At 40.3% G+C, this 121,896-nt stretch overlaps 3 protein-coding genes and 1 long non-coding RNA gene across 6 annotated transcripts; 2 read left to right on the top strand and 2 right to left on the bottom strand.

Annotated features, from left to right (window-relative positions):
• The first annotated feature begins 3,093 nt into the window (after nt 1–3,093).
• On the top strand, nt 3,094–7,243 carry LOC105829069 (alkaline phosphatase). The gene is made up of 8 exons (XM_012667719.3): nt 3,094–3,375; nt 4,089–4,291; nt 4,389–4,581; nt 4,909–5,072; nt 5,142–5,489; nt 5,551–5,749; nt 5,812–6,030; nt 6,178–7,243. The coding sequence occupies exons 1-8, from the start codon at nt 3,309–3,311 to the stop codon at nt 6,366–6,368; spliced, it is 1,584 nt and encodes a 527-aa protein (XP_012523173.1). The 5' UTR covers nt 3,094–3,308; the 3' UTR covers nt 6,369–7,243.
• On the bottom strand, nt 7,238–12,787 carry LOC105829071. The gene is made up of 3 exons (XM_012667720.3): nt 12,524–12,787; nt 9,098–9,290; nt 7,238–8,615 (listed from the first exon to the last, which is right to left on the bottom strand). Exons 2-3 carry the CDS (start codon nt 9,183–9,185, stop codon nt 8,059–8,061), a joined length of 645 nt encoding a protein of 214 aa, XP_012523174.1. The 5' UTR covers nt 9,186–9,290; nt 12,524–12,787; the 3' UTR covers nt 7,238–8,058.
• Nucleotides 12,788–13,821: 1,034 nt separating this feature from the next.
• On the top strand, nt 13,822–14,523 carry LOC114254951. The gene is made up of 2 exons (XR_003626242.2): nt 13,822–13,912; nt 14,000–14,523. It is a non-coding gene; the product is annotated as an uncharacterized LOC114254951 (long non-coding RNA).
• Nucleotides 14,524–19,415: 4,892 nt separating this feature from the next.
• Nucleotides 19,416–119,975, bottom strand: LOC105829072. 3 transcript variants are annotated; one of them, XM_036292467.1, is made up of 11 exons: nt 118,675–119,973; nt 80,774–80,841; nt 79,019–79,467; nt 78,646–78,940; nt 60,810–61,258; nt 57,180–57,243; nt 28,980–29,558; nt 27,072–28,727; nt 26,629–26,727; nt 25,592–26,507; nt 19,416–25,526 (listed from the first exon to the last, which is right to left on the bottom strand). In XM_036292467.1, the coding sequence occupies exons 2-11, from the start codon at nt 80,802–80,804 to the stop codon at nt 25,022–25,024; spliced, it is 5,043 nt and encodes a 1,680-aa protein (XP_036148360.1). In that variant the 5' UTR covers nt 80,805–80,841; nt 118,675–119,973; the 3' UTR covers nt 19,416–25,021. The 3 variants fall into 3 exon arrangements, with proteins under 3 accessions (XP_036148360.1, XP_036148359.1, XP_036148361.1); XM_036292466.1 differs by having other exon boundaries at nt 60,810–61,261; XM_036292468.1 differs by lacking the exon at nt 26,629–26,727 and having other exon boundaries at nt 60,810–61,261; nt 118,675–119,975.
• Nucleotides 119,976–121,896: the final 1,921 nt, after the last annotated feature.

A 121,896-nucleotide genomic window follows, 5' to 3' on the forward strand; every position in this document is an offset into this window, starting at 1 on the left:
CTTATTTTGAATTTTATAACTCCGTTACCTCATTCAATTTTGATAGCAAATAGTTTTGCAGGTGTGATCGCTATCAAATCTAATGTATGATTAGGATGTTGTAAAAAAACCAGATTACTGTCTAATATAATACTGAAACTATTTGTATTCCTTGAGATATTTGAATTGTCTAAAGAAATTTACTGCACATTCTAGCAGTTGAAAATGCTCAGCTTCTTCGAAGGATAAATCCGTATAAATAAAAAAAAGAGACTTATTATTTTAAGGTTTATATTACAAGAGAATAAACTATCAAGAAGTAGATATCTCAATTATTAAATAAAAACTTAAAAACAGGAAGACTTGATCAAATAATTTTCTGTCACTTTTCAACTAATTTGAAAAAAGTAATTTTAAGAAAATCGCATTTAAAATTTAAAGTAAAAAAAGTAATTGGTAACTTACAGTACTCTAAAACCAATTTGTTATAATCGGTTTACATAGCGAGTTTTCTGCTTTCTCATAAAACTCGTTTTCTAAATTTATTCAATTTTACGAACTGTACGAGTCTTTTTCGCGCTATTTTACAAGTGTCGCTTCTGCTTTGTTACGCATATGCCGCTATTTATAATTAAATCTTATATTTAAGACCGTTTCAAGTATTAAGATGCTAATATGATTCCGTAATTAGTTGATAATATCTCGTTGATAAATCATAAATATATTACTCGACTATGCATGAATACCATAAGTGAATATTTTGTATTGTGAGCCAATATTTATTTGTAATTGTATTATTTTTAAAATAGTAAAACGTCTTTCATTGAAGACATATGCACCAATAAAGGCGCCACAATTCTCAGGTCGAAATTCAAGCGTTTTTAAACGAAATATCAGCTAATCGAATTTGTGGAACAGCTATTAACTGTTTTAATTAAACTTACACATACAAATACATGTACGGTTATCTGTACATAAACATTGACTCATACATGCTCCGAAAAACATTTGCTGAACACGATAATGCAAGTTTAAAATTGAAAGACGGATTACAACATGCTCTCCCGTCACTCATATACTGTTCCTATGACGCATTGTAGAAATATTTGGAATTTCACTCTATATTCTATAACATTACCATTACATTTCCTTCAGGCTTTCAAGCTCAGCTAACAAGCACGTTATTTTGTAGTTGAAAACTAATTAAGTCAGATCAAAAGTGACGTTATGTAATGACGTGAAAATTAAAAAAAAAATTATTGACTAATGTTACAACGACGACATTTCAAATTGTTAAAAAAAATGTGACTTTTGATAATTTTAGTGCAACGTCCCAACTAATAAGGTGATGTGAAAAAACGTTTTAATGATGCCTCTGACGTCAATATTATTAACATGTCCAGATAGTAAAATAATATTAGAATAATGGTAAATTTTGATTACAAAGTGACTAATTAATGTCGACATCCTAATTAAGTCTCATAAGACCCGAAAATGACATTGATATGTCGCATCCACGAGGTGTCATTTTCTGACATCTTATTGACAACAAAAATAGAACCATAGAACATTATCCTGTAACTTAATTTTGACGTTTTAATAGTCAAGATACGACACAACTTTATACATCTTTTTGACAGTTATAGGCACCTCTCACAGCACAGCAATATTTTAGTAAAGTTGCAACTGTCAATAGTATTACATTTCTTTTTAGTAATTTTTATTTTGTAATGAACTGTTATTTCGTACAGGTATTATCACAAGTATTATTATTTTGATAGTAATATTATAATTTATATTTAATACCCATATATATATAATATTTCTGCACTTATTGTTTATTATAAAGCAGAACATTACTTTTTAAAATTATTTTCCTAAATTCATGCAATTAATTTTTTTGTATATTAATAAAAGTTATAAAAAATTATTATGTAATGTTAAATAAAAATTGCAAATTTGATTCAACTTAAATTCTTAAGATTTGATCCAATTTAACTTTACTGATGCTTGATTTGCACTTTTATCAAATATTTAACAATTTTAATTTTATAACAAAGTAGTACAATATAATTGCAATTAATCTTTTTAGCATATTTCTTATTTCTTTAATTTATACTATACATAAATATAGCAAATCCGATTCCAATTCAAATAGTAATGCAGATAATACAAGCAATACAAATGATACAGATGACACGAACAGTTATAATCTATATTTGTGAGAAAAATTGAATTAAATATAAGTTGTTGAACATTGACGTATATGAGATGCAATTCTTGTAAATCTTTAAATTCGTATTACTATGATTTAGAGATGTATCTAAAATTTCTCACAAAAACTTTTTAATATGATTATTATAAAATTTGTTTAAAATGACACTAAAAAAATAAAAATTGATGACTACTTTGACAAAAACATGTAATTATTAGATCTGGAAATTTTTCCTCGTACGAGCATAATTTATACTTTGAGCGGCAAGCATTTGTAGAGCAATAATTTAAATAAATTCTAAAATAAAAGCTATTAGATTTGAATTTTGAATATAATAATTTAATTGTTATAATAATGCAAATTCTCAATTTTGATTAACGCTTATCAGTTTATATTACAATATTTTACAAGCTCGTATTATGTAAAAAAAAAGTAAAAGAAATATATTTAAATGGACCTTTCTTAGGCATCCGCAGAATTCTACGTGACACACGCAGAGAGAGAGAGAGAGAGAGAGAGAGAGAGAGAGAGAGAGAGAGAGAGAGAGAGAGAGAGAGAGAGAGAGAGAGAGAGACAGAGAGAGAGAGAGAGAGAGAGAGAGAGAGATCTTAAAATAATTAATTGAAATTAACTTATTTCAGAATAATTACGTTAAATTATATATACAAATTATTAGTTTTTTAATTTCATTAACTTTTAAGAGAGAAAACAATTTTATATATTACAATTCTTACATTTTTCTCTCATACTGCCGGTTACCATACTTTGTCAATTCATTGTTGTATGAATCTGTGCGGAAAATTTGCTGTTACCGTTTGTTGTTAATTTTGGTTTTCATGATTTCTATCATATTTCAGTAGAGGACGTCTTCATGGATCTTTCAGAGTAGTGAAGAAAGAATGAGACATCAATTCAGTCTGAATTTATCTATTATTCATAACGCATTGCGGAACAGTGTGGATGATCGCATCCACATGATTATGCGTGATAATGGAGCAATATCTTGATTTATTTGTGATGTTTTTATTTTAGTTCAAAGTGCATAGTGCCTCCATTAGAACAACACATTTTTAGATATTTTGGCAAGTGAATAAAAGTCTGCTAATAGTGAAAAATGAAATATTGCGCCATCTATTTTATTTTATACTTTGCCAAGATTCTAAATGTGGCTACAATCGAAGGTATTTAAATATATTTAAATATCAATTATATTATATATAAATTATAATGCTTCGCTATCAAGTGTCATCATGGTCATAAACTCCCGAGCTTGTAAGATCTATGTAGTTTCATTATGCAATTTCGCGATATGCAATCTCGTATCATATGCGTTCAAGGACACAAGATTAGTGGTAACCGGATAATATACGCAAAGTTTTAAGTTTAACACCAATGAAACACATATATTGTTATTGAAAACAAAATTTTGAACGAGTCATGTTTTTCTCCATTTGTAAAAAAGTATGATATTTCCTCTTTCTGATAGATTTATATTTATTTTTAACTCATTATTACAGCTATATGGACAAATGTAAACAGCACACAATATTCATAAAGATTTTTACAAGATATTTATAATAATTAACAATTTAAATATTATATTTGTATATAAATATTTATTAAACATTATATAAAGATTTATCATAAATATCACAACAATCTATATAAAAATCCAATTTATTTTCAGTTTATATTTTAATAACATATTTTAAAAAAATATATATAATTACTTTCTTTATAAATAAAAAATATCTATAAAATAATTTATATAAAAAAATAATTTATATTAAAAAAATTAAATGTCAACAAATATTTATTAATATTTATCATAAACATTGTGTCTAAGAATAATATATCCATCAAATAAGAAAAGCTGTCAACGTTTTTGACGTAGATAGCCGACACTGGCATTGGTTAGCGAATAAAGAACTGGAAGAATCTCTTTCGTACCATTGGAACGTAAAAAAGGCGAAAAATGTAATTCTCTTTGTGGGAGATGGGATGAGCCCGGATACCATAACGGCTAGCAGAATTTATCGTGGTGGTGAGACCAGTCGACTTGCCTGGGAACGTTTTCCCCATATCGGGATATTGAAGGTCTCAATAAGGTTTTTATTTAGACGTGACTTGTATTTTAATATATGTTTTACACAAAAATTGTCGTGCTCGAATGTATCTTTTGCTGATATTGCAGACTTATAGCACGAATGAACTGATCCCTGACTCGGCTTCCACCGCCACCGCTCTCTTCGGGGGAGTCAAGACGAACTACGAAGTCGTAGGCATGGACGCAAACGTACAATTAGGAGATTGTACAGCAAGCTTAAATGCCGATTATCATGTAGATTCGTTTTTAGCATGGGCTCAAGCAGCTGGTAAAGCTACAGGTCGATACCAATAACATTTTTAGAAAACCTAAGTGATTTCTCTCCTGCACTATAAATATTTTTAAAATAATTATTTAGAATATTTTTTTATCAATTTCTTATTTTTTAAATAAATAGAAAAACAGAAGCTATTTTTGTTTTATTAATTTTATTCTAATTAATCATTTGTATAAAAAAAATATATATATTAAAATTTCTTGAGAAAGTTATCTATGTCAATAGATAACTTTCTCAAGAAATTTATGACAAAAAAAAACAAATATATCTGTTTTAACTATAAATATATAAGTCTATATTTTTGTGAAGCATAATATAATTAATGTACAGGCTTCGTGACGACTACCAGAGTTACTCATGCGACTCCGGCGCCCCTTTATGCGCACTGCGCAAATCGCAGATGGGAATGCGAGTCGAAAATGCCTAAAAATGCTACTGCCTGCAAAGATATCGCCAGGCAATTAGTGGAGAATGAGCCAGGGAAAAACATTCGAGTAAATAGAAAATGATTCACGTACTTTCTTTAATTACAAGATCAGTATGAAGCGTTTATTTTTTTACAGGTGATTATGGGTGGTGGCAGACAGGTGATGAAATCAAACGTGAGCGCGGGTGAATTCGACCCGATAGATACGTGGGCGTGCTACAGACAGGACGGTCGTGATCTCATTGATGAGTGGATGAGAGATAAGTCCGACAGAAATTTAGCTTATGAAGTTGTGCAAAACAATGAAGAACTGTCCCGGGTCAATATTGAAAACGTAGATTATCTGCTCGGTATTTTCGCCAACAGTCACATCGAGATGGACTGGAAACGAGAGCGTGGCCCGAAGGGCCAGCCGAGCCTGGAAGAAATGACCGTGACGGCTTTACAAATTTTGCAAAAATCCAAAGAGGGATATTTTTTAATGGTACGATTACACGATCACGACTAACGCGGCGAGAAAGATCAATGTAATCTGCTTCTTCCAGGTCGAAGGAGGTCTGATCGACTTCGGTCATCATCGCGGCCATGCCGCTCAAGCGCTGCTGGAAACTGTCCGACTTTCGGACGCTGTTAATGCAACCCTTAGAATGATCAATTCCGACGACACCCTCGTGATAGTCACGAGCGATCACACGCATTCGATGAACATCAACGGGTACAGTCCTCGAGGTTCGTCCATTCTAGGTAAGATCGATGTGCGACGGAATTGTCTCGGGTCATTCGTTCTTAGAGCGAGAATATTTCAGGAATCGGTAAGAAATCTAAGTACGACGGGATAGCCTACACGACGTTATCCTATACCACGGGTGGACCAAACAATGTCGCTTACACCGTGGACGACGGTCAGGCCAAGAGAATTGATCCTTCCAAATCGAATACCAGTGATTTTACTTATAGCCAACAAGCCACTATCATATCAGATGAAGCTCACCACGGTGGTGGAGACGTGACTGTGTATGCTATAGGTAATGTCAATGAAATATTTGTCTAATAAAATATAATGAAATTGAAAGTTAAAAAACTTTCAGAAATTGTTATTTTCTTTGATCGAATTTGAAAATTTTGGAAAAAATTGCCGGTAAAAATTCACTTGAAAATCTAATTCTTTGCAGGACCATATGCGCATCTCTTCCACAGCGTACACGAACAGAACTACGTAGCACACGTCATCGCATATGCCGCGGGTGTCGGCAAGTATTCCAACAGCGCGGGAACGTTGCACAACTTTATGAACGTATCTTTTTTATACGCTAGTCTAATCTCTGTTAGCCTATTAACCCTTAATTGCTGGCGTGTTTTTTAATAGCATAAACGCTGGCGTAGGTTTTGGAGACGTAAAGTTGTGTAAGCAGATATTGCGCATGATGAGTATATAAAAAAAATTTTACTTATGCAATCATTATTTAGACTATTGATATTATATTAAGGGTATAAAAAACATGTTTGAATAAATGTGATTTATTTTTTTGTTTAATAAAATTGTTATGACAAAGCAAACACGTATCAGTATGACTTCTTTGGCATAGGCTATTTATATGAAGAATCACAAAATGTTTGAATGAAATATTGACTGAGATAATAACAAAAACACTTTTTCTAAAATATTATTTGGAATTGTCAACAATGGTAAAGTTTTTCATCACTTTTAAGTAATAATTATTGCACGTAGGTTTGGAGCACTGTGAGCACACAGGTTTCTGACAGGTACAACGTAGATAAACCGTTTTTTCTTAAAACAAATGTGACAATTTTTTTTGTGTTTCCAGTTTTTCATTCGCAGATTGCGATAGTTCGGGAAGTGGTGTTGTTACTCGAAGAACGCGCTTGATCCCACGATAAGATCCCTAACCCCTATTCAAAGCTGTGGCACAATTATTTCTCGCTCGAATTTTTAGCCACTAAAATGGACAACTCGGTTCTTTGTCGCTTACAAAATTTTTACGATGTCGGAAAAGAATTATTGTTATTTTGAGTTAAAATCTGAAATCAAAAAATAAGTTATACAAAAAAAAACTTACGCTACATTGGAGATACGTCTCACGGACGTAAGGCGTTAAATATAATCTATTTTGTACTGTACGCCGCACGTCCGCTCTCCATCGCAACTCACGCATGACCGAATCCTACGCCAGTAGTTAAGGGTTAATCTTATAAATAAATCAGCCAATATTAATGAAAGTATCATCAGTTTCTTTATTTTCCGTAGAAAACAATATCGATAGGTACGATTGCTGTGGTCGTATTTTTAGATTTCGACTCTACGCATAAAGTAAACTCTTATCGTGTGTAATTAAGTGGTATTGCAAGTGCCCGCGAGATATCACTTGTACCCACACCATCACAGATCGGACTAACTTTCAATGGACACGTCAAGGTCCTGCATTTTCTATCGTTTCTTCGTGTCGCAACAGGACAATTTTATACAAATCCACCTTCTGTTACATATATATACATAATATATATCATTCACACGTTTATTTACAAACATGTACGTTAAAAATAAATTCTCAGTCTTATGCTACAGAGAACAAAGATACTCGCAATAACTGCTCCATAAAGAAGAGTGCCATCACGGTCCTCTCAGAGTAACGCTTGAGAACAATCAAGATTATGCTTAAAATATGTTATTGCATTTTTATGCTTTATAACTTATAACAAGATATCTTCTCATCGCAATGTATTCTTATCCTACGCATCTACGCGATCTTTGCTTAACGGTTTTAACAACGTATAAAAAAAGGAAGAATAATATAGATGATCGTGGAAACATTTAAAAAAAAAAAAAAAACGTTATATTAAGACAAATGGAAGAGGGGATGTCGGGGTTTTATGCGAACATGTTAACATATGTTTTAATATCGTGTCGATTATGCACAGAAAGTAATATTTGATATCACGTAACGTACGACGAACACTTCGTGTGAGCGGAGTCTTCTCCACTTTGTTGTCCTTAAAACTTAAACGATAAAGTGACAGTGAAAAACGGCGGAAGATCACTGCATCTTTTTCCTCGCGCATCTCTTGACGTCGTACAGCACGGTCTGGTGTAATAGTATTTTAAATGCAATGCCGCCGAGGAAGAGCAGCGAGGCAATCAGGAAGATGAAACCGGGAGTGTACTTGCCAAAAATCGTCAGGCTGCATAAGGCCGTCATCTGGAGGAGGAGCAGCAACGGCACGAGATACACAGCCGCGGCCAGATAACACGAGTGCTTGCGTTTTGGCTTCTTGAACCTGTTGAACCTCGCGGTAGGTTTAGCAAGATCGCCATTCGTTTCTGCGGTCACTTTTTGTGCGTTGGTCGGCTTCTCGGCGCGAATTCCGTGCAAGACAGAGCGACGTAAGCTCTCATACGTGACCAGGAGGCTGATCGTGATCTCCTGGAAGAAATAGCTGAGATAGATGTGCATCTTGCGCGCTATCGGATGCGACTTGGAATTGTCGAAGGAGTAAAGGAGATACGGCAGTAGATTCAGATTCTGGCAACAATGGCGAATCTTCTGCATCGACGCGTGTCGGAAGAGCATCGGAGGCCCGCTGTAGTTTCCATCTGTTGTTGGAAGAGAGAAAAACGTGTAATCAGCACAAGGGGCATTACGCAGTTTACTATCATTCACCAGCCAAAAACATCTTTATTATACATGATATTTCATACATACTACGTATGTAATTTTTGCGATAAGAGAGAGAAAGAAGATGAGATATTATATGGTTAAATATATCTTCCGTTTAAAAACATTTTTATAATTATTTGATTCGCAAATATTTCAACATATACGAAAAAAGGGCCTGTACTGAGAAAACAGATAATGAACGCAAACATTTTGTTTTATTTGCCTTTAAACATACTACGTATGTAATTTTTGCGATAAGAGAGAGAGAGAAAGAAGATGAGATATTATATGGCTAAATATATCTTACGTTTAAAAAACATCTTTATAATTATTTGATTCACAAATATCTCAACATATACGAAAAAAGGGCCTGTACTGAGAAAACAGATAATAAACGCGAACATTTCGTTTTATTTACCTTTAAACATATCGGACACTCGTCTAACAAGAGTTGGTTTCCTCTTTAGGCCATCATTCTGCTCCATGATCTCCGACATCTGCGACATCTTAGCAACGTTCGAATATGTGTTTGCCGTATAAAAGATCGATGTCTTTTCTTTTTATCTTCACGTGAAGTTCGCTTCCCTCAGGGAATACACTCGAAAATTATCCTGAAAAGCATAAGCGTATTAGTGATAATTATATAAGCAAAATGATAATTATATACGTAAAAAGTAATATCAAAATAGGAAATATCGATTTTTTAAAGGAAAGATTAAATCAAATAAAAAAGATTGATAGAAAAACCTAATCGATAACCGATCGTCTTCGGTGTCGACAACGAAAACTTTTAATGGAGATCACTAATGAACGTTTCGAACAGTACTGAGGAAATTTTTGTTATTTGCGGTGTCGCAGTTATGCAGTTAAAAAAAGCGTCATGATTCGATAACCTGTTGACTCGAGATTAATTCTTCAATCACAAAAAATTCGCGTGGCTTAGCAGTCATAAAAAATGTGCATGTACAGTTTGCTTGATTACAATCTTTTTTTTAATTTTTTTTCTTGAAACTGTTCGATGAACTGTTTTTAAAGCCTTTAACCCTGCACTCTCATTGGACTATATCTTACTAAAAATTTGTAATTATATAAGCTAGCTATTAAATTTAATAGCTTTCAACTTGCACAAGAAGTAAGTACGGTGTCATAGTATTTAAAAATTTAGTTAGATACCGATCTAAAAATAATTTTATTATACTATCAAAAATAGTCATTAAGAACATTCAAGCATAATGCTGCAAAAAATTTTAGATAAATTAAGAAATTTTAGTTAATTCAGAAAATTTTTAGATATTTCAGTAAAATTTCATTTCTATTTTTTTTCCATGTAGTTAATTAAAATTTAAATTCACAAAATGTTTATTACATTAAAATGTAAACTTACACGACAGATTTTAATAATAAGTATTAAAATTAAATTTATTAAATTTTACAAATATTAGTTTTTAATTTTTTACTACTGATCGCGTATTAAACATTTAGAAATACTTTTTTACGAGATTGTCCTCGGCGAACGAGTTCTGTTGCAACTGCATGTATTTGCACTTTTACGGGGCAAGTTAAGAATGCGTTAATACGCGCACAGATACCTTCTCGTTGCTTGCTAGCAAAGTGTTGGATTAAAAGCACCGTAAGATTGGATAATTTAGTCGGATAAACTATCGGGATTCATCATGTCTCAACTTTTTGGCGTAAATAAGAACGTTTTGCAAAGCTAAAAATCCGCGGGAGGAAGAAGAGGGAGACACAAGTCTATATCAAATTAATTTTAAAAAATTAAATATTGTACTAAACGGTAAGCAAAAGTTGTTTATTAAAAAGCAAATAAGGTACAACTTAATAAGCAGTAATATAAAATATATAAAATATAAAATATCACGTAATGTGTACATATATATAAAAGAACAATTTTGCTAAAGTTTAAAAATTTATCCATAAATACAGATCTAAAAATAATTTTGTTAAATGGTAGACTATTAAAATAAGGATTTAAATTTGGCTCATATTGATAATAATAACATAATGCAAAAGATAATAACCAAATAAACGAACAACTATAATTTTTTTTTAACTATATAGTCTCAGTAACAGAAAGTTATAATTTAGTTAAATTTTTTTCAGTTGTTACGTATTTTATCTTTGTTGTTTTATTTATATTTATTAATTAATTAATATAGAAATGCTAACATTTTATATTTACATCCATTAATGTCGATAATGTTACAATAATAATATAAACTTTAAATTTAGCGTACAATATAAAAAAATTAGATATTAAAAAAAGAATAAATTTAAATACTTTATTGCTTGTGTGCGTGTGCGTGCGTGTCTCGTGTGTGCGTGTGCGCGCGCATAGATCTAAAAATAACTTTGTTAGATTATTAAAGATAATTTTGTAGAACGCTTAAATACTGATTGAATGTTCAAAATTTTTGCACCATTGATTATTAACATTTTTTATAAATATGTACAAAAATAATAGGTCAATAAACGAGCAAGTTGGATACAATTCCTTTAATTAATTTCTACTATTCTAATATTTTGTGTTATTAATCTAATATTATTAATAATTATAAAAAGTTTTTACTTAGCTATATCCTCTTTAACAGTTCATATAATAATTTAAATTCGAGTTTTTTAAATATTTACATTAACAAAAATTTAACATTAATAAATAGATGTTAAAATTTGTTTCTGTATTCATCAAGATCGATAATATTATTTATTATTTTATACGGCTTTCCGCACACAATGAAAGAATATTAGATATTAAAAAAAGAAATTAAAATTTTAGAGAATTAGTTTTTTTCATTGATACTCGAATAAATAATAAGTTATATTGTACGATACAATCATAGTACATTTTTTTCGTATTGAAGGTACATTTTTTAAATAAACATTATGTTTAATGTTCACTAAAAAAATGATTAATTCTAAATTTTATTCCTAATATTTAATATTCTTCTATTATGCGCAGAATCTTCTTAATTTTTATTCTGTAATAATATTACCAATGGATTTAAATGCAAAGCTTTAATATCTATTTATTAATTTTTGTTAATATAACTATTAAGACATCTTTAAAGTTAATCTCTAAAATTAAAATTATTATGTAGTGACTAAAGAGAGCATAATACCTAAGTGAAAATTTTCAGTAATCATTGACATTATATATAATTACAAATTAATTAAACAAAATAATATCGAATTTTTGCTAACTTATTACTATTACTTTTGTACATAATTATAACGTTCAAATATAATAATCAATGTTGCAAGAAATGTTAATACTCAATTGTACGTCCTATTATTACAATGTATAATTATTTTAACGGTCTAACAAAATTATTTTCTGCATCATACATATACACTCACATACACACACAGCTAAATTTTTAGATACTTTAACAAAAGCATTTTCTCATGTATAAATCGTAAAATCTAAACTTAAACGCGAAATTAATTAATCACACAAATCCTTTTTTCTCAAGCTAATAATTTGAGTAGTAATCACGATAAGTGTTTAAGTATATGTGCTTTTTATATTATATTACAAAGTTAATTATCTGTTATTAATTAATAAATAATTGATTCATTTCATAAAGTGCAAGTTTTTATATTATATTATTAATTTAAAAATATGGAATTAAAATATTCTATAAACAAACGTCTATTTGCGTATTCTTGGCGTGAACACGATTTCGATTTTCCTTGTTCGAATTAGCGTTGAGTGAACGTTTTTAAATCGAACTAAATAAAATGAAATTTCTAATATCAAACCCAAGGCCTTTATAATTCCGTGAATATTTTTATAAGTGTATGTGTAAGTTCGCATGCTGCTTACCTTAGTGTCAGTGTAATTGAAGGTTTAGTGTCTCTTTCCCAGTCACTTGGAAGCTCCCACCTGCCTCGTATAAACGCGATTTCGCAAATAGCCGCGAGCTAACTGTACTTCTTGTAAAGATTGAAAACTATTGGAAATCTCCGAAATATTCCCATCCTTCGCGTCGTAGCCTCGACAAACGCTCCCGATCAATAGTACAACACGCGAGTGGAAGAGCTGCTGGTACTAAGTGGATTGTTGCGTCTCGATGTTCGCTCGGTTACTAAACCGGCTTCGGTTGTGCCAGTTAACAACTACCAGCTCGTTTATCCACCTCCATCCGACTCCACTACGTGGATCCCCACTACGTGACCCACTACGGCATGCTCCGAGCCAGTCCAAATGGCATCTTCCATCGGAGCTGAAGTGCGATTGGCCAATCGGCGCTGACCTGAAGGGTCGAGATATATTTCTCGCCGTGAATACCGAGAATGAGGAAAAAGGTCATCGACGCGAGGAAATGCGTGCATGGCTGCGGAGACGAGACTTTAGACACGCACGCATTCGCACCACCACGTGCGTTAGCGACTCCTAGAAGCTTGATTGATACCCTCATATAGTGTCATTGACAAAATTATACTTTCACGCAACGGAAGTGGAGTTTGCGTCATTGACAGCTTCGTCGATTTTATCTGCAATTGGAAGAAATTGACAATGCGTAACTCTTCTATCGGAAAATTTGTCATTTCATTTCGAAGTAAAACAAAATTAAAATTTCGATACTCCGTTCCAAGAGATATTAATTTTGGAAATATGCCTATATTTATTTCATAAAAATATATACGCAATGTACATGTTTGTATAAATATTCTATATTTAATGAAAGTGAAGAGGCATTTTCTCCGTAAGAGAAAGAGAAAATGTATTCAAACAGAACAGCCGGTCAGATTGAATCCTATGCAACACTGTATCATAATCAGCTGAATATTGCATCATAATTAACTGAAACCGGTTTCGAGACATATTAAGTACTAAATACTTGTCATTAAACTATTTTTTGTAAATAATAAAGTTTTATTTTTATTCTTTTTCTTTAACGCAACGTCTTACTTCTTACTGCGTTTTTTTTTTTAATATCATTTTGTATATTTTTATGCAATGCGAATACCTGAATCGAAGAGGGCAAGCAAAACCTGTCCTGACACGAAAAGGCGTGACCACAAAGATCGATGGACGCGAAGATCCAGGAAGATTCTTCCGTAGGACCGACGTATTGACTTCGTGCTCGGTGAAGCACGTGAAGGATGCGTGATCACGAAGAGAAGCTGTAATGGGGAAAGACAATTCCACTCTCAATTTAATAACTGAATACGCCATAATAATGATGCCATTATAAGTAGAATTTTGTCGGTAAATAAATACTAATTTTGTAACGTATATTAATTTTACAGAAGAATAGAAAACGTGTCAATTTCATTGACCTCGCTTTTTTTCAAGGCCGCTTGGCACGCATCGAGCGTGACGTACTGCGTGCTCTCCAATGACTGTTCGGCGGAGGGATCCCCAGACTGCCTTTCAATGTAGACAAAACAGTGTCGCATTAAACGATATCGCATAAATACGGATATTTTTTTTCTCACAATGATTTAATCTCAGACATTCGGAGAGTCGCATAAGCAATGGCGGAAAGTTCCTGCAAATTTAATTTTGATAAAAACAATTTTTTAAATATACTTTATAATATCGCATTTGCCTATAAATATAATACAAGAGAAAACCATAAAAATAATTTAGGGGAAAAGTGTTGAAAGACAGAGAGAGATTTTCCGCTTGGGAAGAGGGATTTTCCAAAATGAACCAAGGAGAAAAGAGAAAAGAAAAATGTTAAAAGAGTATTATATGACTTGACTATGTGTAAAACTGCGAAAAAATTTTTATTTGTACACTAAAAATGACTGAAAACAATGTACTGAAATGTTTGTGCATTTATTTAATAAATTATTGTAATAGCAAACTCTAAATAGCATCAGCTCTATAAGCGATTTTGAATTGTATTGTTATTACTTCAATATAAGAGTTCTTTCAGATATAATTTTTAATTAAAAATTAATTGTTTTTGTTATAAAGAGAAAATGGATGACTTTTAAGATAGACACGAGTTTCAATATTCCAAATTTGAATGGTAAATTTGTGAAAAAAGGGAAGCGCATTAAAATAAAGTAAAGAATAGTTTATTGAGATATCTTTCTGGAGAAAAAGTGCCGATTGTGAAGTAGAGGTATCTTTAGAAAAATATTTCTTTAAAACACAGATATATGTGCTGGAAATGTACGACGATTGTTTATTAAGTGTAGATTTTCTTAAAAAAGCGCATTTATTCAAAATGTTTTTAAGACTGTAACCGCCGAATAAGAACCGTATCGCCATGCGCTCTGCAAGCAGTATTGCACACCATATCTTTTCAATTACTTATGTAAATGTAGTCGCGCAGAGATAAGCAATGTTGAAAAGAATTTTAATATTGAAATTGATTAAAGTATTAAATTGAACGACGCAAAATGGCACGTGTTTGCAACATGTCAGTTTAGTCCAAATCGTGTACTTGTAAGCCATTAAAAACGATAATTTTTTTAAACAACTACATTAATTTGATTAAATAAAAGAACCAATTAATATTAATCTTGCAATTCTGTTTGATTTTTCTACACAAAAAAATAGTATCAAGTTAAAACTAATCTTGTGCTTTAACTATTATTTCTTATGCATAAGAAAGAATATAAAATTTTTAAGAAATTTAATAATCTTAAGTTTTAGCATAAAATATATTTATAATTATAATAATTATTTAAAAAGGACAAAGACTTTTAAAATAATAAACGCAGTGTGTCTTAAAAGAAACCAAACATTTCAAATAACTAAACAAAATTTATTTAAACTTTAAAAAATATATCTATTATTCAAAAAATAACCTACATCGATATTGCAAAAAAAATGATTAGTTAAAATAACTAAGAACTTCACTAAGATTTAGTAAATTTTTAGTTGTAATTTACGGGATAGTCAATTTTTTCTATATAAGTAGAAAAATTTTACAGCAAAAAATAATTATAACTAATAATTTTTGTAATAATAGTATAGAGCTGTGGATTTTTATGCATGTAACATATATTCTCTATAATTGGTAGTTAACTTCAGATGGCCAGGCATTTCTGTCTGCGTTGTCATAATTAAATTATATTACCGCAATAGAAAATGCATTATAGTGCAATAAGAATCAGCTTTTTGGTTGTCAATATTTAAATTCAATCTAAACAGTTCTTTCTTATAACAATTTTATCCAAACAGGATTGAATAGTGACTAGTTACAAGATTAATATTTAATTTAACATAGTTAATTTTAAATAAATTAATTTTTTTAGCTAATTATTTTTAAAACATATAAATTTCAATTTATTAACATTTTTCCAAGTTAAAAATTTATTTTAAATAATTTTATGTTTAAAATTATATATTTATATAATATTTAATTTTTAATTTTTATATAAAAAATAATAAATTATAAAAAAAAGAATACTTTCTTTTTCTCTCTACATAAAAAAATTTAATATAAAAATTTGATAAATAAATATGTTTACTTTAATATTATTTTCTATATTTAAATAATTATTAGGAAATATACTTTTTTCTATAAACTTACAAATTATTTCTTTACGAAACTTAAACAAAACGCTTAATAAATAATAATTTGTACTTTCGTACAGATTAATATTCTATATCAATTCATAGATTTGAATTATATAACTTATATTATATGCTTATATGACTGCCGTCAAATATACACGGAAAGTACATTTAAAATATTTTTCATACTGATGCTATAATTAAAATGTGGCATTTGTTAACTTTCTGACGCATCAAATATCTTGGCCTTAAAAACGCACATACCTTGCTGACAGTAACTTATCATCAGATCAAAAACACGTGTGCTACTTGTCGCAGTGAATTCAAAATAACAGTCTGCGGAAATATATCAAAGAATCTTTAAACATTAAGATTCTTTCGATAAATTTTATTTTTCTTGACAACTTGTTTTTTATTTTAAACAATAAACAACACAATAATAGAGAGTTTTGAATTCTTTAATTTTTATAATCTTTTTTACAATTTTATTATGTTTTACAACAATTTTGTTGTTATGTAAATATTTTCCCATTATATTTTGTTCTTCATCAAAGTCCAGCTGGTAAACTTTCCCCCACTTTAAGCCGCTCTATTTCTGTGTCTGTAATTTTCCTCTTTCTCTTGTTTCTATCTGCGTGAGTCTGCTCTGCAATGTCGACCATCGTACAAATACAATGCAGAAAATATCGAAACTTTTACATTGTATTCTTTATGTTTTCTTTCTACGATCGCAAACACGTGTGTATGTGTAGATGTTGAATATTGCCTTAATCGCGATTCGTTATCTGGCCGTGCTCAGCACGTGAGAGCAAATACAGCTAATATTTTCATTGGCGCTGAGAAAATCAGGAATGATGTAATCCTAAGTAAAACCGATCATACAATTTGAATAAGAAACCAATAAAACAACAGTTAGTCCAAATTTATCGTATTTTACATTTGCAATTTATTATCTCGTGTTTATTACGTGTTAGCAAAAATGCAATCTAAATTTTTATCGCAAAATTACAGATAATCTGTTGGACATTTTATTTGTTTTGTATTAGATATCATTGTAAATTTTTAATGTAATTTTCCACAATTGTGCTGATAAATCAAATAAAATCTTTGTAAACGCTTTTTGCATTTGTGATAAATATAGATAAGTTTCGAAACATTAAATTCTAGATTAAAATAATCTAATATTTACAAGCTATTCCTTTTTCTGTTCTACAATGAGAGTTGTGATACAGCCGAATTACCAAGTCACGCCTATAACACGTGCACTTGTCTAGACAACCCTATTGACCATCCATCTTCATCACGAAATAATCACGTGTCTCGGAAATTTTCTACAACGCACGCTTAGCGGAACTTTTCGTGTAATTATATCAATAACATACTCTTTATTTATTTAAAATAAATTGTTTTACGTTGCGACACTTATCGTCATTTTTTTCAAAAAATTACTTTTAAAATTTTTTAATTTTTACAATAGTACAATTTAAAATATGCTATACGAGTTTTTTTTATATATCAATGACAGATTCAACTAAATTTTGAGTTTGTTTTATTTAAAAAATCTATATTAGAGTCGCATCGGTTATTTACTCGATCAAATATCATTTAGTTTAAGATTATTACAAAAAGATAAATAGTTTAATTCTTTTTAAAATAGTCAATTAGAAAACGTTTTCTCAAGTCACAGCATATCTGAAATCGTCTTTGGTCCAAAATGTTCTGTATCAATGTAATATTTATTGATCTTTTGACTTATAACTAATAAATAACAAATTGCGATACGACTTACACATTCATCTTTTTCGAGTCGTTGCGGTCGATGTTTTGCGCAGCCAAAATCAATTATGTTGGTTTCACGAACGTGGTGTGACATTTCATTCAAAATTTCATTAGACTACATTGTTCGCTTACAATAGATTAATATTCGACTTCTTTATTATAAAATCCAAATAAATTATGATTGTCGTGATGTAAAACAAAAGTAGACGCAATGTGATGTAAAACAAAAATAGAAAATTACTGTCTTTAAAAACCGACAAATTTATAAAAAATTAATTATAACAAATGTTCATAGTATATTTATAGTATATTGTATATTTGTATAATTTTTTGTTTTCGCTTTTTTTCACTGTACTGTGCTTCTTCTCATTTTATCAGTCATTTTCCTCTATTCGCACATTTGGTTGATTCTAATAATCAGTATAAAAACATGTAGTATAGTTCAATGAAGAGAATAGATTGCCATAGATATAGAAAATTGTAAATAGTTTTGGTCAACTATATTAAAATTCAAATGGCTCTTACAAAGTTACGCAAATTATTGTTAAATTTGAATTAATTAAAATTTTTACTTAGAATTATAATATTTTCTCATTTGAAAGTGACTAGAATATTAAAAATTAAATAAACATATTAAAAATTAATTAAATTCTAATTTATTATAAATTGTTAATTATACGTTGAGAATATCAGAATAGAAGATAAAAAGAAAAAAATATATGCATAATTTTGAAATTTAATATTCTTTTCTGAACTTATTTTTCAGCTCGATCATTAGCTCGATGCTTTTCGTAGATTTGGTAGATTAAATCTGTAATATCAATACGTGCCAAATGAATCAACACTTTATTTCTTGAAATTCGTATTTCATCAGTGGTTACAATTTTTTGCCACGGCTATCTCGGATCGTGTTAATTAAATAGTTTGATTATTTCGTCTGGAAGATTAAAAAAACAGATTAAAAAGCAACTCTCTTTCAAAATTCTTTGCTTTGCACACTGACATCACTTGACTGTATACGCAATTATTTTATTGTTGTATATTTTTTTCCAAATATATATGACGTTTATATAATTATATAAATATAGTGCGTCATGTTGGCGCTTAGTATCGTGATTAACATTGAATATTCCTTGGAAGACTAGGCGATTTTTTTATGTCCAAAAGTGCAACGTTTGCGTCAAATGTGATACGACGAAATTGGATTCTTATAAAAATGCTGAATAAGAACAGTCGAATTGACAAACGGTCGACAAATTTGTGATACGAATCATCAAGCTAATTAATTAATTAATATTTCCTAGTCTATTTTACAAAAAAAAAAAAAAAACAAGAAGACAGAATGATATACGATAAAATCCTTCGATCAGAATTCACCTCTTGCAATTACAAATTGTAACAAGCGCAGATTAAAGGTAATAACTGAACGGAATATAAATGTAAACATGTCATCTCAGTTGCTATAAATATTTTTAATTTTTACTTTTTGAAAGCAAAATCACAGCTACATACGATGTGGTTCCATAATCATTAATATAATAATAATAATATTAATATTAATATTAATAATAGGGCCTACACATCCGCTTTGTAGATTCGAAGACTACAAGGTGGATCTGATAGGCACAATTCAAATAATAAAAATAATAATAATAATAATTAGAGAATAATACATAGAATAATGCCCGCATGCTCACCGTGTAGGTTTTAAGGCTACAAGGCGAGCATGACGGACAAAATTAAACAGTAATAATATTAATAATAATGTAATAATAATAGATAAAATTATATAATAGCATCTTCTCTCTTAGATCCATACAGCGGATATTTTAGCACTAACGACCATACGATAGAATCTCTCTAGCTTTTCTCGAATAATAATACGCTCTACTGGTATACTGTTTCGCTTCACTCGCGTCTTGCTTTCGTTGTCGTTTTCGGACAATGACCACGTTACTATATATGCATATCTCATATTATATAATAATATATATAATAATCTCCATAAATTATATATATTATATATATAATGAAGGTTCTCCATATTTATAAGGCAACCACCATACGCCGTTGTTAGTAATCTTCTCTCTTTCACACTGTCATTCAACATTCAGTCGGAAAATTCAATCTCTCGCAATTACATTCCAAGTATGAGAGTTGCTCACTCCTACTATTTTCTACGCTCGCTCTCTGTCCTTTTTCTCACGCATCCCTATCGACTCTAAATACTAAATAAATATTATACAGATTTGTCTATCGACCACGTGCTGAATCTTCCATAGTCCCGCGCAAGTGTCTCTCTCTCTCTCTCGACTTAATATAGTAAAACAGTACTTCGACTTTTACAGCGTGGTTTTATGGCACTTGTTTAATGGCTGGACTCTAGCCTCTCCACGTTCCCGATGCGAACGACATCGATTCTGAGAACGATACCCTTTCGTTTTTCTTCTTTTGCTTCTGGAATTGATATCCGCTTCGATATCGCGTTACATCATTGGTATGACACGCGATACTGCGAGACCGACGAACTTTCATCGCGATTTTTAAATTCTGCCGCGTAAGGACGACGCACCGTCGACGTGGACAGGATCGATGACTATCGACTTGCTATGGAATGCTACTATTGTAATAATTCACGGAAACTATTAGAACATTGAGATCCTCGGTTCACTTTCGAGGGATCAGCTCGACCGAAATGTAATCGGTCCTCCTAGAATTATCGCGATCGATCTGTCTCGCCCGTCTGTTTACGGCTTTAGTATTATGAAGTGGAAAATTGTAAAGATAATGATATAACTTTTTAAATATAAAACTTTAATTCTCCGTGAACTTTTTGTTGTTCGTATTGTCGCTTTTAAAATTTCACTAACTTTTCACAACGATAGGTTATACGGATAAGACTTCTAATTAAAATAAACAATTTTGTCATTATTTATCAAGGTGTTCATTGTGATACACAGCATTTATAATTATTTGACTCACAATTATTGCCGCTATGTAATTAATATTTCTTTACTAAAACTGAACATATTTTCGACGATAAAATACGATTTTTTGTTACAATCCTTGGATATGTGACATTTATGTGAGATATTTTGTTTTGCTTAAAAAATTATTTACGTTTTTACCGAACATGAACTTTGACAGTAACAATGTTTGTGGACGATATCTTCTTAAATTCATGGTCGACCAATATCTATGACATAAATTAGAGCATGTTGACTAATCATCAGTTAATACGATAACAAAACAGTCGTGGCGATATCTTAATTGGAACCAGACACATTCCGGTGACACAAATTGTAAATTTCTTCATAATATGTTTAAAAGATAACGTTCAAAATTTTTTTGTTGCTGATGCAACATTATAAAATTGTTATACTCTTTACCGGAAATATTAATTATAATATAGCAAGCAGATTTTACATTAATAGATTCTTGAGTAAAATGTTTAGTACAATTTTAAGATATCTTTAGCAAAATGTTCGTTTATTACTCATTAAGATCGGATTTTTCAAGTAAAAAATCATAAAAGTTCTCGGCGACGATAAATTGTAAGAATTAAGTTTTTTTCCTTTTAAATAAATTACAGATATTTCATTAAAAATGTAAAAAACCTTAGAAAATGACGATTTAAATATCGGCGACTACACTCTGCGGTGTTTTATTTAGTTGTTGTATCTTTAAGGCACTAACATCTTTTGTTTACTATTAAATCTATGATCGTTTTTCAGCCAGTTTGTTAAAATAACTCAGAGAAAAAATTCTATTTATATCAGAAACCGCACGATACAAATATTGAAATTCAGATTGTATTAGGAAATTGTTATCTTCAGAATCAACTCTGTCTTTTGAAATATGAATTCAGTCTTTGATTTATTTATTCTTTTAAAAAATTATTATTAAATGTACAAAAAGAATTATTGAAAATTATTGGAAAATTATTCGTTTTATTCATTAATAAAATTTTATTATTAAATTTTTATTTATTATTAAATTATTAGTTGTATTTATCAATTCCAATAATTCTTTCACTATTTTTCAATAATATTTTTCCATAATAATATGCAAACGCCAAATATCACATTCCGTTCCGAAATTCGATCATAGCTACAAATAAGATGTAAGTCTAATAGTGTGAGCTGATAATAAATTCGGTTCTGCTGCTATATTGAACAAATAGCTTCCTGCGTATCCGTTGTACGTTAATTGCTAAGGCACGGTCCTACAAAGGTCGGAAAAGCTCCTAAAGGCACCTCTCGCCGAGCAGTCGCATAATATTTTGCTGCGTACTACGTTTAATTATTCGCCGAGAAGATATACGTATGTCTCTTTTGGTCTTCACGCGAGAATACACACTAAAATTCTCCGGATACACTTCTTATCGTTCATCCGGTGTTATCATCGTTCTCTACGCAGACAGACCGTATCTCGTCTTGAAGATAACAAGTATATCTGATTAATGCAAAAAATTCACTTCTCACGGGCTCATCGAAAAACGAGAAAGAGCGTAGATGCTCTCGACGCGATAAAAAATTTACGCCAAAATACACGGAAAAATAAACTTACTGAATGAAAACGGAATCGTATATTATCGTTGAGCGTGCTTTAGGAATAGAAGAAGCAAGAAATTCGTTCCTTCCTGATGAAAAATTTTGTCAGACTTTTTTAGATTTTATTTTTCTATATTTCTGTATACATTTTATAACATGTTTAGAAACTATTTTCGATTTTTTGAACAAAATAACACATTAAAAAAAAATAATTTTTTAAGAACTAAATATTATATTTTATTAGAATTTTTCAAATCAATGCAATATTTAAAATATTCAAGTGAAGATATTAAAACCAATTGAAACTATTAAACACAAATATTTGTATAATAATATTTTATTTAATATACGATACTGTCAAAATATTTTATGTACTTCTATTTTAAAATTCCTTCAAAATTGCCTTTAAAGCATCATTTTGTTACACATTTTGTTAAAATATACATAGTTAAAGAATGTCATAATATACATAAGAAGTAAAAGAATGCCATGTTGTGTCTTCTATAGTTTGTGTCTTCTAATACAGATTTTTAATTAGAAGAAATATAATTTCGTTGTAGCCATTTGTAAGTGATGCCTAACTGCTTATTAGATTTCATTACAACAAGAAAGGAATTCTTTGAAAGAAATTTAAAAAAATATATAAATGTCTGCATCTTTGCTAGAAATTTTTACATATGTAAATTTTGTTATATTCCAAGATTTCTCATTTTTCAATTAATAAAAGAAAACTAAAAATTTGACACATTTTTTCATAAATTTAAAATATAAAAAATTCTGAAACAAAATTTTCCAGAGCTGCCTTAAACAATTCCAATACCAATTACAATACACTATACACACATATATTAAACAGCTTTGCATTATGTCGATCAGCGACCATTTCTTTTTAGAACATACTTTTAATATATCTCTTTTCTATTCATCCTTTTTTCCTTTTCGCACTTATATAATTTCTTTCTTTCCAAACTTTTAATTTTCAAATTCTCTAACTTGATCGTTCAACGATCATCATTCTTTTCTTTATTTTACCTTTCTTGTGTCTCAACTCGCAGTCCTTCTAATTAATTTTCAATTTATCAATACTGTTTGCAATATTTATCGCGTACCCTCCAAAACGTAATGCAATACGAAATATGCGATGTTCTTTCCTTCTTCGTCATTTCATTTATTGAACTTCTAATGAGTCATCATCATTGCACAATCAATTCTTTATTATACAAATCAATTAAATAAATAATTTGCAATTATTAACAAAAGAATCGAACATGAAACAACCGTTTCGGAAACTTTTACCGCGAATATAAAAGATGATCATACAGATAAAAAAGTATTCAATATTGTAGCTATTATTATATATTTTCGTTCTTAAAATCTTATCGATTGCGCAATAGGAACGCTAATACTGCCGACATAACGCAATAAGCATTTCTTTAATTCCGCAGTCTAGACGATAGACGATAAAATGATATCTTTCCCTCACTTCTTCGGTGCTTTCAAAGTAAAAGATATGACCGTTGAATTAATCCCTACTATCTGCCAATGCAGAAAGAATACCAATCCAATACGCTGATTTGCTACTTCGCATTAATGTTTCTCTTCATTCTTTATCGACATTATATTAAACTATTCTACGATCTAGATCATCGTAAAGATTTTACGCGGAGGGTACACAAAATGACACTAACAAAGGAAAAACTATACAAGGTCTTTCTCCTATTAAATACAGTTTGTCTTTTCTTCATACTAAAGCTATATTATAAACTTGTCTTTGTGTTATTGTCTTAGTGCTACGTCAGATTCTCTCACGTCCCTCATTCTCGTTCCCCAGGAATTTCCCAGGAGTCATAGTTCCGGAAGAATTATATTTTGAGATTCGACTATACACTAAACCTCAATGCAATTCTCGATTGCATTTATCTTGTATCAAAGTTCCGTTTTGTTCACATAGCGTTTTTTAAATTTCGCAAAGATTGCTCGACGATGCGACCGTTTCTTCGATACTTCGTCACCATTTCAATGTTTAGATTCTTATATACGAAAAGAATCGCCTCACGTTTCCTCGACGTAGCTACAGATACCGAATGTATCTTGATTCGAAGATCTCAACCTAACAGTATTCATTCTGAAGATAAACGTTATTGACTAGCCCCCTACCGGTTGCCACTAATCATCCATATTACCAGGAACGTTGCTCGATCGTGAATGATCGAGACACTCGAGTGTTCTTTCGGGGAATGTCTATAGGGACTAGGAATTTGTCTTTTAATGGGCGTCTTTCGGAATTTCGTGGACGACCGTTTAGACTTTCTTTTACGCGGGACAATTATCGACGGTGGGCATCGAGTTGCGACAAAGTCGTTGACTAGTCCCCTATTGGTTTCGCTCGATTTTCCACGTAGTCGGGACAAGATGGCAACGCCATTCTTTAGGGAATGTCTACAGGGACCAAGGTAATGCTTTATTCGGGCGTCCTGCCGCGTAGCAGGATTTCTACGGGAGATCGTTAGGAGTCCATGTGTCGGTACTTGTGCGCCGACATCTGCGCCAGACCCAACACTGCATATTGACACTGCAGACAATGATAATGCGTCTGCTTGCCAGAATGTTGACACTGCACAACTCCGCACGGTTGACTGGGCGTAAACTTCTGGAAACCCGCCGCCGCGATACTGTCCAACTTGGCGTGTTGCCGTCGATGTGCGACCACCTTGTTCGTATCCGTGCAGACGAAGTCGCATTTCAAACAGTGAAAATGCGATGCCTTGTTCTGCATTGACCCGAGGGACGATGTGTATGCGCATTGAGCCCTGCCGCACGGCACGTTGGCCCGATACTGCTGGAAATCACCTCCCATCAAGGTATCCAGCCGCTCGTGCCTCGCGGTATGCTGGACAAAACGAGTTTTATCGCAAAACGAATAACCACAGTCTTGACGCATACAGTGGAAGTGAGTCTGATGCTCTCTGTAGCCGCAATGAGGATATCTGCAGTCTTCGTTGAATCTGAATCTGTAACAACAATGTAAAATAAAGTAAAATTTTTAGTCAATCATTCAGGAAACAATCATACTAACCTGACATATCCCTCCGGTACAGGTTCGTCCTTCAGCATACGCATTGAATGATGAAGTCTTTGCTTCTTGGCGTCTATCGAATTAGCATCTGGAGGTGAGAGAGATCTTTTGGTCAGATTAAGATTAGCTGCCAGCGAGGCTAGGGGGTTCTCGTCTCTTGCGGGTGGAAGAAAATTGGTCGGTGGTAAAGCAGGCGCAAACATCAACCCAGGTCCACCGGCGTACATTGCGCTGTGCTGAAGAAATGGTGGTAGAGCCTGATTCATCAGGGCGATCTGTTGATTCATCGCGGCCATCACAGCAGGACTTGGAAAGTGGAAGCCATGGCTGAGATCGAGCTCAAAGCTTGTTGGTATCGAAGGCTGTTGCACATTGCTAGGTTGAATTGGCGGTTGCGCCAATTGACCATTTTCGTGACTATCTATTGCGGTATTGTTGCCTTCGTCCCTACATGCAATTTCAGGTGGTTCCCGTTTAACGTTCGGGACATTTTGCACACCGATATCGATGCTGCATCTCGGTTTCTCCAACTTGATGTCTTTCGATTGAGACTGTTGATTGAGAGTTTGCTGCATCTGTCGCTGCATTTGATTCTGAAAGTTTTGAATGTTCTGAGCTATCTGAGCGTTCGGCGACATGAAGTCGTGCTTCTGCGATAGCTGCGTGATGTAATCGTGCTGAAGCTGATTAGGCGACGGGCTGACCATGTCGTGTTGCTGCTGGCTGAGAATGGCACCAGTCGAATGCTTTGCTATATGCGCAACCAAGCGATCTAACTCAGAGAAAGCCTGATTACACGCGTTGCAATGGTAATGATTTTTGCGTTTCAGCTTGCAGAAAGGCCTGCTGCAACTTTGCTCCGGTCCGTACACAGTATGCGGTGAAGTGGAGCTTATAGACGGCATGACCGGCGATTCTGAAACGTCAAAGACTTTTTGAGTTCGAATTCGCGAGCGCTGAAAATGTTGAAAAACTAATTTACTAATACAAGAACACTCTCGAAAGCACAAAACTTGATCGAAAAGAGACAGACGAACCTTGGTGCACGGAAGTTCGCATGGATAGCACGACGCCCGGAAGTGCGGGTTCGCTCGGCGGTCCGCTGACCGGATAATAGGTGCCAGCCGCCCTCACCACTAGCAACAATCAACCAAACAACCAACACTTCAAATATACCGCCCATTATAAATACAGCCACCGTGTGTGTAATAGTATATACATCAAAATAAAACAATAAAACAAACAATCTCATGATACAAAACAAACAACGGAAGAATAGTGAAAAGTGTTCTACTTCGACGGCCAACGCAAAGTGTGAACGGTAAACGGTGTGCGACTACGTGCAAGAAACGAACATGCATACTTGAGTGAAAGAAAGTATTTGATGTGTTCTTTGAAATAAAAATCATTACCAAACGAAATTTGTTCAAGTATTGAGATTTTAGAGTGTACTCATTTGCGCACTCTTTTCTCTACTTACCGGTGGTCTTGCCGCTGTCGGGACTCGCAAGCTCGGATTCCTTGTCCTCGATAATCGATCTGCTCTCTTGATCAGCTACCGTCAGACTTTCGTCGTGCTTCTCGATCAATTCGGCGGGATTTTTCACTTGGATTCTAGGTTTTGCCTCCTGGACCAACGGCTGAACTTGCGTTTGATATTCCTGATTGTTCGATTCTTGAATGCAGGACTCAGCGTGACTGGAGGAGTGTTGCTTCTCGTGCAGTGCCATTGTAGAGTATCTAACGAACGAGTATCCGCAATTCGGTCTGGTACAATGGAAATGCCGATTAACGCGATTGCTGTGACAGCCAGCCAGTCGGCAGTCGACCATCTTGTCGTAGAAGGCGAAGCCCGGCGGTATGTCGACGTTGTCGTGAAAATCTTTACTATGCATAAGCAGTTGGTCCGGCCGATCCGTGGAGAAGTGGCACCGCAGCTGCGAACAATGATGGTGCTTGGTTGATCTAAGCACGCAGGCCGTGTCGGGACAACCTTCCGCGTTATACGTAGCAAATCCTTCCGGTTCGCCCAGACTGTTCGAAGGCGATATGCTACCCTCTCGATCATCCATTAGCATATTAGACGTTAAGTTAGGAGTTTGCGGTTTGGGAAGCTTAAAACTCGTGAAGATCGCCTGCGGCGAATCGTGAGTGTGTGTTGCGGGGTCGCCGCCCGACCAGATTTCTATTACGCGATTTTTAGGCGGCCTACCGCGCTTCCGCCTGAACATCGCGTCGATATTTGTCAGGTGGGTCAACGTGACATCGGAGGACAGGGCGTGCGAAGGACACGAGAGATTCAATTGCCGGCTGTATTCGTGAATCTTATAATGCTGCAATCTGCGAAACGGCTTGTCAGTGGAAAGTATCACTTCTCGGCAGTTCTCCCAATTGCAATGATAATGCTTCTCTTTGTCCGCGTACGGACAACTATCGTCGCAGCCGCCTTCCTCGAAGAAAGCGTCCGTTATGCGTTCCTGCGTCTCATGCTCCTTCAGATGTTCCCTGACTTCCCGGGGATCTTTCAAGGTCGCTCCGCAGCGGTCCAATCCGCAATGATGGTGCTCTCTGCCCGCGTTGCAAGCGCAATCCGAAGTAGCCGGCACTAGATAGGCCAATTCGGCGGCGGTAAGTTGTTGAGATTGTTGATGCTGCTGCTGCTGCTGCTGCTGCTGATCGAGATTAACGGAACTTCCGCTAGCCGCAATGGCCGTGGTCGGGGCGGTGAGATCCATAGCGAGGTCGCTCGCGCTTTGAAAAGAATCTTCCAAGGAATAATATGACGGAGAACCCCTATCTTCGTTCGAGCTCTCGCCGTTCAGACTTAGAGATAAACTCTGAGCGCTCAATTCATCCGGCGCCCATGAACCAGGTGGACGAGCACCACCCACGGCGGTGATCTGCTTGTACTTCCGATAAGCTATTTCTGATTCGTGACGCTCGTGTTTCCGCTTGTGCGAAAAGAGCTGGCCGGAAGAGTGTAAGACGTAGCTGCAATGCGGTCGTATACAATGAATGTGATTGCAAACTCGGGAGAATCGACACTGCTCGAAGGGGCATGCTTCCGATTTCATGAACTTCTTGAAACCGTCGCGCGACAATTGCTCGTCCTTGATGTGATAAGACTTGTGCTTGTCTGAAAGAGGAAAATAAAAAAAGGCTTGTCTAAAAGAAGAAAAATACTTGTTTCAAAATCATGGAGATTTAAAACACACAACAGCGATATATAATAATACGTTAAATAAAAAAAGTTATCAAAGTATTTATTTCTCAACGTGAAAATTACATCTATAAACGTTTGGCACGTTAAGTTTCCAGTGAAAAGTTTCGATTAACGATAGTCTCGATGTGGAGCGCGGGCGAGGATTAATTACGTGAGCATTCTTACCCATATCAGCCTTATTTTTGAACGTGAACCGACATCCCGGTCGACGACAGTGAAAGTGCGTGGTCCGTTGTCCGGCAAACGGACAATGGTCAGTCGCGCAACTCTCGGTGGCCCGAAATCGCTGGAAGCCTTCTTGTATGATTGCCGAGTCCTTGCGATGGTAATTCGCGTGCATCTGCACGTCCGATGTCGATATGTACACCTTGTCGCAATTCTCGTGAATGCAATGATAGTGGGTCTGCTTTCTATTGTGTGGGCAGGCACGGCCAGGGTGCTTTTCCGAACAATCGTCTGTCGGCGAGTACCTCATGAAACCGTGCTGCAAGGACTCGTCCCTCTTCTTATGCCACTTGAAGTGCCTGATCATTTCCTCCTTCTTCACGAACACCCTCCCGCTACAGTCTAGACAATGAAAGTGCTCCCTGCACCCTAGTTCCTTGCAGTACGTATTGCCGCATTCTTGACTGGACGCATATCTCCTCACGTATCGGGAATAATCGATGATCGGCTGAGACACCGACGTCTTGGAACCACTCATCAGAGAATCCGCTACCGGAGACATACTCTGCCTAAGTAAGGCTGCAACAAAAAGGAAGGAATTTATTAAATTAAATTGATTATTATATCGACGCATAAAAAAAATCAAATCAAATGAAGAAGTCTATCTTTTACTGTGATTCTCCGTTTCTACTTGATTTAACTCTAGAGCGCTACTATATAAGCGAATTTTCGCCAAAGTGCCAATTCAAATTCAGCGCAATCTTTATTATTGAAATTTTGATAACTTAAAATAACATTTAACCCAAGAATACTAAGACTATTGAATCATATACAGTATTAGTATTGACATATAAATTTACATCCGAGAAAATAAATTACTCTTAAAGTGTAACGTAAAATTTTCATACATTTCATACTTTTATTGACAAATATTTATAATTTAAACTTTATAAGCACAAATAATCTAATTATTAACTTTAACAGAATTATTTTCTGCTAAAATTTATCTATGAATATGAATAACACAGCTGGGTATAGCTTAGCGTTCGGAAACGACGTTAAAAGGTGAATTAGGGTGAATAAGAGTTATAGAATACATGGAGATTGTTCATAAAATTTACATTATCATTCTAGGATTAATAAGATTTAATTACATTAAAATATTAGTTTAGATATTCCATTATAACATGTTGTGACGTATAAAAAAAAAGATTCTTAAAAGTTTAAAAAATCTCAAATTTGTAAATAAATTTTCATTTAAAGCAGTAATAATGTGAGAAAAATATGAATATTCCAGAAATATTACATCAATACAATGTCAATTTAGCGCCTAATATACAATATTACATTCAAGATATTCATAAAATGTTATAAATCTAACATAATAATAAGAAAATTTACTAATAACGAGTAAGTGTTTATTAACACTATTTCCTCGGTTGTAAAATTTACATGTTAACATTGACACTGCATATAAATCAATAACCTTAGTATTCTAGGATTAAATGTTATTTATTAAGTGTTTATCTCTATAATATATTTGTCTAATAATTTATGTGTGTATAAATCTGCAGATTTGAAAATGTGAACATTATGACATTTACACTGAAAATGACTCAAAAATATTGAAAAATTTTTTTTTTTAATATATCAGAAACTACGTATGATATTCTAATTTATCTATCTATTACTTAAAATTGAAAATTAATTGTTTTACATTTCATATTTCAATAATTAAATAATTAAACCATTTTATACCGTTAAATTTCTAAAAAAAAATTTCTTTGTTCTGTATTGTTACATATCCAGTTACTGTGACGTTAATGTGAGGTTTATAAATGAGTATAATATATATAATACTAAATTAATCGAAATTAGCATGATGAAATATAATAAATATGAGTAATAAATAAGAAACCATCGAAATAAAAAATTAGAAATTAACAAGATAAAGAAAGTAATTGTTCAAACCTGCCTGTTCATTGACCGATTATCTTATTATATTACTGTGTTATTATATAATACGAGCCAAAAAAATCTAACTTTATAAATTTAACCATTTACATTAGTTTCATCAATTTTCACATTCAAAGCTCGACGGATCTCAGTAGATCACAAACTGCCGTAGAAATCTGCGCGAGGTTCTCGTCCATACGGAGCTAACCTGATGAGAATATTCGGTCGATACCATGTTGCCTCGCTGGTACACACGTGTCCCTCCACAGGCAACCATCTCGTTTTACCGACCGCGTGTTCACGGGCGATACTTATCATTCTGGATAATACGGTTCGCGTTCGCCACGCCAGAGGAGACACGCATACCGGAATGACTTTTCTGATACACATACCGCGAGTTATGAGCGCACGCACCGTTCGTCGACCTATGGCACTCTCCCGCGCGACCGAAAACTGGTTGTCCGATGATGGGCGCGCACGGGCATTCGCCGCGAAAAGAAAAAAAGGGGAGGGGGGGGAGGGCGCGGGAGAGGAAAGAATGGTCGGTGTAAAAAAAAAAACTATCGGACCGATCGGAATACGCGCATATGCAAAAAGCGCGGCGTGGCCGCGGGCGAGGCGGCGCGTGAGCATTTACTTCAGCGTGCGCCCGTTCATAGCTCTCCTAAAGGACTCGAAACGGCCGCGGCACGCAAGAAAATATTGAGCGCGAGACGCAATTCGGTTGACCAATCCTCGCTCGCGATAATTATCTCCCGGAGGTAATGCGCACACGTGAGATGGAAATAAACTGTGCGCGCACACCACGCTCTGCAGTAGAATTCTCTCCCTCTTCCTCCCCCCTTCCCCCTTCTCTTCTTTTTTTTTTTACCTAAACGAATAATTCTACAGTTAAAGTACTCTCGAGAGCGGTCGCATTTGCATTTCTTGCCAGAATGTATTTAAATTTTATTATTCGGGCACATGTGTGTCGAATACCGTAGGCAGCAAATCTCTTCCATAAGAATGTACTCATATTTTTCCATCGGATTAATGCAGTAGATTATTAATACATTGATTAATGTATTATACTTAATGTTCTTAGCTAAAAACACGGTTTTTAAAGATTTTGGAGAATTTTTTTTTCTTTCTGTGTTTTTTCCTTCCGTTTTTAAGATAGTATCACCTTTATTGCTCTTTACCTCATTGTCAATAGATTTACAAGATTTCTTTCACATTTGAGAGCTTTAAGAGTAATTTGTTAATAAAATTCTCTGTCATTGTGACAGTCATAAAAAAAAAAAAAAAAAAAAAAAAAAAAAAAAAAAAAAAGAGAGAGGTTAAAATTAAGATTTTTCTCCGATTTTATTCGTTTTTCTTTCTATAAAATTAAGAACACTGAAGATACTGAAACCTACAAAATTAGACAGTTGAGATGTGACACACAAAAGGATAATTGCATACAACGGTTAGACCGTACCAGCAAATTAACAAAACAAAAGCGACTGCTTTTAGTTGATTTATCTGCAAAGCCGATCAGAGAACGATCTACAAATCATCGCAATGCCCGAAACCGAGTGTCCTCCGGCAGTGTCCTCGAGTGTTCTAATCCCACAACATCTATCACGCGCGTCACCCAGCATTCGGTGCACCCTACCAGGACGAGGTCGATTCTCAGAAACTTCTACTTGCTGACTGCAAGGCTGCGCGCGCGTTTGAACGCTCGCGCGTTCAGGAACGAGTTAAAAAATTGTCGAATATTTCTCGTGGCTCGCGGAGACTTCCCCGTTCTCTCCGCGCGATATATGATGCCACCAGAAACGGAGGGAACGTTGGAGCCGCCCGTGCGTTTCTGCAAGAGCGTATACGCATGGATCGGTGCAAAAAGAGGAAGGGCTTTAGTTCACGGAGGGAAAGAAAGAGAGAGATGCTAAGACAAAGAAAAAAAGCGACAGAAAGCAAAGAAAGAGAGGCGAATGTTACGAGCGGGGAAGAGGGGGGGAGGATGCGGCGAGAGGGAGAATTCGGCGCACATTATTCTCCCGCATTACAACATAGATCTCTTGATAGCAGCGAGTCTTTCATCTCACATTATTTTTACCCGAAAGTTTCCATTCACGTGGACCGACTCGCCCGGTGAGCGAAGTCGAGTAATCCCGGCCGATTTAATAATAAGCGCCGGTGTCACCGGATATGCTTCCAGTTACGCGTCGTTGCGTAACATTCGGTTACGGCGATTAATTTATCCTTTGGCTGGGTAATTACGCAACGCGGCTCCGGCTCGTGTATCTCGCGATGTCGCGTATCTCGCGCGGCCCCGCTCGTTAAAGGCACCTTTGGCTTTCACGTCGCGAGAAAACTATTGTTTGCACAAATTTATAATCCGCGCCGGCTGCCGCCGCGCCGCCGCCGCCGCCGCCGCCGCCGTCGTGCCGCGCCGCGTACGTTGTTTGCCGGGTCGAAGCTTCAAGTACGCGTAATCGAGGAGGAGTGCTCCTTCTCGGGCCAAGGCCTACGTACCAGGCATTTGTATTAATCGAAGATAAATATTAAACAGCCGGGGAGTCCCGGCGTCACGGGAGAGCATGACGTGCCCGCGGCTTCGAGCACCGGCCTCTCCTCCGTATCCAAGAATGTTAAACATTTTCGACGCCTAATTATGCGAACCGGGGATACGTGCCAAAATCGGTGACGGTACCGTAAGTGAAACATGCCGTGACCTTGTAATGTCTCGAGGAGAGAAAAACTCTGATCGATTTGCAATCTCGGGACATGTGTGATGATACCAAGAATGTATCAATCGGCAATGTCCCAAATCAGGGCATAAGATATCTTAGAGACATCTTTTAGACGATTTTCATTTGGAAACAGAAATATAACTAAAAGACTTAAAGATAGAACATCCCTATATCTTATCATATAATTTAATTCGTTTACGCCTACAAATTAACTTTGCTTAATTAAACAAAATACCTTCTGTTCATATTGGTTTTAAGATTAAATTCGAATAGCGAGAAACAACAGTGCTCTGAATTACGTGATTGGAGGGGATCAGATTCTAGAAACACATTAAATTTTATGAATGTTCATTATGTCCATTGTTGCGTTGCAAAAAAAATATGCGAGGTAATCTAATGCTCCCCCCCCCCCTTCCACGCGAAGGGGGACACCACCCACGTGGAGCCACGTAGTTACTAATGGCACCAAATGGAGAACGAAATGCGCGACGTGACGGGGCTTAAAGAGCAAATCTTAAAAAATATGTGAAACCCCTAGGACGACACGTAGAGCCGGGGGCTCCCTACCTCCTCGCATCGAGCGGCTTTGAGCTCCGAACCCTTTTATATGTGGTTCTTAAAGCTGCTCAGAGAAAGAGCGAGAGAGAGAGGATTCGGGAGCACCGATCCCGAATCGCGGAGAGGTGGAAGCGGGACGGTCGTCCGAGAGGCGCGGCGAGGCGGGGAGAAAAGGAGGCAGTCTAAAATTTTCAAAAAGGCCCGAACCTGAAAAGACCCCGTATTTCAGGGTCGCTTTCCTTTTTTATCATTTTAATCCGTGGGCCGAGCGAATAACCCTTTATACGAGGTACCAACGCTACACGTGAGCGCCAACGAAAACGGTCGCTACCGCCATTGCGCGCTCACGTGTAGCGTTCCCTCTCGCTCGCTCTGCGCACTTGCACGTGCGCTCACACGCACGTCTACATACGCACGGAGGGGGTTAAACGCGACCTACGAAAGTACGCGGTGTTTGGATAATGCGTGGAGTGCCCGCTGCGCTCGGCGATTCGTCGTCTTAGCCACGGCGACCCTCATTGAACGCTTTTTCTTCTCGAGAGGTTCTAAATACCGGTGAAAAAAAAAAAAGAGAAATACGTGAGCGAGGCGCGCGCGCGCGAACGGTGCCCTTTTCCTTTTACCCCCTTAGGCCGGAAGGTCTGCGCAACCCTTCCCTCGATGGTCCTCGTAGCGACATTGTTTCCGGAAAAATGGCTTCGCGAACGAGCCAGTACCGCCGACCAGATGCGATTTAATAACCCCAGAATCAACGCCGCAGTACTTCATATCGATTCGCGGCACTTCTGCCGTATGGCGAGCGAACAAAGGCTAATTTCCTTATCTTTATTTTGTTTCCAGTAGAGCGCGATGGCTGCCACGTGAGATATCCACTCTGGGCGACACAATGAAATGTACATTTGACGAAATTACAGTCAATAGACTCCAGACATTTCGCAATGAAAATTCATAATAATACTCCGTATCTTTAATGTAATCTGAACGTATCTGGATAATAACTGTGAATCAATGATGATCGTTTGTATCAATAAAAGTCCACCGACGACTGTTGCGACTGATGGTTTCCTAGAGTTCGTTCGAGCACAAGCTCGGAGCCAATGTCGGCGCCAGCATCATTGGGGAGACTCGCGCCGAGGGAGAATGTATAGGGCAGAGAGTAGTGATGATAAAGGGGACCGAGAGGCGAAGAGAAGAATCGGAGAAAGTGAGCGCGGAAAGGGAGAGAAAGAGAGCGCGCGCGACCGACACTAAACTATTCTAAGATCCGTAAGAGTGTCGCGAACTTATTGTCTCTTTCTCTCTCTCTCTCTCTCTCTCTCTCCCTCTCTCTCTCTATCTTTCTTTCTCTCGGCAAATGCGACGACGTTATTTCTGTCAAAATTACGTTACGGTCCCTGTTCATCCGTCCCCCGCGTTTTCGCCACCGTCCGTTTAGCACTTTCCTTCTTTCTTTTCATGCCCCGCTGCTTCTTATCTCTCGCTTCCCAATCCACCCAACGCGTTCTTTTAGCCTTCGATTGTACGCTTCGTTTTTTCTCTCTCTCTCTCTCTTCTTCTGCTGCTGCGTTTCTCGGAGCAATAATCACTGAATTCCGGAATAAATGTAATTACGCGGATTGCATAATGAGGATGATAAATGCGCACTATAATTTTGTTAAATAGGAGATCTGTTTTTCTCGTACCATCCTCTTTTTGTCGAGCGAACGTCAAGCAGACGCTGCTCACCTGCAAATCTTCCAGCGATAAAACGTAACGCTTATAAAATCTCGACAATTCCGAATCCTTTGGACACGGTAATCGCTCTCAATCGAAATAAAAATCATCGTAAAGTTCTATTAGCTTCTGACGTGACAAAACTTAATTTAAAACACATTTCTGGAATAGTTGGTGCCACAAAGGGATCGTCATCCGTTTAGCACCTCTTTTGCGTGACATCGCCGCGTTTCTTCTGGAAACACATCTTCCTCTTAGTATCCGACGCGACCGTACGTCGTGGATGCCGTAGAATTATTTTCGGGACGAGAATAAACGTCGTTATAGCAGTTCTCCTATTCGTAGCAAACGGGTTCATTATAATTAGTCTGTCCTCTTTATCGGAGAGATAACGCGAGGTAAACGAGCCGACGAAGGCGGCGAAGAAAAGCTTAGACTCGTCGCCCACATCGTTCTGTTTTGACTTAGTTTATATTAGAATGATGATTTTGCTTCGAAGGTTTCAACATTCGAACTTCAAAACTTCGAAGAATTAAAATTATATACGATAATAAATTTAATATAACATTAAGTACCGCGACGGCTACACATTTATGAAATTATATGACAAAATCCTAGATAAAATTTTTAATGTTGTAATTATCCCGTCAAATTGAAAAATACGTAATTTTGATAACTTTTGTTCGTTTTATATAATTATGTCTGTGTTTTTAAGATTATTGTTTTATAAGAAAGACTTTAAGATCGAAACATTCATATTAATTTTTTATTTTTTATTAATTTTCTCATTTAAGAGAATAGAGTTTTTACTTCTTTTAATTTTTTCAATTGGACTATATCATATTATAACCGTTAATATTATCTTTCCTTATTTGCATTTACATGTATCGAGTCTGATTAACTAATTATCTAAAAGATTCATGTTTATTCAAATAGAACTGTATACGTATATTTAACTATATAAATTCTGATACATCAAAGATACATAAGAAATAAAAACATTAAAATAAAAACATTTAAAATATTGATTTCATTGTGCATTTCTACATTTGTATTTTTAAATGTTTTAAAATAATCTTGTATAAACATTTCAAAAATTTCTATTCAATGCATGAATTTTTTCGAAACATTGTTAAAATGTTTCATAAACATGTTAAAGTCAAAGTTAATATTGATGTTCTACGCAATGTTAAATATTTAAAAACATTATATATTAGAGAATATGATTGTAATCTAAACAAAGCGGTAATTATTCTGCTTATTGGAAATATCTCATATTACAGTATTTCAGAATATTTCCGTATTTTTTTTTTAAAGAAACCATATATATACATTAATTCCTTCTTTTAATTTACAATATTTTTATATAGTATTCCTTGTGTAAATTTCAATCGCATGAGTATATTTTTCGAACATTCAAAAGTACAAACATCGAAGTTAACTAAAATTTAGAATTTTCGAAGTCAAAAGTAACAGCCCTAGTCCATAATACACTCACACAAAATAATTTTTATAAATTATCAATTAATTTTAATGTTAGGTCGTTTCACACATATAAAATGTCTATAAAATCTGTCCACACAACAGTTCAAAACTGTAAAAAAATCGCGAAATATGTGTCTCGATCATTTCGAGGGTTTTTTTTTAAGTTGAGTGATAGAGTGGAGTGATAGAGCCTCTTGAAATGATTGAATACGGTTTTTTATCATTTTCAACCATTTCCAAAATATAGAGATAAATTTTATTGGATAACCATGTATAATATCACTTTCTCATTTGAAAAATTGAAAAAAAGAGAGACGTGACGTCTCTTTCTTCGTAGAGAGACATCACCTAATCTCACTGTAAATTAAATTTTACGAGCACAGAAACATAAGAAACGTCGAACATACGTTTCAAACCTCTTAATGCAGCTATGCGTGGGCTTTGAGATTTGATAACAGGTTTTTAATAATTCAGGAAGGTTCGATCTCTCATCGTACTCCTATTGTTTCCACTTCGTTGCGCACATGCTTAATGTACCTTCTTTCATCCAATCAACGTCAGCGCAGTTAGCTTATGCAACTCGACGATCTCAACGTAACGGCTTTAAGAAATGGGTACACGTGTCGTGACTTTCCTGTCGGAGAACCGAGCGTTAAACAGATGCTTGCAGATGCCAGCGTCAACGTGATGATACCGCCTTCGGATTTGCAGTATACAAGCGACAATTTTACGATTGGCGCCACGATTTTTTTTTTAGGAAATTGAGAAGACAATAAAACAGACGATCGTGGAATTTGGCTTGTTTAAACAACTTCTAACGCTAAATAATATTACATAATGTTATATTTCTCTACACGATTTTGTATCACAAAAATGATATCTCGAATTAAAAACGAATTGACATACAAGCCGCTAAGTAGTCGGTTTTTTATTTTTACTTTACGAGGGCACGTTTGTTAATATCATGGCACCGGGTATCGCTTTATCCACAGAAAATGAACGAAAGGGAGGAGAAGGAGGGGGTTCTCCAGGTCTCTTTTTCTTTAATCCGGTTCGCCCTCGTCCCGCCGGACGCTGTCGCGTATAGATTTTTTTCAGGGCAGTATTACACGCGTACTACTTAATACACCCTCTTACTCTTCTTTTCCTCTCCCCTCGACTCCCTCGTGCAACCCCTTTCTTTTTAGAACGCTGCAAACCCTCTGCACCCTTACTTATGACGGGCGTGTTAAATTTAACGAGGGGACGCGCTGCTGTACCAAATATTCGGATACAATTTTTAAACCAAACGCACAAATAATTTTTTTCACTTTTTGTTGATACAAAATAATTTCGCAAAATAATCCAAATCTGTTGTCTTGAAAGAATTTCTGCTGCATAGAGTCACTTTTTTTAATGTTCAGTTACAGAAGACAACGGCTGCATTTAGCAGAAAAAGCACCTTTAACTGTCTTTCTCTTAATTCTTATCAGGCATAAATGTATAAATCAGTCATAAACTAAAAAAGTTTGATCATAGCAATCAATCCTAGATAATTACCAAAACTTTGGTGAAATATATTTAATAAAATGTTCGGTTAATATAACCAAAATAGTGATTTTTAAATTACCAAAGTTGATTTATTATTATTTATTTATTATTATTACTATGTTAAGATTTACATATTGTACGTTAAACAAAATTTACATTTAGTAGCCATACTTTTTCTCAGTATTAAAGAATTTTATAACAATTATAAAATTGCTTTTTCTACTGAACGTAATTATTCTTTTTTTTCATTTTATACTTGTTCTTTATCATGAAATTTTGTCAATTATTTCATGATTTCCATTGTATATATAATAGAATATTTTCATACACTAAAAAAAAGCGTTTGATAATAATTACAATAAAATTTTGGTACAATAATTTCAATTAAATGTTTGATTAATGTAGCCAAATATTTAGTAATATTTAGTACACAGAAAAAAAGAATATTGTTAGTTTGACAATATCTTTAGTTTCAAAATGAAAATCTTGAAATAAGATTATATTGTGTTCATAAAAATATTTACTTGAATAAAGATTTTTTAAAGATTTTATAGATTTTATATAGTTTAATCAAGAAAATGATATTCTCGTTATTTAAAAATAATTTTCTTGAACAGAAATGAAAAAATGTTAGATACAAAATACTATATGTTTAAGTCAAAGATTATAACTTTCTTAGAATAAAATTATCAAAATAATTATATTATATTCTTGAAATAACAATTATAGTATTGAAATAAGACTACAATATTGTTGAAATTCAAGATTGTCAAATTCTTCTAAGAAGATTATATATTATTGCGTATATATGAAACAGTGAATGCGTTCATATGAATACATAAGAGTTCATTTGACACTTGCAGTTTTTCTATATAATTATATTAAGAGGGATATATAACACAGTAAACCAATCGATCACTAAATAGTATATCATATTATACATTACTAAATATTTTGTAATATTAACCGAAAATTTAATGAAAACCTTTCATCAAAGCTTAGTAACTTTCATCTAGGCTTGATTATTATTATCACAGTCTTTTTCCAGTGTACCAAGAGAGGGAGACAAGGATGCGAGTAGAATGAAATTGTTCTCGGCACTTAGTGCCCTTTCTTCAGTTTTCGACATCTAGTAGTCCCCAGTTTTACGCTAAACGCACTCCCTCGTGAGCTTACTTATACGTAGGACGGCGCGCAAAGTTTTTACGAGGGGGAAATGCCGCGTGTGTAACATTAGGCCCGCGCAATAAGCGCGCGCAATCTACCCCCTCTCGCATGCACACACGATTTCTCCCTCCATTGGCCCCCAAAAAATAAACAGAAGCGAACCCTTTCTACAAATTCAAATAGCCGGAAGGGGAAACCGCCGCCGTGCCGGCTTGTGTTCCTCGCGATCCTCTTTCTCGTCGCGCTTTGTTCGACTTTCAGAAAACTTTTCGACGTGCCCGACAAAACGCAGCTCGCCACGGATCGGCGATCCGCTGTCAAAACAAGAAATTCGATTCCCGTGATCGAGAGAGGGAGAGAGAGAGAGAGAGAGAGAAAGAAAGTCTCCCCCACTCGCGCGATAGATTCAGTAAATTTTCCGGCACGGGGGACGATGCGGGGCGACGATGAAGAAATAAAGAGAGTCGACACATCGGGGAAATCTGTCGATGATAAAAGTCGCGAATGAAACATCGGGAACCGATTGCCCCTATTGACGATAGAATCGGGTCAAAGGGAAGCGATTTGTCGCAATTATAGTAAAAACGTCAACGTCGATCGAATTATGATAGATAACGGGGATAAATTGCTCCTGAAAGTTATCGATATCAACAGAGAAAATGTTACCGGGCGCCTATCGGTCATCTCATCGTTCGCACCGTTGATATTTTATTCACCGCTGTCCGATTAACATAAAGTTCACATCGATTCTGCTAATGATCGACGTAATACTATGCTCTCCGCTTACCGGTCATGTAATCTTCTGGTACCCGCGCTACGTAAGACCAGATTAGCGTTAATCGTTTCGTGTTTAGCTTTCTAGCGAATTAAGATCCTCCTTTCACCCGTCCTGCCGGCGATCGTTTCGCCGGCCGCGTCTTCATCCGTCTTCATCTGTTTCGAATTTGAAGTAGCGACGCGCGTGCGCCGATAAAACGAGAATCGCGTTACGCGGGATGCCAACAGCGACGACGACGACGACGGCAACAGCGGTCAGGTTATCCGTTCGCGTTAATAACGTGGCACGCCAATAAACAATTCCATATCCGCGAGGAAAATTATGGGCGCGGACGCGAGCGCGCGCCAATGGCCTTCTCGGCTTCGTATTTCTCGCGGGGTGGCTTTTTGTTTCCTCCCTCCCCCGCGTTGCCCCTGAGAAAAGCGCGGCCCGGCCGATTGCACGAGCCTCGGTGCGCTCGGCCGGCTCGTTAACGGAAATTTACGGCAAACTGGCGCAACGAGTGCCTGCCTCTCTGGCGCGCGCGTGTAGAAACACGGGAGGAAGGTATCCTTGATGCTCCCGTTGCCCGCCCCGATTTTTCCCTTATCCGACGCACATTCCGAAGTTTTACTAAGTAACCGCGCGCATCATCACCGTGATTTACGAGATCGCGTATCCAATAGCTTTGAATATTCCCCGGGTGCGGTTATACGACTGTTAGCTTAACAAGGCAGCCGGACGAGCGCGCGTAACGAGCGCGCTACTATTTAAGCTTGCCACTATTTCTCATCGAAGTCGCCCGAGACGCCGGAGAATCGTGAAGTCCTTCTTCTCTCTTTCTTTCGTTTCGTCTTCTATATGTGAAAAACGCCAGGCAACGTCGAAATGTGATAGATTTGCTTGTGCAAAGAATTGTTTAAAATTTATACACTGTTAATTTCGTAATGTCGAGTTTTACGCAATTTGAATCATTTTTAATTATTCGCGTAGAGACCGCCATTGCTCCCTACTCAATATGCTTAATTAAAACACTGCCGTTAACTCAAAAACTGTAGTGAATTTGATTCAAATTTATGTTGGTTACCTTGAAACTAAAGCAATTCAATTATAAAAATTGATTAAAAATTACTTCTTAATTCTTTTTGTTATCCGACAACGATACGACATTGTTGCACAAATTTCAATATTATAATGTAAGTCGACGTAAAGAAAAGAAAATAAAAAATTATGATCAAACTGATATCACAATGTATTATTATATAATTAATATTTGACAATAAAATAAGTTAATATACAACTAATAATAACTAAATAAGTTAAAATACATATTTAAATTATACAATATATGTAAATTATGTAAAATATATAAATTAAAAATATATTATATATAAAAAAATATTACTAACAATAAAATTAAGAGAATGTCAAATACTGTCTAATCGCAAAATATCACCGATAAAATTTCAAAATTCTGTTAAAGGAAATACTACGGCATTGTATAAAAGAAACATAAAGTTGGATTTCTCACGGGTATTCTTAATTTTAAATAACTATAACCTTTTAAAGGTCTTCTTGAAGTCTTCTTAAGTATTCTGAATAATTATAATAAATTTATATATGAGCGTCACTGGCGGAGAGGGATTGAGGTTAAACCCCCCTTTCTAAATTAGAAAAATTAGTCTTATTGGATCAGTCTCAAAAATTTAAGTAAGATGCAAGCCGATTAACACGGGCGCCTGTAGGTCAAATTTTTATGGATAAGATTCACTGTGTTCAAACTGTCTGATGTCTGATACACAATGTTCAGCGAAAAATTTTACTCCCCCCCCCCCATTATCGACGCCAGAATCCGCTAGTAATAGATATTAATTATATATGTATACTTAAAACATACATATATAAAATTACATTTTTTTATTATACATATATATGGTCATGTATTTTTTAATAATTATAATTATGAAAATTAAAAATAATAGTATTTTATAATGTTAACAGAAGAGAAGATGAACTTACGACCTCCATTTACATTTTACGTAATAACATTGCGTATTGATTATTACAATTTTTAATTGCAAACGATTACATTGCATTAATGTTTACATTTGTCAATGTGTTGTTTAATCAATTCTCGATTTAAAGTTATGGAATATTTATTATTTATGTCAATTTAGGATGTCATTTATTTAAAAAATGACAACTGCATAATAGATTAAAGAAAAACAGAGGTAGCATGTGTTTTACCTTTTAAAAAGGTATAGATTTAAAAAATTAATTTTATTTTAAAAAACCACAGTTTTTTATTATAAAATTGTATATTTATTTAAAATAAAAAGAAAATATTGCAAAATATATGCAAATATATGCACATAAACAAAACACTTTTCCGCATATAGATAGATGTACTACCGCATCTATAATACATGTAATGTAAACTATGGATTAGCAGTAGAATTACAAACTTATTGAATAACTTCTTTAACATAAAAAACTTTCAGAAAGAGGATATAATAATCATGTTGAAACGTTAATCGATGGAAAAGCTATACATTGGCAAAATCCCATGTTATCGTTAATTTTTTATAACTATGTAAATACTATATATACAGGCAAGAAAATATTAAATAAGAAAAAAGTACTCAAGTGTACATATATTCACGTCCAAGTTCAAAAAGAATAAGGAAGTCTGTAATAAAGTGCTAAATTATATCTTAAAAAAGTTTTGCTTAAATGATCAAAAATGTCAAAAAAAAACTTGTAACAAATGTTGGCTTTTATGCATTGGTATATTAGTAACTGAATAATGGCCGAGCTACTAAGCAAGTAATCATTGGAATTTGTCATCTAATAACAGAGATACTACAAATGGAACTACATATTATCTACAAGGCCACAATATCACCTTTTCTCTAATAGTATACTTTTACTTTTAAATAAAAAGTAATACGCGTTAAAATTTTTCAACTTATTGTTAGATATTTAGAAACTCTTGTCCCTGAAAACAAACGTCACGCGTTACGAGAAAACAGTTGTAAAACGAGAAGTTGGAATGGCAATAAGCATAAATATACATTTCCATTTTAAGTAGCCCAAAACTACAGATTCCAGACAGTACTGGGGTAAAACATACGAGGACCGCAAAGTTAACCACATACGTTTTGTATTAAAATAATAAATTTTGACATATGCAAACACACACACACACACACACACACACACACACACACACATTCATACATATAAAAGTTTAAAATAAAATGTTATTTAATTTAAAAAATGGATTAAATTTAATTCTAAATTTAATTTTTTTTTTTGTAATATTTAATAGTGTATTGTTTAATAATGAATAAAAGTTTTAAAGATATTCTGCAGAAATCACGAAAAATATTTTTTCTTTTAAAATTCATTACCAAAATTTTAACTTTTTTTTCACATATAATTATATTATTTCAATGGTCATTTTAAACTTTTAAAAGTTCTTGCGCCAAAGTCTTCGATCACGCTTCGAGCAATGATTCATCAATTGGCTATTTTTCAACACTAGCATTGGCAGCCCGCACGATTTCGAAAGAGCGGTCGTCCACATAGCGGGTAATTAAATTTAGAATATTTTTTAAATTTCTCCGATTCCACTCGCGCGATTTGGCACGCATTGCCTATCTCCGCCTTGCGCGGACAAGCAAAGAAAGAGGCGCAAAAGCGAAAGAGAAAAACAAGCAGGAATTGGTGATCTTGTATTGGAAAATTCACAGGGCCGTATTGATAAATTATCGACACGACAGAGTCATTAGAAAAATATTCACTACGAATATATAACGCAAAAATCCTCCAAATATATTGGATTTAAAAATTATAATGCAATAATAATTTCAATATTAATGTTTTTGATAAATATATTTCTTTATATAATGTAGACCATTAAGTAATATATTATTACACAGAAAAGAAGGAAATATTCAACTTATTTTCTTTAATGAGACACATTATCTTTAACAAAGAATTTTTTTTTGACAACTATCTTAAAATATATCACAAATTTTATAAAAATTATCACAATACACTAAAAAAAAAGAATTTAACTCTTTCTAAGAATATTATAAAATTGTATTAAAGAAAAGTTTAATTTTTGTTAAATAAATAATAAGAATAAAAATCTAATCTTTATTTTATCTTAATACACTTAAAATTTATTAATTACTAACAATAAGGTTCAACAAATGTTTATAATAAATTTAATAAACTTACGAAATTTATGAAATACAAGCAATATTTATTTAACACGTATTACGTAAATATTAATTGTTCCAAACAACGAGTATATTTTAAAACCATTATCAAGATAATATTTTTTACAAAGGTAACAATCAATTATAAGAAAAAAAAGCCTAAAAATTGAATAATTGCTTTTCTTAGCACGAAAAATTATATTTTCTTGTGCGTATACAAATATTCTTTATTACATATCGAAGCGATATATTATAAATAAATTTATTCCATATCAAAGCAATATATATAACTAGGTTTAGTTGAAAAAAAAAATTTATTAATTCATGTGAGTCGCTCACTGGCGAATAATCCGTATGAAAAACTCATCATTTCTACATCCAAATCTTTTCACACACGGCCCTGACCCTCTGAGTCTCCCCGGCCGTTTTATATAGTTTGGCCTAGCGCTAAAACAATCAGCGACTTCGTGGTCTTGGTCTCGACCCTCTTCGACCCTCTTTAGCTCTCTCGCTCTCTTTCTCTCTGTCTCTCTCTCTTCCTCTTTCTTCTTTCCTCCTCTCTCTCTCTCTCTCTCTCTCTCTTTCTCTCCCGGCCGTTTCCACCGCCAGTACCCGCACGGAGGCCGCCAGTTCTCCTTTTTCTTGCTTTTCGCGTCAAGCGCGAAATAACAGACGGACGACCGATGGAGCGCCGGCGGGGCGCAGGGGGGGGAGGCGGCGAAGAAGGAAGAGAGTCGAAGAGCTAACTCGAATTACTAAAACGCCGAAGAGGCAACGAGCTCCGAGCGGGCGAGTTTACGGGCGAGGTGAAGCGCGGCGGGACACGAGGGAGGAGAAAAGGTCTATTTATTAACGACGAGCCCGCGGCGAGAGGGTCTGCGGTTTTCTTCGTTCTCGGGGAAAAGCGGGCCGTGCGGGGCTCGCAGATCACAGGGGATTCGCAGAAGAACGGAAAAGCAGCGCCGGGGCAAGTGTTAAAGGGAACTTTAAGGCGCCGCGTCGCGCCGCGCCACGCCGAGCCGCTTTTTCATCGTCATGCGCCTCTGATATCTGACAGAATCCATCTCGCGCTCGTTACCAGCTATCAATGTACCGCTGAACATATCGGCCGCGCGCCATCGTCGACGCCGCGCTCCTTACGGCAGCACGCAAAAGAAAGGGGGAAAAAAAAAGTTATTAAGAAACCCGAAGATCGACATCGTCGATGACGTACTACCGATCTCGCGAAATGCATCTCGCTGACCGTAAATCAAACCCGTTTGCTTTCCGCGATCGAAAACGGGAGGGATTCATCGCGGACACCCACCTCCGCCCTCCCGTCGTGTATAATGAACTTTGTACGGGCCATTGCGAGTCGGGACTCCGAATGGAAACAGACGCGCGGGACAGCGGCGACGAAAAGGGAATCCCGCGCGCAACACGCGACAGAAATGCAGAACTGTGGAAACGCGAAACGCGCCGAGAGAAGAAGAAGAAGAGTCGTTCCCTCCTCCTCTTCCTCTTCGTTGTCGTCGGAGATGCGCGTTCCTTTCGATCTCTTTTTCGTCCTCTCTCTTCTTTCGCGCGCGTTTCCCCTCTCGCCCGCGGCCACGGCAGGGCGCTTCGTTTCGTGATTATATTCTCGAAATAGTCAACCGGATGCCGGCCGACACGATGCGCCCGCGGATATTCCGTATATTTCGGGAGACCCTTTTTTCGAGCACCCAGCGAGATACGAGCAGAAGCGGAAGATCTAACGCGGGTATGATCTAAAAATCCCGGACGGAGCGACCCGAAGGCCCGAAGAGATCCGCGAGGAAAGCGGAGGGAAAAGCACATCGAAAGATAAAGGATTAGCAAATACGTTGAAGAAAGCGACCGCGATCGAAATTAACGTTTTGATTGACGAGGAGAGCCGCGACAATTCGCATTCGCACCGCCTGCATGCGTGCAGTTGAACCGCGCCGAATCGCGACGGTTACAATCGGGGCGATTTGCACACTCGGAAAGGCGCAAAACGCGCACCGGCGGTTGAAGAAGGTACGGGTAGAAAAAGTGTTCGGTCGCGGCGAGCGTGTGTGTCCGAGGGTGCTGACGAGCCGCCGTCGTCGTCTCGTTCCTCGGACGAGTGATTGATCAACGATCGGACCCGAGGGACACACCGTGTAATTTTCTCGGCGCGAGTCCACTTTCGAACTCGTCGGCGATGATTAAGAGTCATCCGTCGGCGATGTCTTCATTTCGCGGCGAACGCGCGCGGTGAAGGGCTTCGCAGACCTATCGACGACGTTTAACTAGGGTGAGAGAGAGAGAGACGCTACCGAGACGACGCGTTTCGCGCCTCGTCTGATTGATGGCCCGTAAACTGTTAGTCCTCGGACGTCATTGATTCGACTTGGCTTCCAGGAGTTGGGCATGTGCGTCTCTTATTAGCGCGAACGGCTGCGAGAGATATCGAGGGAGTTGACGGGAGGATGCCATTACGTTGTCGAACTGAGCTACGGAAAGCTAACGCGTTATTCTCACGACAGTTTCGTTTATTCGTACATATGAAGTAATTAAATTTTAAATATTTCACAGATTTAAACAACACTTTACAAATTTAAAATTAGATTATACGAACCACCAAAACTTTTTATTTGTAAATCCATTTCAATAAAAATGTCAAGCTCGAAAAATTATGTTAAATATTAGAAGAAAATGTAGCTGCAGTTTATCTGTATAGTAATTTCACAAAATATAATCTATACCTGCCATGAAACATGAGTAACAATAATCTGGTTTTAAAATAAGTATCGAATTGCAGCTTAACTATTACGTTGCAAAATATTATGAACAGCATACTTATTTTGTTTATGTATTCCTTATCAACAAATCTTCAAATTGCTTACAAAATCTTTGTCGAGCCTTATTAGTAGTCGGAATTCTAACGGACACTTATGCACAATTAGAATAGCTAACCTCTGATTTATGAAAGAAACTAAAGTGGCATCTCTCCCCTTACCTTATTTTTTATTGAGAAAATTGGCCCTTTGTTTAAAATTGTAATTGTGTTAAACGCGCGAGATAAAAATAAGCTGCTCACCTCGCACCTTGGAATTGAACTGCGTTGTTTCGTTTAATTCTAATTTTGTGCGGATAATTCGGTACAGCCGATATGAAAATATAGGCATGTTCTTGGCGATTGAAAAATCGCGAAACGACGGCCAAGAAAAAACGAGGACGTGAAGCGACGACAGCAGGGCGGAGGAGACCGGGGAGAACGTCGTCCGATCGAGCAACGATGGATTCCTGAGTTTCGAGGACGGCATGCGATTGCCAATAGCTGTTTCCCGATACAAATCGATCGGGGCCAATCGCGCGGCCAACATCGCGGCACTCGTTTCGCAATTCCCTTTTCGAACCGGCCATTTTTAACGCCGACCGCTTCTAACTCCTTTTGCTCGCGCAAAATTGCACGCAACAAAAATACGGTGCATAAAGTACGCTGCGGAGAATTGAATTAATTAAGCGAGACGCTATAATTAACGGTGCCAGTCAAAAAGTCGGTGGCGAGAATGGCGGGATTAAAAATTTGCATAAAATCTCTTTCGGCATATGTTCCGTAATGAGGTAAATGACACGTTGCGCAAGGTGATGAGCGAAATCTCTGGCGTGGACCGTGATTCCCCGGGATCATCCTCCGCTGCAAAAAACGAGCGTAAACGAGCGGAGATTCGAGAATCCACCCGAGGGCCACTCCACTACTCCTCCGATCCTCGCTCTATTAATTAGCTCGCGGCAACCTGCCCCCTCCCTCGGTCCCCTCCCCCCCCCTCCTCCGTTAATTTACTCCGCGCGTTTATTTTATTTTTCGCAAGGGTTCCTAAGCCCTGCGCCCCGGTCCCTTCGGGGGTCCGGTGGATCCCGCTCTATTAATTAGCCGGGGCCCTTTTTTCCCCGCGCGCTAAGTCCGCGCAAGATCCATCGAATCCCGAACGGGGAAACCGGCGGACGGAGAAAGGGGAGAAGAAGGGGACGTCTCTGGAATTCCAAGATCGGCAAAAAGGATGGCAGATATTAATACTATACTCTCGGCGGAGGTTGATTGGACCTCTGGGATATTTCGCGTGATATTGGCGTAAACCTCGTTAGCGAACATTTCGGGACGTGTTACGTTAACGTTCGCGGTTTTGCATGTAAATCGCATCTACCCAAACAACGTTTCCATTAATACTGTAACAATTATGATTATATAACACAAGTAATTAATAATTATTATTATGTAGTAATTGATAATTAACTGTTTCAATCTCTCCGTAACCTTCGACTATTTCGACTAACGGTGATTCAATATTCCGTGGCTACTGCCTTCTTTTTATGCATGCGAAGAGTACGAGGCATGTTTGCGGAAAAATGTCTTTCTTTTGAGGGCCGATAGCATCGAGGCCACGTAAACGATATGGAACGGGAGGGGAAAAAGACGAAGAAAGACGGAATCCCCGAGAGCCGTGGATCGGGAAGGGCGGTAGGGAGGGTTCGGCGACGTGGCGATGGTGGTGGTAGAGAGCGAAAAATGAGGGACGACATTCCGTCTGTATACCGATGCATTTCGGTGACCGCCGCGACGTCCTTTCAATGCGACGATCGCGATTCCGCGGGAGGTAAGAGATTAATAAAAAGTTGAAGAACGATAAATTAGACCGACGACGGGACGACGCGAGAAGACGTCGCAGAAACGCGAGCGGGAGGGGGGATGAAGAGGACGAAGGGGTCTCCGTCACCGCTGCTGGCTGCCCCCTCCCCCCTCTCGGGGGGGACGATCGCCAGTCTGGGGCGATATAATAAGTTTCATATATAAATAATAAAATTTTGTATCTCTTTCTCTCTCTCTCTCCTCCGTCTTTAAGGCGCTGCGGGTTTTTACGAGGCAGGGAGATGATGACGGGCCGTTTCGCGAGAACGCCTTGGGAACGCGAGAGTGGACGCCACGAATTACGGCGCGAGTATTGTTCGCGTCCACGTCGAAATTGGCCATTGTTTGCATGGGTCTAGGTGAACCGCGTAATCGTTACCACGAGCACGCGGGACGACGGTAGCTGCAGCCGCGTATTTTTTACCGCCTCGCCGGTATCGGAAAAAAAAAAGAAATATCGTCGCGAACATTAAACTGTCGCCGTCATTACGAACGAATGAATGAATAACGCGCGCGGTCTGTGTTTCTTAATAATTCGATAAAGCGGAGGCGTTTTTTGAAAAGAAAAGCAAAAACGAAACATAATTCATACGCAAGCTGTAATTTACCTGTCAAATATTTACTTAGCGGTTAATTCGTAAAGTTTCCAACCCCTTCGGAGCGTGGCAGACGGCGCGTGTAAATTCGTTTAAAAAGTTTCGAATGAACCGTGAAATTTGTTTTCTTCTCCGTCTCTCTCGATCTCTTTCACTGCATACATCGCTTTTTAATGGTATTTCTTCAAGGCTAACGGTTGCTCGCCCGAGAAACGGACGTGGTAACAAAACGGCGATCGTCTGTCATCACAATCGCATCGTTCAATTTCGAATAATGAAATCTGTCTCGCAACACAAATGAAAATTAGTATAAAAGTCGATAGAAAATTATATATAAATGTATAACTACTCCTTGTTTTGCAGAAACGATTGTTCGAGCAAAATTCCACGATGACAAATTACACCATGTCTGAGATTTTCTCATACATGCAAGAAAACATTCTTGCAGTGAAAAAGTTTTTATTCAATTTTCTTCTTCAAAGTAACAGTTATCTTTATAAAGAATGGTTTCTTCAAAAGTATTAAGTAACTATTATAAAATCAAATGTTATTTAGATTAATAAACGAGTAGAATTAAGTGTCAATTATAAAAATGTTTTTAATATTTTATAATATTAAATAAACAACGTATGATGTTCGATCCTGCGAAAGCTTCTTCAGCACAAATATTAACTTAAACTTAATTTACATTAATTTGCACTAATGTTGTACAAGTAATATTTGGAAAAAATGCATAACTCGTTTAATATTGTCATGAATAAATTAATATGGAATAAACCCTGCAATACATTATTATAAATAAAGTCATGAATGTAAAACACAATAAAACGAGGTATAAAATAAACCGTAATGTAAAAAAATTCGTAATTGATTCATTATTTCCTGATCGTGAATTAATCGAGTTTGATGTTATCGAACGTAATATAGTTGTGAATCTTTTCATCAATATAAAAATGTTCAAATCCGTTTAAATTGACCATGTTACGTTATTAAATATATTAAAATTAATTTAAAAATTATAGAAAATAATGAAAACTAATGGCAATTGTCATAACATGTAAAACGTGAATTTATATGTAGCAGAGGTTAATTCCAAATATGTTTTAGATATGTTAAAGACACATTAGATATAATAAATAAAATAAATTTCGGCATGCACAGAAATTAATAAATAATAAAAACATACTTTAAATAATTTAAATTAAATTAATATGGCATATTTTTTTTAAATATTTCATAAGTTTATTTTTATCCTATTAAGTTCCTATTATAAACATCAAATTTTAATATATTTTGAATCTTATACATATGTTGTTGAATCTTATTAGTAGTAATTTAATATTGCAATTAATAATATTAAGTTAAAACAAAAATTAGATAGTCTGTTATTGTGCCACTACTTTGATAAAATTTTATAATGTTCATTGAAAGAGTTTAAATTCTTTTTTTCAGTATATAATAATTTTTCTAAAATTTGTGATGAATATACTCATATAAGATAATTGTTAAAAAATATGTTTTGTTAATGATAATTGTGAGATACTAAGAAAAAATAAATTAAGTAATAAACTTTTTTTAGCAGAATTAATATTTTTCTGTGTGTATCTTTTAGATACTCAATTATTTTTCCTTTAAATATATGTATGTAAGTAACACACAACACAGACACACACACACACACACACACACACACACACACACACACGAGGAAATAATTAATACATATGAAATATTATATATGTATATATAATACTGTATAGATTTTATGCAATTTTTTAAATACAAAATCCGAGAGATTGTTTTTAACAAAAAATAATTTTACAAAATGCAAGTATATTCTCTATATGTCACTCTTCAATTGAATGATTCTTCAAACGCATTTACCCACACCAGAAATTATCTGATGATTATTACATACGCTTTTTACGATAATAGTCCAACATGGTGTCTTTCATAATCTTTCAAATTACTTATGAAAAAGTGCATCCAAAGCTAATTAAAGTTAAAAATTCTTTTCTCCTGTGTCGGTGCATTACAAGAGGAAATTAAAGGTCACCAGAACTTTAACTCTTCAGTGCACATACGTACGTAGATCCGGCAGGTAATCTAGTGGGGGCGGCGGTTCGTTCTCTCGGAAATGGAGGGAGAAAATCCAACGAGGCCCTGGAGGGCTCGTAGCCGGCACTACATGCAGAGAGCGGTGCACCAGTTATTTATCGCGGCTCCTGTTTATGCTTTATTTGTTATTTGCTTGCTCGCTCGGTCTGACAGCCTATGTAGACATGCATACGCGCATCTGCGTGGAACACCTACACTATCCGTCTTATAGAATCGTGATTTCACATTAACGAGTCTGTTTCGCGTAATTAGATGTTAAGGGAATCGTTTAAATAATAATTCCTTCCTCGATTCTATCATGGAAAAGCGTAATTCGAACAACTAACGTCTCCTAGGTGGCTGTCGTTTCGTCGCGACTTAATTACTTGACGAGATATACATTCGCTCGGTATGCGCATGAGAAGCGGATCACTAAAAAAAATGATAAAAATATGAAAATAAAAAATGATTCTTTTTCTAAGTTATTAGCGCTGTCATACATTAAACATTATGCACCTAATTAAGCGGCTCTCTTTACAAACTGACAGATGCGCTCGTTAGGAATCGACGATGTCGATATTACTCACAATCGTGAGGCGCGATAGCGAGCCTTAATTAAATTGTATTTGCACGAAATTGATGGTCATAGATATCAACGGGACCATTAAACTCGTTCGCGAACGTATGTCGAACAGGTGCAGGCTGGTGGCGCATGTACATACAACGGCGATAATTGTTGAAGTCGTAAATTGTTATAATTAGTCCACTGATAGATTTCAGTGATGCGCGAGAGATCACCGCGTTTCCTTCCTAATAAGTAGACCGGTGATCGTGTGGAGCGCGAAAACCGCTCTCTTTCTTTCTCCTTCGAAGACGCACCTTGTTCATCGAATTTACATTCGACGATAAAACGGTATAATAATCTTAGAGGTTTATGTCCAAGTTTAACGAGTACGGTCTACCGTCACTGCGGTCTAATTCGGAATACCAATATCGAAATTACACGATGTTGTACGAGCGTGTGCCACTTGATTGCGGAAAATTTATCCGCTCGGGAAGCCCCGGCTCCGGGAGAGCAGCTTTATATTGATGATCAATTTTAAAGTGAGTCAAGTGATACCAGTAGTGGAAAATTTACGCTCGCGACTGAAAAACATAGTAATCTAGCATGTTCGGGATATCAATTTTAAAAGAGAACATGAAAGCGAGGTTATTTATTCGTAGTCGTAATACCCAGGCCGCTCTATTCGAGATACCAATCTTGGCGAATGACAAGACCGGTGACGATTCCGGAAAGTTTGACGCTTGCAGCGAATCTACCGGAGCTTAACAGCCTAATGTTCAAATTACCAATCTCGCACGGGCGCGTCATAACGTTTAATACTGCACGTCGTAGACGACGGTCATCTCCTTCACGACGTAATGAAGGCACCTCGACGGAGACAAGGTGGCAGCGGCACGTCGATGTCAAACGCGGAGAATTAAAAAGACGACGACTGGCAGTATCGGGAGCGCGCAAGATAGGGGAGGGCGAGAAGGAGCAGTATCCTCAGCGAAGAAGGAGGAGAAAGAGGGGGGAAGGGGCACGCGAGAGGGGGGAAGGAGAGGGAGGGAGAGACGGGAGAGAAGAGTCGAAGACACCACGAGAAAGAGAGAATAATGCGTTAAAGCAGCAACCAGCAACTACTCTAATTGGCCACTTTGTCCATTTATTCGATTTATTTAAATTATGGGACAATTGACAGTAGGCATTCTATTTTTTAAATCTCCCCGGCCAACCGGCTGATTGGGCAAGATTGGCGTGAGACACTGGCCCCACAGATTCCCCAGTTGTGGGCTTAATCAGCTTTGATTGCTAGCGTCTCTCTCTCTCTCCCCCCTCCTCTCTCTCTCTCTCTCTCTCTCTCTCTTTCTCTCATCCGCATCTCTTTCTCTCAGTATTTTCTTTCTCTTTCCCTTTCCACGTACGCATACATTCACGTCTCTATCTTTCTCTCGCACCGAGCTCTCTCTTTCTCTCATCGATACTCTCTTGCCACCGCTTGCGTCCGCTTGCTTAGTCGCGCGCGGACAACGTATATACATTTTATTTTATTCCATTTCGCAGCAGATCCCACCACGCGTTTAATATCGTCCGGCCGACGTTGGATTGGCCGATCCGAAATTGTGGGAATATGTCACTGGACGAGAAAATCCAACGGAGGCCGCCCACTCTCTCTTTCTCTACTTGATGCTCTCTCTGCGCGTGCTCCCCTCGCCGCGAATACCGTGATTTCCGTCGCAGAAATCTTATCGTGGTTTCAGACGCGAATTGCACGACAGATCGCAAATTACGAGTTTCCAAACGTTTTCATGGAAAATAATGATTTGTGTGAAGTGTCAGAGCGAATAATTAATCTTAATAGAAACATCGGCATCTTTATATAATACGGGCCTTTATCTATTATTGCACGCAATGAGCGGTACTTCTACTTAATCAGAGATTCCTGATTTCATCATGATATTCATTGATTCAAAATCTCTGTATCACGTCTTTACAATAATTAATGAAATCAAAGTTATCAAAGACGCTTCTATTACCTCTATTTGATTAGACAAATATCGCGCGGTTTACACATGGAGGAAAATATTTTCATTGCAGCAAAACTATTTTTGTTATTGTTTATTTTTATTGACAAAATTTAGTTGAAACATATAATTTTAGATATTACTTATTACCATAGAAAATCTGTTTTATTGCTAAAATAGAAAAAATTTGTTGAATGTATTTGTCTTTAGAATTAGATTAATTTCCTGTTAAAACAAAATAATATATTTTTAGCAAATATTTTTTCTAGAACAAAACTACTGTTGCTTATACAAATATGAGCTTGTACAAGTCCGTTTGACCCTGCAATACAGTTATAATTATGAAAATTTAAAAGTTGAAAGCTTTTAGATTCCTTGATTTTTTCGATTCAACGGCAAACAATTTTGATCGCAAATATCTGAATTTTTAAAATTCAAAAAGCAGTCGCAAAGAAAAAGGACAATGGATTATTTGACTTATAATGACTTATACAGAGAAAATAATCCTATGTCACTGCAATTTTAGATAAATAATTTTTAAACAAGTAAATGGATTCAAATAAATTTTGCACAAAATTTATATCACAGTTCTATTAGTATACGTGTAAAATTAAACTTAATTGGTAAAGCTACTTTCTCATTAAATTTACAAATAGCTACTACAAAACAAAAATTTAATAATAAGAGTCAAGAGTAAACAGAAAAACTTAAACTAATAAGAAAATAATGTTCAAATTATATATACATATAGATATGCAATTAAAAATAATAATAAAACGATCCGCAAAATTTTCAAATCTTTGGTAATACTTTGGAATATAACACATACATCTTTAAGTCCGTGATTCAATCCGATTGGCTGGCCAACAATTCGCCGATTGAGTTTGTTTTTATAGCAGAACAATTTGTAGTTTTAATAAACTTACATTTAGGAAGTAGCAATTGGTACTCTTAATCCATATAACAGCCGATTTTAATCTGCTATAACAACGAATCATTTTTCTCCGTGTGCATATTTCTAAGTATTCATAGCGCACGGCTCGAGTATTAAAAGAGTATGGGAAAGAATAAAGAGACAGAGATTGATAAATCCTGAGTTTCTTTTATCATCGACGGTCGAAGCAACCCCTCCCCCCCCCTCCCCACTCCCCTGAAACCCCTCGTGGGAGCCGCGTTGGCACTCATCCCATTTCCTTGATAATTCCCATAATGCTGTGGGCGGATATTCCAATAAAGGGGGAACAGCCCCCGGGTACAAAATACTGAAAGCAACGGACGGCCGCGATTCGTCAGGTTGGCCGTCGCCACGATTCACGGGTTCGCGTGGACCGAGAGAGAGAGAGAGAGAGAGAGAGAGAGAGAGAGAGGCAAATAAAGGCCGCGGGGAGAGCCCGACGGGCACTTCAGAGCCGGGCTTACGTATAGCGTCAGATTTGTCACGTGGCATGCAGGAATGCGCGATAATTACTCAAAGATGCGGGCCCACTGTGCGCTGCTCGCACGGAGCGCACGCTGGACGCACACGCGATTTCTCCAGCGCTCGCTCTCCGCGTGAGCGCGCGCGCGCGCACGATTATTAATTCCCGCTTGGAAAATTCGCTCCGAGGGAGAAACGGAAACGCGGATTCCTCTCCGGGTGGAAGCGTTTTGCAGCGACGCGAGGAAGAGGGAACAAAATCGGCGCTGATAAAGCTTTCGCGGAACGCGTCACAATTTCTTTTTCTTTCTTTCTTTCTTTTTTTTGTGTGTGCGTGTGCAGAACGAACGCTTCCGCAGCCGGAATACGCGCGGCCAGGCCTCTGGCGAACGCGAGCGCGCATACCGATTATTTCTATCCCGACGCCGTTAAAGGTCAGGCGTCGTCGGCCGATCGTGCGCGTTCGATCGGCAACATTGTCTCCGTTCTAATCATAGATTCGCTCGTTCGATTAAAGCTGGCGATTGCAAATCACCCGGTCTAACCAGATCGCGGCGGCGACGGCGACGGCGGCGGCGATTTCGCATCCGCCTCTGTGCGTCGGTCTCTTTCCGCTTTGGTCTTTCTTTCTTTCTTTCTTTTATTTTTCACCTTCCTTTTGTTCGCGCGGTCGCAGGGTCATCGAACGCGGCAGTCCCGATTCGAATCTAATTACGATCCCGATAATTCCGTCAGCAGGAGGAAATAGTAACTCACCGGAAACCTTCGGGTCAGCTGCCTCCACCTTCATCGCCGCCAGGCTCGCTATTGTCGGCGGTACCTAAAAGAAATACATTACGATGTACAATGCACCGGCGTGCCCAGGGCCGTATACGCGGAGCGAAAGGGGACGAAGCGGCGAAAGGGAGGAGGGGGAGGGGGAAGGGGGGAATACCCGCCATGCCGCCCACGCGTGCGCGGCAGACGCGAGATGTTTCCGTAAAATCCTATCGCAACCGAAGGACCGGCTTATTCCGCGAACTAATCGCGTTATGGCCTCGGGCCGGTTCGCAATGGCCGCTTAATATCATTCGTTAACCCTAGTGCAAGTAATCAAATTACCTTCTGGGGCGTAGCCGCGGCGTTTCAATTTTGATTTGACTAACTTCCTCGTATCGGCGCGCGGTATATTGGTTCGTTTGCGAAACGATTTTTCCAGCGGATACCGAAGTTGAAGTCACGAAGAAGGAAGGACGGACGGACGGACGGATGGGGAAGCGACACTTGTCTCTCGCCCGCGCGAGGCAGAAGCCTTATCGCGATTTAAATTATTCGAATGCTGTACGATTTCCGAAGCCTTAGCTGAGAGCCGATCCAACGATGCCAACGTTGAATTTATGAACCGGTTACTCCATCGTCTCCGCGTCTCCCCTCCCCCCCCCCGCCGTCCCCTTTTCTCTCATTGACGTTGAATTCTCTCCTGCATTCGTCTCGGGGAGGAAAAAAATTATTTACTCCGTTCAACGCGTCCCCCGAATTATGCGAAACGAACGGGACGATTTTCGCTTATCTCTCGTGCGTGAATCTATCGAAAGAGCCACGAGTTACTTTTTGCATTCTATTACGCGCTTTGGCGCATCGTCGTTGCATTATCGTTCGGACCGACGACGAGATTTCTCGTTACGGATCTGTGAACTTTACTCCATCGCGAGGAGCAACCTCGCGCGCCGGAACAATCGATTAATTTCGTCGAATCTAATAGAACTCGCCGCACGTACGTGACCATTGCGTTCCATCCAATTCTGCAATCTCTAATCGAACATTTATATTCCTCGTTCATAATTATCGGCGACCTTCCGTGCCTAATATTGCGGATTGCAGCGTATCGCGCATAATAACGTCGAACGATCGACGCGGTGAGAGGACGTTTAGGGAAAAAGTCTCCCTTCGCGCTCCCTCTCACCGCTGATTCCGCAGAGGGATAAACGAAATGAGGAACGGGACATGTTTGCGTAGCGTGTGACGATATACATTCTAAATTAACGCGCTTACGTCGCGGGGACGAAAAAAGTTCGGGAGGAGAAAACGCGGACGCGAGGAAACGAATGGAAAATAATGTGCATCACGATGTACATAATGCGGACGTGTGCGCGAGAGTGGTGCGGAGGGGGGGGGAGGGAAACGCAGAGGGCGAAGAAAGAGAAAAAGATCGGAATGGGACAGGGGTGGGGGCGAGAAGAGTGGCGACGAGGAGGAAGAGAGAGATGGAGGGGAAAAGAGAATACCGGGTAACGACAAGAAGAAGAAAGACGGCGATGAAGGAGGAAGGGAGAGAAGGGGATACATAGGTGGAGGGGGAGAAGGAGGAGGAGGTGGAGGACGACGATGAGAAAGGGTAGAAGCAAGGAGAGCGGCAAAGAGGAGGGTACGCGAGGCGAGTATAGAGGTATATGAGAAAACAATAGAGCTGATTTGCAAACAATAGAATAACGTTAAGACTCGAGTATTATACGCCGTTGTTACTTCTTGTGCCATAACGCCGGAGAGCATATGCCCATTAATATTCAAAGGCGAAAATAATGTAAACGACACGACAAAAATCGGGGGAATAATTTCAATTCTCCCTGTATGGGATTCCACAGCAGCGATCCCATAGCTGGATCGTCTGCGCGGTTTCGTGTCTTCTCCTCCTTAGTAGCATATGTAGACATTTGTACCGTGAAGTCGCATCGTTGATCATAACGCAATGATAGTGCAACAATGTTGGATTTTGTATTGTCAATTTGTTTATCTCGGTGACTAATTTAAATATTTTAATTTGAGGCAGTATAAATTTTATCCATCCTTTTATCTTTCTGTACTATTATAATCTTTGTTTAAAAGATAATTGATATCATATTACTTTAGTATTTTCCAAATATTGCAGCCATTTAAATGTAAATGTTATAGAGCAAAAATAATTTAAAATTATAATTTAGAAATCATATTTTTAATAAATAGATGTACTTGTAATTATCCTTAATTTCTCTCTCTTAAGGGAGTTCCTTTGCTCAGGCCCGGCACTACAAGTGGCACAGGGGTTCAAGTAAAGAAAAATATTCAAATGACTATTTTGTTTCCTTCTTTTTTTTGCTGTATATGGTCTAAAGTTAATAATGGTAAATATAAGAAAAAAATCGGCTATAAAGTACTACCTTCATTACTAAAATAATTTTTTTAAAAATAGAAAATATACATTTTTCACTATTATACCACCCTTAGATAACTAAATACAACAATTTGAAATTCATGTCACTAGTACACATTTACCACACTTACGTGCTGTATTACTTTGATTATTGTAAACTTTTTTTATCTTATGAATTATTTCACTTAAACGAGCAATCGTTTCAAAAATTTAACAGTACTTTTCTGGACAGCTAAGATGTATCATTGTAAAGTTTGACTAACATCTGTTCATTACTTCTATGTTTAATACGACAATAAAAACTGAAAAACCCTGAAAATTCATCGATTCCCATAAGAGCCCATGTTAATAAAATATTTTAATATCTAAATAATTAGCTAGTTCAGCTTTCTGAAGTTTTGACAGTCAATTTATATCACTAATTTGAACTTTTCTACAAAGTTTCATAAAAATCTGTTCATTTTGATTTAGCTGCGGAACTCCCTTACAATTTCTTAACTAATAGTAAATTTTTTCTTGTACACTAAAATAAGACGAATTTAATAAATGCTTTCAAATTCATTAAACGTACAAAGAGAAATAGTATATTACAATTTTGTCATAAATATTTGTAAAAAAATATTTTGCAATCTTTCATCTACCGAGAACACGGAATTTTTCGAGTTAATGCGTTGTGGAAATAAATCGTCCGATGGAGGAACAAAAAACTCAAAGGTATTCAACAAGCGAATGATCACGAGGCGGCGAAGTCTCTATCGACTTTTATTACAACGTATCATAACCGATTGTTCGTCGCTTACGATTCTAGGAAGCGCTGAATTATTCTAGCACACTCAAGCTCACACAGCTCCCGGTTGGTAACTTTATGATCTGACGGCGACCCGAGTCGGATGAGTCACCGCGCATTGTTTTTGGATAGCCCGCGGTTGTCCGGCTTTTGACGAAATACCTAGCGGCGGCTCAATGCTACCTGAAATCTCTGACACACTCGATAATTGCCGACACATTCGCGCCTTTGTCGAATTCCGCGTAATAATCTTTAGAATCCGTATTGCGATTATAAGAAGAAAAAAAAGAAGTTGCTGTTTCAGATACTTGAATGACACCTTCGCCAGCAATCGAGATTCTAGCTCGTAACCTCGGTGGAAGGTTTAATGAACTCCGGAATGGAACTGGAGTAAAAAAATGATTGTTAGACTTCGAGGAAAAAGAGGACTCACCCTGGAATTCTCGGACTCTTCCCGCCTTACGTTTTGAAAGAGCACGTTGCCCATCTGAGCCTGCAGATTCTGCTGCAGCAGCTGCGCCAACTGTGGATTTTGCGACAGAATCGTTGGATTTTGTTGCAGCAGTTGCGCCAACGCCGGATTCTGCACCAGTATTTGGCTCAGTGGTAAATTCGTCATGGCATGTTGCATCGAATGTTGTTGCTGCTGCTGCTGCTGCTCCTGCGACTGATGCTGCTGCGATTGTTGCTGCTGTTGCTGGTGCTGTTGCTGGTGCTGTTGCTGCAGGTTCGGCGAGTTCGCGTTTGACGTTTGACAGGATTGCGACAGATTGCCAAGAGACGGAATCGCGCGTTGCGGACTTTGCGGGGTATGCGGAGGCGTGGGCGGACTTCCCGGCGCCATCGACGAGGCGTCCTTCTCCTCCTTCACCTTTATTTTTCCTACTTGAAAAAGAGAGGAGAAATGTTAATTGTCGTTTATCGATTGCAACTTAAACGCGACAGTACAATTTTTTTCAAATATCCAAAATAAATATACAAATTTAAAGAGCAAAACGATTTACAGAACAAAGAACCAATGCATTCAGTGATTTTCGCAATCGATGACAAAGCCGTTTTTCACTAATAACAATATGCAACTTCGTTTCTGAGAAATCCAAGGTGCGTAACATTATTATTAGAGCTAATCGAGAAGTGGGGGAAAAAAGCTATCTGAACGTTGACGTATCACTGACGTATATTTACGATACCTCGTGGAGTTTAACGAGAACCGCGGAATGTCTCGAGCGATCCATAAAATGGTTAACTTTGACTTCTTATCGGCCGAACTTTAACAGGCGCGTTTACCAAGCAAACTGATCGCAGCGCGATCGAGCAAGAATTGATTAAAACTCACGGATTCATGCCTTATTTATTGAATAACAATTCGCTACAGTGACATGTAGAATTTGTGCGTATGAGTTTGATAAAGAGAGTATATAGGATAAGCATTATAAAATTGTAAGCTATCGAGCGGAAATGATCCATTCGGATCAATTCATTCGATTACCAAATCGAATTAACATTTTTAATTATTGCCAGAGAGGTTGTTGTTCCGCATGTATTATTTCAATTAACGAAAGAAGAATAAGTTAAATAAAGTGAGAGAATGTTGCCCCGTCACTGTGCGCCGCGAATAATTTAAATCCTGTTACACACCTATTTATTAAAAACTTCCAAAAGTAGTCTAGAGTTGTAATCTTCGCCAGCATTCTGGCGGGACTGATTCCTCGCGATATACCTTCTTCCACGTTCTTACGTAATTTCAGAAACACTTCGCGGAGGGGTGATGGACCTCCGGATTGGTCCAGAAATATAACAAGTTGGAAAGAGGCGGTGAATCCACGGGGATGTGCGGTTGGGCCAAAGCGGTAAAAGGGAGAGACCGCGGGGAAAGTTTTTTTCCTTGGGTTCGAAGTCGTGAAATTGAGACGTCTCGATTCTAAAAGCCGCGTAATCGACTGCTGGCAGGTACATCTGCTCTGAACTATTCTGTATGTGGGGAAAAGCATAAAAAAAAAGTTCGTAATTCCACTCGATACTCTATCGAATAGAGTTTCCTGTTTACTAATCGAGATCTCTTCAACGGACTTCAATAAAATAAATTTTGTCACGTACATGTAAGATTTTATTTTTAATGAGATTATTAAAATTCTTTGGATTGATAATTACATTAATAAATTGTTTTATACGAATGTAAAATATCAGATTTTTTGAAAAACCTTAGTTTAAAAAAAAATATATATATATGAGTCGTTAGTAACGGAGTTCTAAGCGACTTGATGATTCGGTGAGACAGGTAAAATTTATTTTCGTTGGATTTCTACGCCGCGGATATAATCCGCGGACACCAGGTAGATAGGATGCGCATTATTCGCACAAGTAAACTCCAAGAATAGATGAGGAATAAGGAAAACGAGAGAAGAGCATGATAGGAGTAGACTTGGACTCGCGGGAAAAGGGCTTAAAGACCCCTTCATTGAAAGAGAAACTTTAGGTCCCCCCCTGCAACGCCTTTCCCTAAGGTTAGATCGATGACGTCTACTAAAATTACGAAACCCCTTGGATCTCTTTTTTTTTCCAGTTTATCCTTCCTCGTTTCATCCTTTCTCGCGGTTAGATCTTTCTTTCACTCTTTTACGCGCTTCCCACCTTTTTTTTCGTTAAACGAGTGTCCTGTATCACGATGGATGGCTCGTTCACCATCGGCAGGATTGTTGTCAGTCGATGAAAAATGACTAGCCGTCGTAATACAGACTCCCGCGAAGGAACGGTAGAACCGACTGTGTATTGTGGGAAAATATTCGTTGTGCCATAAATTGGCAACAATTTTCAGTTTTCAGTTTCGTCGAGGAGCGATTTTCGGTTACGTGCCTCTCGTGATCGAACGTGGAACTTTGTTCCTCGTACGATTAATACGAGGGATTATAATTAATAAAAACGTACAAGACGTAAAAGAGGACCGTCGAAAAAAGAGCGCAAAAGGAATCGACGCTCGTTCCAGTATTAAATGAATTCTCATCCTCGCGAGGGAGATTCCTGAAGAATCGCATGCATATACGCGTTTCTCTGTAACTCGCTCGCGGCCGAGTCCTTAAATTGACTCGATTTTTAAGGCCCAGTCCGGTGAAGGCACCGCGCCGCGGGGATCCTATGTTTCTCTTCCTCCGGAGACGTTCTCCCTTTCGTCTTTAGTCCAAATCGTCTCACATAGCGGCGAGTCATGCTCCATCGATACACAATCGCAGCAAAAAAACGTGTTGCGGCGAGTCATCTTTCCAAGATTCCTCGTTTATAAAACACCGTGCGAAACATAACGTACCGCGATGCGGGAATGAAGATAAATCTGTTGTTCGTGAGAAAATTTAAGTATTATAAGATTCATGAGAGAAATAAAAACAAAAAGAATAGAGAGAAACAGAAAAAGATAGAGAAAATTAATTTAAAAGTGACGATCCAAATCACTTGTCATAATCAAATGTTACTTCCACGAGGCAAACTTCACTGGTTTTGGAATTAAAGCTTAATTATTTTCTAAAGTCTGCATTAAGTCTGCGTAATGTAATTAATTCGCACTGATCATATTCTACGCAAAATAATTGTACACGATCAGATTATTCTACGCAAATAAGAATTAGCCTTGAATTAAAAATTGCACAGGGATATATTGTGCGTAGAAAAACTGCAATTTTTCTACGCACAATATATCCGTGTGCAATTTTTAATTCAAGGCTAATTCTTATGCACAGTTTTTCCTACGTACTTTTTTTCTGTACAATATATTTGTGTAGAATAATCTGATCATATACAATTATTTTGTGTAAAATATAATCAGTGCCAATTAATTAAATATAAACTCGTCAAAATCTTCGTCCAAAGATTGTACACTAAATTGAATGGGGTTATTCGATCATACGTATATACGGTGTTCAAATTAGAGACGGCGACTGACATTCGACCCTCTAACCTCGGAAGTCGCGCGGAAGGAAGGGAAAAAAAAAGGAAGCGGGGAGGCAAAGATCTCGCCCCGTGTCCTCGAGCCCATTTTTACGAGATACTTAAGCCTTTAAACGGGTGCACCGCTCAGGTCAGATCGGGAAACGGTAGGGAAGAAAAAACGCGCTCTCGGATTTCAAATTTCGCAGGGAAATCGGTTAACCCCCGGAATCGACTGCGACGACTCCGCCGGGCGAGGGGAAAGGGTGAGGGGGGGGGGGGGGATCGCGCGATTTTTCTCAGGGATTAAATCGAGCGTGGCCCCCGGAGAGATTTGGCGTTTTTTTTTCCCCTCTTCTTTTCTCTCGCGGCCCCCCTCTTCGAGGAGTCGCGCAGGTACCTGGCCCGCTACCTGCACGCGTCCACCTTGAAAAGCCCAGAAAAGCGGAAAGGGAAATATCCTCACGCAGGGAAGAGAGGGGGCGAAAATAGCGCGAGAAGAAAAAAAAACGGGAGATTACGCGAGGAGCATCGAGTGGGGAAAGAAATACACGCGCGAAGGGATTCCGCGTGCACCTTTCTTTTTTTTTTTTTTCAATTCCGTTTCTATCTCGTCGGCGCTTGTGCGGACCCTCCGTTCCCTTCCCTTCGGTGGAGACCGCGAGGGTAAAGAAACAGGGGTAAAGGCGAGTTAATAGTCGGTAAAACGCCGTTCTCTCCGTGACCCGCAGGGGTTATAGGCGCGCCATCAGGGGCTGCGCCGCCGGCTCTCTTCCCTTCTTCCCTCACCTCACTTCAACCCTGCGCGAGCGAACGGGTATGTTCGCTCACTTCTCGGGAGAATTAGAAGGGACACGGCGAAATAGGTGGCTGCGTCGCCGAGGAGGAAAACCGAAACGCGAGGACGCGCTCCTTCCGTCGAGAAATCTGAGTAATCGTTGTCGCCGGTTTCCCGCGAAAGCTGCTGGCTCTTCCGCCGTGGTCGTTCTCAAATTTCCGCGTGAGAACATCGGGAACTCAGAGATCAAATCGAATGATGCGACAGCATCTCGAAATGTTGCAACGAGAGCATCGATCGCAAACACGTAGAGCGGAACTCAAAAGGAATGAAAGTATTGGGCCTAGCAGAGTTTTTCGAATAATTTTTCTACGAAATTTAGAGAGCGCGAGAGATAGATGTAGTAAAATAAATAATGAAATAATAGCCGACGAAATGCCACGCAATCGGGCAAGATTTTCAACATGATCCATTTACGCGCGCCTGACGTGCCGCGTTACGTGAATTCGGTATTCCAAACACGAAAGTAAGATTACCGACAGGCCGGCGCGGCTTCGGCTTTCTTGTTTCTCGCTAGAATCGAATTTCGAGCGCTTCGTCGTCGTGTAACGGAACACGGGTGCGCTCGGAGCCTCGCGTTACGCGTGCCTAACCACATACGTGGTTTTACGGACTCGTCGCCCAGGCCGGAACCGTCACAACGGAAGTAAGCTGCCGTTCGTGAGGAACGCCTGTTAACGGAGATTCCGAACCGAGCACCCGCGATCCATCGGGCTCAATCGGGAGGCGGGGGGAGAAGGGATTCTGAGGGAAAGTCCGGGTTCGCGTGTATCTCCGTGATAAATCGCCGATTCCCTATCGTCGTAATAGCGGATAACGATATATCGACCGCGATAAACCCACGTCATTAGAGAGCTCTCGAGTAAAGCGGCCTGGTGATCTCGCGCCTTAGCGTCGAGGGAGAGAGTGAGGGAATCGAGAACGAATGCGAATATTAAAAGAGCGAAACGGGAGCCTAACAAATTCGACGAATCGACTTTCGAGGAAATAAACGTGGCGGCGATTTATCGGCGCGAAACGGGCTCGACACTTTCAGATTTACGATGAATCGCCCGGTAACACGAGCGCGGAAATTGATGCGCGCTGTTCCACTGATATTTTATCGCAACCCGGGCCTTCGACTACCGCGCGCTCGAAAGCGGGAATCTCAGGTGGGCACGCAACGGCGGGTGTAACGTTTCCAAATTTTAATATTTAACGGGTCTCGGGGCGAGCGGATAAAGGGAGGAGGGGAGGAAGGTGATCTGCGCGGCCCCCGGCCCGCGAGATAAAGAACGTAGGGCCCCGCGGGGTTCATTTTTAACACCTAACAGAAGTCGAGATGCCCAGTCGTGATTAGCCTCCTTCCCGGGGCCGATGGGTCCGGGCATTATCCGGTGAGAAATTGGCGGCCGTTCGTTTCTTTGTTCCAAGCGATTTTTTATTGACTCAAATTCCGGAAAAAAAGGAAGGGGGCCGGCGAGGGTGGTTGGACATCGGATATCGTAGACGGGGGTTACGAGATGGTTTCAGAGTCCCGCGGTGCCACGTGTGGGAGGCAATCGAGTGGATAAACGAGAGAGAAAAGACGAAAAAGAGACCAAGGAGAAAGAAAGGAGAGAAATGTTAAGATAGGAGGGAAAGAAGAATAAGCGCGGGGGCAGGAGCCCCACCGGCGCTGGGAGTGAGGGGCCTGAGGGAAGAGAGAGAGAGAGAGAGAGAGAGAGAGAGAGAGAAAGAGAGAGGGAGAGAGAGATGCCGGAGAAGGGGAGGAGGAGAAAAAAGGGCCGGGGAACAACTGGCCGCGGCCGAACGCCAGAGCTGCGCTCATTTTTTCTCGTGACCGAACCCGAAAACCCTTTTATGCCCACCCAAGATTAATTATCCTCCATACTCGAAAAATGAAACTGGCCGCGAACAAAGGAACGCCGCGCGCGCGCGCGCGCGCTACTCGGCGGTCCTCACGCGCGCGCGCGCGGTTAGTCTCCGTCGTCGTTTGATCGCTGTTCATTCGCGCCTGTCTCGACGAAGAGTCCAAGATAACGCGTAATTCTCCATATACGTGAGAAATAGATGCGTAGCATTTCAGTGGAGATTCGACCCGGGTTCAATGATTAGAGCTCGAACTGGATGCTTCGCCGTCGAATCCGCCAGACTTCTAAACTTTAGAATATCAAATGCAACCTACGTTTCGAATAAATAGGACGTCAAAAAGTGTCAACTGTACGTAATGCACATAATGTACATGAAAGGTAAACGTATATACCAATCGATACGCGCAAAGGTGTGCGCTCTGTCTCGCGCACACAATAACCGTACGGTCAACGGAGAATTATCATGACAATAAAAAGAAAATGACACTCCAGCACATTTCGCAATTTTCTATAATGGAGCGAGCTCGAAGCTCGCGCATCGACAAGGGAACGGGAGGTTGGGCTCCCGAGCGGGAAGGGGGCCGCGGGGGGAGAATGGGGCAGAATCTCGTTAGACTGAAAAAATTCCACGGCACAGATTTGAATATCGCATAATGTCGAATTAATGCCGGAAATTCGACTCGACGGGGCCCCTCCCGACGCGCGGTAATAGGGCCCTCTTCGAAATTTCGTAGCGACCCCCATAAAGCGATTTCGCGTATGGAAAACGTGTCGAGGCAATGATCCCCTTCCTCCCCACCATCGCCGCGGCCGACCGTCTGCGCTGCCAGCGGGGCCTTACGATGTAGAGACCCTAATAATTCCCTGACAGTGGCCTTTAGTCTCGCCGTTTTTGCTCGTGTACTCCGAGTTTACGATTTTCTCTCTCATTTGGACGGATGAGACGAGAAGGAAATATCTTCTCTGATTGTCCAACACATATGCAAATCAGCCGGAATTAATCGCCATAGCCTGATGGTATCGTAATGCATCGCTGCCTCGCTGCTTGATTACGTGCAGCTTTACAAAAAAGAAAAAGAAACGCATTTTATTTTCACGTTTCATATTAACTTCAATATTTCTCGACGCTAATTTCAAAAACACCGGGAATATAAATAAGTATGAAGGATAATTCCGTTTATGTTGCATAAAAATAATTTCTGATTTTTATATTCGCATTCGCAGCCCCGTGAATTTACCCCTCTCTGTCTTTTTCTGGAGCAACCGGGCGCCACAGCGGGGAGAAAGAGGTACCCCGCGCGTTTTTCTTATTTTACCCGGGATCCTATCGCGCGTCCTTTCTTTTTGTTTGACATAATTTAAAATTTATGAGTTCGGGAATCGGTTATGCGAGGCCGCGTTTTCTCTTTATTCTCTCTCTCTCTCTTTCTCTCTATCTATCTCCTGCTCGTTCTTCATGAATCTCATCGATCACAAAAATTTGCATAAATATTTTCAGAAATTTAAATAAATTAAATTTAGACTATCACCTTTTGCGAAACACTTTCTCGCATTTCAATGTACTACGTACGCTAGAAAATTCTCCGTCACAGATATTTTCATAAAGCTCGCGAGTTGGAAAGTGCTCCTGTGACGTTCTTCACTGTATTTATACGAGGAAGGCTCGTTTCAGCGGCAATAAAGACTGCAACGTTCCTCTTTGTCATCGACGTAAAGTAGGACACGTCGCACATAATTGGCGCTACGTCCGTCATATTTAACCGGTGTGTCTTTAATGGTTTCTCGCTTCCGACCTTTCGCGACTCGCGTTTTACTCCCTCTTGATGTATTTGATGAGAAAGTGTGCACAGCTCCGCGGAAAATCTGCAGTTTTCTACTAACAAAACCAAAAGCGAAAAGAAGAGAAAGAAAGAGAATAAACAAAAGTAAAAACATATTAATAATAATTAAAATATATAGAGGGCCGGCTAGGCGTAGTAATAATAGTCTAGTGCTCAGTAATAGAATTTTTACGTGATTATTATTTTCTAGTTTTCCAAGAATTAATATGATTCTTAGATGATTTTAAATTATTAAGATCTTGCTACAATCGTTCATTGACATTTTCTAGATTTTAATTATGTTACATCGTAATATTATCTCATTTATTGTATTTATAAAAAAACAATGATAAAGTGAGATAAAGAAAGAGAGAGAGAGAGAGAGAAAGAAGTAGAAGTTCATTAAGATTGCCAATGCCACGGGCATCGTATTAGGTTGGACAAACTGGTTTTCGCGGGTCTTTTCTCTCGCCTGCATCATCCAGCGTATCGGGCACGGATAAAAGGCTCCTGAGATTCGGCATGGCCCTTAACCCTTTATTTGGCAATGTCGCTCCGGAGCAACGCGATTTCTCTCTAAGCCCTTCGTAAGAATCGGCAATATTTTGTTCGCTACCTTTACTTGCTTGTCCTGATGCCCATCGTGAAAAAAATTATATTGCTCTCCGTATTACCTGTGCTTTATTATTATGTGATTACATATAGAAAATATACGTATAATTTATATCAAAAGTATACTGTCTCACATTCAAAGAGATTCAGTCGATGGAAAATAATCAAATAGAAGCACTCGACGATTCTGAAGCTATTAAAGGAATAACGCGGTGACTGCGTTGAACGAGGAGACATTGATTTAAATATAAACGATCCAACTGCTCAATCTCGTTTGCCGTAGCGATTGATTCTAAAGTCGACTTGTGGGCCGTTAATTTGGCAATTGCCTGCAATAAATACTTGGCAAAGGCACAACGAACTTTTGCACGACTGCCAAACAAGCATCGATGATGAGCGAATCGATTGTCGAAAACAAACAGAAAGAAGAAAGAAGAAAGGATTTTTTTTTTTGTAACTACCCGTCTAAATAAATCTTAAAGGGCCGATTGCGTTTCTTTCCTGGACTGTACCCGGCCATGTGTTTTCGGGTATCCGCACTCCCACGAGATAATCTGCTCTTATTTTCTCGTTTGTCCGTCACAGTCTTTTCACGAGCGGAACTACTCTTAAGACGCTCCGAAAATCAAAGCAGCATCCGACGCGAAGGGTGCGAAGGGTTATCGACGCCCTCATGCCCTCGAGTATTCTCGTCACGGTTTTCTCACAGACAAATGCACTTTACCTCCGCTTCTTATGTGTAGCATCATTCGACGATTCCGTCCAATCCGGATCGTTGCGTGGATAATTAAGATCAATTTGAACTCGCGTTTAATTGCGAATGCACTTAATATGTACGGTCAGAAATAATTAATTATCATTTTTAATTGTCGGAAATAAAACCGATTTGAGAGTTCGTGAAACCAGTTGGTGAAGTGAAGAGGCCAGCATCAGACGTTGGCCGTGAAAAGGAAGAAGACGACAGCCATGACGATGACGACGACGACGACGACGACGACGACGACGACAACGACGGAGAAGATCCTCCTCGGCTAGGAATGCCTCCTGATGGATTGGTCATCCGTGATTAATTTGACAAGCTGACTTTCTGGTTTTCGGAGACTGACGAGGGGCCCACGGGGCCTGAGCGCCCGTGAGGCCTAATGGGCCTTCTTGGCCACGATGCACCTCTCTCCTTCACTCCCTGACTTTCCCTATCTCAGTGCACGCATCGACGAAACTGGAGGTGGGAGCATTTGAAAAATTAATCAAGCCCACAGAGTCTCCGTGGAAATGCTAATGGAAGGTCGTCTTTCTCACTCGATTATTGACACCGCGAGCGAGGGGAGCGAAGGAGTTCCGCGAATCAGGGAACGAAATAGGAATCTTCCTTTTACGTCATCCACAAAATGATAATCTCGACATACAATCGATAATCTCGGAAAAGTCTAGAGAAGGATGAGTCGTTTATAACATGTGTCGTTGACATTAATAACATGTGTCATTCAAATTAATTGTGAAGAATTTATTTGTTTAAAAAAAAAAATAAAATAAATTCTTCACAATTAATTTGAAACAAATGTGTACATTTGTTAGCAATGACGATAGTAATAGAAGTAGGTGAGCGTAAATAAAATTTACTTTAAATGAAGTTAAAGTTTTCAAAGTTACCTTACAAATCTAAAAGTTTACTGAAGAAATTTTTAAGTAATTCAAGGTATCTGAAAGGTTAATCTAAAGTAATTCAAGCCTCTCTCCCAAGGGATATTTCTTTTTAATAAAGATTGAATCGAGCAGAGGATGTTTAAAATCGCGGACACACAACAGGAAAACGCGATTTTCACAAATACGGAGTTTCTCTCGAAGTTCGGATGTAGCGGAGGCTAATCTCGAGGATACACGCGCGCGCGCGAAACCGGTACTCGTAAAGATAAAATTATCGCGGATGCGGTGAGACGGCGAGGTGTCCGCGGGATCCCAATCCATTGATTCGACGAGAACTACTTGTCGCCGGCGTTGCGTCGGCGAGGATGGCACAAAGCGAGAGACGGCCGTAAAACTCGCACCTCGCCGGCACGGCGTGAGTAGATGCACAAAGAAATAAAGTAATAAAGCGATCGATGCACTTACATCGCGATATTTCTTGCACCGGGTCGTAGAGTCGAGGAAGGTAACATTTCGAGTAAGAGGTCGTGGCGGAAGGCACTTAATGCTGTCTACCGCTAAAAACCTCGCAAAAATGGTCTAACGGAATAAGCATGATAAAATCGCCTTTAAAGATAATTTAAGAAAATAAGTCATCCCAAAGTAGCTTTATTCTACATAAATATGTTATATAGTGCTTTAACTTTTTAAACCTGCCTGTTAGAGTATAACGAGAAGGAAGTTTTAAAAAACTTAAGTAGTTTGCATTTCATAATCAGTTAGATACAATAGGATGACACAAAAAGTCAATGAAAGAAAAGTTTCAAATAAATACATATAAAGAAAAGCCACGAATACTGGCATTATCACTTTGTCTTTTGAATATTTCTGAAATAAAAATTGAAAACAAAACTTTGAAAAAAAAATTAGTAAGAGACTCTTGTCAAATAATTTGTAGAACAGAGCAGTTACGTTTTTACAAAATTGTTTCCTATTTTTATAAATTAACGTTTTTGTTAACATAACTAAAAATAAACATTTAAAAAAATTGGACCATAGAATTGGCATTTTTCTTTTTTTTCGTTCAACATAAATCATTTGTATAAAATTTTACAAGTTTACATTTTATGCAAATTTTTCAAGTTATTGTATATCGGGATTCCTAGATGCCTTTCATTTCAATACAAAACTTTTTTGTCGATTATACAAATTTCGCAAAACACAACGTACGATGCGACTATATATAAAGTTTAAATTATGCTAGATTTATTTTTAATTGATTTTATATAAAAAATGTGCACAAATGTTCAAATTAGAATTTCATTGGTATTAATACAATATAATAATGTGTAGTTTTTGAAAAATAAAAAGAGTGCTACTTTCAAAGGCTCATGCCAGTATTGATAATTTTCTTTTATTTTCAGACATATACATAATTATTAATATATGAAAAAAAGATTAATTTTTAAAGTAGACTTTTTTAATGAATCGTTCGAGTGTGTTCGTCTTGACAAAATTTTAAGAATAAAGTTTATTGTTTATATGTAACGCAAAAAACACAAGTGTCAAATTAATACAACAGCAAATATCATTTGGCCTGTATTTTCTTAATTTGAGAGTTTAATAAATTATTTAATACATTATCAATCATATAAAATTTATGTTGCACATTTTTCAATTAGCTATAATAAATAATTTACTAAAAGTACAGTATCGTTAATTACAACACATTACATGTTAAACAGAACATCGTGTCATTCTATGATTAGGAAATATATCTTGTCATGTAATATGCATTATATCTTATAATTGAAAATTAAATTAAAATGTAAAATGTAAAATTTAATAATCTTACACGCGTATAATAATATTTATTTTTGATCACTTTTTTCTGCTCGTTTAAATATTTTGAAATACAATCACTTTTCTATTTATGATTAAAAAAGAATGAAACATTAGACAATTTCTTTACTAGAGACCGCTGATAAGGGAATGATAATTAAAATACCGTTGGAAAGCATAATGTCGTACGGTGTTTGTCGTCGGTTTGTTCGGAGTGCCTATAAGAAAGAAAGAGGAACGCACTCGAGATAGTTACGCGTTAAACAGCAATGGCACAAGAAGAAGAGGACGCGAGTTCCGGGTTGACAGTCGTTAGACGAGGACAAGAAACGCGGGGCCCGGGAAACGGGGCGAGAGATCGACGTAGAGCTGGAATTAAACAAATAATCTTTGGCGAGCGGGGAATCCGTTAAGGCACGAAAGTACGGCCGGTAAAAGGAACCTATTGAATTCTAAATTTAAACGAATGTCCAAGTGTCAGAGAGCTGACGGGCAAAATAAACAAGATGCCGCGAGGAGTAGAGGAAAAAGAGTAAGGAGAACGCGCGCGGAGAATGAACGAGAATGGGAAAGGATTTCACAGAAGACTTACAATATCCCAAATCGGTCTTTTATTTTCCTCGCTCGTGCTCGACGTTAGTTTCGTGGGGAAATAAAATCTACCTCGCAAATTTACCTTCTCAATTTCAAATGCACATTATAAATTAGTTTCAAGCGCTATTGCAAAAATGGCCGCGTCGATACCTTGTCGGTAACGATCTGAAATGATTTCGCAAAAACATCGAGTCTCACGGATAATAACTGCTCATAATCGGCGATTTAATACTTTGATTACCGTTCTCTATGCCTTCCTACTCGTCGATGCCTTCGTGTTAAAGTTCATCGATACGTCAATTTATAATCGAGAAGAAAAATTCTGAATCTTCACAAATAATCGACTCATGATGCAGACAAGCTCGTTAACGATTCCAATCGCGATGTGATGTCGATCGTTGTAAAAAAAAAAAGGAAAAAAAAGGAGTAGAAGTCGGAGAGATACATGGAATCGTCGTGAATACAGGCTACTGCGGAGGACTGTACCGCGTCCAACGTCAATAGAACTTCAACTGTCCCCCTCTTACAACCGCTCTCTCTCTCTCTCTTTCTCTTTCTCTGACTCAGAATTTAATTGGAGAACAAAAAAGCTGAGGAGATCCAATTGACCCGGAAGCGGACATCAACGTGGCGCGCGGGCCACAGTTGTGTGAATGATGGTAGGTAGAAAAATGCGCGAGCCTTTAAGAAAATCGACCGTGGGGAAGGCGAAAATTCAAGCGGCCGCGCCGACTCGCTCGTTTTCTTATGCAAATGACATCGGCATTCCAGTGCTCTCGCGAAACGTTAATCTAAGCCTTACCCTTCGAACGTCGTGAAAAAATCTCAGCCAAGGAAAATACCGGTCGTGAAATACATCCGAGGAGAAACAAGAAAGAAAGAGAGAGAAAGAGAGAGAGTACGAGGGAGAGGGGGGGGGAAGAAAAAACGAAAGGGAGAAAAGAGAGAATGACGCGATCGAACGAGCGAGCAGGCGAGCGACGAGGTATCGACGACGGATATGATGATGATGAAAAACGAGGCACTTTCGAGGATCGATAGAGAAAACGCGACACTCGTTGCCCGGAGCCGCGCGAAGAGGGAAAGATAAAGAGAGAGGTGGAGGACGAGAATAGGGCCCCGCGGGGTTTCGGCGAGAGAGGGAGAGGGGAGGGGGGACTCGTCGCCGTGACAGCACGTGTGTAGCAGAAGCGAACTCGGGGCCCCAGTTCGGTCCATGGCTCGTAAAGCCTTTCATAAAAGCTTTCATAAAACGTTTCACGATCTCGTCGCACCGAGGGAATTCAGCGACGATCCGCGCGTCTCGCAAGATTCGTCGGTCTTTTTCTGCACCTTCTCTTCTTCTTCTTCTTCTCCTTCGTCTTCTTCTTCTTCTTCCTTCACTCTACTCTGCAGAACGTGTTCTCTCGGCCAAGTACGAGATACGCATTTCACGTATATCGTGAATATCTGATAAAACAGAAAATTGTAAGGAACATTGCGACGCGCGGTGTAAATCATTTAGAAAGTCTAAGAACAAGAACAAGAGAAACTAAGGCAACAGCTAATGTAACCTGTTTTCCTGGTTCCAGAATTATTATCTTTTTCTACCTCCTTCTCCCGTTTTTCCGCTTGCATAAATTTTATTGGGAAACATAACAATTCTCGATTCAACGACTGGTCGACCACCTGAGATCCTTAACGCCTCTCGTCGACCGAAAAAGGGGGATTTCTTTGTCCTCTTTCAAGGAAGCTCCGATTTCGATCTCGCAACGATTCGTCCTCGGGTACCATCATACCCAACTCATACGCGCCCGGAGACATAAAAGCTCGTAACCAGGCTGATCCAGACTCCCCCTCGCCGAGCCCCTCTGTTTAATACCATCGATTCGCCGTTCCTTCCTTTCCTCGCTACCAACGTCTCGAATTAAACCCGGCCAGTAGATACGACAGATTCGTTGAATGGCAGTCGAGTTAGCCTGGCTTTTTGAATTCAGCGTCTCTCTAACGAAGGGTTCGCAGCGGCCGTTTCTATTTCTAACGTGGTCTGACAAGTAGGTCCGCTTCCCGAAACGAAAACTTTTCGTCAAAGAGGTTTTCCTTTTTTTTGCTTGGAGACGTTTGTAGCATGCAACGATAGGGATTTAGAAACAACCGAAGAGGAGTCCTGAGCTCTGGAATCCTTTCTCTTTCTTCTCGGCCGGACACGTGTGTATCCTCTCGAGTAGATAATCATCCGCTGTAACGTCGATTAAAAGCTTCGCTAAATTGGATGACGATCTGTACACGGGGAGAAAGAAGAGATAGCTCCGCCGATCGGCGGCCGGGTCCGAGCCGATTTCGAGAACCGAGCGGATTTTCTCGCCCGACGGGTGGCATTCGATGATCATTCTTCCGACTCGGCGCTGCGGACGGATATCGTTAAAAAACGTAATCGAGCCAGGGGAATCGTGTGCTATCAGTTAATGAATCTGGCCCCGTGCGACGGAACGACGCCCGAGGGCCCCGGGGGCAGGGGGAAAGGGGCCTGTCTCTCGAGAAGTCTCCGCGGGTCCTGACAATGGCGAAGCGTCCGACGAATTTCGAAAAGGACAAAAATAAAAAATGATGCAGCGTGCTCGCGCTCACGCTCGCGCGAGAGGAAGTGGACGGAGAAAGAGGAAAGATTTCTTCTCTCTCTCTCTCTCTCTCTCTTCTATCCGCTCCTTCCAGCGTCTGCTGCGTGCCTGTCCGTTGTCCGACTGTCCGTCTTCTCTTTTCATCCTTGCTGCCTTTTATCTGGGTGGAATGATTAATGGGTTCACGGAGGCACCGCGGTATCTCCCTCCTCCAACCTTCATCGGACCCCACCCTTCGATCCTCTCTCTCTCTCTCTCTCTCTCTCTCTCTCTCTCTCTCTCTCTCTCTCTCTCTCTCTCTCTCTCTCTCTCTCTCTCTCTCCCCACTCGCGCGCATAGATGAGTTTTCTGCTTTTCTTCGCGCCAGATTATCGCTCCTTTGCTCGCTCAGCATGGCGATTGTACGACACGATGGTACACACCTTTTCTGTAGCCTCCGCGTATCTCTTTAATATCGCGGCGCCATGAAATAGAGCGATTAACTAGACGGAAAGTCCAGCGGAGGAGAATTGATCCAATAGCTGGCTCATAACAGAACATTTAAAAACACAGGATATGTGAGTCGTGAGCATAAGTTCGACTTTCAACTGGTACGAGGAAAAGAAATGACGAAAGTGTGATCGGTGTGGTCACGTTACTTTTAGGCGTTCCCAGACGTTAAATGTACTCATAGAGTGTTTTACCTCATCAAAGTTAACGAGAAACGACGCAACGGCAAATTTTCAGCTAGAGAAACAAATACGCAACATATCTGTTTGTTCAGATCGTCAAGACGAAGTCCGCAGAGGCGAGTGACGTTCATCTGACAAGTATCGTCCTTCTCCCCTTTTTTGTCGTTGTCTAACGTGTCATTTCTAAGATTACTGCTTTAAACCCCTTTACATGATAAATTACCCGAGATTTCTTTTTTGCATCGATCGCGACGATACACAAATATCGTACGATGCCTACTTTTGTCTCTCGTAAACCGCACGTAAGCGGCGATCAATCGGGAGACGCGACGAACGAAAAGCGAAAAAGGGAGAAACTCTTTACTCTAGCCTCTTAAACGTATGATTAACTAATTCATATTATTTTCATGATTATCTCTGACGTAATTGTAAATTTATCTGGAAATGTCTTCGATTACTCATCGAGAATGGTAATTCATACATTGTTGTAGCTGTTGTAAAAAAAAAAAAAAAAAAAAAAAAAAAAAAAAAACATGCCGAATAAAACCGAATAAATTAATTTTGTAATCCCATCAGCATTCAGTGTGTCAGCATTCCATCCTTCATTCATATTCCAATCAAGGTTCCGGGATACGCATATCGAAAACTATTTTCGTCGGGCAAATAATTTGCGTCCAAGGTGCTGAGGGAGAAAGAGAAAGGGCGAGGGGGAGGGGAGGGGGGACACGCATGAGTTGAAGCGACTTGTGAGAATTCCGGGCCGCGCGGGGAATTCTCGAGAGCGTCAACCCACGCTGATCGCCGCGTCGCCGCGCGCAACGGGAAACGATGACGCTGGCTGATCTCGGAGGCATCTATCGATCGCGGGTCGGGCGGTCGACTGTGTGTGCGCTAAGCGCACAGCCGGGACCGACCGACTTTATGAGTTATAAGTCGGCCATCTTGCGAGAGCCATCACATATTCACGTGCGCACATATGCGATGCACCGGCAATATGTAAGTGCCACATTCTGTTCTGGTGCACGTACAGTCCCGGCCGAAAGCCGCGCGAGTCCCCGTCCCCGCATGCGAACAGTACACACACACACACACACACACACGTATCGGGAGAAGTGCATTCGTTTATCGCGATGCCGGCTGACGTAACCGCCGCCGCCGCCGCTCGGCAGAGGCTTCTAATTCACGTTGTATCGAACGATGATCGCGGCTACCAGCGCGCCCGATTCCCGACACATCGCCGGAAGAATGTAACACGCCCACGCGTTTGTCGCGAACGTTATTAATTCGTTACGCTTCTCTCTTGGTACGGCGATACGAACGTAATGCGATCTATCGCGCGGAAGCGCGACGACAGCGTCGTCGGAATTTTGTTGATCGATCACTCTCACGGCAAGTGAGACGCGGGATTGACATCCGGCCAAAACTCGATCGCGAATGCCGACCAGTTGCGGCCAACGATCAATCCTACCGCCAACTCCCGAATTTGATGCCAGTTCGCATATTCCAATTCATCTCACTATCGTCCGTGACAATTGTTTTAATAACCAACCAAAATCATAATGATAATTTCGATTTCTAACGTACTTTTGAATGTAATAACAGTTGTAATCAAGAGCTCTTATCGTTTTTAAGAGTTTTTATCGTTATTGCTTCTATAATGTTAGTTATAATAATGTATGGTGTGTTTCGTTAACAGAAGAAATGGTTGCAATTACCATAACGTCAATATGTGAAAAGTATAAAGCTCTTAATTATTTTGACATTCAAAATTCTTCTACGTGCGATTGTATACTTGAAATAATCGCCCGAAACGAGCCGAAAAATTCCGTTATGGACCGGAAATTTTACGGATTACCGATTCATTCTCTCGAATACGAACCGCTGAATTTTGAAGGGCCACTTACCTTGGACTTGTTGGCCAGCATTCGGATTGAGGAACGTGGGTGGCAATTGCCTGCTGACCGATTTCGCCAGTTCACCTCCCGCCAGCCCGTAGATCGCCAAAAGTTCTTGCATCGTCGACTCCGCGTACTCCCTCATGCCCTCGAAGGGCTTTCGCTCTTCGATCTCGATTTCGCCGTCGACGTCGTTGGCCCGCTCGTCCTCGAACTGTATGTCCTGGTCGTCCAAGCGAGACGATTCCGCGTCCAGGACGCCGCTCCCGCTTCTTTCCGACGAATCGGAGTTCGGACTCCTTGCCTGGAATAACCGAGAACAAATAGTCTCGAGTTAAATAGATACAATCGGAGATCAAGAATCGGGTTGATCGCAACCTACCTCAGCACCGGGGGAATAAAACTTCTGCGACCTCAGCTGCTCGAGGATAAACTTATGCCTAAGGGAGTCCGCGCTATCGTCATCGGCCTCGGAGGACGGTGGCCTGGTAGTGACCGAGAGGTCCATCGGACTAGCCTCGTTGTTGTTTAGTCTTTGCTTCGATCTCTCCTCGGCCGGCAGCAGCATCGTTTTCCTCTCGTACTCGAGGATCTCGCTGGAGCTCTCCTCCACGACCTCCGGCTCGTCGTCGTCCCTCTCGGACTCGTCGGACACCTCCGCCATCCGGCTGCTTATGGGCTTGAAGTTTTTCCGCTTGTTCCGCGGCTTGCTCTGGATGCTGCTGGTGATCTGCAACTGGGCCTGGGCCTCGTACTGGGAGTCGCTGTCCTGATCGGCGGCGCCCCGTCGGGTCGTCGCGTAGTTGTAGACCGAGTCGGAAAGCATCTCCGCTGATGAAAGATGAAATTCACTCGATCGCTGTCTCGTTTGGATAAGTCGCTACGTCGCTATCGTTCCATTTCTCAACCGACCCTAATGGGAATTGCGCGCGCGCAAGAACCAAGCGTGCCCGATCTCAAGCTGTTGCCCGCCTCATTTTTACATCCCCGTCGGTACGCCACCTCGGAATAAAACTCCGGAATGCCGGACGGGAATAAAGACAATCCGTATGAGCGATGTATCTCGGTATTTGTATCGAGAAGGCGACAATAGTCACTAATTCCGTGTAACGAATACCGCGGCGTTTCAAGGCGATGCTCGTTTCTCATATCGCAGTTAATAGATATCAACTTTTAGCATCAATTACCAATCCCGCGAACTCGGACGCTAGGAGCACGCTTCTCCTCAGAACGTTGGTGATGCGACGCAAAATAGTTTTGAAAAAATTAATGTCACGATTCATATGCCCGCGTTACGGCGCTCGGCTGCTTTTTCTTATCTACACACCGAAACGATCTCAACTCGAATGCGGAAAATTATCGATTGTAACCACGTAATGGCGCGGTTCTGACATCCCAACGTTACACCTCAATTTTTTCTTGAATAATTAAATAACAATTGGTAATATTCTATAAATTCTTTGATAAATTCTTAAATAATTGCGTTAAATGTAATAATAAAGCAGTCGGTAAATGGAACGAATTTATATAATTGAAAGTACATTTATTGTTACACAATAGCGGCATAATAAACTGACAAAAATTTCGTAATAATGACGTAAAGATGACGTGCCGTAAGTTTTGTAAGAATAAAACTTCTAAATAAAATTTGTCAAAAGTTAAACAAATCTAAATTTAAAGTATCGATAGAGAGTTTGCAGAAATTACTTGTTTCAGAAATTACTTGGTTATTCATTTATAATATTACCATGTTGAATATGGAATATTTTGCGATGCAATATTTTCACATTATAATTTATGAATAATTAGGAATGTATTTTTGTACATATGTACATGAATTAATTATATTTTTTTATGTTTCATACGTAATACAGCGAAAACGTTTTTTTCAATTATTGAGCAACTTTTTTTCAAACTTAATTTTGCAAATGTATCACCAAGATGCAATTCGCCGCATCGTTTTATAGTTTTGCCAAAAAACCCTAAAGTCAATACTCTCTTCTACATCTGCATATAAATATGTATATCCTATGTAATTGCAGATCATGAATTTTGTGCAAGATTTCGTCATACAATTTAACAGACGTCTCGCCGGAGATAAAACGAATTTCCATTGTCTAACTGAAGAGTGTCTTACCGGGGCCATACGGGCTGGTTACGGCGGACATCTCGAACCTCGCGAACCAGCCGGCTCCTCACCGCATCCTGGAACAAAACGCGAAATGAGATATGCAGTTCGAACGCTCCGGCCGGCCTGACGCCGCGCGCGGATCTGCTTCCCACGTGTTCCGCTCCGAACGACGACGCGGGAACGACCCGGAGCGCGCGAGGAGTGGCAACTGCCGTCCGAGGGATATCGTACCTTCGAAACAAAGGGAGGAATCACCGGCGGTATAAGAAACGGGATTCGATTCGTCGCGAGGTAATCTCCGGGCTTGCGACCGACGCGCCTGCCTGCGCGATCAACCTATATCGCGAATGAAGTCCGCGACTTGTTTCCCCCCCGACAATACGTACTTCTCCGACGATGTTCCCGAGTCTGTTCACCGGGGGGGGGGGAGCTCGGGCGGGGGAGGGGCAGGCGAGCGATGTAAGGGAATCGCGAAAACGAGGCGAAAACAAAGGCACGTCGCCGTAACAAAAGCTACGGTGATATATGAGCGCTGCTAGTCGGTCTCGGGGCGACCGGCCCGGCGCGATAACGCTCGAGTGCACGACAATTCGTTTCTCGGTTATTGGAATGCAGACCTTTAAGCCCATTACACGCTGTCGTGTCGCACGGCGGCGGGCAACGTACGGCACGGTGAGAAGGAGAGAAAGACAAAGAGAGAGAGAGAGAGAGAGAGAGAGAGAGAGAGAAAGAGAAAATCCGCGCCGCGCGGCAGAGAAGACACGAAGGAGAAAGGTGGAGGCGACGAGGGGGAGGAGGGGGGGGAGAAAAAAATCCAGAAATGAGAGAAGGAAACAATAAAAGGACGTGGCGCGCAAGGCGGCGTGATAAGCACATTAACGTCCGACCAATCGAAAGGGTTTATCTCGGAAGGGTTATACTCGCGCACTAACTGTCATTTCATGGCCTTACCGGCTCTTGGGTTTGGCTCTCGCGCAATGAGAAACGGCGGAATGGAATTTCAATCCGTTGGAAAATGACTTCTTACCCGCCGCCGATCGTCTACGTCGCGCGCGTATGGCCGTTTTGCCTTTTTTGGCGTGGGGGTTTGACCCCCGCGGCCGGACCGCATCCTTCAGGAACCCGTCGCGAGGCAGAGATGAGAAAAAGAGAGATGAGAGTGGCGCGAGTCTTTTATTAATGTTGCGTTTAATCGTTTGATCGCTCATCAATCGCGGAAAGCGCAGCGTGTCCCGACGACGGAATTTCCTCCTCGAATCGCGAATCGTTAAAACGCATCGTACGTGTAAATGATATTAAAAACCGTCGGCGACCGCGCGATAAGATCACGCGAGGTCCTCGCGGCCCCGCGACCATAATTGCCGATCACGACGGGGCTAATGAGTCGAGTCGTAAATAATTAACCTTTAAATAGAGAAGCCGTCCCGGGGATCACCGTCGAATCGACGGCGGATCGGCGACACGCGCCATAATTCCAACCTGTCGCGCCGATCACGAGTTGATGTATGTACGGGGGCTTTCTATTGCCTCCTCGATCAAGGCGCAAATTGTGTTGCGCGGTGCTCGCACGACAGACCGCTATTCAGACCGGTAACCAACCGGTCCTCGAAACATCAACCCGCCACCCTGAGTTGGCTACCGTGCCGACTGACGCTTGTCCGCGGTGTCAGTCAGAGAAAATCGTCTCGAAAGACACGCGTATCCGTTTGCAGCATCGAAAGCGTGCACGACCGAATACCGTGTAACGTATTCTTAGTAGAATCGCTGAATGATAAAAAAAAAATAATAATGACGAGAGAGAAACACATCGCATTGTTTTCTATTTTATTCTTTTCTCACTCGGTAATCGTTGTGTTAATTTTAACATTAATGCACGGAAAAAAATTAGTATCAAATTAAAATTTATATATTCCATTTGACGCAATCGTTGTTTTACATACGTATATATAACAATGTTACATCCTTCTTTCGTGAATTTTTTTTTTAATATTGAAAGAAAAATGTGAATAATTCTGCGGTAGAGTAATTATTGGCATAAGCTTAATTTTTATTATTATTACTGCTATAATGTAAAAGAAACTTTATGTATTTAAAGTTTTATCAATTTTACTAGAAATTATAATCATTTCAAATATTAATGTAGTAAGAAAAAAAAATTATTTTTATGCAGTAAATGCAATCACAATTACAGCGAACGTAACTATTTTTTTTTAACGTTTGCTTATTATTTATGTAGTAATAATTTGCATTAAAATAATTGTATAGTTGGCACAAAAGTAAATATAAATTATAGTAATTACAACAATTTTTTTACAGTGCAGTATGATTGTTTTAGTAACAACAGAATTAAGAAATTGTAAATCTTAGTTTGAAGATATCGATATTTCCCATGCCCGTATTTTTCTTTTTCCTCGCAACTAATGAAAATTATCATTGAACAACGCCAAGATATTTTCCTCGACGAAACTATAATATTTCATCATGTTATCCGAGTTATATTTAACATAATCTCATTTACATAATCTCATTTCAATATTTTCATTCCAAAGATAAATACATTCTCAAGAGGCTATTATTTTCCGCGCCGAGAGACGGCGAAACGTATTTAAGTGCGGGTTGACTAGCGTGCAACAGAATTCCGCGGCAGCGTATCGCTAATCGGCGTTACTTCCATCCTCGCGGCGCGTCAGCCCGCGGCATCGACGGGATCTAAAGATTTCAGCGGAAAGATCTGTTGCGAATAATCGCAAGTAGGGTCGGTCGAAGTCGAGCGCGCCCTCCGATTGGCGCGAGCGCGTTAGGCGTAGCCGCGCGCGGAGAGGAATATACGCGCGCGCGGCGCTGACGGCTGCCCGGCCTGGCGACGCCGAGGCGACGCGACGCGAGCGCGACGCGGCGGCGGCGAGCGAGCGGGGATGCGCGTACACGTATATACGTACAACCGGCGATCGGACGATATGTCCGAGCGGCCGCGAGGAAGGAGCGCGAGCTCCTTTTTTCGCCGGCTATACAGAAGGGATAATTAACATCTGTTACAGTACCTATAGCGCGCGGGCCGCCCCGTTTCACCCCACCACGTGGCTCACGGGGCGGACCTTGAATACATTATCACCCTCTCTGTACGTGCAAGCTGCACGCATGCACGCACGCACACACGCGCGCACCGAAATCGTCGAATCGCTCGCAGTCCTCGCGATCGCCCGTGAACGAGAACCTTTATCTCCCCCGTCCCTGCGCGCGGGGATCTTTGAAACGATCCCCCCCCCCTCTCTCTCTCTCTCTCTCTCCTTTTCTCCACTCGCGAGTTTTGCGAATTCGAGTTTGCGCGAGCAAAATCGTTTCGCACCCCTTCCCGATCCGACGAAATCCGTCTCTTATTTCACGAAGTAAGAGCCCACTCGGGCACAGGTTTCTAGACCGAAAATTTTAGACCGAAGACTTGAAAAGAGACCCTTGTTCTCCCTCGTTCGATTCCATTGTCGTCCGTCGCACGGTTCCGTACGCTTACGACGAAGAATATCGTCCCGATGGATTTTCTAAATTCTCGAAGCCATTGGCCTAAATACTCGAGATGCCGGCTTCGACGTTACGAAAAGTCCGAACCGACCGGAGGAGAGAGGACCAGAGGCGGAATAACGCACCATTCCGGGAAATCCTGGGATTCTATTCTGTCTTCTTTCCCTTAGCGCGATAAGCGCGCCGGGAATAAAAAGTGCGGCTGACGGGGAAGTGACGCGGTGGCGAGGAGAGGCGTGCCTATTAAACGCCCGTTTGAATTACACGCGGACTTGCAAAACAACGTTCGACAAATTGCCTCGTGAACTCCACACAACGGCACGGTCGGCATAATGCATATTGAGAGGCCGTGTTTCACGTAATTGCAAAAATGCCTTGCAAACCGTTCGCTAATGAGAACGCGTCACGCGTCGGTGGACGCCCGCGGGCGCCTGAGCCGGCGGCGGCTCTCGAAGGAAAAAGAAACCGCGGAATGCGGGCATCTCACGGTAATTAAGACACTTACGGTTCCGCAGTATGCGTATGGATTTCGGACGGTTCGGGTTTTCCCTGCCAATCGCATTGCACACTTGCGTTACGCGATACGGCAATAGAAACGTAAGAATGCAAGACGTTTCGAGAATATACAACGAACTGGAGGCTGCAGAATTATTATTAAGCATTAAATTATGACAAAACACTTGTCCGGCGCAATTCCGATATAATTCAAAACGCGATCTGTCTCACGTGGATATTTGGAGAACGAAGGGCTTGTAAGGTCGATCAGGCACGTATCTAAATCCATATGAAGGAGCATCGCGTCGAATGGAATGAGATGAGGCAGGACGGGTTGTGAGACGGGACGAAACGGTACGAGACAGCGGGCTCCGGGGTCCGTGAGAGCGGGCTACCACTCGACATAGCTCGACGCTGATGCCGATGCCAGAAGGAGGAAACAAAAAAGTCGGCGACGTAACGCGTTCGTTCGTCAAACACTCGAACGTAACGTTGCCAGGCCCCTGGAGGGGCCTCCGCGGCCTCTCGAGTTGCCTGCTGCGGAATACCAGGAGATTATTCAAATTCGCCACCGACGGCTTAAAATGTATATTAATCGTCTATCTCTCGTGGCGAGACGAACGACCGGAAACCGAGAGTCACCGCCGCGCTCCGCCTCGGCCACCTCGGCCGAATAATATACCGACACCGCGGCTTATGTCGAATCGCGTCTCTAAATACGCAGCGGCGGGCGTTAGATATCCCAGGTGTTCGGTTTCTCAAACGTGTTTTCCTCGAACGCCGCCGTTCAAGCTGCCACCGAGTACTCGAAATTGCGATATGTAATTGCATGTTATTGGGAATTGGTTAAATATCGAAGCCAAGCCTATCGATTCGCCGGTCGAATTAAATGTAAGAGCCGATTACAGTTTTGTGATATTGCTATTCTCCCGTTGACTTGAAAATGTATACAAAATCACGCGTGAAGTAAGCCTTATTTTCAACCAGTTGTCCTCTTCTACAAATTTTGTCAAAATCTCTACTTATACATAATCGCCGGAAAGACGGGATCTTATAAAAAATTCCAAAACTTCATTTCGATATTCAATAATTATTCGAAGGCCTTCCACTAAACTTTTACTTGACAAAAGTCAACACGTCCCGCGAGTCTCTCTCTCGAGAGAGAGCTAGCGACTGAGATAAAGCACGCGGGCTCCTCGCGCAGCTTATATATTTTTCCAAATACTTTTATGTTGTATTAAGGATTACCGTGGAACGGCTTCTGCACTCTTTCGCACGTGTACGGCACTTCTACCTTGCTACTCGGAGCGAGAGGCCGTGAAAGGAAGTGTAGAGGGAACGGGTTAGAGAGGGAGGGCGAGTGTGTGTTCATAAGATATGGTGTGAAACACGAGAGGACCGAGATTAAAGAATGAAAAACATAGAATTCTGAGAACTGGTTGAAGTCATAATATTCGTAATTTCAAGCCGCGCCTTATGGCGGCCGCGTCTTTCTGCGTCGTTGAAATTAATGCGAGCGGAAATAAAATTCCTGCCCCCGTCGCCTCGCGCCCTTCGTTCTCCCTCTTACGCGCGCGCGCGCGCCTCTCGACCGAAGCCTCGCACTGTCCACCACGGCCGCGAGACAAGTGGATGGCGTTTAATGGTCGAGCATCATGTAAATAAATTCGGCCCTCGTCGCCGGACGGAAGGATGTTTGCTTCTAATATTTGGACTTCGCGCCGCGTCGAAAGAATCGACGTGGAGTGCCCGGCGCGGAGACGTACGCGGCAGGTCTCGCGTTTCGCCAAAACGATGTTTGGCCTACACACGTTAGGATTACGCCACCGCCACCAACCACAAAAGACCACCTCACGGAGATCAAACGCGTAATGGATCGTTTCGTTTCTGCGCGCCTCCTCCAGATATTCCTTCCCAGAAAAGAAGCCCGGCGCGGGTTAACCGATATCGGAGTGGCGAGAGAGAGAGAGAGAGAGAGAGAGAGAGAGAGGAGATCGCGAGGGGGTACGCTCCATTTACGAGGATTAAGATAAAGCGCGACGTTGTCTCACTCCGTCCTCTCTTTCTCCGGTTGCCTCGGCTGCCTTCGTTTTTCCCCGTTTATCGGCACCTCGTTCCGCCCGGCTCTCCTCCGCTCCGACCCGTGTAAAACACGCTCTCGATTGTGTCCGTGCGCGCTTTGCGCGCGCGCGCGCGCTGTTAAAAATAGAGCACGCAACGACTCACTAATCTGGTTAGGGCTACTTAGCGTAACTCCGACTATTTAGACCTGGATACGGTTACGGTAGTTAAGCCGCCATCGGCTCTAAGTAGAGCCGGCGCGGGGCGACGGCGGGGGGGACTTTTGGACCTTTAAAAGGAGAGGTCTCGTTGCTTAGCCGCGCTAAAACGTCTTAATAGGCGCGGGCAAGCTCAAACATGCGATTTTACACCGGTTTCCCTCGTTTTATTCCTTTCTTCTACCCACTCTCCCCCTTCTCTGTTTCTCTTTCTCTCTTTCTTCCTTCACGAACGCAACGAATGTAAATGTAACGACGGAAAAATGTTTGGAAAATCGCACTGACGATGTAAATTCGATACTGCAATTTCCTTTATTCTTAAAGAATTCATTAAAATCTTAAAATCTCTTTATACATTCGTACACTCTAAATAGAGTTTTTTTTTAAGTTATTATACCTCTACACGAAAGAAACAGACTTGCTAAAGTATCACAAAGTTTAACTGGATACAGATCTGAAAATAATTCTTATTAGGTAAACAAAATAATTATATTATGCTTAAACTGGTTATTAAAATTTTTTAATACAGTATTTCTCATCGTGCTTGAATACCATAATTCTTAATTATAATATTTCGTATCCAGAGCTAAATTTCTAAATACTTCAGCAAAATCGCTTCTTCCGTGTGCAATCTTTGACAAATGAAATTTATCGTTCAGCTGTATTCAACTTTGTGAATTGTTCTTTTCCGTTGGACGGCCAATTACAAAAACCCTTGATAATTTTATTAGGATGCTAGTGTAGTTCGAATCTTAATTTAAGTCTCAATAAAGTGCACGTGGAATGTCGATGGAATTAAATTTGCTAATGGCCTTCTCCCGCTACTGCGTGTTCCAAACAGCAGACGACTTAATGAATCTTCTTTCGCTGGATGGGAACAACGTCGGAGTCATCTCTACTTAATCGTCACGATTCGAGTTTACCATCGGAGTTCTAATTCTCTGGGAGGTTTTAAGGTTAATTAACGAGTGAGTGCCGAATAATTAATCGGTGAACGTTGAATCATACATTAACAGCATGCTTGAATTACGTATGTTTTTTTACAGAAAACTTTTAAATTTTCCAAGTTACATTTTCCGAATGAAGAATTCCTGTCTAAACTCTTTTTTAAAAAAAGGACTGTTGCTAGAATAAAAAATGTCGCAATCTGTTTGATTATCGAGCATTGATCCTAGCAACACAAAACATTGACGCAATATTGAAAAGTAAATGCAACATCTCTAATATTAGTCCAGTATTGTAAACTGTAAAGTGAACGCTCCATCTTAATTAGCTAATTTGTTTAAGCAGCAATATTGGTTCAATACCGATTCAACATTGGACCAATGTTAGATCATTCAATTTTTCATATTAAACATTAATTCCTGATTTGAAATCAATATTTTGTAACCAATATTGGCGTTACATTGGGAAACATCGACCAATGTGCTTTCAACATAATTAATTAGTCAATGTACATGCTGCTAATGTGTCTTGCTACTAGAGAAGATTTAAATATTGATACATGCATAATGTCAATTGCATAAATTTATATACCCGCCCAAATTGGCAATACGGTTCCGCTAACACGGGAAAAAACGTACAATTCCGAATCTCTCGGCGCACGCACGTGCGCGAATGCGCGGAGCGGCCCCCCCTTCTTGGATCGTTCTAAAAACGAGATTTCGAAAATCCGTTATTTAAATAAGGCAGGAGGGACGCGACCGGCAATGGCCCGAACGATTTTATAAAATTAATAGTAAAGGGTAGGCCACGCCGCACTCGCTATTATGCGCGTATGCAAATACGGACATAAGGGTTGGCCCGGAGAGGTGGGTCCGCCATGCACAGAAGAAGGAGGATATCAAGGGGGCAGGAGAAACAGGGGAGGCCGGGGAGGAGAGGCTGTCGTGCAGGCTGCAAGGCATTAAAACTTCCGAGATTTATAGCAGCCTGGACTGGTCTGGCCTCGCTCGATTCGGGGTGGCTACCACTAAAAAGGGGGCCATATTGCTGGTAACGAGTAACGAGGGGGCAGCGGCATTACAGGGAGATATGCGGTACTCTCATTCGCGGATTTTAATAAAACAGCCTTAAAACCAACGGCACACGATTTATCTTTCTACCACCGTACGAGACTAATTGTAGGTATCAACGATTCACATCTTACACGGAAAGAACAGCTTAAACGCTAAAGCAAAGATTTTACAATTTAGCTACACGTAAGTCCGCAAATATAATGTAAGTATATATAATAATTTTGTCGCGTCATTAAAATAATTATGTAGAAAATATGCGGCGTGCCGATAAAGTTGCAAAAAATTTTGACATTTCAGCAATCGGGTTAAGCGTTGGCTAACTTTTAAATACTTCAGCAAAATTATTATTCCTTCCATGTAAGTTTCACACCGAATATTGGCACCGAAGGTAATTTGATGATGGCAATAGTACGAATAAAAGACTTGGCAAACTTTTATATTCGCTAAATGATACTTGGCCCCTGTAATTATCCGCTCCAGAAACGCGCGATGCCTTCGGAATTGTTTTTACGCGTCGTGAAAACGAGAAAACGTCTGCGCGAGCGAATTTTACTGCGGGAGAAAGAGGAAGAAAGGGAAGAGGAGTGAGGCGTATTGAAAACTCTACGCGCCTCACGCATACGCGCTCATCAACCTCGAACGCCAATTAGAGCCATCTCGCAAACGTTACACTTAGGAAGCGAAACGATCGGCGCTTCCACGGGCCGCTTTTTATGGACCGAACGCAACGTCTCCTCGGCTGAAGAAACGCTTCTGAACGGAGGTTGAATGCTCGCTTTCTTCGTTAAGTCGCAACACGATCGTTTTCTTCGAGGGTCTCGGGTGTCGAGCCGGCTATATTTTTTAGATCGTCTCGCGATCCCGCGATTCCCCTGAATCTCCCTGCGCCTTAACGGAAGGCGTTCGGACTTGCGTCCGATTTCTCTTTGCCACAGATGTGTCAAAATTACTCTTAAAAATTGAAGCATAATTTCGGAAAGAAGCATCTGAAATCTCATACAGAGATATAAATCTAAAAGTAAAATTGTGTACAATAGAAATTTTTTTATTCTTAATCAGCATAAGTAATTAGCACGAGTAGTCTACGTAATTATTTTGTGTATATATTGCCGTTACATTTATCTATTGTACTCGTATAAGGGTTTGTTTGATCAAACGTTACTTCTAAATTGGACAGATTGGTACGTGTACTCTGAACGTCAGTTCGATTGGGTTGATCGAAGGAACGAGAAATCCTTTCTTCGGCGATACATTGTCGCGTCCCCAATTGCGTCGGTAAGTACCTGTCAAGGGACATTTTATCGACGATTCGCGTGTAAGGTCGGTTATACGAGGCTCGATTGGCCCCTAATAGCGAGCCGCAAGAAATCAATAAGAAATCAATCGCGACGTGACGGCCGGCTCTCGGCTCTTGATGAATAATGGAAAAATCTGGTCTCTCTCTCTCTCTCTCTCTCTCTCTCTCTCTCTCTCTCTCTCTCTCTCTCTGCGAGCGCGACATCGATTGTCGGCGGGGAGAGAGATAATCTAGCCGCGGAGTTTTCTGGATTACGCGCGATCCCGTTAGACCCGTTCGATGTCGTCTCCACCGCTCTTGCCTGCGCGCCTCTCTCCCTCTTTTCTTCCTTATTTCATACCTAGTAGCGTACGTGTCGCAGCCCGATGCAAATTCGCGCCTATCGCTGCGAAACCGGTTGGAAATATTAAACCGGTATCCCGACACAATCAAAATTATTATATTTCCTTCCGCGCTTCCCCACGCGCCGTCAACTATCGCATAAAACTCGCGCGTTTTCCTTTCGCTAAGGAAAAAAAAAAAATTGTGTTTAGTTGATATTTAACAGCACGGGATAATAATAATAATAATATGCTACGGAATTTGATGCGTCAGCCGAGAGACTAACGTGCATCACAAGTTTATTAATGAGGTTTAAAATTCTCTTTCGCGATTTTTTTTTTAAATATTTTTATTGGGACGTAACGTGGCCACAGTTACAATAAACAAGCTATAAGGATTTAACGGAAATGTTAAAACTTCACGAACAGTTTCCGCTCGCGATATGATTGACCATTGAACCGTTCTTGACGATTTAATACAGACAGTGATCTCAAAGTACTCGCGATTCCCGAGAAGACGGAGAGAAGTGGGAAAGGAAAGAAAGGAGAAGGTGGCGGAGGAAGACGCGGAATGAGAGGACGAGGTATGGAATTCCCTCGAAATCTTCTTAGCTCTGACATAATGAGACGTCGAACTCAACCGGAGTCGTGAGACCCGTACGCGCACCGAGAGGATCGAGTTACAAAAGAAGAAACAGAAGAAGATAAAGAAAAAGAGGAAGGAACGAGAGGAGAACGAGTTCCTTTACGAGTACGTACCCGATAGCGCCGCGTTTCCCTATGGATTCACGTGTGCCTCGGTCGTCGAAAAAAAAAAGGAAAGAAAAAAGAAAGATGACGAAGCGAATGGGTCCAACAAAATTCCATAAAATTCGAATATACCGACCGCGTAAATCCAGGAATTTCCTATCGAGCATCCTCGAAGGAGGTTTAATATACAGAGTGTTCCATTTTAATTGCCCACCTTTACTAAAATATTTAAAAAAATATTTTAAGAAATTATTTCAAATGAATGGAATAAATAACGGTAAAATTAATTTTTGAGAAAATCGCCATTAAAAAAAATGGCATTATATGATACTTTTACGTATGATTCTTCTGCGTATTAAAATATTAAAGAATTGTCAGCAAATTAATAATTTACAACAGTGATGCGTTATAAAATCATATCTATTATTTTATGCAAACTATCAAATAACATTACATAATTTGCAAGCTTCGGTTATTTTAAGAATAATTCATATATTTATGTTTTTACTTATTATTCTAAATATAAATAACACATAAGGATCATTATTGAGCAACCCTCAACCAGTATTTCAAAATTCTAAGAATACTTCGCAGAAAGATGTGTGGAATTTGCATATTAATATTATGCTAAAATATTTCTACACAATTCTCAAGATTTTGCTTATTTCTGAAAATGGCCTTAATTTATAAAAGATTAAGCACATCACTAATCTACAAAAAACTTTCCATTTAATTCTCACATTTTGGTATAAAAAATATAACATATTTCACAAATTATTAATTTTCTAATAATCGTCCCTAGTTAATTTTATACGCTTAGAATAATGAGACGAATTAATTGATAAAAAGAAAATACATGGTTGTTTAAAAAAAACAAGATATATATTAAAATTGCACATTGCAAATTGCATAATTTTTATATACGAGTACGTGCACATGCAGTTCGCATTCGTAAGTAAATCTTCTCGTCACAAGGGTCAAACAATATATTCAAATAAGAAATTAAAAAAGTAACCAGCAAAAAAATTAATGGAATTAAAATGAAGGTAAAAAGAATGTTGATGGATGTATGTTACTGGCAGTCTTTATCACCCGGTACCATCTGGAAGACGTTGGCTCAGAATCCTCATCCGGATTAACCGCGTGACGTCTCTCGTAGCCATGCGATTTACTGTCCGGACTAATCGAAATTTGCGGCGCCCTCCATAAATTCCACAAACCTAACGAAAAGCTATATCATCGGCCGAAAAGTCGGCGCGGCCGATGTCGCGGCCCGACCCGGGGGATTCCGCGAAAGCTGGCAAATCCCGCGGCGCATAATTCCACGGGCCGTCGAAAATAAAATTACAGAAAAAAGAAAGAAGAAACACGGACACGGGCAGACAGAGCGCGGGCGAGGAGATAAACCAAAACTGACCGTTCGAGCGAAATTCCGCGAAATCCGGTAAAATTGAATCCCAGGCTGAAACAGAGGTCGACAAAGGGACGACTCGAGGTGGACGATGCGCCAAAGCGATCGACTCGAGTTTGTGGAGCTACAGAGAGAGAGAGAGAGAGAGAGAGAAAGAGAGAGAGAGCTGAGCATAAAAGTCCCGGGCTGCTCTTCGCCGTGATCGAAGAAAAAGAAGCTCGTCCTCCGTGGGCTCCCGGGAATGATGAATCGTTTCTATTAAAATACTTTTTCGACGGGGAATACAGAGTGCGGGCATCCGGCTCTACCGAAGCCCCGCGAGTGAATTTATTTACATATTTTCGATCTGGATTAAGAGGTATCGTCGGCGACAAAAGTACCGGGCTCCCTCTCTCTCTCTCTCTCTTGGCTCTCTCATGAATATCACAAGTGTCTTTTTCGTCGATATCGCATTTGCGGTCGGAACGCGGGTATACCCCCAGCCCGTCGTGAACGCGCTCCTCCTTCATGAGCGCAAATTGCCACGAGCGATCGCAATTGCGATAGGTGGAAAATGGTAGGATAGATAACTCGCGACTAATGTTATAACAATCGCAGTCATCCCGATCAATGGACTTTCTTACGGGTTCTAAGGTCGAAACGCGTTATTGTAATCGCAAGTGGAAGTGATAGTAGGGAGAGTAAGAGTCTCGAGCGGACATTGTACCCGGGGTTAAACCACAACGAGCCGACATCGACGGCTTACCTACATACACACACACACACACACACACGCGCACACACACACAAGCGTGAAACGTATCTATTTCCAAGTGCGCGACAGAGTATCAAAGTAGCGAGCGAGCTACGCGCGATGTTAATGAGGCCCAATTAATCACTCTAGGAAGTGAATCCTAATGCGAAAAGGCGAAATGTCCCGTCGTAGGAGGCGCCGAGTCTCGCACCAAGGCGAAAGTACTTCCGTCCGGCCACTGACACCGATCGTCCATAGTTGAGAAACGTCTTCCCCGAAGAACAAACATACGGCTCGATCGTTATCGATTAAGCGTGACCGGAAATCGCAAAAGCGACTTCCGACACAATTTTCGGGCAACGTCGTCTTTGCAAGCAAAGCGGAATATCGAGAAACAGGAATGCACAATGGAAGACAATGTAAAAGGTGATAATGTTACAAGAAGGTTACCCATATGTATTTTTATACGTTCTAATAAACATATATAAAAGAATAAATTAAGTCGGCCCTTATTTCCAGCCCAGGTATACTTTAAAAGGGAGACACAATACACTATTATAATAAGAAAGCAAGCAAGCACGCGATTAAAGAAGAAAACGGGTAACAAAACAATCTCTACGATCATTGATTTCAGCCGCCTCGGTGGAACGGTTGCGACAGGGAACGTCGAGAGGCCGCAAAGTAGTGAACACTGTAATAGTTCGCCTCCAGCCATTCATCTTCAAATAATCAGCAATTAAATAATCGTTATTAAATACACGCGCGTACGATACGGGACGGATAAGAGGCAGCGATACCGCGCATTATGTTTAACAGTTTGCGAACTCGCGGAGGGTTCATCGGAGAGAACAATGGCGAATCCGTTCCTCGATGGAGATCGAAGGACTCCACCGTGCCGATCGGAATGAATGGAATCGCGTCTAACGCGCTCTGCGTACACGGATCGCCGTCGCCGTGGCGAGTCCGAGGCGGGATCGCGGAGGACCTCGGCTGCGTTGCGCGGGCAACGTCGAGTGATAAATGAACTCCGCTCCGGCCGCCGGGAGTATAGGCTGGTGATATAAAATAGTATTTAGCGTGGCCCGCGTGCGCGAAGGAACTTTTCGCGGCGCGTCATCCTCTCGCGCTTACGCTGCAGTAGCCCCGCCGCCGACATTCATTAACGTCCGCTTCTCCGTTACGCTATAAATCGCGTCGTGTAAAAGCGAAGCTCGCGGGATCAATCCATCTCGCGGGCGGGCGAAATCCAATCCACGAAACGAGGAAAGAGAGACGACCGGCACTCGGCCGCGGTGGAAATAAAGAAAGAAAGGGACCGCGCGCGATGCTTTTCGCGAGGCGCCCCGCTTGATCGCGAGGCGCTCGAGCGAGGTAATAAATTCATTTCCGAAACAACAATCGCAGAAGGGGCTGACTGAATAAGCGGGGGAGGCGGAGGGGAGGAGGACGAGGGAGGTCTTTACGAACGTATGAATCGTTCCTAATGCACGGAACAGAGTGTGGAGTTCGAGGCCGCTGCCGTCGCGCGGGAGAGACAGAGAGAGAGAGAGAGAGAGAGAGAGAGACTCTCTCCTCACCGCGGAATGATAAATGAACTCCTCTTAACCGCGAGCTCTCATATCGGGCCGCTATTAACATAGCGCCGGATAAAGTAACGAATTTAAAAGAAATCCAATATAAAAGCCACGGGAATTCCATCGGAGATCTTATCCGGGCCGAGCTCTCGCTCGCCGCGGAGACTCCATTAATCACCCGCTCTCCTCCGCCGTTCCTCTTCTTCTTCTTCCTCCTCCTCCTCTCCCCTTCCGTTCGCTCGCTCTCTTCGCGCGCTTCATTTGTCTCGTATTAGTCGTTATTACGAAACTTGAAAATTCAAATGGACGAGGGATAATGGCGCTGCCCGCTGTCCGAAGATGATGCCAGACTCGCATCCTCGCCCTCTTTCCCTTCGCCGTTCCTTCGCCTTCTCCCCCCTCGTCCCCTTTATTCTCCTCGTCCGCCGATCGAGATGGACCTTTTTTTTTTTTTGCGAACGCGGACGACAACTTGAAGTGGTCTGGATCGCAAGAAGCAGGCGCGCATAATGGAATTAACGGATTTAAATCCTTTCGAGACAATATAATTGCGTCGTGTGTCATCGTGAAGAAAAATTGTTGTTAGAAATCCTGTAAAACAGAAGGAGGTGCTCCTCCACGGAAAATTACGGAGGAGATGAGATATTACATTGTATCGAAATACGCGAGAAAAATACGCGCAAAATTGTTCGTTTCGAACAGGCTGAATCAACTCATTGTTCGCGATGTGCAAAGTTTTTACGGCGACGAATGAAGTTGCTCCGACAAGTGGAACTTCTTCTCGTTTTGCGTGTATACATTTTTTTACTTCCACCCCACGCACACAGAAATCGCTAAAATGCTTTTAGAACGCTAAAATGAAGAGAGAGAGAGAGAGAGAGAGAGAGCGAGTGCAATGAGCGAGGGAAATGGCGGAACAGTGGAGAAAAGAAAGAAGAAGGGCGGACATTGTGAGACGACTGCAGAGTGCACTTTGTAACATCGGGACAGCGCGCCTCGCACATGCCATATTTTAATCGGTGAGAAAAGCCGATTGAAATCGATCGAGAGACCTCTTTTCAAGTTACTTCATGCATCCGACACGCTATACACGCTCTACAGATGTTCGAGAAAAATACCCGGCCGAGCATTTTCACTTCTCTCATAACTCAGATGTGTAACTGTATCATCATTTATCTGAAACGCCGTCATTAACGACGGCCAGATAAATCGAGAAGTAGATAAAGTATATCTGTTGAAACTACACGCGTTATAATGATTCGCTCATTACCGCGGGATATGTGTGACTTATATTCTCCCGCTTGTGACATAAACACGCGTATTTCAGAAAACGTCACGTAAGCCTCGCGATATGTCAACTGTCGCGCGGCGGTAATGAAGACGTGAAACGGTCGGCCGGATCGACTCGACTCGGGACACGTATCGGGGGATTTCCCTTTAAGGAAATCGGAGTTTTCTACGGGCACACGGCAAAGTGGGTGAACGAAGACGACCGCGTGCTTATGGTGCTCCATGGCATCCCTCCCTCCCCCCTTCCCCCCCCCCCCCCCTCGCCATATTCCGCGCCATATCCAGCATGTCCGTTCGTTCGTCCGTCCGGTTGTGGCGTTCCTGACACCGGTCATACGATCGATGCTCGATTCCGCGGCGAATGCCAGAGTGTTGATAATTTATTTGAGAGACGTGCGTCGAACGTGTCGCACCTTCGCAATCGCGCGAGCAAGCGCGAGCGAGCGAGCGAGCGAGCGTGCGCCGTTCGTTGCGGCATTCTGGATTTCGCGCCTTTTTCGTGCCTGACCATTGTCTGTCCCTCCCCCCTCCCCCCCTCCCCCGCCCGCCGTACCTTGCGGGACGCGGGGTTGACCTTTTTCGGCGATACCGTCATCCGCGGCCGGCCGCGATGTTTATTAACGAATCGCAGCTGCAATTCCGACCGGACGCGTATTTTTATAGCGGAGGAAAAGTCACGTCGCGATCACGCGTCCCCTGCGACGACAAGGATCGCAGTTCCGGTGCGCGTTCCGCGAAACTCGATTAAAATGTCAATGAGCCGTATTGCGTGTAGTATGAGGATTATATCGGCGTGTCGACACTCTCTTTGCCGCGGGCACAAAACTGCTTTTGCATCGATACTCTTTCGATGTTACACGAACGGTTTTGCTAAAGTAACTAAAAATTCAGCTGAATATACTGAAAATAAATCTGTTGGTCTATCAAAATAATATTATGAAGAACGTTCAACCATGATATATGAGCAATACTACAAGAAACGTTGAATATTCCAGTAAGCAATTTCTACGTTATTATATTAATTGTCTAACGAAATTACCTTCATGTATCCAAATAATTGATATATTTTTAGATACTCCAGCAAAATTATTTTTCTGTTTGTGTAAATTATTACCTGGAAATGTTATTAATCATTCATAAACGATTCCAGAATTTAACAGGTATCTCTTAATCCTCAAGAAAGAAAAATTCATAGGATGGTAACTTGTGAAAATATTAACACTAATTTACAGAGTTTCTATTTCTCAATATTCAAATGGTGATGCTAATGTACTTTAGCTTTCCAAAAAAAAGAATACAATGTAAAAAAAGTTTTAACTTTTACAGATTTTGAGAAATCAAAAACTTTCTTTACCGAGGTGTTCTTCATCAGATAGTTTGTATAATACTTTGTTACTGTGTTTCTTTTTCTTTGATATTAGTTGTTTGCACAAAATATTTACAACTATAGTAATATATATGAGAAGTTTCTTATACATTTATTTATACAATTACATCATGCTATTCCGCAAGATGCAACCTCAGCGACAATATCTAAAAATTGGTTTTGTCTTTAGTAGGTTTTAGAAAAAAGTAAATTATAAATGTATGACTGGGGTTAGATGTTTTCTTTTAGTATTTATACAATGCGATGTTTAGTGTCCAAAAAATAAGTGAGCGACGCATTAGAAGATCTATGTTAATTTTATCTTTCTCTATATTTATTATGTCTTTCATTTCACAATGACTATTAAAAAAATTTTATAAATGGTTTAAATGAATTATTGCAAATAAATTTTATCACGTTAATATATCATTTTAAATTGTGAACTACAACTTTTATTCTATTGAATTTATTTTTATATATTTTGTAAGAAATTATTAAAATTTCTTCTAACTGTATTATTACATAATATTACCAATTTGCTTTATTAGACAAGAAATTTAAATACGAGTTTATAAAAACAGAAGAATAATGGAAAATTTTCTGAAAAAACCGTTTTTCAGTTCCTTTTCACTCTAAAAAAACTCCACGAGAAACAGCCATTACTCATTGAAAAACAAAAAATTAATCGGAATTTGTTGTTCAATGTAAAACATACGGCACATGGAAAATTTTAAGTTAGTAAGCAGTAAAGAAATCAACATTTTTACAACACGATATGCTACTTTTTACATTCCTGCCTTATTCTTCTCAACTGATGAGTCGATTCGCTTACCGATTGCTTACGTCTTTCTATGTGTTACTAAGCTTCATCCTTCAAAATCTTGCATACTTTTGCATTGTATGCTAATTCTTTAGATTTATTTTTGTTAATTGAAAATTTATATTTCGCATACGTTTCTCAAGGGGGAGAGAAGAATTCATTGTCACTGTAGTTTCATAGGTGACAATAAATGTCGCATTTACGGGCGAGGCGTTCGCAAATATTCACAAGCCGCGCGAAGCCGGCGCTGAGAGGTTTTCGTGTTGATCGAAGTTGCAAAGAAACTACCCGGGGACTTTCATGCGTATACCTACGAGGCGAGCGATTACGTACGAGTGTCGGTTATCTACGTGCGCGTTTTCATTGTGGAAGGAACATTGCAACGTGGGCACAGACGCGGAATTCCAACGAGTGAAACTCGACGAAAATGTCAATGAGTCGATCGCGAGTGATATGAAGAATTCAAATCCGATAATTACGAGGAGCCCCGTTGTGAGCCGGTGCCTGAATTTTTATGACAACGAACCATTACCATAACGCGTGGTCCCCCGGAGGAGAAGAATACCCGACCCGTCCACCCACGGCATCACGACGTGTGGAATCGCAACGCGGACGCGCGTTCGCGGAAGATTAAAAAAATAATCCGGGATCCCTCTCGACTCCCTGATATCGCCCCGATGACTCCAACTCTCGGCTCGGTTGTGCGCCACACAACGGAGATCCACACGTCTCGGAATAAAAAAAAGGAAAAGAAGGAACAGAGAAGGGAAAGAGAAGGAGGGGAATGTACGAGATGGAGAGCCGAAAATGCGTCGACGCGTGACGATGTGTGACAGGGCGGGCAGATGGATCGGGGGAGTTAAAAAAACGGGGGAGGAACAATCCTTTCCGTGTTCGAACGTATCGCGGGGCGAAACTCCGCGTGACTTTGACCGATAGCTCGGCGACCGGGCAGCCTCGCTTATCTTAATGTCCGTAAAAAGGACGGAATAATTAAAAAAAAGGAGAGGAGAGCGAGAGGGAGGCGTGCACGCCGACCGGCCGGCCGGCCGGCCGACCTGCCTGCCTGTCGTGGGCAGGTAAGTTGCCGGCTGGCTGCCGAGAGAGACAGAAAGAGAGAGAGAAAAAGAGAAATAGAGACGACCCGACACAACCGCGGGTGCGGATCGCGCGGGGACAAATGGACTCTGGGTTTTCTGTGTGACAAACGAGCGCCCCCGAAATGTCGATCAACCGCCAGCCGTCTCCGTCCGATTTCGTCAACCGTCCGACGACATCGAGCGGGCGTGCAGCAGCAGCAGCAGCAGCCGCTCTCCGTATAATAGACATTAGGGGTACCAGCCGTGAACCCGTTGTTGCACAATTTTTATCCGACATCTACTTAGTAAACGATACCGGACTGAAATTTATCTCGACAGAGAGATTATCTCGCCTTTCTCCTCAACTGTTAAAAGCCGCTTGATTTTTATGCGAAGCGCGTTCGAAGGAAAGCGGCAGGCCTCTCCCCCACATACAGAGTTATTAACATCGGGTCCTAAACCGATTTACTTTTCCACGAATCGCCCGGCGCGGCACAATGGCTGCGGTCGGTTAAGACAAACTAAGACGAGACACTGTCGCGCTGAGCTGTCTCCAGCGAGCGATGGCATTCGGTCGCTTTAGAAAGTCGTCGTCGTCGTCGTCATCGTCGCTGAGCCAGCAGCAACCGACGACGATTCCTCGCGCAATATATAAATATTAATAACGACGATATCGTAATTTCAGAAACAATGCGCGACGGCCACACCCGAACCGCGACACGGCCTAGTTACATACCCGCCGCGGCATTAAACCGGCACCAGGCAAGCCATACGTTTTACCTACACCTACTCGAGTAGCGGCCCGTGTGCCCCGATCTTTCAGGCGTGAGGTAAATTCACGCGGATTCCGCGCGTATATAGTTGGGATACGTATATCAATCATGGTAGACTCGAAATGGAATTCCGATAATTATTCGAGAGAGAGACACGAGATTAGAGCGCAGGGTCAAATTAATCAGATCTCGTTACACGGAAGACGCGAGACTTTCGAAACGTTGCGAAAAAGAAAACTCGGGCTGGCCCGAGTCGTCGCTCGAACGTCACGCTATCAGCACTTTAAATCGTTGTTGTATGCGCATATATTTTTCTTTCTAAATTAAGGCCGTTGAAGATACGGGCGGTATACGTGAAATTAAAATCAGGGGACGCAAGTTCCGCCCCGCGGTTAAATGAGGAAGTCAACTTCCGTGCGTGGGCGTTCGAATGTTGAACGTCACGGCGTTACAGATAAGAAGCCAAACGCCGCCTAAGTGTCTAAAGAAACTTCCTTCCGTGACTTATAGTCGCGATATGCCTCGACGAAAATATCCCTCTTCTCGGTAAAACATGTATCAACCACGCTCTGCTGTCAAATAAAATCGGAATTATTCGATAATTCGGTGCTTTTTCAAATTGCATATTGTATTTTCTCTATTTTTTTCTTCCTTTCTCTCTTCCTCTCTTTCCCTTTCCATTACTATTATTAAACGCGCTAAGAATTATTTTTACACACATACATACATACACACACACACACACACACACACACGCGCGCAGTTAAATTTTACAAGAGATGGAAGATTTTATGCATAAGAAAATTATTTTTCCAGTAATAAAAGAATTAAACGGATACTCGCAAAATTGACGCGTTTGCGAGTCGAGGAATCTTCGAGGAATTCTTTTGTCGAATGCGTGCCAACTACCAGCGCGTTCAATGAGATCTGTCTATAATGGACGCGACGAATCTTGCTTAGATTCGTCCAAGACTTCTCACGTTCGCTGAAATTGCCAAGAATCATTTGCACCTGGTTGGATTTCGCAAAAGCTTTTATGTACCTCACTATTTTCAAATTTACCCGTAGTCACGCAAAATCGTTTCCCTCGGTTTACAGTTCGCCTACGATTTAAATTGTTTAAGCATGCATAATGTATACGTGTATTACGTTAAAAGCAGTTATGAATATGAATATGTTCAGAGAATCTTGGTTAAAGTATTGCTTTGTCATCCTTTTACTTTTAATTAAAATAAACTAATATATATATAACTAATATATATAAATATATAAGCAAGAATATAAGATCTTCCAAAAATTTAATCTACAATTTTTTGTTTTAGCACAATTAAAAAAAAATACAATTATTTTAATAATAACGGTAAGGAATAATTTTAATTTTATTTTAAAATTCTTATCTTTTGTGCGACATTTTTTCCTCTCAACGTATGAAAATTATCATTAAACAATAAAACTATATTCCTCTTAATAAAATTATACAAAATTTTGTTCATGTAAGCCTCAATTATGCCTTTAATATTAAATAATCTTATTTCAATATTTATATAAAAAAAAATTCTCATAACAGGAATGTTTTCTTCTGTATAAATTTAATAATAATATGATATAGTCGGGCAAGTATAAATTAATAACATATTCTTTAATAAACAAATATTCCTTTATACAAAGAAAAAGTGTTGTAAATATCAACAGATTTCTTTTCGCACCTGTGTTTGGAATCTTTTTCTCTCAAACTAGTTGCATTCCGTAATATTCCAAAAGTCACACGTTCGGGTTTACCGAGTCCGTTGGCAGAAAATTCCGATTGTATCATATCGTTACATAACTGTTGAATCGAACCGATCGAACGAATGGTCGATCCTGAAGGAAAGGAGGAAGAGCGAGATGCAGGAGTGGATACCGGCGAATTCTCTCCGTCTTTCATCTCCTTATCGAGACAATCGACAGAGGATGCCGATCAGAAGAGGGACGACTTGAAAACTCAGAACAACTTTTTCGCCGGTCGTCAAGTTTCGCGACAATTCACGACGGAATCCCGGCCAATCCGCGCCGCGTTTATGAAATTCAGATCGGAATCGCGAAACGGAGCGAGAAGACGACGGAATATCGGCGCTTTTGCGAGTGTCGCGCGTTTCGCGGCGACGCGGCGGAGGCTACGCGAGAGAGAGGATGCCGAAAGAGTGAAAGGACGTAGGGCGCTGCGACGCCGCGAGACGCCGGGGGAGAAGGGGGGAAGGCCCGAAGAAGAAGGGGCGCGCGCTCACGTGCGCGTGTCTCTCTAAATTTAAATTTACGATTCGCCGGGCCGCCCGCCGCCGTCGCCGCCGCCGCTTGTCTCGCTCGTCTTCATCTCGCGTCCCGCGCTGGCCCTTGCTGGTCGCGTTGGCTGTGTGTTGTTTCCCGAAATCCCGAGAACGATCACGAGTGAGCTGCCGGCACTCCCGGGGATCGCGCTCAACGGAAACGCGACGAGCAGCTATCGAAGACCACGGAGTAAATGGGATTTTCGCATTCAACCGAGTTCGTCCCGCCGAGGTTTACCCGGCGTTGTTGTAACGCGACCAATCGCGGCACATTATACAATGTTAATTGCGCATGAAACATGCAACGCGAGTGTGATTATAAACCGGAGCGCCACGTCAATTAAGTAACGGCCTCGTTCACGCACGCGTCCTTTCCTCAAAACATTTTGCGGCGGGCGTGATTCGACTCCCCAGTCGATCGCGGACAGATTTGTCACGCACGCTTCTTCGGCCCCGTTTCGGTCGGGTTTTTTCTCACTCCCTCTCTCTCCCCCTCTCTCTTTCTCTTCTCTCCCCGCAAGTAGGAGGAATCGCGGCGCACCGAGGTAATTTATCGCCTCGCGAAGGCACGATCGAACGGCGAAGGCGTCGGAGGTAGCGCGAGGTAGAAACAGGAAGGGCACGCGGTGCAACGACCTCTTGTCGTCGCGCGCGACGAATTGCATTTCGGCGTCGTCGAAGTGTCGCCTCCTTTTCTTTCCGCGAGTTCTCCCTGCTGTGTATGTACCGTCCGCGCGCGCGCGCGAGTACGAGACACCGGTAGCGTAAACGTAAATGTTTTCATCGCCGATTCCAGCTATGCTCGATGAGAAGAAAGAATAGAATTCAAACGGTGAGCGTCGGGCAGCGCTTGTAAAAAATATTTCTTTATAATGCTTCAAAGAGAAAAGTCGACAATTTGTTGAAGTTTTATTGTAGAAAATATTCTTTATCTGCCCTGAGAAAGAAATGTTAATTTGACTAAATTTTTTAACTAAATTAAATTTTGTCTATTTCGGTATTTATATTTTTCAATTAACTATAAATACTTGAATTAAAGTTTGTGCACTTAAGTTACATGCATAAATTCTTGACAACATTTTAATTTAATTGGAAAATGTTGTCAAATCAACAATACCTTTTTCTCAGTGTAATTAAAATGTATTAATGTAAGAGGCAAAACGAGATAAATAAGAAGAAAGAGAGGCTATGTAACAAAATATATTAAATAGTTTACAACTTAATTCAAATCTATTTCAATCATTCGTTAAAAAATTACTTGATTGTTTAAAACATGGAATAACGATTAAGATGTTACTTAATTTGAAGTTGAATAAATAACAGAAAATAATGAATAGAATATTTGCAAGTTGCCAAAGCTTGTAGACAAGCGTAGTAGACAAAAATACAATATAAACAGAGTGTGAAAATGTACAATAAACTTCACGTTCTGATCGATCTTTTCTCTTATGCGTGATTTGCTTACAGATTATAATTCTTACACCGAATTCAAACAGTAGTCTGTTTACGTACGCTCGGCGTAGTAAAAAAAAAAACTAGGTGAGACAACTCAAGTGGTTTCGAAAGGCAAATTGGCCAAGATGGACACGCACACCGTGAAAACGTAGGGAACGAAAAAGCAAAGAGACGCTAATGAAAGTAACAAAATTAATAAAATAAAGCTAAACATACGAAGGCTATCAGAAAGTAAAAATTCAGCTGAGTCAATACAAAAAAGGAAACCGATTCCGAATGCTGAACTTGAACTTATTATTTATAGAGATTCCAGTACTGCGTAATGCGCAAAGTGCAACTTTAATTGAAAACTGGGAAACTTGTCGGTTCGCCACGGTTTTCAAACTTTATATCGATAACGTAGACGCGCGTGTTGTGGCTCGACCGTTAATTAACACGCGCGATGCGTATGCAAAAATAGAACGGAATAAAAATAATCATCACGACGGTGGAGAAAGAGGGAGGGAAGGGGGGGAGAAGGGAAGGAGGTGCCAGCTACGGGAGCAAAAACGGGAGAACGGGTGTGGGACGACGACCTGATGGGACTCCACCGAGTCAGCAATTTGGCTTTTCGCGAGCGATTAAAACGATACCGCGATGAAATCGATGCCCATTCGCGGATCGATAAATGCGCCGGCGATTTCCGCTTTCGCCAAATTCTCGGATTTCTCACGTATGCGCGCACGATCGAAAGCCGAGAAAGACTCGAAATCCGTGTTTCACGAAGTGTATTCAAAACTTGATCGATACGCGTGCCATCGCGCACGCGATACGTGAATTTTAATTACACAACCTCGATTCGGTTCGGCCATCGATATCTCGGCGCTCGGATCTCTTTCTTTTTTCTTTTTTTTTCTTCGAGTTTCGCTTCCCGCAGGCGGTACGCGTGCATGCGTATCAAAGGAGAAGTGAAAAAGGAGGATTAAATAATATTAAACGAATTATTATACACGGAGAGAATTTTCTCTTGAAATTTACCCTCAAAATTTCGTAATTGTGGGATAATGTGCGACCTCGAGGAATTTTATTATACTTTTAAAACGTACTAAAAGTACAATAGAATTTACTTTTAGTAAAATTTAGCCAAAGTATACTAAATATTACTAAAAAGTATAGTAAAGTTCTTCGAGGCCACAATTACCAGATTTTTAAGGGAAGTTTCAAGAGAAAATTCTCTCCGTGTAAATTATAAATTTCCTTCGCGCTGAAAAGTTTCCTCCTTCGACAGCCCGAGATCCCAAAAAGACCCGATGTTTTCGCGAAGACAAAAGCAAAGGTAATAGGTACGCACGCGCGCACTCATGCATTTAAACCAGAATCCAGCTGACCCACTTACAAGTTGGCGTGCGCGTTCCTCCGTCTCACGGCGTCTCCAGGCTCCCTGCGGCAGCTGCGTTATCGTACGCGCAGGTACAAGCGGCGCCGCGAGAGATAACGCGCTTTCGCGACGCACCGAGGACCGTTTTTAACGGTGTAGAAATTGCGGGAATGCGTAAACGGGAATGTAAAGCTGAAAACGTGCGCAAAAGCGTGATTTCGAGAGCTACGTGCCTCGGGAGGTGAGGCTGAAGTCTCTAAACGCCTGCGCCCGCACGCAGATCGCGCGGCCGTGATCGTGAACGTCGATAACGCGCCGGTCGAATATCGATATCGAGGGGGGGGGGAGGGGGGGGCTGCGGGCCGCGCGATCGCATCTCAAACCGATCCCGAGGAAGACGGCGGGCGAATGGTAACATCTAAAATCCACTTTCTAATCCATCGCGTCCGCGTTAACGCGATATCGCGTTTCAGGCCGGCGCGGCGAAACCTACCACGGATAGGCCGGCCGACGTGGGCGCGCGCCGTTATTAACGTGTGAACTATGACACTGCGAAATGATGCAGAAGACTGGCTCTCCTTCGATGCTCTCGGCGGACAGAGTGTATCATGGGTACACGCGGTTTTGGAGAAATAATATCCGTGATACGCCGTAGATATCAAATCTTGCTGTACGATCTGCACGCACGTGTATGTATACTCGTGGCTATTTTACGAGAATATGAATGTTTTATTATCAATTATAAAATACTTTCTTTAATATTTTATAACAGATGGTAGTTTCTAAAATAATGATAAATTTTAGAGATTCTCTATTAGAAATCCGTCGAGTGTACAAAGAAAAAAGTATTAGGTGTTTGTGACTATAATCGAATATTAAGATAGTTTTGGGATTAGCAGTTCTACTTTTGTAGTTATTGTTACTAGGGTTAGTAATAATAACATACAATGTGTTATACCGATTAAAGAATAATTATTATAATAATTGAAACATAAAAAAAAGTCTGTGATACATCACTTCATTTTCGGATTATATTTCTTAAACCAAAACTAAAAATAAAAATTTGGAAGCGTAATAAATAAGTTTAGAAAGTGTCTTAGTAGATTTTATAATATCGTTTTGAATTTGACAGTAATTAAGTTCCTTGCAAGCGTTTAACAAAATTGCCCCATAATTATGGACATTAATGCTACATTTTCCCTTTAACAGTGTATTACCTGTACAAAATAGTTACAAATTAATATGTATAAAGATTTCTAGAAACTTTTCACTTCAATGTAAAAGATCTTTCGTCGATTAATAAAATAATATTGTGTTACAAGACAATAAAGCATAACAATATTAAATATTAAACATTAAATTAAAATACTAACCTAATAATTGGGAAGTTACTTGTTATTACTATTGTTACCTTTTTGTAATTTTATTTTTTCTGTTTGTAACGGTAACAATAATGTCGTTACATTTTTACGGTAACGGTAATGGATTCAACCGTTACTTTTATCGTCACTTTAGTTCCTTGTTCTCTTCTGCGTCTATTCAATAGATTTGCACCTCTTCAGTGCGCAAATCAATGTGCCAGCTTAAATGTAATATGCAATTTTTTTCCCTTAATTTTTATATTTCATACATTTTATTTATATAAAATAATAAAAATATTGAAAAAAAAATTTTATATTCTTTACTTTAAATTGCATTCCGATAGCTATTGCTATTATTGTCAATATTGAAAGTATATAATATATACATGTAATATAAACTATAATACTGTTAATGAATATTAAAATGCATTCTTAATAGCAACATTAAGGTATAAAAACAATGTTTAATAAAAATTTTTGATAATTTAAGCATTTGTCTCAATTTCACTCTAAATTTCTATAAAATATACAACACACACAAATAAAGATATTAATACGAAGATGTGCAGTTCTTGTGAGACATTCCTAAGTATATAGTTTCAATTTTTTTACTAATTAATCACTTTCCACTTGATAAAGATTCAAATGTAAAGTTAAAATTGTATTATATCATTCTTATAATTTAATGTACCAGTTTGTCGATAAACAATAAAGTTTTTGATTCATTTTGAAATTATTACAGGCGGCAAGAAGAATTTATTACTATTTTTTAATATAAAAAGTTAGAAAAAATATTAAATGAATTTAATATAAAGAAAAACTTGCTATATAATTTAAAGTTTTGAGTTTTATACACAATACTGATTTTTGAGAATATAATTAAAATCTAACATCTTATTTTATACAGCATTACAAAAAAAGTAACATCAAAAAGGTTAACATAAAAAATTACCATAACTTATAATTATTTTCTATGTTAGCTATATTTAAATTGTGATAATTACAACTACATTTTCTCAAAGTAACACATTGCATGTTATTATTTTTATTTCACCGAAGACGTTAAGCAGTCTTGCTATTTTTCTCAATAACGTCCTAATGATCCTCCTCATATTATGATATTGGTACTAACCACACTGAGAGAATTTTCCCTTAAAAATTACCCTGAAAGTCGTGGTAATTGTGAGGCAACGTAAACTCTGAAGAATTTTACCATACTTTTAACAAAATTTACTAAAATTTAGTAATATTTTAATAAAATTGGGCAAAGTTTTGGTAAAATTTACAAAATTTTACCAAATATTATTAAATTATAGTAAATTTTGTCAAAAGTATAGTAATAAAATTCTTCAAGGTTCACGTTGTCCCACAATTACGTTTTCAGGATAATTTTTAAGAGAAAATTCTTTCCGCGCATTATTTTTTCATGCATACATTATATGTTATTATTGCCAACATTACAGCAGTAACAACTATAAAAACGAAAATTCTAATTATCTTAACATTCAATTATAATTATACAAACACCAAATGCACCTCAAATCACCAGGCGAATATAATTACTGAGATTTCAATCGCGATCTCGCATGGAATCTCGACTCCCACGTTACAATTCGCGCGCGATGCAAACCATCGTCCGGCACGGAGTATGTACGAGCGACTCCGCGTTCTATTAGCTCCCACGTTCGACGAGGATTTGCCGGGATGAGTTTCCATCCCGGGAGAGACGCAACCACCGCGCCGGGGCATTCATATTCCGCTCCGGGAACGGGTATTTGCGCGCGCGAGCGCGCGAGCGTGTACGCAAATACCCACCGCTCGAAACCAGATCGCTGTCGGGGAACGCGAATCAATCAGCTGATCCGGCAGCCGCGGTTGTTGCGGCGCATTCTTACGGAGGAGTGTCACCGTGTGCGCGCCGTGGCACGCGGATAACGCGGATAACACGTCGCTCGCCCGGCTGCCGCCGCGCGCGGAGAGCAGCGCATGCAAAACGGCTGGCTGCCGGTAGTCGCCGGCTGCCGGCGCGTAGGTGAGTGGACCAGGTGGCGAGATATGGTGCGAGAGGAGCGCGCGGGGAGCGCAAGGAACAGACTTGACGACGACGATGACGACAACGACAGCGGCGGCGGCGAAAAAGAGACGAAAAGGGACGGAGAAGACGAGAGAGAGAGAGAGAGAGAGAGAAGGCAGAAAAGCTGGAAACGAGCTAGCCTGCCGTGCCAGCGGGGACAACCGGGTGGCTGGAATGTGGGTTAGGCTCTCCCCATAGGTGGGCCCCGCTCTAATTATGAATTAATTCCTGAATAACGGTCGGTCTCGCGCGCAGCCAGCGAGCTCCGGGAGCTCACTGCGCGTCGTCGTCGTCGTCGTCGTCGTCGTCGAGTGAAAATGCGATCGGAGACGCGGAGAAACCGGTCGCGAGCGGACGAACCGCGATATTTCCAGCTACTTCCTGCTCCGCAGGAAGATAGCCTGACGTCACGTCGTCCCCCGTAAACTCGATTTACGATCACGCGCGCGATCGTGAGAGGATCGACTTGTCGCCCGACTTGCCCCGAGATGGAGATTTCGACGGTGCTCGATCCTCCTAACGGCCGCGGAACGTCGCATTCCACACCCGGAAATCGGTCGGTTTTAATAGCACGGATCACACTTAACGCTCTGTCATTGAATATTCTTATGGTCGCGGAGGATGCGCCGTCTCGCGCCGCGAGACAACTTTTTGCACGCGGCAGCGTAAAAATAGGTGACATTACGTATGCGTGTACGTATATACGTTGGATTTCGCAGCCGATCGTACGACATTTACGATCAAAACTATTGTTCGTTTTGCACTCGCGCTCGTATCATCGAATAAAGTTCAATATTTCATGACGTCTTTTTTTTTCTCTGCGCGGCGTGCAAAAACGTCGGGAAATCGTTGGACTCGGATCACGGATTAAAAATAAAAACCGAGATCACTTGCAGCTCGTCGCGCGATTAAAAATGATTTTCGAGTCTCGCGACAGTCTTAAGAGACATTTGAATGTACGCGAGGGGGAATTCCTATTGTCGCCGCGAATTTTAGAGGGAACGTCGCTTTAGAAATTCGTTAGGGAAGAGAAGAGAAGAGGCGAGATTCTTGACCTGGCTCGCACGAGCTCCTTTTAAACGGAACTGCCCACGGCAATGTATCGCGGATAATTCACGGTGAGACACGGCGAGCCTTCCTTTGACTGACGTGGCATTGACTTGTCAGGAGAGGACTCGTCCTGACAAACGATCTCAGCTATGACACCATTAAGCGCTCGTCGTGTACACCAATACCACGAGAACTCGAGAACAATTTCCAGAAAGACGTACGATATCTTTAGTTTTACACTGACGTTATCTATAACTGTTTCCTTTCTTATTCGATGTTAACAATATCGGAGGGAAAAAAAAAAGATTTTTCCACGTAATATTTAGCATTAGCAAAATATTAGCAAAACAGCATCAAAAAATTCTGATCGAGATCTTTCATTTTGCACCTGAGAAACGTATAAGAAATCACAAAGGATTCTTCGGATGATGATATTGAATATTCGAGGATCCGCGCAAGCCGGCGTTTAATGGAGAATATTGTGCCGGTAATTAAAGTCGACAATTAAAATCGATAATTATCGCGAGTTAATAACCGGTCGTTATCCCTAAAGCTAACAAATAGCGAGGAAACGTCCTTTCTTCGTTTTTCTTTATTCCTCTACAATCCCCCGTCGTAGATCTTATACCTCTCTTCGTCTCGTTGTTGACCGAAACGGGCCCCGGAGGGCCCAACTTTGCGGCACGGGGGGTGAACGCGCCGCGGACTGCCGTAGCGGTCTGCGCGCGAGGGCGGCGAAGGGCGCGGAAGGGCGAGGGGGAGAGGGGGGGGGAGGGCTGTAGGGACAGGGTGGATGCAGAAGAGCAGAGTCACCGATTTAAATTGAAGTCGGGGAACACCCGCGAGGGAGAAACGTTCGCTGGCCTATCAGGTTTAATAACACCCGGCACCGACTCTATCTGAAATTACGGATGTTGCTGCGATCGGGGCGGCCTTTCGTCTTATTCTTCTTCTTTCACCTCTTCCTCGCCTCCTCCCTCGTATACCCGATTCGAAGATCCCCGATCGAGATGATCGTCGAAATATAATTCATCGGGAGACGCCAGCCTCTCTCCCGATAGTAGCGCGAGAAACGTTTATGATGCGGGGCATCGCACCGGCGGGAGCGAGTTCGTATCGGAAGAAACTTTGCATCGCGGCGTTGTGAGATTTAACGTCTCACAAAGGGAGAACGCGTCTCTCGTGGACTTGGAAAAATTTTACATTAAAGTATACAGTTTATCGTAAAAGTAACATGTAACATTCAGTGGAATTAAAAATTGAATTGAAACCATATTTTTAAGTTTGAAGCGCGACTGCGCAAGTGACAAGACATCACAGCAAGCCAAAGTTTCACAGAATCAGTCTATAGTCCTAACATCTCTCTCGCAGCTTTTATTAAATACGCAATATATGTATATTTAAAATGTAATTTAATTTGTTTTGATCTTTTTAAATAATTTATTTTTGTTTTTACATTTTTAAATGAATTTAAATATACAGTGAAAAAAAATGTAGTTGATTGGACTAAATTTTTCAGCTTGAATTTATTCCGTTGAAACATTTATGTATTTAAATTAAATACATGAAATACTTGAACTTTAATTCAAGTATAATATTTACATATTTGGTTGAAATATATAAATATTTAAACTGAAGAAATTTAATCAATTTTTTGTCAAATCACATAACAAATTAACCATCTGAGAAAAAATAAATATTGAGGAAAAAAGATACAATATACATTTCAGGTTGTTCTCAAACAACAAAGAAAAAGATCATTTAACTCTAACTTTTTAGCTTGTTAGCATCCAAATACTATGCATTATTTTTACAACGTCAAATTCTATATTCTTGATATTAAACTCTGCGAGATACATACTTGGATGAATAACTAATTACACGCTAGAGTCAAGAACCAAAAGAGTAAATGTTGTACGTGACGATACGTAACATTTTATCTAACAAAAATTTCAAGAGAATTGTGAACATTTCTGAAACACCTTCACAATTTAATTATAAAATTCATTTCCTCGTTATTCATGAGTTTTTTTACTATGATATTTTAAAATGTCGAGAGAGTGACTTGTCGATTTATATCAGTTACGGTGTAATGGAAACGCTCGGTGACAACTTTTGCGGTTCTCCCTGGCGGAGAGGAATCGCGTGCTAATTCGATAATTAGCGCGACAGCGCTCGCAAAAGTATCTCGCCCACGGTCCATCCACGGTGGTGGTGGTGTCGCGTCAGGCTGCGGCGGCGATTCCCCTCCATATTTATAAGTTTCATACCGCTGAACTCTCGATTGCGCCGTAATTGAAAACCTTGCTGAATTAGTTATTAATTCCTCGCGGCCTAATTTATGCGAAACGGCCTATAACTATTCATAGGGAGCGCTGACTCTTCGTTACTGTCCGCTATAGAAAACTATGATTTGCGTTGATCTGTCATACGAGCATAGTCGAATTTGCATATCCGCGTGATCGATTATCATCGACGAAATCGCACTGTCGTCACATCCATCTACGACGCCTGCGCGAAACAATGGGAGGAGATTTATCGAAAGTTCCCAAAACAGCGATCGATCTTCGCTTCGGTTGTGTAACGAAAAATTGATTTGAAAAATAAAAATGAAATTTCTCACCCAAGAAACAGCAATTAATTGTAAACATCAACTTAACCGCATATCTGATGTAATTTCGTCGGAGTTTAATGAAGCGCGAGCGGTTTTTGAAAGCCCCGAGGAAAAAATATGTGGATTGACACATCTAAATAAATTAACTATGCAAATACATATTAGGAGAGTGCGTGCTAACGTGACAGAGGGGATATGTTTTCCAGGCTGTGCGTAGACCTCCGAAGCGGGTACAAATAATAAACGCGAAACGATGGCACATGTGTCCGTCATTTGTCATGTGACTTGCCTTTGTCTTCGCTTTTTAATTTACCTATTCAGGGCGCGCGGTTTGACGAACGATTGGGTTACAGGCGGACGGGAAAGGATGAGGGAAGACAAGGTAGTTGTACGATGAGGGAAAAACTCGTGACGCCGAGAGGTGAAATAATTGTCAATCGATCAAATAAGAATAATGTCCTATCCTCTCTCGAGAAAAAACCGTCTCGAGTCATTTTCTCGTTCGTTATAAGAATCACCTTGCAAGGGTAATAATTTTATACAACGACATAAAATCGCGATATTAAGCGCGAGGGAAATTTTTATGTAAAGAGTTTACGTCAAGATGAGATTATGCGTCGGTAGGATTTACTTCCTCCCGTTTGTGCCATCCGAGACATAAAACTCTTTGGCATTACTATGGCTAATTAAGACGCCATTAGATAGGCAGATGCTAAAGATTAAGGCTCGCGAAAGAATAGGACGGGGAGGCGAGCGATGGGGGGAAAGAAGCAGAGAAAGGGCCGAAACGAAGGTGAAGAAACGCGCATTGGAACTGTCGGGTAAAGCCGCGCGGAGAAGGCGAGGGGGGGAGGAAGAGGAGGAGAGGTGGGAAGAAGTCAGACGAAAGAAAATCACGCGTGGTTCGTCATAAGAGGAATTCCTTTGGCGATACTGGAACCTCTCTCCTCCTGCTCTCTCTCTCTCTCTCTCTCTCTCTCTCTCTCTCTCTCTCTCTCTCTCTCTCTCTCTCTCTCCTTGCATCTTTTCTTCCTCCTCTTCCCTACACTCCGTCCATCTCTCCCGTCTCCCCTGGCCCAGAGACCCCGTGCTTTTTTACTGGTTTATGGGATTTTTTTCACGCGGACCGCCGAGTCGTACATCAGAGAGGGCTGACTGTGAATCTCCTCTTTTCTCTCTTCCACCGATACGGACCTCGGATTCACGCACCGTTCGAGAAAGCAGAAAGAAGAGAAAGAGGGAAGAGGGGCGGTGCGCGGGGGGGGGAGAGGGGGAGGGGGAAACAATAAAAAAGAGCAAATGTCAGCCGCCATAAAAACAACTGAAAGTATTAAAAACTTTAGGCCTTTTACTGCCGAGCTGCCTTGGAAGAGCACGGTCGGATATGTGCGCGAGAAGTCAACGACGACGACGACGACGACGACGACGACGACGACGACGACGACGGGCACGATGCACCAAGATGTTTCGCGGCGATGGTACTCGCGCAATTAAAGTCGTTGAACGTTCGAGTTTGAAATTATCAGTGTTAAATTAAAGTCGATTGCTCGCCACCTTGCACCTCGCACGGCGTGAAACACGACGCATTCGTTTTTTTCTTTTTAAATATGTTTTTAATTAGAGGCAGACTGCCAAGTATTATTATGTATTTATATTAAGTATATTTTTTTGAAGTATGCGCCACGGCTGATATCATCGTAATTAACACCGTACGTGTATTTGCATCGCAGATAACAAAGCCACGTGCGCGTAAGTAAAATTGAATATATTACTCGCGCGAATGTGAGCGTTATTAAAAGCACAGGAAGATTATATCGTATCCCGCGTTTTCATCGACATATCACGCGTCACGTCTTCAAGTTTCATTTCGCCGCCGCTGCCGCGGCGTATGGTCTTAATTAGCATCGTACACACACACACACACACACACACACACACACATATATATATATATATATAATATTTATTTATATCCGATACAAGCGAGATAAAAATCTACACGCAATTAAATGCTTAAAAATTTGACACAATTCGCGCGAGTGTACTCAACAGCGATGACGATGACTGACGGCTTCGCACGTAATTAACAAAATTAGCATACATAGTTACATCGGGTGGGATGACGTACAATGAAAGAGGGAGAGAGGAAGCGTGCAGAAATTAATCGAGTTTGTGCGGAAATATTGTAAACAAAAGCAAAGATGAGGATCTGGCGCGGAGGGGAGGGGGCGCGGCGAACCGTGGAAGAAAAAGAAGACGACAGGGGGGGGGCCGAGGGGGGCAAGGAGGACGGCCGGGACCCTCGTAAAATTATCGTACTTTAATAAAACGTGTCGTGCAAAACGCGAGGATAACGAGAAAATATAGGGTTCGAAAGACTCGTGAAATTTATAGAGCGATCTGGCCGGCGCGTTGGCTGGCGCGCCGGAGGAGACTCGCTTTTTCGAGAGGATCGTCGCGCCGTTCGTTCGGTCGGGAGTTTGGCCTCGAGTTGGTCTCTCGGCTATGCGGCCACAATAAGATCCCGAATAAATCAGCTGGACGGTTCGCGTCGCTCGGGCGAATGACTCGGTAGCTCAGCGGATAAAGATTCGTCGCGCCTTCGTAGAGAGGCGGCGGCGGCGGTGGCGGCGGCGGCGAATTCCCTGGGGAAAGTCGCGCCGGCGAGAAGTCGACGGGGAGGTTTCGACGTGGCAACAGGTGTCCCATGGAATATGCGTTGCGGTCCAAGTCGGTGTTGAAGTCGCAATTGTCCGAGGAATCGCCCGAGAAAAACCCGTATTCGACGTGGACGCGCACGCGCGCACGAACACGAGCGTCTCTCGACGGCCGAAGGCTTTTTCGATCGGCAACTTCATTTCCCGAGATTATAAAATAGATGTCCCGTTGATAAATATTTAATTAAACTCTTTTAATTTAAATTCTTTTCCCGATTACGGTCCGCGCGCTGATTGATATGTATGAACGATCCGCGAATATAATCAACGAGCGTTACCTTCGGTACTGCCGCACCAGAAAACCATGCATGGTATAATACGTTCGATTGGAACGCCGCGTGTACAATAGTGCATAAGCAATTTACTGCGATCGGAAACAAGTCGAGAGACGTCTCTCTTTTCCCATTTGCCTTTAACATAAATTTCCCAGACGAGACGAGCGCGCGAGCTCACAGTCATTTTCTCGCGGGGGATTTGCGCCTCGTGCGGGCTTCTTTTTCGGCTACAAAGGCGAAATCTCTTACTTCAAACAACGGCTAATTCAGCAAATTAAGATAGCACGACGATGAGGAAAGTAGCACAAGCGAGAGAGAAGGAAGGAGAGAAGGAGAAGGAAGCAGCAGCACGCGGAGCACCAGTTTAGTAGCAAACGCCGTAAATTCTCGATTCTTTAATCTCGGCAAACCTCCGCGGCGTTCCTATCATCCCCTCCCCCGCCCTCCCGGGAGACCTGACCCGCGGTCTAGCGAAAGATCGCGGTGCTCCTCGAGGGCGTCTTGCGCGTACACACACACACACACACACTCACATTACACGTCGAAACACACACATGCACACACGACGCGTCGGGGGAGCCTCCGAGCAGTAAATCTCACGGACAAACAATCATAATTTTCGAAGAGCTAACAAAAAGCAAGAGACTCTTTAAAGGGAGCCGATGCCAGGCAACATGAAATGCGGCCGCCTCCGCTTCTCCAATTGTTTCGTGGTTTTCTTCCCCTTCCTTCAGCACGACCCCTTTCTTCCCTTCCTCTCTTTCTACCGCTGTTCTTCTGTACCCTGTAACGTATATCAACCTACAGGATTCTCCGGTTGTCCTTTCCTCCTCCTCCTCCTCCTCCTCCTCCTCCTCCTCCTCCTCCTCCTCCTCCTCCTCCTCCTCCTCGTCCTCCTCCTTCTTTCCGATTCCTATTCCACCTTTCCTGATTTCTTCATTTCTTCCTTACGGCGTCCTCCTCTCTTCGTCTGCCTCGTCTTCTTGGTCCCTTTGTCCTCCGTTTTTGTGCGCTTCCTTCTTGATTATTCGATCGATCCACGCGATTCTACCATCGTTTTGTCTCCTCGCGTTTTCGCGCTGTTTAACCGCTTGACTCTTTTGATTTATGAATTTGTGACGGATTCTTTTTTCTTTGATAACTTTTATTTTTTGTATAATGATAAATTCATATTTTTGCTTTTAAGATGCACTCCTGCACATTATTGTTGGTTAATGTTTAGTAACTAGCCGAGATAGTTATTAAAAACTTTTTTAAATCTTTACCGCAAAACGATTACGATGTTACACGTATTATAGCAAAGAAAATATTACATGTTTGATTAGCGTTCACGTACGGCGAGATAATAACGTTAATCTCACGCCGTAAATAAGAGTATTACGGCAGGACGCGCTTACAGATAAAACGAGTACATTATTTTTTCATTGCCAGAACGGAACGTGTTGCGTTTATGAAACGGCGTAAGACCACAGTGAGCATGAGAGTCTGCATGTAAAATGAACGTAAAGAAACGCGGCAATAATTTCCACGAGAGGGAGAGAGAGAGAGAGAAAGAGAGAGAGAGAGAGAGAGAGAGAGAAAGAGAGAGAGAGAAAGAGAGAGAGAAAACGAAAATCGGGGAAAGGAAGTGACATAATCTCGCACGAGAACCATCCTGTCGGGGAAATTGAGGTCGAATTCCGGCAGGAAGGTCGACGTTCTTCGAAATGATAATTTTCAGAGCAGTGTCACGACTGCATTATCCGTACGACTATAGACGATTTAACATCGACGCGTAGAGAGAACAATGCCCAGTCGATATTGGATGATAATATTACAGAAGAGAAAATTAAAAGTCGAATCACAATACGAAATGCAATTGGAGGAAAACGTGAACGTTTAGTTAGACGGTTGAATAATTTCCGCCTGGTCGATTCGAACGTAAAACCTTTGGATGAATTTACTTTAGCCCGGCGGGGTTTTTCCTAAGCGCGATTTTTGTGCAGCAAACTCCGTGAAACCAGGAACAATTCCGCGAACTAATTTCGTTCTCTCGAGAGACGCGCTTCGAAGCGCGTAAAGTCCGCGGAGCTCAATTGGGACAAGGAAGCTGCCAACTTCTTTACAGCTCGTGGTGCTACGACCCATCACTGCTATGCGGCATAATTTAAGTACATTGTCGCTAATGTTGTTCAGCCAAGAAAAGTTTATGGACGACGCTTATTGGCCATATAGGCGACATAAATAAATGGCAGGAATGCGGAAAGTAGCAAAATCGGTGGAAGGTTCACGCTTAGCAGAAACATAACTTCGTTTATTTGTTTCAATGTAGAATTAAACAAGACTTGTTGACAAAATCGGTTTCAAATTATGGTTAATGAATGTATACACATCGATATAGCTTCGCGAGCGGCAAACTGTTGATTCGTTAAAATTTTGTAATGTACATTTTAATGATACTTTTGTACATAGATTATTCTTAAAAAACATGATTTAAATGAAAGATTAATTATATAAAAAGATTAAATAAAAGTTAACTAGGAGTTAATACATCTATCTACTAGATCGATAGATGAGTTAAGAAGTTAATTACACACTTTACTCTCTAAATTATAGTCAATGAAAAGTCGACCAAGTCAGTGAAAATATACTAACTTTTAGTGACGTACTTATAATCACTTACTGATTATCAATCAGTGAAATACACTAATCTTTCAGTGAGAATACACTAATTCTAAAGTAAAAATCACTGAAAGACAGTGAATATCCACTGATTGCGGTTTTGTGAGAGAGTATCTTTTTGAAATAATTTTGACAAATTGCTGCAATGTGTTTCTATCAAAATACGGACGTTAAATAAAGTGTGAAAAAACCTTTTCCTACAAAATTATCCCTCGGAATTTTATATATCAGAATTTTCCGGCAATTTTTTCCACTCCTCAGACTAATGGCTTACATAATAAGACATCGATCGCTCGTAAGAACCGGAAGTAAATTTTACCTCTTGCGCTCTAGTTGGTATCACCGTTCCTGCCGCGAATCACTCCCGTCAACATCACCATAGTTCTGACGCGCGTTTTCCAGCGATGAGATTCGCGAGCCAGTCGTCGCGATTATCCACACTAATTCATCCCCAACTACCAATGCTCCAGTTCACTTGGAAAACGTGACAATGTCGTTCGCGCACCAAACTCACAGGATCCTCAGCGATCTCACTCACAACCGAACGATCCAGATTCGAGTCTTCGAGATTCGATCGCCGACCGAGATCCTTGTCACGAGGCTCTCCGAGACCTTTTTCGGGGAGTCCTGATTCGCGAGGAATACGAAGCACCCGCCAGCTTCTTCCCCTCGAAATCTCCCACTGGGATCACTTCCACCCTCATCGAACACTTTTCGTGCCACCCTGAACACTGTCACTCGAGATCCTCGGACCCTGAGAAGCATTCGAGCGATCATTCGGCATTCTTAATCGACTCGTCATAATCTTGTCAACGCGAACAATTACCGATCCTCCGAACCAACAGCCATTGATTTTTGTCCTGGCGGTCAAATTTCATAGTGCACTACTTTACAATTAATTTCTTTAACCGGTGATTATCACAAAACTCGAATTAGAACGTCTACTTTACTTTTCTAGAACGACGTGAAAGGAGAATTGTGTGTCCCCTCGTAAAATTGAAAGATGACAGTTTTGTAGTAATGACACTTAATCAAGGTCCTCTATTATAAGTATGCACCAGAATAGCGACAAGTAAATGTGGTTTCCTGTGTCGGTCGCGTTATCGTGATACTCCAAAACTGTCGTTTTCTGTCGGATCCTCGTTGTTTCGAGACGACACGCGCGGGTTCTCCACCCGTGAAACTCGGTACCCGTGTGTCTTCGGTTCTCGAGGCTGTCTAAGCACCCGCGACGAGGAGGGAGGCACGCGCTCGCGCGCGAGCGCGCGCGCGCTCGTTCGCCTTCGATCAAGAGGGGGGAAAAAGTGGGGGTGGTCTTCCGAACTCCACGTCCACGAAGAGGGCGGTTCGTTTCGCGTCTTCCTCAAGCTCGTGGAAATTCGCTCGCCACGCGGTTCAACCACCACCCCCCCGACGGCAAACAAGGGGGTCGCCACCCTCACAATGATAACTAACTGTCTCGTCACCTCCAGAAATCTCAGGGTGGTTCTCCAGCGAGCCCAGAACATCAGTCGGGAGAGTGCGCGTGGCTCGACTGGCGCGAGATGACTGAACCCCTCCAAAGGGTGAGAGACAGAGACGGCGGAGAGGGGAGGAACAGGGGGAAAGAGAGGGAACACGCTGCTCTCCCCCTGGCCCTCCCCTCTTTCGCCGAAGGAGAAAGACCACGAACTTCGGGGGCCCCCACCAGTCTACCATCCATAGGTCGCCCCACCCCGTCGGGAGCAGTGACGCGTCGCATTCTCCCCGCCTTCGCCCGACGTTCCGCCGCCTCCCACCCCCGACGGTGCACGTCGCTGCCTCTTTCCCGTCGGCCCCCGACGTCGTCGCGGTACCACCACACGGCTCTACGATGACGATGACGGGGGCAAAGAGACGGAGTTCTGCCACCGCCGAGCGACTCCTTCCTCTTCTTCCGCTCCTTAGCCGCTGTCGCGCGCATTCGTCCACCGGCTGGCGAACCGCACGCACCTCTCTGTACGTTGCCGTTGTACCTCCCTGAGATGCCCCTGCACGCGCGAGTGGGTGGGTAGACTTGTGGGGGTAGTTTTTCGCGGAAAAAGAATATTAACCCTATCGAACTAACAAAATTATTTCGCAGTAGAGTGAGTAAATTATTTTCATTGTCATGAGATAATAGTGTATGGCATGACGATGTGAATTTTTATCATATAATTCTTAAAAGTTTATTTAAGTAAAGCTAATTTTTTGCTAATGAAAAGATTAGGTCAACACAATTTTCTTTTTCCGATATAAAAAGAAATTTTGAACAAATTTATTTTAATTATATCGTTACCACTCGTATACAATTTCTGTATTTGTTTCACATTAGACAATGTTTAGAATTTCATTATACGACAGGAAAATTGCAATACAGAAAAAAGGTAAAACTGCTTGTTCGATGCACCATTACGATTCGCGAATGGCAAGAAACGAGTACGAGTTTCGAAGTGTATAAATTTTTTATCCCTGTGTAGAATCACCCCGGCACAGAAAAGTTCCGACCAATGACATCACTCGAGTACCCTCGAACGACACTCCCACTTTCTACCCCCAAAAGGTTTTTACGATGCTGTCGATGCTTATCGCCGATACGTTACGCAGGGGTGACGATTATTTGGGGTTTCTATGGATGTCAGTAATTGAGAGAAAACGAGGAATACTATGGTGTGTCGCAAAGATTGAATACGATCAAAGGATATCAAAGGGAACAATAATTAGTTTTTTTTTTAAATAAAAAAAACTCCAAATCTGAAAAATTTTAAGACACATTTCTTACTATATCTTTCACAACAGTCCAATTAGTATTACTGTATTGTATGTCATGTTATAGATAAATAGTCTATATTCAGTGTTATTGTAGCCATTCGCGCATTAATTAAAAATAAGTTACCTTTATTCGTTAAATCTTTCAAACAAGTGGCGCGCGGCGATAATATTAGAAAGAACGGATTTTACAAGTTTTCTTCCTCGCACTTCTTATCATTCCCGTTACGTTTCTGATACATCGCGACATTAATATCCCTTCCAACTTTTAGATTGACGTTTCCGAGCTATTTACATCGTGCGGGTAGCTTGTAACGGGGATTAAGAATGATTAAAGCTGAAAAGAGTCATGAACGAAAATGGGCTTGATTCACGTGATTATACCAATCCGTCGTGTGAACGTTCTTTTGCCTTTTGATTTCTTAACGTCCTCATTTATCACAATTATTGCTCTGTTCATATTTGTATTCCTATTTCTTCTTTGCTCCGGTAATCGTCATATTATGCGTCCGTCGACTTACGGAAATTCCGCGCGGATTACTCTCTTTAGTGAAACAACTGCATACATTATGTTACTTTCCTATTTATAAAATAAGATGCTATTAATTCCATTCTTCAATCTATTGTTGTCAGTAATTATTTCATGAAAATATTTATTTAACATCTTATTAGAAACATTTATAGAAACTTTTATATTTAAAATAATTAAATGTTTACATGTGAAACCTTTTTCTTCAAAACTTTTTTTTACCTTTGATGGGACAAATCAAAATCC

The sequence above is a fragment of the Monomorium pharaonis genome, chromosome 9 (genome assembly GCF_013373865.1).
Source record: "Monomorium pharaonis isolate MP-MQ-018 chromosome 9, ASM1337386v2, whole genome shotgun sequence".
NCBI lineage: Eukaryota > Metazoa > Arthropoda > Insecta > Hymenoptera > Formicidae > Monomorium > Monomorium pharaonis.

What these genes read in the sequence shown, in the direction of transcription:
- LOC105829071 (XM_012667720.3), bottom strand. Translation starts at nt 9,185, where the DNA reads ATGTCGCAGATGTCGGAGATCATGGAGCAGAATGATGGCCTAAAGAGG. An exon ending in AGTGTCCGATATGTTTAAAG is followed by an intron (nt 8,616 to 9,097) that starts GTAAATAAAACG and finishes TTCCAACAACAG; the next exon opens with ATGGAAACTACAGCGGGCCT.
- LOC105829069 (XM_012667719.3), top strand. Translation starts at nt 3,309, where the DNA reads ATGAAATATTGCGCCATCTATTTTATTTTATACTTTGCCAAGATTCTA. An exon ending in AGCAGCTGGTAAAGCTACAG is followed by an intron (nt 4,582 to 4,908) that starts GTCGATACCAAT and finishes ATTAATGTACAG; the next exon opens with GCTTCGTGACGACTACCAGA. An exon ending in AAGAGGGATATTTTTTAATG is followed by an intron (nt 5,490 to 5,550) that starts GTACGATTACAC and finishes TGCTTCTTCCAG; the next exon opens with GTCGAAGGAGGTCTGATCGA.
- LOC105829072 (XM_036292466.1), bottom strand. Translation starts at nt 80,804, where the DNA reads ATGTCCGCCGTAACCAGCCCGTATGGCCCCG. An exon ending in CAAAAATAAGGCTGATATGG is followed by an intron (nt 28,728 to 28,979) that starts GTAAGAATGCTC and finishes TTCCTCTTTCAG; the next exon opens with ACAAGCACAAGTCTTATCAC. An exon ending in GTACCGGAGGGATATGTCAG is followed by an intron (nt 25,527 to 25,591) that starts GTTAGTATGATT and finishes TTGTTGTTACAG; the next exon opens with ATTCAGATTCAACGAAGACT.